At 40.7% G+C, this 122,444-nt stretch overlaps 5 protein-coding genes across 9 annotated transcripts; 1 reads left to right on the top strand and 4 right to left on the bottom strand.

Moving 5' to 3' along the window:
• Window positions 1-1,171: 1,171 nt before the first annotated feature.
• Window positions 1,172-31,869, bottom strand: SLC16A5 (solute carrier family 16 member 5). Of its 2 annotated transcripts, XM_081315857.1 has the most exons (6): window positions 31,360-31,869; window positions 27,636-27,783; window positions 25,170-25,402; window positions 7,930-8,073; window positions 6,433-7,278; window positions 1,172-4,132 (listed from the first exon to the last, which is right to left on the bottom strand). In XM_081315857.1, the coding sequence occupies exons 3-6, from the start codon at window positions 25,387-25,389 to the stop codon at window positions 3,891-3,893; spliced, it is 1,452 nt and encodes a 483-aa protein (XP_081171983.1). In that variant the 5' UTR covers window positions 25,390-25,402; window positions 27,636-27,783; window positions 31,360-31,869; the 3' UTR covers window positions 1,172-3,890. The 2 variants fall into 2 exon arrangements, with proteins under 2 accessions (XP_081171983.1, XP_081171984.1); XM_081315858.1 differs by lacking the exon at window positions 27,636-27,783.
• Window positions 31,870-34,182: 2,313 nt separating this feature from the next.
• On the bottom strand, window positions 34,183-65,067 carry LOC308661093 (E3 ubiquitin/ISG15 ligase TRIM25-like). 4 transcript variants are annotated; one of them, XM_081315853.1, is made up of 10 exons: window positions 64,099-65,067; window positions 60,267-60,916; window positions 58,105-58,200; window positions 56,492-56,725; window positions 54,706-54,868; window positions 53,548-53,763; window positions 50,976-51,038; window positions 43,449-43,942; window positions 35,350-35,402; window positions 34,183-34,235 (listed from the first exon to the last, which is right to left on the bottom strand). In XM_081315853.1, exons 2-9 carry the CDS (start codon window positions 60,849-60,851, stop codon window positions 35,397-35,399), a joined length of 1,857 nt encoding a protein of 618 aa, XP_081171979.1. In that variant the 5' UTR covers window positions 60,852-60,916; window positions 64,099-65,067; the 3' UTR covers window positions 34,183-34,235; window positions 35,350-35,396. The 4 variants fall into 4 exon arrangements, with proteins under 4 accessions (XP_081171979.1, XP_081171978.1, XP_081171980.1 ...); XM_081315852.1 differs by lacking the exons at window positions 34,183-34,235; window positions 35,350-35,402 and having other exon boundaries at window positions 41,047-43,942; XM_081315854.1 differs by lacking the exons at window positions 34,183-34,235; window positions 35,350-35,402; window positions 53,548-53,763 and having other exon boundaries at window positions 41,047-43,942.
• Window positions 65,068-65,182: 115 nt separating this feature from the next.
• Window positions 65,183-80,512, bottom strand: KCTD2 (potassium channel tetramerization domain containing 2). The gene is made up of 6 exons (XM_081315859.1): window positions 80,087-80,512; window positions 77,928-78,036; window positions 76,394-76,485; window positions 75,948-76,043; window positions 74,418-74,543; window positions 65,183-68,480 (listed from the first exon to the last, which is right to left on the bottom strand). Exons 1-6 carry the CDS (start codon window positions 80,387-80,389, stop codon window positions 68,451-68,453), a joined length of 756 nt encoding a protein of 251 aa, XP_081171985.1. The 5' UTR covers window positions 80,390-80,512; the 3' UTR covers window positions 65,183-68,450.
• An 831-nt stretch (window positions 80,513-81,343) lies between these two features.
• Window positions 81,344-85,328, top strand: ATP5PD (ATP synthase peripheral stalk subunit d). The gene is made up of 6 exons (XM_081315862.1): window positions 81,344-81,602; window positions 82,291-82,421; window positions 83,000-83,096; window positions 83,986-84,057; window positions 84,740-84,802; window positions 84,936-85,328. Exons 1-6 carry the CDS (start codon window positions 81,486-81,488, stop codon window positions 85,065-85,067), a joined length of 612 nt encoding a protein of 203 aa, XP_081171988.1. The 5' UTR covers window positions 81,344-81,485; the 3' UTR covers window positions 85,068-85,328.
• A 5,999-nt stretch (window positions 85,329-91,327) lies between these two features.
• On the bottom strand, window positions 91,328-101,266 carry LOC308662862 (5-hydroxytryptamine receptor 3A-like; the record flags this gene model as incomplete). Its single annotated transcript, XM_081319006.1, has 9 exons — window positions 91,328-91,590; window positions 92,428-92,601; window positions 93,979-94,189; window positions 97,476-97,636; window positions 98,859-99,025; window positions 99,722-99,831; window positions 99,954-99,998; window positions 100,524-100,681; window positions 101,254-101,266. The coding sequence occupies 9 exons, from the start codon at window positions 101,264-101,266 to the stop codon at window positions 91,328-91,330; spliced, it is 1,302 nt and encodes a 433-aa protein (XP_081175132.1).
• Between the last annotated feature and the right edge of the window lie 21,178 nt (window positions 101,267-122,444).

The following is a 122,444-nucleotide window of genomic DNA, read 5'->3' as shown; positions in this document are numbered from 1 at the left end:
TAGGAAATTCCTAGAGGATGTTAATAATGGGTTTGGTGGGACTGGCTAAAATCATAAAAGTGTGTTATCTTCTGATGATGTTAAACTGTTGCTATAGCTTGCAAGTTGTTTACAGAATAAAAAGTACTGGATGCCTTAGAAAGGAGCAGGTAAATAATCGGAAGGTTTATTGTGTCATGTTTCTATGGAATAATTATAGGAACTTTTAAGAATAACCAGCTTCTGTGCCAAAGGAACAGTCATGAGGACAGGCTTAGTCTGGCAATAGAGAGAAAAGTTGGATATTTATCAATCCTCTTCCTCTGCAGACCAGCAACTTAAGGGATCAGGAGGAGGGTGGGCTTGGGACTCTACTCCTCAGCACAGGGTGAGTCACTTATTCTATTTGAAACTAGTTCTGTCATTTAATAAGTATTTTTTCTAAAAGCAATCCAGCTGCTAGCTAGGATTATGAAACAGCGTCTTGGAAAGGCTGTTCCTTCAGTTTTGCCAATTTCTGTCTTGTATAATAAAACTAGTTGTGCTGTATTTTCTGGCTTCAGAATTGAATTAAAGCAAGTGTTTCTGCCTTTCAACTTCCAAAGCTACACAAAACCAGTTTTTGCTTTCGGACTGGGTGATCAAGTAGGAAAGAAGACTTCCACAATGAGCTAGAGAGCTAAAAACAACATGGTGATAAAGGTAGAAGTGAGCCGAGGTATGAACAAAAAGGCTAATGATGATACTGCAAAATATAATTAGGAAATTGTATATTAATGCAAAGCGCTGCATAATGTTTCTGGCATAATATTCCAGCTAGTTGCAAAATGGTTGTAAGAGAAGAGAAAGGCATATCTCCGAAGGGCTAAATTTGGCCTTACGTATCCTCTCCCAACTCTCAATTTTAATTTATTGAATGATTGACATCATTAAAAAGGCCTTGAGACCATCAGTGAGGAAAATAAAGAGCCCATTATTGACAGGGTAAAAATAGCATATGATTGACAAGTAATGAAATATTGAAGTCTTACAAGGGTTTGGGTATTGGACCTATTCCAGTAAAAACTATCTTACTGGCATGTGCTTTCCCAGAGACATGATTATCAACTTTTGTTTGAAATTTCAGTAGAAAATAAAACAATAGACAATCACCACAGTATATATGTTATTGATCATATGAAAACTGAAACAGTATCTTCAAAAATCTTTATGTAGAGAGGCTTTATTCAAAAAGAATAGAAAAAAAGCAGACTTGGACCCTTTTTAAATGATGTATTCAGAGAAAAGAAATAAGATGTCTCTTAATCCTGAAACAAGCACAATGGCTTTTTGTTGCATTTTAGTGCTCCCAAGTTTGCAAGTGTTACTGAGTGCATTTGACTTACATAGATATTTGAAAAGCTTCCCATAAAATTTCCAGTAAATAATGCAGTTATCTAGTAATAAACTGACTACAATCATGAAAATAAGGCATTGCAAATTACTTTAAGACAAAAGTATCTAGATATCATTTTTCTGTTCCAAAACCATCTAACCAACCTGCCTATCAAATAACTTACACTTTTTTAAAAAAAGGTTCCATTCAGTGGATGGGGAGTACTTAATATTAAATATAAATTTTATTACATTTTTGCATTAAAACTTCAGGATATTAAGTTTTGTATAATGTAAGAAACCTAAGAATTTAGACTAAAGTTTACCTAGTGTAATTTTCTGTTTCTGCTATACTAGCCAGCTAGATGATCCCAAGACATCTTAAAAAGTGGGGCATAATGATAGCAGCAACCCTCACTGCTACTGATTTTAAAATTTCCACTTAGTATTATAGACAGGCTACAGATAGGTCAAAGTATCCTTCATGACTTGTCACACTGTAACCTTGGCAGCAGCCTTTTAATAACTGAAGTGTGTTTTAAGATTGAATTACATTTTGTTTGTCCTATGTGGATAGATAGATTTTCCTCCTCTTTCTATTCTGCATACGCTATATTCACAGAGATTCACATACGCAAGTTTATTTTCACTGTATCATGCTGGAAAAATAACCCATCCAGACTTAAAAAGTTTGGAGGTCTGACTTTCAGAGTAGGGTTTTTCCAAACCATGTTTGTGGACATGACATTTGGATGTTCAGCTTCCTCCCATCCAATTCTAGTAAATTCCTTTTCCTCTTCTTCCACCCCTATTCCCCCATCCTCTCCCAGTTATTCAAAGCACAAAGTAATCTTGGGCTACTTTTAATGCTTCCAGAGACAAATATGCTTTGGGCCAATCCTGCATTCCTGTCATTTCAATTCACATAGTCAACTTTTAGGTTGATCGGTAGGGCTGTGACTTCCTTCTTACTTCATTTCAACATCTGCTCTTTTGAATCTTAAGTGCTTGAGTTCCTAGCCAATATTTTATTCCATTAGAAACCACTATGGACTTCAGAAGACTTAAATAAGCTGAATGTTTACAGAGATTAGAATTGGAAGAGTAGAATATTAAATGGAAATTTGAACTGTCAAAAGCAAGTAAGCCAGCCTGGATTGAAACATACATGTTCCAATATAAATACTGCTGTTTTAAAAGAAACTAGGCAAAGCAAATTATGTTCAGAGTAAAAGTTAATTTAAGAGACAGATTTAAGAGAAATACCATCCTCTTAACTATATAAATCCAATCCAGAGCAGAGATGGTCTTTATTTCAACCTATTGCCTGAGAGAAGCAGCATTTCTAAAACCTAATTTCCTTTAAACTAACAAGATCACCTTTTTACTCCTATACGTATCTTTATGTATGTAAAGAGTAGGCTCTGCAGAGACTATTCGAAGCCTTTTATAACCCAGTAAAAACAAGAACAAAAATGACTTCCTGTACCACACTGACATTTTGAAAGTGATAGGATCTACTGGTCCCTCCAAAAATAAGATGACCACTTCACTGTATGGTCATGACGTAGCACTTATATATCACTTCAGTGTGTTTTACAGCCCTCTTTAAGCAGTTTAGAGTCAGCCTATTGCCCCCAACAATCTGAGTCCTATTTTATTGACCTCGGAAGGATGGCTGGCTGAGTAAACCTTGAGCAGGTAAGACTCGAACTGCTGGCAGTCAGCAGAATTAATCTGCAATACTGCATTCTAATCACTGCACCACCACCACAGCTCTAGAAAGTGTCATGCAGCAACATATATTCAAAGAGGAAGAAAAGTTTAAGCCACTATTGGTTAATGCATAGGCACTTTGGAGCTGTCGACTTTTACTTCAAGTTGCAGTTTTGGGATTGAGACTTTATTGTCTCCATAAAAAGGCCTTCAAATGCAGAAAATATTCACTTTGGTTATAGCAGTGCATATAAGTCTACTCAGGCTGCTTTATATATGATACGTTCCTCTAGAAAATGCCCTCAAATTATAAAACAGGGATGAACAATTCTGCTTGACATTCAAGAAACTAGCAGTAAAGATCAATAAATAAGAATTCTGCACTTACGCTTGGAAAGAAGTCCACCAGTTGACTTCAGTACAAGCTTAAGTGCCTCCAATTGACTTCTCCAAAACAAAATGTCCTGTATAAGTAATATTGTGCTGGGTTTGCTTGTTTTAGAGAACGAGATAGTTAACAACCGAAAAGGTAAATGTCCTTTTTTACTAAGAGTCTGTAAGAAAACCTGACAATTTGCTATACTTCAAGTAATATCAGATGCTGTCATAAGACTTGCATTCTACACATTTTGTTTAAAGTGCTCCTTAGTGCTTGTGTATCTTCTTATCTGGATAATTTCTCTAGAAATCTGAACTGAACTCAGTTGAGTAGACCATTGTAGCAGGAAGGAGGTGAGCATGAAAAAGAGGCACTTCTCTGTGTGATGTCCCTTCCCCCGGCTTTTGCATTTTTGCATAATATTCCTTCAGCTCCTTTGCATTCAGATGCTTGTTATGTACATTACTTCAGGAGAAGTGTTTTTCATAGGCAGAAGTTCAGTTGGCACTTCTGTGTATTTTCCTTTGGAGAGATCTTCAGAGAGGGGCTTATGAACTTCTTTCCGTTTGTTTTTGGCTTCCAACGTGCAAAAGCTAAGACCCATGAACAGAGCAGCTGTTACCATGAAGAAGCTGGAAGCATAGAAGACATAACTAAAGTGTCCTGTAACATCCACAAGAAGACCTGAAACAGAACAGATACATGATTAAGAAAAACATAAGCTATTTGGCAATCAAATGTAGCATCAAGATATCTGAATACTCAGCCACCAATGGATCAAAAGGTTTAGGAAGTCTGTTCTAGAGCTAACGCAACCCATGAAGTCAGGAGGTTTCCTACATTTGGCAAGAAGAGCATCAATACAGATAAGAAATTCAATTTAACTGTTGACCCAGAATCATTGTGATTCTAATTACTTTTGCTTTCTTCTACTTTCACATTCTTTTTGCCATCCCTAACCCTTGTACTGTCAGTATTAATTGATAGTATAGGAAGCTGCAATTGCCACCTAGATTTATCCTGAGCTGTTCAATTATTCTATGTCCCATTTAAAGAAACAGGAAATGTCTATTTAATCAATGTGACTTATTAACTCTCTGTGGTAAATATAATTATTCAACAACTTTCCATAGCAATCCATCTCTCACAATCTGTTATAAGATGAAAATTATAGCTGCTTCTTATCTGAAGCAGTTTCTAGATCCCTTCAGATGTTTATCTGTCCCTTGCAGGTAGTTTAATATTGTACTTGCTTCCCATCATTTCCAGTATGCTTTAATAAAAGCATACAGTATCACCATTTGCTAATTATACAGACAACTGTATTTTAAGAATGAAAAAATGGTTTGCAGCATATGGATTTACAATTCTACTTTCAGATTTTCAGGTATTGAAATTGCCTGGATATCAGAAAAAGTGTTTCTCAGCATCCACTAATAGCAGTAGCAATATCAATAGCACTTTGACTTATATACCGCTTCACAGTACTTTATAGCCCTCTCTAAGCAGTTTACAGAGTCAGCATATTGCCCCCAACAATCTGGGCCCTCATTTTACTGACCTCGGAAGGATGGAAGGCTGAGTGCACTAAAAAGTATCAAAATCTTTTCTAGAGGGTTTGGATAGAGTCCTGATGTGTGTTGGCGGTGGTACAGGTAGGAAGAATTGATGAAAAGTGCCTGCCCCTTCTGTTAACAGACTTTCTAAAGAGAATCAAAACCCTTTGGATTCAGCTGATTATAATGGATCGATGGATCTCTACCCTTTTGTGAAATTGTGTACAAAAGTCCTTAAATCATATATTTATAACTTAAGCTACCAAATGTGCTTAAGAGTTAAACTGTACAGGTAGAAAGGAAACTAACGTATTTCATTTGTTCTTTAATTTTTAACTCTTATTTAATTAATAAATATTTTTGTCTAAGCATTGTGATATATTTTGTAAGTATCAGCATGCTCACAAAGGAGAAAAACTTACTGAATTCCTCAGGACTTACTTGTAAGTAAAAATACTTTAAAAATACTCACCAGTAGAAATTTTCAAAAACCTTTTTAGAAGATTTTTCGGTGAGCCAAAGAATACAATTGAGAGGGAGGGAGGGAGGACTTGTATTACAACTGATTCCATGGCAATCAGAATTTTATTTTTATATTCAGAATATGCCATGTTAATTCCAAGAATTAAAGAAATATTTTTTTAACTTGTATACATATGACTCCATTGTTTTGGTTGAAACACCAGAGTTCTATGGCTAACTCAGACTCCCTGGAATATGTAAGGATAAATCATCTTGTTGAAATTCACATGATCCCTATAGCAAATACCCATATAGATATATGTATCAAGTTTGACTTGATGTAAGGTGATATACTAATTACATATGCCTATATTTTAGCTAAAATATATCCTAATTTTACAAGAAAGCAAGCAACTGGGACAAGAGAAGCAGTGAGGCGATTTAACTTTTTTTCAGTCTGTATGTCCATACTGGTCTGAAGCTTGTTTTCCTCAGATCTATGCCAAACCTGGATCACTGTGGGATTTAGATTATTTAGCAACAACTGAAAGATGAATAAGAAATTTAGCTATGGTAAACAAGAAGATAGATAGCAGAGCTATAAGCAGAAGAAAATAAAAACTAGATCTTATATCAAAGAAAGCTGTTTGCTAATTACTGGTTGCTGCTCCTACATAATCTTTTTTTATGCTGACTGCTATAATCTTAAATCTCTAAAACCTTAATACTTGCCATTTAAAGCTGTAGTAATCACTCTGCAGAGAATTGTAACACAAATGCTAAAGCGAGCATGGAACTAAGGATTATGGTGGCCTTCATTTCACTGGATGTGTTCAAGCGGAGGATAGATAGCCATCTGACTGATGGCATAAATGGCCTCTTAAGTGCCACCATACAATGAATTCCAATTACAAGCAATATCTGTGCCAACAGTACCTCTGGGCCCAATTGCTGTATACTTCTTACCTGCAAGAGGAGGTCCAATAAGAATGGTGATACTTTCCAAGATGGTGAAAAGACCCAAGGCGCTAGAGAACCTGTCCATTTCCACTACATCCATTAACACTTGGAAGAGAAGTGCACCGATGACACTCATGGAGACACTATAGACCGAGCAGTAGACGACAAGCATACTATACTCAGCTGAAGCAGCACAGATGAGGTTGCTCAGGCCATTGAGCATCACAGCTGAGCTAAAGAGGTAGATCCTCTTGCCCTTGAAGACACTAAGACCTGAGAGAAGGCCTGCAATTGGGCGCATAAATATGTTGATGAATCCAATAATGGAAATTAGGAGGGCTGCTTTCTGTTCCTCCACTCCGTTCAAGATGGCATAGGGTACCAAGTAAACAAGAGGCAGAACAAAACCCATCACCATCCAGGTAACTCCAAGGGTATAGATTTGGTAGCCTTTGTTCTTGAAGAAGATATCAAAAGCTAGGTACTTCCTCAGGGTCTGGGAACACACAGTAAATCTTGACTGACATTGTTCTTTGTGATGCGAAGAGTTTCCATTGGGCATTCCTCCAGCTGACTGTTCAGAAAAAGATTTCAGTGGAAGGGCAGGCAGCTTACTTGGGACTGGCCTCATCACAGCCCCACACACGCAGCAGTTCAGCAACACTCCCCCAAAGATTAGAAATGTGTTTCTCCAGCCCATCTCATCAAGCAGGTTTTGGGAAATTAGTGGCCACAGTGTCATGCCAATGGAGATTCCAGTGGAGGCCAGGGCATTGGCTAATGCTCGCCGTTGTATAAAATAGTAACCAAGTACAGTGACACCTGCTTGGAAGCTAAAAGATGATCCCAGGCCTTTAAATTAAAAAAAAAGAAATAAAAATGATAAGCGTCTGCAGTGATAACATTTGTTTCATTCATTTCTCTGTGTGTATGCTTATAATATCAGAATTAATTCACCTACCACATCGCTGAAAGTATATTAAATGAATTATTTTGGGGTACCACTTGGAACAAAGGTGGGATGTGAACAATATTCTTCATGTACATTACTTAATATTAATTCCAGTAAAAATGTATCTGATAGATCTCAGAGGTTTCTGAAAGAATCTTACCCCTCCTCCTATTAAAAGCACTACTCCTTTGAAAACATTTGAAGTAGCAATCATGGATAATGTAATCACCACATTGCAGATAACTGAGATGAGCTTTTAAAATGTTACTCAGCATCTAAATCAGCACCACAATCCATACATACAGTAGAGCAGGGATGTCAAACTGCTGGCCCGCGGGCCGGAACAAAACCGCGCCCACCTCATTGGGGAATGGGGAAAAAGCTCTGATACGTTGCGCGATGTCATGTGACGTCGTGAGTTTGACATGTCTGCAGTAGAGGATCTATCACTATTTGCAACTTGGATTCATGTTATGTAGTTCTATAAGCTCTGAAAAGGAACCAAACAGGAAGTCATACAAACCATCCCATTGTACTTTTACTATACTCACCAGTGATGAATCCAGCTGTTAGGTAAAGCTCGCTAAGTGAGTTGGAGAAAGCACTGGCGACCATGCCCACTCCACTGAGCAGGCCTCCTACCATGACTGTTATCCTGCAGCCAAATCGCTCCACCAAAATGCTGCAAAGAGGACCTGAGAAGGGAACAATAAACACCAATTTCGGGATTCAAATTCAAAAGTATAGTGATTGGCACAGTCAAAAAGTTGCATTTGTTAGATTTCTATCCTATGGGAATCTCATTTCAGTTTATCTCTACAACAACTACAACCTGGAAGGTAGGTTGGGCTGGGAAAATATGACTAGTCAAGTGAGTTTCCATAATGGACAAGCACAGACCTGGGTCTTCCCTATCCTCGTTCAACACCTCCACATTAAGTTCTGTGCTCCTCCCTGCAGATTTGTTGTTTCTGCTGCTGCTAACATAGTCAAATCTATGCCACATGAAGATAGAATTTTGAAGAAAGATAAAAAAGTGTCCTATATAGACTATTGGCATGTCTATTCTCAATCCATGTTCAGCGTATAGGAATGCTAAGAGTATTTTGGAATCTGAACTTGAACATGTAGAGAGGAAAGAAGTATAGTATGGGTGCCAGTTTCAGATGAAAGTTCAGCAGATAAATTGGATGATCCCCACGCTGTTTTTTTTAAAAAAACAAGATTTTATCTGAGAGCATGAAAGGGAATCTGAATATAATATCAGTCTAAGTATCTTGTGCCAAACAAGGAACACGTTCAGTATAACTGACATAAAACACTTGAGCTGAAGCAGGAAAGTAATTTGAAGAAAGACATTTTGTTTAACAAGAATGTAAAATTAAGAGAAATATGCCCCTGAGATGGAAGAAAGAAGCTCTGAACAGTCATTTCTTGCAGAGAAATTTTTACTACTAGTTTACTACTGGGTAATTTTCCTCCCCCTTCTGTTTAATTGTGTCCAAATCTTAGAAACTGCCTAGTCGAGGCCCTACAGTTTTCTTGGCAAGGTGTTTTGCAAAAGTGCTTTGCCATTGCTTCTTTCCTAGGATTGAGAGTGAGTGGCTAGCCCAGGGATAGGCAACCTTGGCTCTTTTATGACTCGTGGACTTCAACTCCCAGAATTCCTGAGCCAGCCATGCTGAGGGAAAAGGGAGAGGTTTCCAAGCTGAGCCATGCTAGCTCAGGAATTCTGGGAGTTGAAGTCCATGAGTCATCAAAGAGCCAAGGTTGCCTACCCCTGGACTAGCCTAACGTCATCCAACCAGCTCTCATGCCTAAGGCAGGACTAGAAGTCACCATACGAATGGGAAGTGAAGTGTAATCATAATTTGTTAATAGGCTGAAATGAATGCTTTTTGTACCCAAAAAGAACAAGGTGTCTCTCTTTTGTTTTCCCTAAGCAGCCTTCTTGCATTCTTTTTGTTTCACTAGACAAGGCTGCACTTGAATTACTAGTTTGTGGAAAGGGTAGGATTTTGCGCATCTGAAACTTAATTTAATTTAATTAATTTAATAATATTTATATACCGCCCTTCTCCCTGAGGACTCAGGGCGGTTCACAGGGCAGAATAAAATACTAAATACAAACGTTAAAACAAGATTAAATAATTGCCCATATTAAAACAGTTGGAATCAAGTTCTAAAACACCAAGTTAAAATTAAAACACAAGACTAAAAACCCCACCAATCCCCATCAGGCTAGGCCGGCTTGAACAAACAGAAACGTCTTGAGATCGCGACGAAAGGAGCGAAGATCGGGCGCCATCCGGAGCTCTACCGGTAGCTGATTCCACAGCTCCGGAGCGCCCACAGAGAAGGATCTCCCCCTGGGGACCACCAATCGACATTCTCTGATCGGTGGCACCCTGAGGAGGCCCTCTCTGTGGGAACGCACAGGGCGCAGGGAGCTTGATGCCGGCAGCAGATGTTCCCTAAGGTACTCCGGCCCCATGCCATGAAGGGCTTTAAACACTGTTACCAGTACCTTGAATCTCACCCGGAAGACAACTGGCAACCAATGCAGCTCACGGAGCAACGGTGTAACGTGGGAGTATCGGGAGACTCCCAACACAACTCTCGCGGCTGCATTCTGTACCAGTTGGAGCTTCCGGGTGGTCCTCAAGGGCAGCCCCATGTTGTTCTGAACCAGCCCTCTTCTCGTAACCCCTAATTAAAAGAAGAGTCTGGAAAGCGTCCAAGGCTAAAAGGCTTCTGCCAAGATTTAATTACGCAGTTAACAAAAACACAAGAGCTTGTCTTCTCAAGCGGAAAAGTTGCTTTCAGCAACCAGCCCCTCCCCAAACACTTCTTTTATAGAGAGCTCAGGGCGTGGTCTCCCTGTGCCTCCTCCCGAGGAGTCCCATAGTCTTTCTTTGTTTGTCCCTGCTCGTCTGCCTCCTGCGTCGGGCGTCCTTGAACAGGGCCAGCTGTGGGTCATCATCCTCCGCACTCTCGGGCTCACACAGCTGAGAAGAGGTCCCCGGCTGAGGACTCTGCAAAGCCTCCAAATCATCATCAGCCGGTTCGTTTCCCTCCTCCCCCACATCTGAGTCCTCCGATACATCGGACCCGGCTGTCGGACCCACAGGCTGGCCCTGAGTCACAACACATGTAGAGAGCGTTGCAGTAGTCTAGACGAGAGGACACGAGCGCATGAGTGACCGTGCACAAATCATCCCGGCTAAGATAGGGCCGCAACTGGCGCACCAGGCGAACCTGGGCGAAGGCCCCCCTAGTCACAGCTCCTATATGGTCTTCCAGGGTGAGCCGTGAATCTAGGAGGACTCCCAAGTTGCGAGCCCTATCTACGGGGGGTAATAGTTCACCCCCCATAGCCAAAGGTGGAACATCCGAATAAACCCGGGATGAAGGTATGCAGAGCCACTCAGTCTTGTCGGGGTTGAGCTGGAGTCTGTTCCTCCCCATCCAGACCCGAACCGCCTCCAGGCACCGGGACATCACGTTGAGGGCATCACTGGGGTGGTTTGGGGTCGAAAGGAAAAGTTGGGTATCATCAGCGTACTGATGATACCCAACTCCAAAGCCACGAATGATCTCACCCAGCGGTTTCATGTAGATGTTGAACAGGAGAGGCGAGAGGACCGACCCCTGAGGAACTCCACAAATGAGAGACCTCGCGGTCGACCTCTGCCCTCCTGCCAACACCGACTGCGAACGTCCCCGGAGATAGGAGGAGAACCACTGTAAAACTGTGCCTCCCACTCCCAATCCCCTGAGACGCCGCAGCAAGATACCATGGTCGATGGTATCGAAAGCCGCCGAGAGGTCTAATAGGACTAGAACAGAGGAATATCCCCTGTCCCGAGCCCTCCAGAGATCATTCACCAGCGCGACCAATGCCGTCTCCGTGCTGTGCCCGGGCCTGAAACCCGATTGGTACGGGTCTAGATAATCCGCTTCATCCAGGACCAGAGGGAGCTGATGCGCCACCACACTCTCAACAACCTTCGCAAGAAAGCGAAGGTTGGAGACAGGACGAAAGTTGTTTAATACAGCTGGGTCCAAGGCAGGCTTCTTGAGGAGAGGCCTCACCACCGCCTCTTTCAAGACGGCGGGGAAGCAACCCTCACTCAGAGAAGCCGATATAACTGCCTGGAACCAGCTGCGTGTCCTCTCCCGGGCTGCATAGACCAGCCAGGAAGGGCACGGGTCCAATAAACACGTGGTGGTGCTCAGCCTCCCCATGATCCTGTCCACTTCCTCCGGAGTCACAGAATCAAACTCCTCCCAGATGATATCGACAAGACCGCCAGTGTCCTGATCGTCAGACTCTGCCCAGTCAGAGTCCAGACCGGTCCGAATCCGAGCGATTTTGTCCGACAGATGTTGGTTAAACTCCTCGGCACGACCCTGCAAGGGATCCTCCCTCACCTCCTGATTTAGGAGGGAGCGAGTCACCCTAAACAGGGTGGCCGGGCGATTATCTGCGGACGCGATAAGGGTGGCGAAGTGGTTAGACCTCGCCTCCCTTATCGCAGCGAGATAAGACCTAATGTAGGCTCTTAGTCGCAATCGGTCGGATTCGGATCGGCTGGACCTCCAACCGCTCTCTAGGCCCCGTCTCCGACGCTTCATCTCCCGAAGCTCCGCAGAGAACCATGGAGCTCGACGGGATCTGCACCGGGTCAGGGGCCGCAAGGGTACAACTCGGTCAAGAGCCTCAGTGGCCATCCTTTCCCAGGCTTCCACTAAGGCATCTGCCGAGCTGTGAGCAAGGGAGGCAGGTGGGGACCCCAGCGCTGCCTGGAACCTCTGGGGATCCATTAAGCGTCTGGGGCGGTACCATTTAATTGGTTCCAAGCACCCACGGCGGGGGGTGGCAAAACGGAAGACCAGCCGCAGGAGATGATGATCGGTCCATGACAGGGGCATAATAATTGGGGAGCCCCCACCAAGATCATCTAACCACCGTCCAGATAAAAAAACTAGGTCAAGGGTGTGGCCTCCCTCATGAGTCGGTCCCGAAATTACTTGCGTCAGGTCCATGGCCGTCATGGAAGCCATGAACTCCCGAGCCAACTCAGATGATCCTCCCAGCGATGGTAGATTGAAGTCCCCCAAAACTATAAGTTTCGGGAACTCAACCACCAACCCAGAGAGGACATCGAGCAGCTCAGGCAGGGCTGCTGCTGCGTGACTAGGCGAAAGGTACACCAGCAGCAAGCCCAACTGCGCACCAGGGCCGCATCTCAAAAAGAGAGACTCACACCCGACTATCTGAGGAACAGTGGCCTCCCGCGGACACAAGGTCTCCCTCATAACAACAGCCACACCCCCACCCCGAGCCCGAGGCCGGTGCAGCACCCGGAAATCTGGTGGGCAAAGGTCAACCAGAGGAATCCCGCCCTCTGGGCCCAACCAAGTCTCCGTGATGCAAGCCAGGTCCGCCTGCTCACCCTCGACCAGATCACGAACGAGAGGAGCCTTATTAGAGACGGACCTGGCATTCAAATACACCAGCCGGAGCTCAGGGGGCTGCACACCCTCACTCCCGGGACCTTGGGGTAGAGCCAGAGGGTCGGAGTGCCTCACCGCTTGTAAGCAGCGGAGAGGCCTTCCCTGAGATCGATACGGCCCTCTGCTCCTACATCTGCTGCCATTCCCTGATGTCGTGGGAATAGGTAGCCCCACGACCAGCCCTGGAGCCCCGGAGGTGACCGACCCCCGCTCCTCCCCCCTGCGATCTCCATCGGCCCTAGCCAGAACAGCGGTAGTTGGATAGCCCCCCTTATCCAAACAACCAAAAGAACCCTCCCGCCTCCCTAACCCCCTAAAAAATTTTGAAAGAAAAATAATCAGGGGCCTCTTATTAGGTCTACGTCGAAGGCCCCTACCCGTGCCCAGCCAACTCTCAGGGTCCCAATAAATGGGCCCTTCCTCGAGGTTATAATCGGCTGGCAAGGCGGGTCGCACCCAGGAGAGGGGAGCACCCCTGAGGGCGCACAAGTCCGTGGAAGAATATTTAAAGGAAGGCATAAATAGCAGTCCGGATCGCAGGCAGTCCATAGATAATAGTCCATAAGGAGGATCTATTCAGAGAGGGAGTCCCAGGCCTCCGTCCAGCCGCTGCCACTCAGCTGGATAAACCCCCCGGGCAGGCCTGCCACCGTCCTCTCACTACGGCCACAGAGCCAGTTCTCGGGGGGGATGGAAGTCTGGAGCAACCGCACTGGGTATGGCCTGCCCCCTAGAGCTCTCACCTCTAGGGGCAGCAGATGTAAATTCGGCCATCCTCTCACAATGGCTAATACCCAGAGTTCTCTGTCCTTTGGGGTATAAGGGGCAATGCGCAATCGATTGTAAAAACAAAAACAGGCCATCATAGTCAATTCTGGTAAAAGCCAAGTCCCCCGTTGTCCCGTCATTCCTAGAGGTTGTAACTGACCACCAGTCCATAGGCCCTCAGTTCCATAATTATTGGGGCCTTCCAGACTGTGGTCAACAAAGATTGGCTCCCCCAGGTCCATTAAATTCCCCGCCGGTCTTCCAAAGTCCTTCAAAATGGCCCAAGTCCACAAGGCTCCACTGGGCTCCACCGGAATCCACCGGCTAGTCCAGGAACCTTCAGGGCCACCAGAAGCAGTGGGGGTGCCAACCCATCTGGGATATGCAGAACCAACCGGGGGGCCGGCAAACCGGCCATAACGCCATCGCTGAATCATCGAAGCCGCTGCCGCTGGGCCGCTATGGACACCGCCGCCGCCATCCCCGTAGCCACCGTAGCCACCGGAACGCCACCAAGGCCGGGAACAATCCGGGGAAAGCCACCGCCTCCGCCGATGAAAAACGGGCCAAAAAGGCCCAGGGGGCAGCGGAGCAAACGGTTCGGTGAAAGCAGGCCAGACCACAATAGTCGATGGTAAAGTGGCCCGCAAACGGCCCGGGAACAACGCCGCCGCCGCCGCCGCCGCCATTAGGATATCCCAGAGCGTCGTTGATGCAAGCAAAAAGCAGGCAGAAGGCAGAGGCAGACCAGTTAAAAGGAAAACGATAGAAAAGGCGGGCCACGCAGCTCGCAAACAGCTCCGTCGCCGCCGCAGCACCGCCGCCGCCAGCCGCCGGGAACTCCAAACGCTGCCGAAGAAGCCAAGACCGCCCGACATAGCCGGAAACTCCCGACGACCAGCTGAGCAGCTGAGCAGCTGAGCAGATAACAAAACCGGCAGCCCTGCGAAACGCTGGTAAAAAAAACCTAGACAACTTCAGACTTGCTCTCTGCTTTAAATCTGCATTTTCTCAGGCACATTCTCAGGGCAACCAATTTTACTTTAGAAATCATAACTGCCTCGGGTGTGAGGTGTGGAGGTCAAGATGGCAGCCATAATCATGAAAGACACCCTGCTCTGCCCTGAGCTTTCAAATTTAGATGAGAGGCCCAAGATCTCAGAAAGTTCAGCTCTTTTTGTTTTCCCGTTGGATTAGGTTGGAGACAGCAACAAATGCCCTGTACCTGGAAAGTTCTTGGAATGGACAAGAATTGTTTTCCTCCACAAATATCTGCTTCTTAAAGACATGTGAGCTCTCTTAAACAAATGCTGGCAACTTTTAATATGAGCAAATGAAATCTCAAATCTCTTCCTCATTTACAGTATACAGGTAGAAGACTGGCCTTGAAGAAAGCTGAGGCAGATTATATTTTTCACGAGGTGGAGCTAGATGTGGTCATACAGTGTAGAGGTTTCTGTCATTCCCTGTGTCCTTTCTCTCCTGTCAATCTCATATATTTGTCAACTCAGCTGTAGGCCTGACTTGGGCAAATAAAGTTCACGCCGCTTCTTCTTGTGTGTCCTTGAGAATAACATGATGGCAAATTTCCTAACTACTCATATTACTTAATCAATAGCGTGGTTGTTTAATTCAGGCCAAAGTGATACCCTGGGCCTTTCCCCTATTTTCAGGTTGTTTACAGAGTGAACATCACTAAAGCCTAACATCAATACCTGGGAAGATACTGGAAAAAATAATCAAAAACCAGATCTGTGAGCATCTAGAAAGAATGATATAACTAGTAGCCAGCACGGGTTTGTTAAAAACAGACCATGCCAAACCAATCTTATTTCCTTCTTTGACAAAGTGACTAAATTAGTAAACCAGCCAAATGCTGTGGACATAGTATACTTAGGTATTCGACAAAGTAGACCACAACCTACTGCTTGGTAAGCTAGAAAAATGTGGGATTGACAGCATCACCACCAGAGGGATTTGTAACTGGCTAATTGCTTTTCAACCTTTTCACCCATTGTACCACTTTTAGGATATGACAACATCCGAGTACCACCAGTCGCCTAGCAAGGTGTCAAAAACTTGAGGACCCCCCAAAAAAGGAAAAAAGTGATGAAGTACAGGGAGTCCTTAACTTACAACAGTTCGCTTAGTGACTGTTCGAAGTTACAATGGCACTGGAAAAAGTGCCCCCCAAGCCACAGCCGAGCAAGACACCTGCCTGCCCGCCTGGCGGCGCTCTTCCTCCTGTCCGAGGTTTTCATTGTTGTGAGCACTTCTGTTGAGGATTGGCAGCGGGGGTGGGGGGGTGTTTGGTTTTTATCCCCCCCCATCTGCTGGGTGGTTTCAGCAGGTTTTGGTCACTTCACATGACCCTGGGACACTGTGACCGTCATAAATATGAATCAGTTGCCAAGTATCTGAATGTAAATCACAAGATCCTGGAGATGTTGCAACATTCCAGCCGATAGGTGCTTCTTCTGGGCTCAGCAGAAGTGTTAGTATCAGCACTGAGCTCCAGCTGGATCCTGGTGCTGATCCTGGCGCTTCTGCTGAGCCCTGACAGCCCTGCAGCTCCAGCCGTCTCTCGCTCAGGCTTGTGTGGTGCTGCCACCAGTTCAGCTAATTCCCCTCCCCCGCTACCACTTTTCTAGGATGGTCGCGTACCACCTGCCAGGTGCCATTGTACCACAGGTGGTACCCGTACCACTGGTTGAAAACCCCTGGACTAATAAACTGTACTCAATGCGTAGTCCTTAATCTACATGGAGGGAAGTAAGCAGTGGGGTACCACAAGTTTCCATCTTAGGCCCAGTATGCTTCAATATCTTTATAAATGACTTAGATGAGGGAATAGAAGGGGAATACTTAGGCACAAAAAGCCAAAGGTTTACAAATGTGGATTATGCGAAACCTGGCTCAAAAACAGTAACTGTGAGAGGGACCTTGGGATCCTAGTGGACAATCACTTAAATATGAGCCGGTAGTGTGTGGCAGCAGCCAAAAAGCTAATACAATCCTTGGCTGTATAAACAGAAGCATAGAAACAAATCAGGTGAAGTATTAGTACTACTTTATAAATCATTAATAAGGCCACACCTGGAATACTGCATGCAGTTTTGGTCACCACATTACAAAAAAGATGTTGAGACTTTGGAAAAAGTGCAAAGAAGAGCAACTAAGATGATTAAGGGCCTGGAGACTAAAACATATGAAGAACGGTTGCAGGATTTGGGTATGGCCAGTCTAGCGAAAAGGACTAGGGGTGACATATAGCAGTATTCCAGTATTTGAGGGGCTGCCATAAAGAAGAGAGGATCAACTTATTTTCCAAAGCACCAGAAGGCAAGACAAGAAACAACAGATGGAAACTAATCAAGGAGAGAAGCAACCTGGAATTAAGGAGATGCTTCCTAACAGTGAGGACAATGGTGAAACAGCTTGCCTCCAGAAGTTGTGGTTGCTACCATCACTGGAGGTTTTTAAGGAAAGACTGGACACCCACCTATCTGAAATGGTATAGGGTCTCCTGCTTGAGCAGGGGGCTGGACTAGAAGACCTCCAAGGTCCCTTCCAGGTCTATTCTGATTGAACACAAGAGAGAGAAAGAGCCAGACATGTAAATATAGTCCTCGACTTAGGACCACAACTAACCCCAAAATTTTTGTTGCTAAGTGAGACAGTTACAGTAAGTGAGTTTTGCCCCATTTTATAATCTTTCTTGTCATTCTTATTGAATGAATCACTGCATGGTTAAGTTTGTGAGACAGTTGTTAAGTGAACTTGGCTTCCTCACTGACTTTGCTTATCAGGAGGTTACAAAAAGTGATCACATGACCTCAGGACACTGCAACCATCATAAATATAAGTCGGTTGCCAAGCATCTGAATATTGATCACATGAACGTGGGGATGGTGCAATGTAAGTGTGAAAAACATTCCTAAGTCACTTTTTTTCTGTGCTGTTATAACTTTGAACGGTCACTTAACAAACTGTTGTAAGTTAAGGACTACCTATACAATTATTAATAAAAATTATTCAGAAGAAAGAAGGATGAATGTTGTAGGAAAGTGTTGGGTTTTTTTCCCCTTCCAGATCACAAGAAACCTGATCCTGAATTTTGAAAGTGGGATAGATTATCCATTCATAAAAATGTATTTATTGTTCATTGTTATCCTTCTCATCCTCCATATGTTGTCTCCCTTATTTTTAAAATAAACCATGACTGGGTATGGCTGAGAGACAATGACTCTTCCTAAATCAATCAGGGAGCATTGTGACATTGTTTAAGCCCTGATCTTCTTGAAACATTTCTGTACCGGCCTGCTGTTTTGTGATTCAATGAGATGTATAAAATCTAAAGGTGCCAATACAATAAAAAAATTGCAAAGGCAATTCAGATCCACAATGTAGCTAAAACACATCAAAATAATATAGATTTTACTGGCTTTGCAAAACAGAAACCAAATTGGAGCTCCCTTTACCTTAGGGGAAAGCCTTGTATAATGTGTGGGGTTACCAAGAAGAGGTCCCTCACCTGTTTAACTTCCCACAGAATGGGGATCTGAAGGGTAGATTCCCCTGGCCTAGCTAGATCCCTGCATAGGTCATCAAACAGAGAGACCAAAGCTGTTTCTGTCTTATTCTCAGATCTGAATCCAGAATAAAAGTGGTTCCAGAATCAATTTCTTTAGGGTTTTCTATAGCTAAAATCCCACCACCTTTTCCAAAACCTTTCCAGAAAACGAACACTAAAATTTGGATGAAAGTTGCGCAAAACTGAGATACTGTCCTTTCAGGCAGTCCTTTTGGAAAGAGACCTTTCTGACTCATTTGAGGCAGGCAGTACTAACCCCATTCTGAAAGAGGCAATGATCCAAGTTCCCTTTTCATATTTAGAGACATTTAAAATGTAGAAATATTAAACGTTTCTCTAATATGATTATGACATGAGAATAACAAGGCAGTATTCCTATTCTGATGCAGATAATGACAACATTCATGTTCAGCATTTGCTATGCTTGTTGTTTACCTAACCTTGTTATGGTACACAAGTTAACTAATGCTTTGTTCTGGTTAGCTGCCAATCCTAGACTGTGGTCAATAAACCTTTTTAAAGCAGTATTACATTTCAGTCAATCTTGTAGGTTCATAACTGTGTGGCTGTCTAAATGCCCAGAATATAAGATTTTTTTTTTTGCCTGATACACCTTTCTATTTTTTACTATTAAATGTTAAAGATCACGAAGCTATTTAGAGAAATCTAAGAATCATGTTTTTGACTTCATAATTTAGCATTATCCAGTTGCATGATTAATCAGGCTGGAGTTTAAATATCTCTTCCTCCTTCTCAATCATTTCCATAATCAAGTCATTCATGTGGGCTCTGGAAGCACATGCAGAAGACAAGCTGTACTGATTGTGAGTTAAGGATCAAAACAAAGTCAAGGCTGATCCACTGTGATTCAAACCTAGAAAGACTGGAACTTTAAGGTTGATTATTAATATTCAGATCCTATTCTTCATTATACTGCTGCTGCTTTATATTTTTTGTTCACCACATAGTCAATCAGATATTCAGACTGTATTTGACATTTTAATCCACCTATCAAATCCTTCCCAAGGACCTGGCATCGGCAGCTGTTGATGTTTTACGGTGTTAGAGGTATCATCGCAAGATGTAAGCTGTTCCAATTAAAGCTGCCTTTTGCAACTGACTGATGGTGAATTTGTCAGTGCTGATAGCGTTCAAGTGATACTCCAGTTTTGAGATTGCACCCAAGGCACTATTAATATTGGTTCTATCTTTGCCACAGCTGTTCTACTTCTATTTGTAGGGTCTTTGTATTTGATTATCTTCTCCAGTTCCTTCTCTTCTGTTCTGTTGTCTCCAGGGTATTGCCACATCCACTATCCAGACTTTTTTTTGTCTTTCTTATTGACAGTAGTTAAGTCTGACGTGTTATGCGGCAAGTGCCTGTCTGTTTGAATTCTGAAATCCCAGAGCACTTTAGGTTCTTCATTTTCTATGATTTTCTCTATTTTACAGTCCCACCAGTTCTTGCTTGCAGGCAAATCCACATCTTCCAATGCACTATTCTTGCTACTTTGCCATGCCGTTGTTTGTAGTAGTCTGTGTGATCATCTTACAGCAGCTAACCAGGTGGTCCACTGTTTCTTCACCTTCTTTGCAGAGGCGGCACTTGCTATCTGTTCTGACTTCCCAATTCTGGTTTTGTATGCATTTGTTCTTAAGGCTTAGTCTTGTCTAGCCAGAATTAGCTCCTTTATCTCTTTTTTCAAAATTCTTGCTTTTACCCTTTGGCAGGTCTTGTTATTATCTGCCTTACCTGTTTTATTTTACATTTTTAAAATAATAATTATTATGGCTGGTCAAGTAGGCAGCCAGATATTAAGACTGGATCTGGTATTTCTGTCCATCTATTGAGTCCTTCCCAAGGACTGGGATAGGGAGATGTTGTTCAATAATGTTAAAGATACCATCACAGGATGTAAGCTGTTCCAAATAAAGCTGCCTTTTCCAAGTGACTCATAGTGATTTTGTCAGTGCTGATGGTGTTTGATGGTGTTCCAGATGTTTTGGAATTGCACCCAAGATGCTATTACTATCGATACTATCTTTGCTTTCTATTGCCAAAGTCATCCTACTTCTACTTTCAGGTCTTTATACTTGTGATTTTTCAGTTCTTTTTCTTATATTCTGCTGTCTCCAAGTATTGCAAAGTCCACTATCCAGACATTTTTATCTTTCTTATCAACAATTGTTATTATTATTATTTAAATGTATTTGCTGCCAGATTTCCAGCAATTCTGGGTAGTTTCTACTTAGAAAAAGTCTATCTTCTTTTTCTAGTCCAGTGATGGTGAACCTTTTAGAGACTGAATGCCCAAAACCTGGCCCTGCCCCTGCCCCACCCGCCCCCACTCCGCTCCAGCCCCCCTGGCCACCCACTGCCTCCCTGGCCTGCTGCAGATTGCCCAGGCAGCCCAGCAGCACCATGGCAGCCACGCCCACACTCCACAGCATCAATTGCGCGCAACGGGGCACGAGGGCAGAGTCTTGTCCCCACTGCCCGGCTGCCATGTCCTTGGCTGCGCTGCTCCACGCGGGCTGTGCTTGGGGGCAAATCTCTGGGGGGACTGCTGATGAGGAAGGGGCCGTGGGGGAAGGTGGTGCTGGGGCAACAGCACGCGTGCTCACAGAAAGGGCTCTGGGCGCTGCCTCTGGCACACGTGCCATAGGTTCACCACCACTGATGTAGTCCATCTTACTAAACTGCAAAAAAAGAATCTGGTCAGCTATAAAGCTTCCAGAAATTCATGATAAACGAAGGGTGAAATTTGGGATATTGATGGATTTCAAGATAAAGCATCAAATTTTAGTTTTGGGATGACAGGCATAGGCCTACTCCCCAAAACCTTTTAACCTGTCAAAATAAACAGTGGGAACATAAAAGCCAGGAGAGAGAAAGATCTGGAGAAGAAGTCTAAGATGGAAGATCTGGGGACTGCTGCTACACCTGTACCTATGCATAAGATGGAGTTGGTGGAGTAGTCATAGGATTACACTGGCCCCAAAGTAGTTTTGTGTAGTGGAGATTTCATGCAGATCTTATCACTTATAGGCAGTTCTTAACTTATGACAACAACTGAGCCCAAAATTTCTGTTGCTCAGTGAGAGTTTTAGTCCATTTTACAACCTTTCTTGCCATAGTTGTTAAGTGAGTCACTTCAGTTGTTAAATTAGTAATACAGATATTAAGTGAATCTGCGTTCCCCACTGACTTTGCTTGTCAGAGGGTTGCAAAAGGTGATCACATGACCCTGGGACACTGCAACTGTCACAAATATGAGTCAGTTGCCAAGTGTCTGAATTTTGATCATGTGACCATGGGGATGCTGCAACAGTCATAAGTGTGAAAAATGGTCATAAGTCACTTTTTTTCTGTGAGGTTATAACTTTGAACGGTCACTAAATGAACTGTTGCTAAGTTGAGAACTACCTGTATACCCCATTCAGTAAGTTAAGCTGCCATAAATATTAATGTTCGATATCTGAATATTATTTATAGATCAAGAGTATATAAGTAAAGGGGCAAATTCATCAAGAACACTGCCTGGTGCCTCCTGATAGCGAGCAATGAATATACCTGTCAATAGAAACAGCTCATATTGTACTATTAGAAATCCTAGCTATTGTTTAATGATTATATAATACATGCATTACATAAGAGCAAGCAAAGCCTATTGTGAAATATAGGTTAATTGGCAAAAGAAATCACTACCACATGAAATATTTCACTAAATTTCCCAGCTCAGTAGAGAACATAATCCTTTCCTTGTCAGCACAATACCAGAGATTAATGATCTGACGCAATATTATTATCACAGGCCCACGTATAAAAGAGATGATAACCAGGTGTTCCTGATACCCAAGGGAATAGGAAGCTAATGAAATCTTGCAGGTGTGCAAAATACACTGTTAAACTATTCAAGACCCAACCAGCTTTTAAGACATTTATAAGCCTAGGAATAAAGCCATATAGGCATAGCTCCTAGATAGAATATTCATAAGCACTACAAATTTTATAGTTATTTTTAAATGTTTTTTTGATATTATAATAATTTCTTTGATTGCTGTGAGCCACCCACAGTCATTGAGAGTTGGATGGCATACAAGTAATAATCCTGCGATGATACCTTTAACATCATCAAACAAGAACATCTGCCTATCACGGGTCCTTGGGAAGAACTAAATAGGTAGATAAAAATGTCAAATTCAATCTAAATGTCTGAGTGACTGTGCGACCAGCCATAAAAACATCTAGCTGATTGTGCAACCAACCCTAATAATAATTACAATAATAACAAGCTACAAGCAAGAACTGCAATTGACCATCTATATTCGAGCAGGTCTACTATAATGGTTCCAATTAAAGAGAAACATCAAAGAATACTGCATGATTGTTTATTCTAAAAAGTCTATATTACTGAGAATGGAGCATCAACACTCATGGATGGATGCCAGAATCTGAATTCTCCTCCCCTTGACACATCATATCCTACAGAATCTCCCTCAATTACACGTCATGAATCACGTTCACCAATTAGTTTAACACATGAAGTTTCACTTCCCTTGAAGTGCGCTATTTCTTATCTTCCTAAAACTTCCAGGTTGAATTCCTCCCGCGCTTTAGTGATTCAAAGCCAAACAGTTAAAGCAAAAAGCTGCTTCTTATATTGTCAGTGCAAAAACATGCCAATGTTTGCAGCATTGACATCTACTGCTTTTCTGAGGGGTGCAAATATGCCTCTCACTGGGTTCCAACCCACCAGTGGGCAGGGAATCCATTCTGATGCAGTTAAAATTCTGTTCTTGCCTTTCTCTACCTGTTTTCTCACTAATTTTATAACACTGCTTGCCTGAGACAATTTTTAATAATTTCTCAGTGCTTGCAATACAAAGCTAGATTTGTAGAACAATGATGTCAACGGACTACTCATAGTCTGCTCAGTGATCCTGTGGAGAGGGAGATTAATATTTTCCAACCTATGAGTTAAGTTTTACATCAAATCACTTTGAGGTAGTGTAGGGCCTTTCCATCGACTTCTCTTAATGTTTTTTCCTCAGCAATCTTGGAGAATGAATTTCATAATTTGGAAGATGGGATTTGCTTGTGTGTCTCTGGGGATGCTGTATTATCATTTATTATATTGCTCATTCTGTTAAGGTATTTGTATCACTCATAAAACTTTGTTCTTGACTGACAAACCAGACATACCTTACTGTCAGATAAATATTACTCTTATGGCTCAACCACATGTCTTGCTTGCCACAACAAAAGGACATCACACTAACTATTCACAGAGGACTTTCCTTGTAACTTTGCCTCCATCTCATTGCTAGCCAACTGCTGAGGAAGTCTGGATTCATTTCAGGTGTTCGGAAATGCAAGAAGTTTTTTCCCCATTATCCTGACACAATAGTCCCCAAGAGGACAATCTAAGATGCTTAGAAAAGCCCTGCAATAATGTAAATTTGGTTCTATTCAACTGGCCCGATAGAGCACAGCATTGTTTTGAATGTACATTAAAGGCAGGATGTGGGAACCACACAGTCTAATCAATATGATTTTCTCTCATGTTGTGAGGAGAATTCAGCAAAATGATTATGTGGAAGGGCCCTCAATGTGGCCCAATTTTATGATATGGCTGGTTGAGTGCACCAACTGATTCTTTAAGAACTAGTTTAGTGATTTGATCTCTGTGTTTTATCTGGATCCTGCCAATGGAGTTTTGCCCCAATGTTTTTCCCCCTTGGTTTGCTTCTTATTTTGAACTGGTCAATGACTGTAACAAAGATTTGTCTGATATAAAAAAAATTCTCAGATGATTTTATTTGGCTCAATACTTTCCCCTTTAACTCAAGGTCATGTGAAGGGTGGTGTCCATCGGCTGAAATTCTAGTACTCCTCTCACAGGCTCAGAGCAGCCTTGAAGCCAATACATATATTTTGTTTGAAACAACTTTAAGTATTATGTGAGAAAGAGATATGACTAAGAAAGAGTGTGTGTGTAGCCACTGCTTTCTTTTTGGGGCTGGATCGAGTGAGTGACCCAAAGTCAACTAGCTGGCTTTGCATCTAAGGTGGGATCTAGAGTTCACAGTGTAGTTTCTGATGCCTTCATCTCTACATGAAACTGTTTCTGATAAAATATGCACATATTAACTCAGTATGGATTCTTCATTCACAGTTTTCTCGATTTACCTTACTTGAAAAAGCAGCAATTAAAAAAATAAGCAATTAAAATTAATCAGCTTTCTGGCCTAACATTACTTGAAAAAGCAGCAATTAAAATAGCAATTAAAATTAAGCAATTAAAAAGAGCCAGTATGGACTAGTGATGATGGTACCAAGAATCTGCAAGTTCTATCCCATCCTAGACATGAAGGCTGGCTGGATGATTTTGAGCCAGTCACTATCTCAGTCAGTCCAATCCACCTCACAGGGTAGTTGCTGGGAATATAGGCGGAGGAAAGAGTATTAGGTATGTTCGCCACCTTGAGATTTATAAAAATAATAAAGGCCGGGTAAACATAGATGATAGAGATAGAGATAGAGACAAACAGACAGATGGATATAGACAGAGAGACAGATAGATAATTGATAGATAGTCAGAACTCAGGAAGAACCTACAATCTATCTAGGAAATCCTTTCCATTCTTCATGATATTATAGAAGTCAGGTAGAAACAAAGTGGTTTCGGAGGAAAAAGGAAGATACTATTAGAGAATAGGGAGGAAGATTCATTTCTGTGTCTAGAATTAGAACCACATGGCAAAGCTTGAAGAGAAAAACATTCCTTTGGTACCTCTCTTTGGTAGAACATTATTTGCTAGTTAGCAATTGATCATCTGGTGCTCTTTTCATGAGACCACAATGACATTTAAGAAGAAAGCTTATGAATAAAAACAAATACTCACCACCTGCATGGAGGACAGCTGTCATGATGGAGGGAAACCATGATGTCTCACTATTGGTAGCGTGAAAATCATGCTGCAGATCCTTGAAGAAGACTCCAATGCATGAAGGAAAACCCAGTGTTAGACCTTGAACCAGCACTGTGGCTATTAAGACCATCCAAGCCCATCCTCGATCCTGGTCTTTGAAGATTCTAGGGGATGCCTCTCCTTCTTGCCCCATCTTTGTAAAGTGTCTAATTGGAAGATAGCAGACAAATGAGGAGATGAACCATAGCTGGATCAGTGCTAAGGCGACAGCAGTGGAGCTACTGACCTACAATCTATGCAGAAAGTAGTTCATTTCAGTTTTAATAGAGAGCTTTGCAGTCACAATCTCTTGGAATCACGCCAACCTATTTGGCAGGCTTTATTTTGTATGTTTTATGTCACAAGATTGTGAATGACTGTAGGTAATGGGTTGGCCACACCTCCAGTGGCAAATGACCAGTACTTAGTACTAGGTTCTCATTGCTTTTACCTTTCACCTGTTTTTGGCCCATGGAGTTTCCTCATTGTCTCAACTGAGTATCGCATATGTTTTGTGTCAGGAAAAGGCAAAATTTGAAAATCTCAATTATTTGTTTTTGACAACCAGACTTGCACTGAATGCTCTTGCACAAGTTCTGCTGCTCCTGGATGTAACTTCAGGTATTTGGATAGCAGGATTTAAATTTCAAATCCCTTCCATTATGCCATTATAGATTTTAAGGCTTTAAGGATATATTCACATATGTATGTACTCCCCTCCATAAAATATCTGTAATGATTGAAAAGTGTTATTGATATCTTCTATTGCCTATCAAAAAGTATAAGGGAATCCCCCTTCCCAATGCTTTTTGGTGTTACTTGTGAAGATATCTAAAGAGAGACTTAAGATTTCATAAAGGGCACATATAATTTGTCAGGCTACAGGAATTCATAAGACCAAGGCACCATCTGTTTATTTTATGTGTAATAGAGACAAAGAAATAATCTGATTGAATAAATAATATATATTTATTCTGCAGAGAGAAATATGTAGAGCAGTCATTTTAGCCAGCCACTAATAGCCAAGAAAAGCAAATATACATATTGTCAGGAACAGGATTGTACTGGTGCTCTTGAAAAACTCACCAGGAAATAATTCACAGTTTCAGGGACAGTGTCAGTATTCTTTCCTCTTTTCTTTCTCAAGCGAGATAAATTAGCCTCTACAGCTCTTTTATACTTTAGACATGTCTTTATTTTGTTGTTTATTTAATTAAGGGCTTTTAAAAATCCTACTTTTCAGGGTAGGAATCAACAGTTTTTAAAAACAGTCCCTGCCCACAAACATCTGGGGGGGGGGAATGGGGAAGGAAGGAAGGGAGGGGGGGGAAGAGAGGGAGAGACAGAGAAAGAGAGAAAACTAGTAAACTTGAATATTCTTTGTTAGAATTAAATAACTATTCTTGCATAATTAAGCTGTATACAGAGAATGTAAAGCCAGATGAAGGCTAGCTTGGAATGAAACATGCTCCCATTCGCAAGTCTCTTTGCTTCAAATGCCATTGCCAAACCAATTGAGGTAGGAATTCACAATCTTAGCCCAGTGCCTCTTCTATTAGGCAGCTAGGGCTAATGGGGGACATGCTAGCAGCAGTCTGTTTTCAAACCCATGAATCCTATCAAAAGTAGTAGTAGTACATGTGTCTCTTTTGATTGACCTTCTGGCTTTGGAAGAGAATTCCATTAATTAAGACTTGTGCTGATCTTTATATCTTTCATTTATACTTTGGTATAAAATCCCATGCCAAATTTGCTATGTTCCTTATTGCTGCACAATCTTTTTCAGATTAATGCTGAACAAAGAATATGTAACTGCAGGTTCCAAGTTTCAATGTGAAGACCAAAAGCAACTCTCTTGAATCTGTACATGTCCAGCAAACCACTTTCTACTCCAAATTCATTGAATAAACTGGAGAACATGTGTTGTGGGCTCTGCATGAAAGATTAGTGCAACTGGTTTATTAGGTAACCTTTATAACCACAATTTAGAATTATAGAAAGAATAGAGGAATCATAACAGATACAGGACAATCTCATTATTACAAGAATAAATCATAACGGCAATGGGGCAATCCATTTCAGTAGTAGAGTCATACTTAATATATTGATCCTAAATCATTATTTTTAAATCATCCTAGATTCATACAAGAATACACATGCATAATTAGTGATCTACAATTTTACAATATATAAGCAGGAAGATTAATATATGACATTTTTGATTTAGGTAGTTTATTTGGGAAATATTCAGATGTTTCTACTTAGAAACTGCTTTGTACTTGAGGTGGAAAAAATGAAACTTTGATTTTGGGTTTTGCTGATTAGATAGGTTTGTTGTTACAGAAATGGTCAATATATATCACTATGTAAAAGCAAAAAATTGAGATTGTATATTATTACCTTTTTCTACTGTGCCAAAAGGAGTCAGAAATCAATTGCTTTTTTTCTTCTCTCCTTTACCCTACATTTTGTCCACTTCCGCTTTGCCTTCCTTATTTTCCAATTATTTCATTTTTCTTTATATTTCTGTATGTGATATTTTGATAAACTAATAAAAAATATAACAAAAAATTATAATCTGGTGCTTGCTCACAGACAACCTTCAATATAAACCACTAGCAAAAGCAGTGACTAACTGGTATAAGCACTTGATCCAGACTCTATAACCAAGCATAAGATACTGCCCTCTACTCTCCCAGTACTACTATGAATTTTATAATGTGATTCACAAGATCAGTTTAGATATCTGGAAATCTTCCATATATGACAGTAAGATTGTTCAATATTTAACATAAGACAAAGGATACCATCTCTAGACAATGGTTGAAACCCTCAGTCTGTAAATGCACAGTCTCCAAACATCTTTTTTTGTAGAATACAGAGCCCAGATTGGACTGGACCCCCTAAAATCCCACAAAGTATACCAAATCTTTATACAGATTTATTTTAGGAGCCAAGCAGAGTTGGCTTTGATTAGTATTTCTGTTTTCTAGTCTAGGAAGCTAAAAAAAGGCAGAAAAAATACAAAAGGCAAACCTCATTCATTACAGAAAATTGCCTGGATGCAATCACCAAGAATGGAGTTCATCTCCCTAACCCCTCACCCTGATCCCAAAATTATTCTTATACATAGATGTGGGATAATAATTATCACATTGCCTAGCCACCTATGGCCACTCAATATACATATATGAAGCCAGTGGTGGCATTCAAATATTTGAACAACCAGTTCTCTGTGTGAATGCTGCTTCCGGAAGTCTATTTTGGGCAACAAAAAATTAGCTACCGGTTCTGCAACTGGTGCGAACTAGCTGAATCCCACCACTGTATGAAGTGCACCCCAGGCCACAAAAAGATTGCCTGTTTTGTCAGCATTTTTTGGTGAAGCAGAATCAATGACTAAGCAGAAATTAATCTGATATCAGGAAGGGCATTATTAAGGAATCAGTTGAGGAACACTTCCTTTTCTATGCCAGGAGATACTGTGACCGACTTTAAAAGAGTCCATTCTTGGCCAAACCTCAAAAGAGAGAGTTGAGCAATAAGCCACCAAATTAACTGGAAAACATTACTTGTGATTCCGGCACCTTGAAAAGGGGATAATGGTTTCTTACCACCCTTACCTACATTCATTATCTCACTACCCCCCAGCAAGTTTTTATTATCAGCTGCAAGCGTTTTTTTATGAATGGCCCTGTAAATAACACTTCCTGCATTTTTTAATCACTTCTTACTCAACCCACCTGCAGCTACATGCCCACATATTTCATGCCCAGGCTAACATTTCAGGCCAATAATGTAAGGAATAAAATAATAAAATATAAAAAAGGGAACTGTGATCATAGAGCTTCAGAATGCAGTTGTCAAGACTAAAGCAGGGGCGGGTGGCCCTTCAGTTAGGCCCAGTGAAACAGCTGCTCCAACTGTTAATCCAGTACAAATGGAACTGGGGCCCTCCGCTCCCACCTGCAGCTTCCCCCGCCTTATTACCTCAGCAACTGATTTATTGAGCCCAGAGGGGCGTGTCATGCTGAAGACACTGTATGAGGTGTCTGTGGCATTTGCCTGCACAGACTGCTGCTATGGCCACTATACCTTAATTGGTGCTCTGAGGGCCTCTTTTATATAAGATCTCTTGGGTTATCTCAGGGAGCTGCCTTGCTTCCTTCTGCAGCAACTCTTTAAAAAGGCTACTGCCCTCTGCACATTTTTTCTTCTTCTTGCTTTACAGTTGGATTTTTCTTACCCTGAGTAATTTTATATGACTCAAGTGAGGTTTTCTAAATAGTATAGTGGAGGAATCACCAGGGGCTTCCAAAGAGTACTTAGGGTTAATACAAAAAATTGCCCTTAAAGAGCTATGAGTAGAATTGTAACTGACTTTCCCTACTATTCAGAAATAGTGTGCATTTTTTGAATATGCATTTCATTATATCCTAGCCATGTCCCAACCCTTATCCAATTATTTAAAGGAGTATCCTTTTGATATACTGTAGGCACTGATTTATTTCTAGCCTATCACAGCCTGTGCCCTTTGCCATAGGTGCAACATTTGTCACCTTATTTAAACAACAAACACATTTTTTAAAATAGTGCTAACACCTGGTTTGGCTTCTTTTATTATGTTGTCATTAGTATAAAAATCAAAACTTAAATGAATTCTTTTTTACAAGTACTGACCTTTATAATACTGATGTTTAAACATTTTGGTCAAGTTTATTACCTCTTACTGTAATTAAAACGAGAAAGGGCTTTTTTCACCTTTGTAAAGTGTGTTATAGATATATACAAGTATAATGCTTTAACACACTCATTTAACTGATGTTTAATTGTTTCTTTAATATTTTAAAAAATGTACCACAAAATTTAAGTACCACAAAAATTCCTGACCACCAAGATTAAAAAAAGTGATGGTACCTACAAAGGGAAATATGCACAGAACAATGACAAATTTCTTTGACATTTAAAAAGCTTGTTTTTGGAGGCTATATTACTCTATCCTTTAAAAAGAAACCCTAGATGTTCCCACAGTAAAAACAAAACAAACACAAAAACAAAAGTGGCAAAAATATGCTGGAAAAACAAATAAAGATTTTCAATGAATTTCTTGACTGCATAAAATTGTGCAATAATTTGCCAATGATTTCACAAGTTTTCAATTGGAAGCACTTAGTATCTGCCCTACGGGGTTCAACTTTTTCAAGCTGTAGAATTTTTTTCAGGCTGTAGAACAGTTAAGGAAAAATTTCCTGGAACTAAAATTATTCCCATAACCCCTGATCCAGAAGCAGAGTTTTAGCCAGAGAACACTGACTGCATTCAAATGAATGTCTCTCCCCCTCCCCTCGTAACTTCTCACGGAGCCCCACAAAGTTCTCCGGGGACTGGTACATTTGATGAGTTAATCAGTTCATGGGTGAATGGAGTATCAAGTGCACAGATCTCTCAGCTACTCTCCCCGTGACAGCATTTTGCAACTCAACTGCCTCTCCAAAGAGCAGCAACAGCACTAGTTTCTTGTTGTTTCAGAGATCTGTGTCGCCTTCGACTTTCCTAGAATAAAATGGCAATCATCACTCCTGTTTAGCCTGGATCTTTGTACATTAGTTTTCAGAGCCCACCACGGGGCCATGATGGAAATAGGCCTCTCTGTTTTAGCGTCAAGGTAGCAGCCTTTCTTTCCGGAAAACACGGTTCGGGGGCTGAGGTCGATTCAGTCACAATCTAACTGTAGCTTGGGCATTCCCATCTCCGTCTTAAGCGACGGTCTTGGACAATCGGCCAACTTGCAGAGACCGATTAGGTTTCAGGCCGGGTTCCAGGCAAACATAGCGGGAGAAGCTGTTTTCTCGTGTGAAAACTGAAAGTTCCAAGTTTCGCTGCCTGCCCTTTGAGAAGAAAGAAAAGTCTGCCGTCCCAGACACGTGTTGATGGATTCACCCCACCCCACCCCTCTCCCGCTGATTACACGCCGCCGGCTCCACCGGTGGAGAAGCAAAAAAGGAAGGAAAAGAGCCGGACTGGAATAGATCTTAGCTTTAAGATACCGCGGCCCCACTCAAAAAAAAAATATCTCGCCGAAGTGATTCCGGCTCGGGAACTTAGTCGATCGGTTGCCTCTTACCTGCTCAGCCCGGGCAAAGGGAGAAGCGCGGGGAATGACGGCTCCCTCCCTGGCAGGGAGTCCCCGGGGCGGCTTCCTTTCGCTTCTCCGGCTCCTCTTCCCAGCGGGGCCGCCGGGTGAAAAAGCTTTTAACTCTCGCCGTCGCAACTGCCGGCGGCGGAGACAGCAACGGAGGCGGAGGAGGAGGAGGAGACTCGCGCTTGGAGAGCGTAGATTATCTCTGATTGCTTGATCAATCCAGGATGACAGAGGTCAATCGAGAAGTCTCTGCGTAGCGCCCAAGGTGCCTTTTTGGTCGAAGGCGAGAGAAGGGTTGACACTCTTTCCTGGAGGTCCCGTGATCAAGGAGCAAAGGTGCGCTTCCACACCTTGACTTGGTACATTTTGGAACGTGATGTATCAGGGATCGGCTCCTGCTGAGGCGATAAATGTAGTGGTGTTACCCGTTATTTTTCAGGCTCCAGGTGGGACTAAACGGATATGTTGGTTGTATTTTTCTTCTGAGCCTTCTGTCACTTTCGTGTTTTTTTTTAATTCCATTTATATCCCGCCCTTCTCCGAAGACTCAGGGCGGCTTACAAACTTAGCAGTAGCCTTCATTCTATGTATATGCCTGCTTATTAGGGCTTTCACACCTCCCCCAAGCGGCATTATTACAAAGTCAGCTTAATTGCCCCCAACAATCTGGGTCCTCATTTTACCTACCTGGGAAGGATGGAAGGCTGAGTCAACCTTGAGCCTGGTGGGATGCGAACCTGCACTAATTGCAGGCAGCTGGTGTTACTTAAGGAGGCGTTAGCCCACTGCTCCACCAAGGCAGGATGAACTATTACTCTCGAGTCTAGTTTCTTCACCAATAAAAGTTAGGTAGAGAATGACTGGCTCAAAGTCATTTAGTTGACCAAGTGGCTGATGGGACTTTTAAACCCATGTCTTCCTAGATATAGTCCAGTACTATTACCCTGGATTTCCAAATCAGAAAATATAGAAGCTGTGCATATCAGGAATGAGTCATCTAGCATCTTTTTTAAAAAAAATGGAAAGAGTTAGAACAGGTTGTGTATTCAACATATCTACCTGTGATTGAATTGATGCAGCCCAAACATAGGTCTATTGTTTGTTGTAAAAACTGGGGAAAATCCATATTTTTGTTTTAATGTTTTTCAGAGTTGGCAACCTGCAGTCACCTATACTATTACTTTGTGGTAACCTTAAACCAGAGATTGATTAATTGGTTGGTGTGATTTTGATGCTGTCTGACTCCAAGTTGACTCTGGACTTTTAACTTCCCACTTCAAATGTTAAATGCAAGAACCAGCCAAAACAAGCCAAAAGCAACCCACTGTATTTGACACTTTATGTCAAATAAGGCCTTCTCATTAATTAATTAATTCTTGTTTACTTGTTTAGGTTTTTTTTACAGTGCCTTCTAAAGATGGAGAACAGACCCCTGTATTTTATTGCTACAGCCCTCTTGATGTTGAGTTGATAGCTTGGGGATTAACTGATGCTTTGTGTGTTGCTCCCAAACTTCCAGTTTCACAATCTGGGTGAAATTCTTCATGTTTTATTATTGTAACTAAGAATTTGCTTGATGGGGAATGCATGGATTATTTTGCTGTGTGAACTCAAACTGGGAGGCCTGGGCCAGAAGTCTGACCAGCTTTCCAGCCTTGTTGCGTATGCAGAGGTACATATTGTATGAGGAGTGATCAGAGATGGCATCATAGCTTTCCCACACAATGTACCTGCAGATTACCCTGCAAGCAGAAACAGATTATTTCCAAATATGAACATCTGAAACATTTTCTAGAAACTGGAAGCAGAATATGCTCTAGAACAAGGGTGTCAAACTGGCGGCCTGCAGGCTGGATGTGTCACACGCAGGCCACGCCCTTCCCAACTCCGCAGAGGCAAAAAAACATCATGATACGTCATGATACATCATGTGACATGATCAAGTTTGACATCTGTGTCTAGAAAAACTCAGCTTTAGACTTGTTTATCCTTCAATAAGAAAATGCTTTTGTTGTCAATTTTATCAATCCAGAATTACTACCTCGTGTTTCTGACTGACAACATGGCATAATATTCCCCTCTTTAGCAGATCCTGAAAAGGTTTTATATTCACTCCTTGTTTAGCATCTTCCTTTGATTAGCAACCACTTGCAAATATGACAGTAATGGTGATTTTTAAAAAATCAATCAATGGACACATTTATGACCAAATTTCATGTGCTTGACAAGGCACACAGGAGTGAAAGTAATGTTGGCATAGCTACAAGAGAACTTCATCTGAATGAAATGGCAGTACGTACTGACCTTTGCAATATCTCTCTCTCTGTCACATGTTCACTTAGCAATCATTTTGCCTAACAGTTTGGTTGTTGGAATGGCATGCGGTCATTAAATGAGAAGTTGATGTAAAATGTAACCTTGTTTTAGCCACTGTGACAGTATAACAGTGCGTATGTGCAAAATACAGTTAACTAATTTGCAATAAGTATCACTGAATATTTAAAAATTAACAAAGTAGATAAATAACATCAACAACAAAGCAGTTTGGCAGGTAAGTGACAGGCAACACCTGCCACCTAGAATATATCAATTATTTGGCAGGGAAGTTAATCTCCTTTTAAAATTATCAAATATTAAATCTTGCTAAATACAAAATGAATATTCCTTGATAAATACTATTCAGTTTTAGAAGAGTAAACGATATAAGTCCTTCCTTTCTAACGCCTCTCTACAAGAGGGAGGGAAATTATACATTTGGCTTCCTTTGCTGCTCAATCATAAGGTTACCTGGCACAGGGTTAAGACTGGAAATTGGATTCTTACGGGTACACTTGGATGTCCTGAAGATTTATATCTTTCTTGAGGTCATGTGAGGTAAGAAGCAAGAAATCAGTTGGTCTGATAAGTGAGTTTACTCTAATTTCTGCAACATATACAGATATCTAATATCCCCCAAACCACATTCTAGAAACTGGTTGCTATAGTGATCTTTTCAGCCTTGGTTTAATACTCTTTTCACCTCTAGCTAGCTTAAATAATTGTTAATTTATTCCACTGACTGATCAACCAGTGGATCATTTGGCTGGTAAGAAAAAAAGATAATACATGGCTTAGTGAGCGTCTATATATTGCTACTAAGGTCTACATGTACATGTGAATTATGGATTACCCATTGAACTGCAAATGATATTGACTTGTCTTTTTCCCCCTAAAAAAAATCTGTAAAAGTACAGATAGTCCTCGATTTACAACAGGTCATTTAATGACCGTTCAAAGTTACAACGGCACTGAAAAAAATGACTTACGACCATTTTTCACACTTATAACATCCCCATGGTCATGTGATAAAAATCCAGATGCTTGTCAATTTATGACAGTTGCAGTGTCCCAGGGTCCTGTGAGACCTTTTGTGACTTCCTGACAAGCAAAGTCAATGGGGAAGCCAGATTCACTTAACAGCCGGGTTACTAACTTAATAGCTGTAGTGATTTACTTAACAAATGGGGCAAAACTCACTTAACAAATGTCTCGCTTAGCAATGGAAATTTTGGGCTCAGTTGTGGTCGTAAGTCAAGGACTACCTGTATTCTGTTCCTGAACTAAGGATATAGCCTAACCTTTTATTATTGGTCTTCAAGTACAAAGATTGGGAATTCATTCTTCAGCTAGCAATAATTATCTGAATGATCAAAGGTGAAAAAATCAGGTGTCACCCTTATACATGCATGCACTAACTGCATGTATTTGGCAGCTAACACAGCTCCATGAATAAGGTAAAACTAGATCAGCAAACACTATTAGGCAACTTAGGGGAAAGGGTAGTGCTGAGCCAACAGTTGCCTGATGCTTAAATTAAATTCCTTCTCTCTCTCTCTCTCTTTCTCACGTTGCAATGCAACACAATCCATCGATTCTTCAATAAGGATATTGAATTAATTGAATTAATTGGCAGTATGCAATGAGCAGCCTTACTTGCATAGGTTCTGCCTTTAATCAGATTGGTGTCTGTATATCTCCTTCTAAGACTGGAAAACACAAACCCTGTGTTAGAGCAGGGCCTAATGAAAAAACATCTTTATAATTTTTGTTATTAAATACCATTTAAGCAGCTTGGAGGTCTGACATTTTTCCCTCCTCAGATATGACCAGATGAAAAATCTCTTTGTTTTTCATGTGGACCAAGAGCGCTCTCCAAAGCATCTGGCATATAGATCTCATGAAAAAAAAGGTATGCATTCACCATGATGGAAAGGGTCAGAAGCTCAGAGTTAAACAGAGGAGGTTATGACAGGATTACTTTTAGCCAATATCTTTTATAAGGAAACTCTTGGAAGAAGGGGTATACTGGTGGGCTTTTAACTTATTTTCACTCCCAGATGGTGATGAATGATTTGGATTCCATGTTTGAAAACAACTTCCTAAAGGTTTGTGTTGCTCCTTTTTTAAAAGTGTGCCATTGTACAGTAGAACTAAGGAATATCACTGCATATAGCAGATCTGTTCTGTGATGGCTAATTTATTTTATTTCTCTCCAACCCCTTAATCAATTGTACTTATTATAAACAATTCCTAATAAACGGTGCATTTCAGAAAACCATTCCAGTGTTCTGATGGCAGATACCAATACGGTAAACAGGGAGGATCAGATTTGGGATCTGATATTCCTCCCTTTTTTTGTTTTCGTAGATTCTGTGCCATCTTTTGTTGTTGTTAGCTGCGAAGTCATGTCCGACCCATCACGACCCCATGGACAACATTCCTCCAGGCCTTCCTGTCCTTTACCATCTTCTGGAGTCCATTTAAGCTCAGGCCTACTGCTTCAGTGACTCCATCCAGCCACCTCATTCTCTGTCGTCCCCTTCTTCTCTTGCCCTCAACCTTTCCCAGCATCAGGCTCTTCTCCAGTGAGTCCTTCTTTCTCATTAGGTGGCCAAAGTATTTTGAGTTTCAACTTCAGGATCTGGCTTGAAGAGTAGTCAAGGTTGATCTCCTCTAGGACTGACCGATTTGATCACCTTGCCGTCCAAGGGACTCATAGGAGTCTTCTCCAGCACCATAGTTCAAAGGCCTCAATTCTTTGGCACTCAGCCTTTCTTATGGTCCAACTTTCACAGCCATACGTTGCAACTGGGAAGACTGTAGCCTTGACTATACGCACTTTTGTTGGCAGGGTGATGTCTCTGCTTTTTAGTATGCTGTCTAGATTTGCCATGGCTTTCCTCCCCAGGAGTAAGCGTCTTTTAATTTCTTGGCTGCAGTCCCCATCTGCAGTGATCTTGGAGCCCAGGAAAACTAAATCTGTCACTGCCTCCATTTCTTCTCCATCTATTTGCCAGGAATTGAGACGGCCGGATGCCACGATCTTGGTTTTCTTAATATTAAATTTCAACCCAACTTTTGCATCCTCCTTCTTTACCCACAACAAAAGGCTCTTTAGTTCCTCTTCATTTTCTGCCATTAGAGTGGCATCATCTGCATATTTTAGGTTGTTGATATTTCTCCCGGCAATCTTAATTCCAACTTTGGATTCATCTAGCCCTGCCTTTCTCATGATGTGCTCTGCATATAAGTTACATAGGCAGGGCAACAGTATACAGCCTTGCCGGACTCCTTTCCCAATTTTGAACCAATCAGTGGTTCCGTGTCCAGTTCTCACTGTTGCTTCTTGACCTGCATATAGTTTTCTCAAGAGACAAATGAGATGGTCTGATACTCCCATCTCTTTAAGAACTTGCCACAGTTTGTTGTGATCCACACAATCAAATGCTTTAGCATAGTCAATGAAGCAGAAGTAGATGTTTTTCTAGAACTCCCTAGCTTTCTCCATGATCCAGAGTATGTTGGCAATTTGATCTCTAGTTCCTCTGCCTCTTCTGGTAGTTCTCGATCCACATACTGCTGGAGTCTAGCTTGTAGGATTTTAAGCATAACTTTACTAGCATGTGAAATGAGTGCAATGGTGCGATAGTTTGAACATTCTTTGGCATTGCCTTTCTTTGGAATTGGAATGTAAACTGATCTTTTCCAATCCTGTGGCCACTGTTGAGTTTTCCAAATTTGCTGGCAAATTGAGTGTAGCACATTTACTGCATTGTCTTTTAAGATTTTGAATAGCTCAGCTGGAATACTGTCACCTCCACTAGCTTTGTTGTTGCTCAGCTTTCCTAAGGCCCACTTCACTTCACATTCTAGGATATCTGGCTCGAGGTCAGTGACCACCTCATCATGGTTATCAGGGACATTAAGCTCGTTCTTGTATAGTTCCTGTGTAATTTTGCCACCTGTTCTTAATCTCTTCTGCTTCTGTTAGGTCCCTGCCATTTTGGTCCTTTATCATGCCCATTTTTGCATGAAACGTTCCCTTCATCTCTCCAATTTTCTTGAAGAGATCTCTGGTCCTCCGTATTCTATTGTTTTCTTCTATTTCTTTGCACTGTTCATTTAAGAAGGCATTGGGATTAAAATTAAAATTAAATTCTCGTCTCTTCTAGCTATTCTCTGGAATTCTGCATTCAATTGGTTGTGTCTTTCTTTTTCTCCCTTGCCTTTCGCTTTCCTCCTTTCCTCAGCAGTTTGCAAAGCTTCCTCAGACAGCCATTTTGCTTTCTTGCATTTCTTTCTTTGTGATGGTTTTAGTTGCTGCTTCTTGTACAATGTTGTTAACCTCCGTCCATAGTTCTTCAGGCACTCTGTCTATCAGATCTAATTCCTTAAATCTATTTGTCACCTCTACTGTATATTCATCAGGGATATGATTTAGTTCATACCTCAGTGGCCAAGTGCTTTTCCCTACTTTCTTCAGTTTAAGCCTAAATTTTTCAACGAGAAACTCATGGTCTGAGCCACAGTCAGCTCCTGGTCTTGTTTTTACTGACTGTATAGAGCTTCTCCATCTTTGGCTGCAGAGCACATAGTCTGATTTCTGTGTTGACCGTCAGAGTGTTTGCTATGACCATCGTATTCTCTTGACAAAATTCTACCAGCCTGTGCCCTGCTTCATTTTGTACTCCAAGGCCAAACTTGCCTGTTATTCCGGTTATCTTTTGGCTTCCTACTTTAGCATTCCAATCCCACATTATTAAGAGCCTTGGTGGAGCAGTGGGCTAATGCGTCCTTAAGTAACACCAGCTGCCTGCAATTAGTGCAGGTTCGCATCCCACCAGGCTCAAGGTTGACTCAGCCTTCCATCCTTCCGAGGTAGGTAAAATGAGGACCCAGATTGTTGGGGGCAATTAAGCTGACTTTGTAATAATGCCGCTTGAGGTGTGTGTGAAAGCCCTAATAAGCAGGCATATACATAGAATGAAGGCTACTGCTAAGCTTGTAAGCCGCCCTGAGTCTTCGGAGAAGGGCGGGATATAAATGGAATTAAAAATAAAATAAATAAATAAATAAATAAATCATTTTTTGGTGTTAGTTCTGTAAGGAGCTATAGGGTTTCATGGAACCAGTCAATTTTATCCTCTTCAGCACCAGTGGTTGGTGCATAGACTTGGACTATTGTGATATTGAATGGTTTGCCTTGGATTCAAACTGAGATCATTCTGTCATTTTGGGGATTGTATCCCAGTATTGCTTTTCCTTTTCTTTTATTGACTATGAAGGCTACTCCATTTCTTCTGAGGAATTCTTGCCCGCAGTAGTATGCCTGATGGTCATCTGAATTAAATTCACTCATTCCTGTCCATTTTAGTTCGCTGATTCCTAAGATGTCAATGTTCAGTCTTGCCGTCTCTTGTTTGACCACGTCCAGCTTGCCTTGATTCATGGATCTTATATTCCAGGTTCCGATGGAGAAAAAATCTTTACAGCATCGGACTTTCCTTTCACCACCAGATAGGTGTCCTTTCGGCTTTGGCCCAGTCGCTTCATTCTTTCTGGTGCTACTAGTACTAGCCCTCTGCTCTTCTCCAGTAGCATATTGGACGCCTTCCGACCTGAGGGGCTCACCTTCCAGCATCATATCTTTTTGCCTTTTGGTACTGTCCATGGGGTTTTCATGGCAAAGATACTGGAGTGGGTTGCCATTTCCTTCTCCAGTGGATCACATTTTGCCAGAACACTGCTATGACCTGTCCATCTTGGGTGGCCCTGCACGGCATAGCTCATAGCTTCATTGAATTACGCAAGCCCCTTTGCCACGACAAGGCAGTAATCCATGAAGGGTCTGTGTCATCTTAGTGACCACTTAGATACCGGTAGATCTACCCGATTCTGTAATAGCTTTGTTGCCTATGCCATCTTTCTGGTAAACTCACAAGATTTGTTTTTCTCGCCATGCACATGTATACATAATCTGAGCTAGACTGTTGTTTCTCTGTGTCATATAATATACGTGGGTATATGCATAATTATGTATGTATTTATTTTTGTCATATTTATGTAGTGGATAGCGGAGGTGGTGACCCTTTGAGAGCTGTATGCAATGAAATTTCATTTTAATGTGTGCCAATTAGTGTACATTCAAAGTGACAATAAAGTTATTCTATTCTATTCTATTCTATTCTATTCTATTCTATTCTATTCTATTCTATTCTATTCTATTCTATTCTATTCTATTCTATTCTATTCTATTCTATTCTATTCTATTCTACAGGTTCTTTTTCATTCAGAGAACATTTTTAAAAAGGCTGGTTTTGCTTTCCCGGGCAATGAGTTCTCAAAATGTTTATGATTTTTTCCCCTATTTGTAGCCAAGAACAGTAATTAGATATGCAACTGATAATGCCCCTGGGTGCATCTGGACTAAATTAACTAAAAATCCTGCATCTCAGTTGCATTTTCAGCGGTCAAGAATGTATCCAGCTCTCAGGCCATTTCCTAATTGGCTGCTCTGTCCCTTAATCTCATCTAAGGGAAGTCTCTACAGAGCAATAGGATTCAGAAGTACAGGTAGTCCTTGGGTTATGACCATTCACTCAGCAGCCCTGTTCAAAATTACAGCGGCACTGAATGAGGAGGACTTATGATGGACCCTCAGTGTTCCTGCCATTGCGACATCCCCACAGCGATTTCCAACATTCCCCACTAGCTTCCCACAAGCAAAGTCAACAGGGAAGCTGGCAGAAAGTTGGAAGTTGTATTCATGTGAGGTCCTCACTTAATGACCTGCACAGTCCTGGTTTAATGACAATAGGGACTGCTGGAATTGCCACTGTTAAAGCATGCATCATATGTCATGGTTTATGACCACGTCACTTTGTAACAAAGTTCAAGGCCCCATTTTGTCATATTTGTTGTAACTTGAGGACTACATGTGGTTTGCTAGGGATTAGACATAGCAATATTGTAATCACATCAGTCACACAAAAGGAGTAAGTCTACACTGATTCATGTGAAATGAAATAGGATTTTTAACTCCTGTAAATGATATAGAAGGGAGTCAGTATGGTGTAGTTGTTATGGTGCCAGATAGAAACTGGGAAAGTGTGAGTTTTTGTCCCATCAGGCACAAAAACAGCTTGGTGATCTTGAGCTAGTCACTTAGCCCTAGGAAGGAAGCAGCATCAAACCACTTCTAAAAAAACCTTGCAGGGACATGTCCAGACATGTCATCACTGGACATGCCAGGAGTCATCACTGATTCAAAGGGACAAAAGAAAATAAAGATATTCAATTACTTACAGTTGCATTCCTCCCCATAATAAAATAATATCTGTGACCAATTCATAATGTTAGCATTTTAATTCATCTAGGTCAGGCAAACATCGAGAAAAAAAATTGTGGTTTGGGCATTCATATCCAAAACAAAGGCTCCTTTTTTTATTCAGGACTAAGCACTTAATTCACACACGACACGTCACAATGTGGCTTGCGTTTTTGCCATTGTGTGAAGTGTAGGCCATGGAGACCATAAACATCGTAAAGTCTTTAAAAAAGTGTTTGGTGTGTCTTAAGATGGGTTTCACCAAATATGCTACGGGATCAAAACCAAGCCATATGTATCAGTATTACAGGTAGCCCTTGCCTTATGACAGCAATTGGGATGGGATTGCTGTTGCTAAGTGATAGCCATATAAAGCATGATGTCATCAGTTAGCAATCCCAGGCATACCGGTAGCCATGGTAATCCCAAGATGGGCGGATCTTTAAGCAGGAAGAGGGCTGGAGTCCCCGTAAGGCATGTGGGGGTGTTGCGGAGGAGAGGGAAGGAGGCCACAGAAAAGCCAATGCAGGCCCCACACAATTTGCAGGAGGCTGGGGGAAAGAGTCTGGAAGCACTGGCACAGGCCACATGCAAGTTAGGGAGTTGGTACTGCATGAGGGAGTTTCTGTGCAGTTACCAGGGTTGTCAACCAAGACCAATTATGCACAGTCATTGCCAGCAGAGAATCTTTAACAATCACAGTGTCTTAAAATTTAACTTGAAATAACCCATCAAGAGGTTCTAATGACTGTAAAGTTCATCCAGTTACTCAGGGATGCGTATTAATTACATAACCAAGGGAAGGATTCCGTCTCTACAAACAGTATATAACTGACTGTTGTTCTGATAAGGGTTTTCAGACTCGCTTTTAGGAGTCTGGTTGCCCACAAGCCTGGGGAAGCGTACAAAATCTAAGACTAGTTGGATTAAGACTAGTTGGATTAAGACTAGTTGGATTAAGACTAGTTGGACGAAGAATAGGGAAACCTGAATTCTAGTCTTACTTTGGGTACAAAGGTCAGCTGAATGACCTTGGCCACAAGTAGTTCTCAGTTTATGACCATTTAATAATGGTTCAAAGTTATGTCGGCCTCAGAAAAAATGACATATGACCCATCCTTGAAGTTACAACCGTCACACCACCTCTGTGAACACATGATTGCAAGTTAGATGTTTGACAACTGGCTCATATTTACAAAGGTTGCAGGTCTTGTGGGACACAAGATCATGATTTGTGATCTTCTCAGTTGGCTTTCAAGAAACAAATCAATTGAGGGAGCTGGATTTGTATAACAACCACATGATTCACTTAATGACCAGGTGATTCACTTAATTACCATGGTAATTTGCTTAACAACTGTGGTAAAAATGATGGTAAAAATCAGGCCCAGTCATGTAATGGCTTGTTTAATGGTTGCTTCTCTTAGTGACTGAAATTCCAGTCCCAATTTTCATAAATTGAGGCCTACCTATAGTCATTCTCTCCCAACACTAGGAAAAAAGCAATGGTAGGCTACTTCCAAAAATGCTACTTAGAAAACTTAGAAAACTCTCTGGATTTGTTCATATTCATATTCATTTGTTCGTATTGTTCATATAGTTCATATAGGCTGACTTTGTAATAATGCCGCTTGGGGGTGGGCCCGAAAGCCCTAATAAGCAGGCATATACATAGAATGAAGGCTATTGCTAAGCACATTTGATTTGTGCTTAGATTGTAAGCCGCCCTGAGTCTTCGGAGAAGGGCGGGATATAAATGGGATTAAAAAAAAAACTGGAATCAGGTCTTAACTTGAAGATGAAAGGAAAGGAAAAGAACTAAGATTTTGCATGTTCTGTGTAGCTAATCCAATGTTTGTGCTGGAAGCCAGCCTGTATAAACTAGTCAGATTAAAGTAATTTGGAATTGGAAAAATAAAGATAGGGCTAATAAATCTGGAAAAAAAATGTAGCTGACCAGAAAAGATTTAGTCTTCCATCTAATGGTTATCAGTATTTTTGCAACACAGGTATGGCATAATATTTATAAATGTTAATACAGGGCCTGAGAAAGGCCATCTGTGTTTGGATCTCCCCATTTGCAGTCAAAGGCTCCTCTGCCCTAAGATAAGACGATCCAATCCATTCTATAGATTTGAGGGATACTTTCCAGGGATGTAACTATAACTAGTTTAATTTCTTCATTCTTGAGATGGAACAGAAGAGCATCAGAAAAGAATTCTCAACACCTGCCCAGCCATTCCCAGAATGTTCTAGGGAAGAACACCTAAAAAAGGAATCTTGCTGCAGCACTAGTGAGATAAAAGTTAATTTTATCAGCAACTGTAAAAGCTCTCTTGGCTTTTAAGATGGGATTTCCCCTCCCTCCTCTTTATGGCTTCTATTCAGGGTGTTGTTTCAAAGTAATAGAAGTCCCGCTGCTTACCATGGCAGCTGGATATAGTGGTTCAGTGAATGTGGTTAAGAAACGGTAAATGAGGTTTATAGAACTGGTGATGCCGTAGAAGGTCAAGGAGCCTGCAGCATAGTCCAGGAGAACGCCAATGGTCTTGTAGTAGTCACCATGCAGCACAGTCTGCATATTGTTATGCCAGACAGAGAAATTCACGGAGTCCCACTCCAAGCACCATGAATAATTATTCCTGCCAATCAGATACAACATGCACGATTTTTCAGTCCTATGCCGGTAGTTGTAGGCAACGCCCAGGCATAGCCAGCCATTTGAAATCTCAGCCTCCCAATAATGGCAGCCCTCACAGAGGCTGCGGGTACCGAGCAGCTGGGGCCAGTGGTTAAATCCAGGGGTGGGTTTTGAATAAGTGTCCAACAAAATCCCCATGTTCAGCACAGAGTGAGTCTCTTTAAATAGGAAGAGCTCTTCGTTGGCAGTGGTGGCATCAAAATTCAGGATACAATAGTCTGTTTCATGGAAAGGAAAAAAAAAAGATTACATTTTGTTAGTCTACTCTAGGTCAATCCACAAGAAGGATGAGAATGCCAGGAAAATTTGAATAGACTAGGAGGTAAGGTTAGTTTTATTCTGACACAGAGAACCTCCATTTCTTCTTGAATATTACCCTTAGATATTGATGAATCTGGGAAATAAGACATAGTCTTCAGTCAATAATGTATTCCCTATTTTTGCCAGCTGTGAGCAGCCAGTGCAATGTAGCAGCTAGAATGCTACACACAGAAAAAAATCAAGGATCAATCCCTTACTTGACCAGGGCCTCACTGAGAAATGAAAACTGGAACTTGCTCTGAGCAGAAGGGCAAGAATAATAATTATGATCAGCCTAAATCAAACCACTGCAGGATGACAGACTCTTCATTGAAAGTCATGGATTGTTATCTAGCATATTAGGTAAAGGTAAAGGTTCCCCCGCACATGTGTGCTAGTCGTTTCCGACTCTAGGGGCCGGTGCTCATCTCCGTTTCAAAGCCGAAGAGCCAGCGCTTGTCCGAGGACGTCTCCGTGGTCATGTGGCCGGCATGACTAGACGCCAAAGGCGCACGGAACGCTGTTACCTTCCCACCGTAGTGGTCCCTATTTTTCTACTTGCATTTTTACGTGCTTTCGAACTGCTAGGTTGGCAGAAGCTGGGACGAGTAACAGGCGCTCACACTCTGTTACGCAGCACTTGGGATTCGACCCGCCAAACTGCCGACCTTCTGATCGACAAGCTCAGCGTCCTAACCCACTGAGCCACCGCGTCCCTTATCTAGCATATTAGTCCAGTGCTTTTTGGTAGGTAGATATTTTTCATCTTCCCAGTCTAGACTGACAGAGTTCCTGGCCAAAGTCACACAGACAGTTTTTGTGCCGAAGCAAGGATTAGATCTCCAAAATGGTCAATATTGACCCCTAAGAGTCATTGGCATTATGAAAGGTTATTTTATTATGTTATTTGTATTATTTATAGTACTATTAGTTAATGTAGCATTATCCGCACATATTAAAATATGTGGGTTGATGAACAATCAGACATTTCATGAAGGGGTCAATGAGCTGAAAGGTTTGGGAATTCCTGAAATAGAACCACTTTTCCTGTCACTAGTCCAGCACCTTAACCCCTACAGAATACTGGCTAGGGAAGTAGATAGGGAGTGTTATAAATAAATATTTTTTTAAAAAAAATTAGATCCTGGTGGGGTTTGTGTGTCATGCTAAGCGATCATGCAGTTAAATGTAATTTGTGATGCCAGCCATTGTGGTTGTTAAATGCAAACTATATATTAATGACTCATTCAGGGAGTCACGTTTAGGAAATTTAGTCTGAATATTACCCATCATGATTATTTCCAAAGGGCAGTTAGAGATCAATATGCACACATCCTCTAGGGCAGGGCTTTTCAACCAGTGGTATGGGTACCACCTGTGGTACATTGGCACCTGGCAGGTGGTACGCAACCATCCTAGAAAAGTGGTAGCGGAGGAGGGGAATGAGCTGACCCGGTGGTAATGCCACACAAACCTGAGAGAGAGATGGCTGGAGCTGCAGGGCTGTCAGGGCTCAGTGGAAGTGCCAGGATCAGCGCCAGGCTCCAGCTGGAGCTCGGCGCTGATCCTGGCGCTTCTGAGCCCAGAAGAAGCGCCGATCAGCTGGAATGTTGCAGCATCTCCAGGGTCTTGTGATTTACATTCAGATGCTTGGCGACTGATTCATATTTATGATGGTCACAGTGTCCCAGGGTCATGTGAAGTGACCAAAACCTGCTGCAACCACCCAACAGACAGGGGTAATAAAAACCAAACACCCCCCACCCCACCCCCACTGCTAATCCTCAACAGAAATTCTCACAACAATGAAAACCTCAGACAGGAGGAAGAGTACCGCCGGGTGGGCATGCAGGTGTCTTGCTTGGCTGTGGCTTGGGGGGCACTTTTTTCAGTGCCATTGTAACTTCGAACAGTCACTAAGCGGACTGTTGTAAGTCGAGGACTACCTGTACTTCATCACTTTTTTCCTTTTTTTTAATCATTTAAGTTTTTGACACCTTGCTAGGCGACTGGTGGTACTTGGATGTTGCCGTATCCTAAAAGTGGTACATTGGGTGAAAAGATTGAAAAGCCCTGCTCTAGGGCTTGTGAAGGACCAATGTATGTAAGGGGATGAGAAAATGCATTCTGACATGCCATTTATGTCCTGCTTCCTTCAATTCCTTGGTTAGCCATTTGTTTACTTTGCTTGAATGCAGATAAGATGCGTAGAAGTGAAAAGTGCAAACCTGTGAAAATAATAGTGGGCTTGCTTTGCCCACAACTATAACCAAACTTTTAAGATCTGTGTAAGCTCACACAAAACAGAATATAAATGGTTAAACAAAGAAGCTAAAACTAAGCTCAATATAAATAGAAGCAAAATGTCCAAAATGTTCTACAGTATTGCAGTACAAATACAATTATGTTTACTAAGTCTCAATTTTTACGCAAGTTAAACTGTGACCATACAGAATTATATTGTCCAGCCTTTCCTCATAAAAGTCCAGTTCAGAGGCTTAGATTTCAGGAAGTACAACGGTATTAAATAGGTTTTTATGCCACTTCCTAAGCACAGCAGTCACCTCAAAGCAATTTACAAAAACAAAGTATATTAAAGTTCAGTGATACAACATAATAAACTAAATAACCTTTAAAAGTTGGCAGGAGGGAAAGAGAAAATAAAATTTCAGTGGACGGTGTGGCTCTCGGTGTCCTCGTGTAGGTTAGGAAGTCTGTGAACTGATTCATAGGGCACCAAGATGAGAAAGGATTCCCTTCGCATTGGAAACTCTTACACATTTCAGTAGAGCTTCTGAGAAGACACTGAGTTTTGAGAAATTGTCCTACCAATTGGAGGAAGGAAAAGATAAGGGAGAGAGCACCAGATGCCCTACTTAAGGACATGGCTTCTCCTGGAAGTTCATTGTCCAGGACTACAGAAAAACAGTCTCTTTTAACAGTCAATAAATCAAAGGTGACTTTCACTCCAAGTAAACGCAGGCAGCTTAAACCAAGTTTAAGCAAGCTGTCCATAAAAATATTTTGGACTGCAACAGACTTTGTGTGCCATACACAAACAACAAAAAAATTGTTGCTGAGAAAAATAGCAAGCACATCAGGTGATTCGGAAGACTACGGTAGCAACTTAAGCAGGAGAAGGAAGCCAGAGAACCAAAAACCAAGATTATATTTGACTTTGTCTCCTCGCCAGTATTTGAAAATACAGGAGAGAGAGAGAGATGGAGGACTTCTGAAAAAAAGTCTTTTCTCTATTCTGTTTTGTAACCAACGTAGTTCTACTCCCAACATAGAAACCTACCTTGTTGTCCTTGAGAACTATTATTGTTATTATACTTTCATCTATCTATCTATCTATCTATCTATCTATCTATCTATCTATCTATCTATCTATCTATCTATCTATCTATCTCTAGCTAGTGAAGGCTGCAGCAGGACTATAGGTTCAGAAGAAGCCTATGTAGATGTACAGTACATGCAGATGGGCAGATTTTATGTACAGATATCCTCGACTTACAACCACAACTGAGCCCAAAATTTCTGTTGCTAAGTGAGATACTTGTTAAGTAAGTTTTGCCCCATTTTATGACCTTTCTTGCCACATTAGTTAAGTGAGTCACTACAGTTGTCAGGTTAGTTAACACAGTTGTAAAGTGATTCTGGCTTCTCCGTTGATTTTGCTTCTCAGAAGGTCAGAAAAGGTGATCACAGGATCCTGGGGCATGGCAACTGTCATAAATATGAGTCAATTTCCAAGCATTTGAACTTTGATCATGTGACCATGGGGATGCTGCAATGGTTGTAAAGTGTGAAAAATGGTTATAGGTCACTTTGTTCAGTGCCATTGTAACTTTGAATGGTCACTGAATGAATGGTTGTAAGTTAAGGACTACCTGTAATGTGTGATTTGGAGTCTGGTGACCTTAAGTTACACCTAGATCCAGCTGGAAATCAAGTGCAGTTCAAGGTGGAAAAAACAGAGATCAAAGAGTCCAGCCTTTGTCCCTCCCCTACTCTATGGTTTATTCTGAACTATCACATACATTATGAGGAACTGCTGTAATACGTAGTTGCACATCACTTGGCAACTAATATATTATTAGATTTCCTTTTGGCCAACATGAGATACATAATGTTTCCTGTTCTTAAATTCTCCACAACAAAAAGGTTAAGGCTTTTTGGATAAAAATTTGGTGGAATATGCAGAAGATCTTCAAGCAAAGGATAAAGTTTTGTCCGCAATTGTTTTTGCTGAGCATAATTACAGATGCTACTGTTGTGGACATTAAGTTGATGTTGAATTTAATTACAGCAGCAAGACTATTAATAGGTCAATATTGGAAAAAGGAGGAACTGCCGACTATAGAAGAATGGACTCTAAAGGTTTCTGACCTGGCGGAAATGGCAAAGATTTCGGCTTACTTGAAAGATCATTCGCAAGAACGTTATATTATGGAGTGGAAAAAGTGGATTGATTATATTCAGAACAAATATGGGACTAAAAAGTTTCATTTAGCATTTGAATAAGTTTCCTTTTCTTTTTTCCTTTTTTTTTCTTTTTATATGTAACATTAGTATTGCTTGTAGTCATTTTATATGAGCTAGAGGGCGATAGAGTTAATAGTTTATTGTTTTTAGCATATGGATGTTTATGATCTTTGTTTTTATACCTTGTACTTAGCTCTGGGAAGTCGGGGGGGGGGGAGGGGGAATGGGGAGGAGGGATAGGGAGGGTTAGGTAGGGGCGGGGGGAGGGGGGGATTGTTAAAGATAAAATGTACTGTAAAACTTTTCAATAAAAAAAATAAATTCTCCACAACAACTCTGTGAGCTGGGTTGGAGTGAGAGAGAGTAACTGGCCCAAAGTCCCCCAGACAGCTTTCCCGCCTAACAGAGAACTTGAATTCATATTGTCCTGATCTGCATGCCCAGCTCACCATACCAAACTGGTGATTTACTGTCTGCATTATCTTCCCTCAAATACTTTACATCCTAAATGCTGATCTTTGAAAAGAACAAAATGAAAATAGCTGATTATTGCAATGAAATCCCTATCCTGTTAAAGGGCTAAAGAACTACCCAAAGCGATAGCTCTGTCATCAGAATAATGCTAGCTAGCCACAAGTCTTCATTTACTCATTATAATTTGTCCACTATTGTTTTTCTGTTCCTTCAGAATTCACAAAGGTTGAGTAAATTTTAAGGTTCTGTCTCTCAAAATTCCTGGCTTGAGAGGATTTGTTGTTGTTGTTGTTAGCTGCGAAGTCATGTCCGACCCATCGCGACCCCATGGACAACGTTCCTCCAGGCCTTCCTGTCCTCTACCATCTTCTGGAGTCCATTTAGGCTCACGCCTACTGCTTCAGTGACTCCATCCAGCCACCTCATTCTCTCTCGTCCCCTTCTTCTCTTGCCCTCAACCTTTCCCAGCATCAGGCTCTTCTCCAGTGAGTCCTTCTTTCTCATTAGGTGGCCAAAGTATTTTGAGTTTCAACTTCAGGATCTGGCCTTCTAAAGAGCAGTCAGGGTTGATCTCCTCTAAGACTGACCGGTTTGATTGCCTTGCAGTCCAAGGGACTCGCAGGAGTCTTCTCCAGCACCATAGTTCAAAGGCTTCAATTCTTTGGCGCTCAACCTTTCTTATGGTCCAACTTTCACAGCCATACATTGCAACTGGGAAGACCATAGCCTTGACTATACGCACTTTTGTTGGCAGGGTGATGTCTCTGCTTTTTAGTGTGCTGTCTAGATTTGTCATGGCTTTCCTCTCCAGGAGCAAGCATCTTTTAATTTCTTGGCTACAGTCCCCATCTGCAGTGATCTTGGAGCCCAGGAAAATAAAATCTGTCACTACCTCCATTTCTTCTCCATCTATTTGCCAGTCATTGAGAGGGCCGGATGCCATGATCTTGGTTTTCTTAATATTTATTTTAATCCCATTTAGTTTCAACTTGAGAGGATTATTAGAATGTTAATTTAAACTTTGGCATATAATTAGAGTACAAACTTGTCAGAAGTGAAATATCTTCAAGAAAAATCAAGAAAGTCCAGTTGCCTTTTTTAAAAGCACCTTTGGGACATTAGTCAGGCTGAGGTTTCCTTCCTTTGCCTTAGAAGCGGTACAAATCAGAACAGGTTTCACTAAGCATGAGCATGTTTCCTAACAATAAACATTAATTTTCTGGTATGATTAAACTAGGGCTGACAGATTTTCCCTCACATTCCATGTTCTTTACCTTTTGCACCCTGAAATTAGATTCTGTGAAAGAACACATTCTTTACCCTCCCAGAAGATTCCTTCAATCCAAAATTCAGAAGTCTGGTAGCATCTTTTCAGACAAACAAATATTATTAAAAGGCATAAAATAGCTTACAAAAGCTTACATTTTTAAAAACAAAATTAGTAAGTCTGAATTTTGGTTACCATAGACTAACATGGCTTCCCTTGTACAATGTTCATCTGCCTTAAGCGTTCTGCTCATCTGAAGAGATACTATTGTAAGAAGGTTACTTGCCAAGATCTGACAGTCAACAGCATTCCAGAGGGCAATATTGGGGAAACAATATTGGGGAAACAACTAAAAGCACCTACACCAGACATGTCAAACTCAAGGCCCGGGGGCCAGATCCGGCCCACGAAGTGGTTTCATGCGGCCCACGAAGCCATCCTGGAAACAGTGAGGGAACAGCCCCCACTGCCTTGGCCCTGGCCCAGAGACCCTCCTCCTGCCAGAGACCCTCAGATCTGTCCCACTCCTGCCCAGGCCCCCATAGGCACCCTTGATGCAAACGATGTAGAGCTGGCCATGCCCACCCAGTAGGCCATACGCACTTTAGCCATGCCCACCCAGTAGGCCACACCCACCCAGGCCACACCCACCCAGCCCCCTGAGGGCAACCGCAATGCTGATGCGGCCCTCAGTGAAATTGAGTTTGACACCCCTGACCTACACTTTAGAAGAGTCTTCCGATCTGTGGGTGTGGGTAGCAGTTCATATGGCACCATTGTGATTCCTGAAAGAGTAAAGATATTTATTTATTTAGTACTTGTTTTTAAAATGTATTCATTTATTTATTCAATGTATGTATCGACAATGGACCCATGATTCAGGGTGGTATATACAACTAAAAGCAACAAATAACAAACAACAGGGCATAACATAGTATAAAACATAGTGAGCCACAGTCAATTCAGACAACTGAAACCATTGAGAGTATCTCATAAAGCCAGGTTTTCAGAGCCTTTCAGAAAGAAGATAGGTGTGGGGCCATCTGAATTTCAGAAAGAATGCTATTCCATAGGGCAGGTGTGGCATCTGAGAAGTGTCTGAGAACTGGACATGAAAAAAAGACCTAGCAAACTAGCAGGGAATACCAAGGCTATAAATTAGACTGGGGTGTAAAAAAAAAAACCAAGCCAACAAACCAGAAAATGACAATGGTTAATCACATATGTTGTTGCCTCCTTAGTTTCTATGTCCATATGGTCATTAGGAGCTAAGCTCAGCTCAAGAGCCATCACTTTTTTTAAAAAAAGTCTTCCTTCCTGACTTACTTTTGCAATAGTGGCAAATATCTGTAGCTTGGGGGCTAGGTTGAGGGTGAAGGTTCACCCTCATTACTTATAGCATGTCAAGAATGAACTAGCTGTGAGGCAACTTCAGTTCTACACTCCTGTTCTCAGAACACCGGCCATTTTTCATGTCCATTTTTCAATGATGCAGTCTTACCCTGCTGTTTTCAGTACCACAAACCCTCTAACTGCCCCCCCACCCCACGCAACGTAGAGGAGAAAGAAGGCAGCGAGACCTGACAGAGCAAAAGCTGGGTTCCACCAAGGGTTGCTATGGTGGGTGGAAAGGCTATCTGAACAGATGGTGTTCATTAAAGTGCTAAATTCCCAGGAGTCAGTCCTGAAAAGTAGTCTACTTAGCAAGAGAAACATAATCACGTCTCATTAGTTGGAAATTAAGATAAAGGGCTTTTTCTGCACTGCAGGCTTAAGCTTTGTCTCCCATGTGTAAACTGGCTGCAAATGAATCTGGCTTAAAGAAATCCCTTCTGTTTATCAATCCCATCCTCCATTTTGGGCATGATGATGGCCTGGATTAACCATCCCATGGCTCTCAACTAATAGATTCCCGGCATCTTTACTTCTCCTGCCTGGGCCAGGAAAACACGTTCCTGTCTGTGGATGGGTCTCTGAGAATATATGACCTCCATTAATCTTTTGTAGGAGTCTCCCTTCACTGACTTCTCCTTGTTCTTGACCTTTAAAAAAAAGAAAAGAAAAGAAAACCCCAGTTTTCCTCTTCTTCCTATGGCTATGGGATAGAAGAGAAATGTGGCAAAACCTTAGTCAATTTTGCTTGTTTTTTTTAAAGTCCAATCTTATAGGATGTTTTTTGTAGTTTCACTAGCAAAATTCTTTGTTTTTTCTTTTAAAGGAAAGGCCACTGATCAGCTTTCTTTCCGGAAGAGGGTACAGTACTTGTTTCTAACTGATATCCTTTTTCTGAAATCAGTCATTGCTGTTATAGTGGGGAGACCACACTCTAGATCAGGGGTGTCAAACTCAATTTCATTGAGGGCTGCATCAGCATTGCGGTTGCCCTCAGGGGGGCTGGGTGGGTGTGGCCTGGGTGGGTGTGGCCTACTGGGTGGGCGTGGCTAAAGTGCGTATAGCCTACTAGGTGGGCGTGGCCAGCTCTACATCATTTGCATCAAGGGTGCCTATGGGGGCCTGGGCAGGAGTGGGACAGATCTGAGGGTCTCTGGCAGGAGGAGGGTCTCTGGGCCAGGGCCAAGGCAGTGGGGGGCCGTTCCCTCACTGTTTCCAGGATGGCTTCGTGGGCCGCATGAAACCACTTCACGGGCCGGATCCGGCCACCGGGCCTTGTGTTTGACATGTCTGCTCTAGATCCTTGCTCTGTGGAATTCCTCAAAGCTGTCTCCATTCCTATTATATCTACATGAGGCTACTTAAGGAGGTCATCTGATGACATGGAGTCAGGTACCATCACAAGACCCAATGGCTTATTTTGATCTCTGGCTGTCCTAGTGAAGTCGCTGTGCTGTCCTACGCACAAACACATATAACAGTGGTTTAGTTGGTTTATTAGTATTCCCCAGAGATTCCCTTCACTAAAACCCCAAAACTGTCCCCAATTAAGTCCAGCCAAAAGCACACCAATGCTAGTCCACAGAGCAATGGCTAATGAGTCCGCAAGGCACTTGAAAGTTTCGCAGTCAAGCTAAACCCACCAGGCAAAATTAAATCCCCAATACAAGCGGGTTCACGAGGCAAGCAAAGTCAGGAATTCACAAGGCACAATCCAAGTCAAGGTTTCAATCCAAAGCAAGGCCGGAATCACACTAGTCAGGAAACACACAACTAAGAAATGAACATCTGTGTGCTGTGCTAAATAGCCAGCTTCTGGGGCAGCTCATCAAGAAAGGCGAGGCTGCCTCCTCACAACTAATCAGGCTGACCTATGCTGCTCCTGCCTTTTCTCTGCCCTACCTGTTCTCGGATCAAGTGCAGAAGGCCGTTCCTCTTCCTCATCACTGAGTGGTTGCAGCTGTGTGCTTTTCCCACCTGTAGCCTCAAGGCTGTCCTGCTGTAGCTGAGCTTCAGCCAAATCCCTCTTAGATGGCTGCTCAAAGCCATTGACCAACTCCCCTCCAGACCTGCCTGGAACTGGTTCATCCTCCTCCCACTTGACATCTGGAGAGATATCTGGGGAAGCATCCAAGGGAGTCATAGATAGATAAAGTTTATTGTCATTTTTTACTGTGGGCACATTGGCACACATTAAAAATGAAATTTAGAAATTACAAGCATACTAATACAACCACATGGCATATCGAAGCAGAGTAACCAACTAAAGCCCTCTAGAAGATCTGAAGAAGATTAAAGAGGATTCATCTTCAACATACAGTATAAGGACTGTAACAACTAATAGGTAGGACAGACAGAAGGTTAGCAGAGCACATCCATGAACATCAAAAAACAATCAGAAGACATTTTGAAAACATCTTAATCTCACAGTACATGGACAGATTCAACCATAGTTTCAACTGGGAAACTGAGCATTCTAGGCCAAGCTAAATCTAGAAATGCTAGGGAAATCCTGAAAATTTGGCATTCAGATAAATCAGCCATCATTAGATATTTACCGGTAGGGAAAAATCACATTTACATATTATTCAAAACAGACAATAAAAAATTTAGAGGGAAACAAAAAGATCAAGACACACCTTCATCAGTCTACATCAAAATAAACAGGGATTAATACCAGGAAAAATGAAACAGAAAATAATATCCTAATCAAGGAACCAAGCAAATAACGAAGGTCAAGAGAGCACCAAGGACTGCATACTTCAATCTTGAGCTACATATACAGTATTCTCTTCTATTTTTGCCTGTGTTTATTTTTTATTTATTTTTCTCTGCATTTTTATTTCTTGGGTACTATGTCAGGTTTGTTTTCCTTTCGAGTAAATGCATTATTTTAAGCAAAGTGTTCAAAGTACAATGCCCTTCATTCATATGTTTTCTTCCCCCTAACATCATCTGGAAGGATTTCCTGTTTTTGAGACAGAAGTGAGTGAGTCATGTGATGAGAAGAAATTCATCTGAACATGCAAGAAGATCACATTCAAACTTTAGTTTACTTACCCTTCTGAAGGATTTTATTGATGAAACAGAGTCCAATCGTTGAGATTTGGGATTTCAAGTCACTCAGTGTCTGTTTCATCCCCACAAAACTGGTGAGTTCCTCACATTTCAGTCCAATCAAAGCTTCTGAGCAATCAGATATGGCCTTTATTTTGGGGAAGTCCTATAGTAACAAACAGTGTTGGAGAGAGCTTACAGTTCAGAAAAATCTTTTCATAACAGTCAATTTGGATATTGGATCATGGAGATTAGCTTTTTTTCTCTGTGTATTACCCTTCTAAATGGTAAAGGTAAAGATTCCCCCGCACATGCGTGCTAGTCATTTCCGACTCTAGGGGCCGGTGCTCATCTCCGTTTCAAAGCCAAAGAGCCAGCGCTTGTCTGAGGACGTCTCCGTGGTCATGTGGCCGGCATGACTAGATGCCAAAGGCGCACGGAACGCTGTTACCTTCCCACCGTAGTGGTCCCTATTTTCTACTTGCATTTTTACGTGCTTTCGAACTGCTAGGTTGGCAGAAGCTGGGACGAGTAACAGGTGCTCACTCTGTTACGTGGCACTCGGGATTCGACCCGCCAAACTGCCGACCTGATCAACAAGCTCAGCGTCCTATCCCACTGAGCCACTGCGTCCCTCATGACCCTTCTACATAACACTATTTCCACTTTCTATTTCCACTTTCTAAAGCCTAGAGCCAGAAATGGACAACTGTGCTTCCATAGCCTGCCAAACACAAAAACTCTACTGGGTTACTTGGGAACTTATATCTAAGGTGATTGAACAAAAAATGAAATGATAGATCTCTGGACTTAACTAGAAATACAGAAAAGCTGTTGGAAAGAAAAGCAGTAATTAAAAACAGCTCTACCAGGTTTTGGACCAAGAACCTTGTATTTCGAAGGGAAAGGCTTTATCTCTTGTCCATAATAAAAGGCAGCTTTAAAAGTCAGAGAGAATGGTGAACATTGAGCTGCTTGAATGGAAATTGCTGCCTCTGCAAAGTAGCCAATGAGTAACTGCGGTTATCCTGCAACAAACTGAGATGCACTGTCTGAAAACAAGCAGTAGTATGCAGTAGTATGGGAAGTTTGTATTGAAAGTCTAGGCTAGAAAATACGCCCTAAAATTATTTTAAAACTGTATGGGGATTTAAGAGAAGGTAATGTCATCTATTTTACCCTTCCATAAATAGATGCCAGCCTATTCTGATGATGGATGGATGAGGCAATGTAGATAAGCTTCTTGCTGTTGCACAGAAAGTGGTCAAAATGTTTTTTTTCAGGAATAACAGTTTTCAGTTATTGGAATAGTCCAAAAGAATATTAGCAAAAACTTCCTAACAGTATGAGTAGTTGGGGGACAAGTTACGTGAGGTGCTGGACCTCCTTTCACTGGTTAAGTTCCAGTTGAGGGTAGTCAGCCATCTGTTGGGGATGCTGTAGTCTGGATTAAATTGACCAGGATGTTGGATTTGGTTACTGTACAGGTAATCCTCAACTTGTTCATTTAGTGACCATTCGAAGTTAATAGCAGCCCTGAAAAAAATGACTTATGACTATTTTTCAGACTTATGACCATTGCAGCATCCCCATGGTCACGTGAGTTACATTCGGATGCTTGACAACTGGTTCATATTTATGATAGTTGAAGTGTCCCGGGGTCATGTGATCATCTTTTGCAACTTTCTGACAAGCAAAGTCAATGGGGAAGCCAGATTCACTTAACAACTGTGTTACTAATTTAACAGGATATGTGGCCTCAGTTACAATATGAAAGGTGAACTTTTACCTGCAGGAATTGAAAGTCACTTGGATCGTCCATCAGATTTGTCAACCACAGCTTCTGCTTCTTAAGATCTGCAAGTTGCTCATGTCTGCGCTGAATACAATTCCCCATATCAAGTAAAGCTGACTTTTCCTCTTGATCAATGAAGTCCATCACCTTAGTCTGCAGTCTCTTGAATTCTTTTATTATCTCTGTAAAGGCCCAACTAACTTCATCTCTGGCATTCTGCACCACTTTCTGTAAAGAATGGAAAAAATGAAATATAGTATATTTACATCTATTACCTATCTTGATTTAGGGCTCTTCCAGAAAATAAACCTGTATTTCTTATAAAATACAGACAAAGTAGGTGTAGGTGTAAAAACTCTAATTCTCTGTTTGCTACTAGCCATGTGGGTTGAAGACCAAAATATATGGGCAGCACCAGTTTACCTTTCATAGAGTTACAGAAAGTGTGGCTTTTAGTCTTAGGATTACTAGTTAGAGTCTTCTCTACAGGATCCAAAGGTACCTGTGAAACTAGTGACTTCAGATCCATTTGGAGATATCACCACAGGGAAAGAGACAATATTCAATGGAAATGAGGATCACAATTATTTGACATACATTATTTTTTTATTTATGTAGTTAGGTGATTTAGAGCCAGAATGATTTAATGAATGTCCCTTTTATACAACTATATTCCTGACGTGGTGGCTCAGTGGGTTAGGACGCTGAGCTTGTCGATCAGAAGGTCGGCAGTTTGATGGGTCGAATCCTGAGTGCCGCGTAACAGACTAAGTGCCTGTTACTTGTCCCAGCTTCTGCCAACCTAGCAGTTCGAAAGCACGTAAAAATGCAAGTAGAAAAATAGGGACCACTACGGTGGGAAGGTAACAGCGTTCCGTGTGCCTTTGACGTCTAGTCATGCCGGCAACATGACCACGGAGACGTCCTTGGACAAGCGCTGGCTCTTCGGCTTTGAAACGGAGATGAACACCGGCCCCTAGAGTCGGAAATGACTAGCACTCATGTGTGGGGGAACCTTTACCTTTACCTTTATTCCTGACTTCAGGATGAAAATTCACTATACTTTTTTTCCTCTCCCCAATCTTGCCATTACATATTTCTATATTCCCTGATAAGGGGAGAGAGGGGGGAAAGAACCTTGTCAAAAGAAAGTGTGCCAGTTGAACTACTAAATGCCTTTGATTGGAAATAATACCATTGCCTTCTAAAAAAGTTGCCATACTTAAACCACCATCATTGTCATCATGTCATACTATAAATACACGTTTTCCAACCTTGGCAACTTGAATATGTTTGGACTTCAACTCCCAGAAAAACCCAGCCAGACGTACTGGCTGGGAATTTCTGGGAGTTGAAGTCCACACATCTTCAAGCTGCCAAGGTTGGAAAACACTGCCATTCATGGTTGGCCCATCTGTCAATACTAGGCCTGTGAAAATTGTAGCAGGCATCCTAATGGTTTGACATGCAGTTCTGATATAGATGCTAGTTCCAGTCTTGTCTGCTACTATCTCCTGATTTACTGCTGTTGGGGAAGTTGTTTTGCCCCCACACTCAACTGAGAAGCTCCAAACATCTTTCATCCACTTTTCTAACTGGCAGCTCACCGTGAGGTAATTCACTCTTGCCCTATGTTTCTGACGGTCTTCTGCCAACATCAAAACCTGGTTTTCCACACTGGCATGTATTCTCTGGATCTCCACCTGGGAAAGAAATGCCCCCCCTGTCAAAATCAATACAGAACACTTTTGTAATCAGACAGCCATAAGAGATATGCGGAATCTGTTTCTTTAGTGTGTAGGCTTTCTTGCGCAAAGGCCTTCTTTCCTATAAAAATCATGCCAAATGCACGAATACCTGTGGAAGTGTCAACATTGGACACAGAATGTGGGGTGCTCATATATTAAAGCATCAGTTGTAGCATTCTTTAAAATATCTTTTTTGCCAAACAGACATAAACCTTTTGTCTCAATTCAAGTTTCTATTGCAAAACAAACAAAGAGCAGACAATATTACCAAGCACAGCAACTTGTTATCTGTGAGCTCAGTGTGGTGGCAAAAACTTTCCTTAACACCCACGAACTCTTTTCCATCCCAGTGGCGTAGCGTGGGGGGTGCAGGGGGGGCCGGCCGCACCGGCCGCAACATCTGGGGAGGGCGCGCTCGCACTCGCAGCTCTCTGCCCCTGCCTGGCTCACTCACTCTCTCTCACTGTGCTGGCTGTGTGAATCCGATCCGAGCCGCCGGGTCACCGCCCACTGTGGAGGGGGGGCGCAAATTACTTGCCTTGCCCCGGGTGCTGACAACCCACTCTACGCCACTGTTCCATCCTTCTCTCTCTTTTTTTTAATGTTAAACAAAATACATATTTTGACTAGCACCAGTTTTCAGAATACAGTATTATTTATTTCCAAGAATACCCATGGATTCTGCAGAGCTCAATGGCTTTTGTTTTAAATCAATATGCCCATATGCCCACCCAGAGGGGCTGCTAGTAGTTCCATAGGGGGGAAAAGAGAGAAGATGGCAATGAACAACCTCATCTGGTAAATGCGGGTCTGGGACCCTCACTTGTTAAGGCGGCTATTTTGACTGAGCAAGAAGTTAGTGGCAGCCAATTTCCTTTAGAGTTCATGGCATGTTCTCAAAGTGGCAAATATTCCCAAAAGGTGGATTAGATCAATTGCCCCTGCTGTCAAAAGCCCACATTTCCAATCTCATCTGTACACAGCTTCTGTATACATTTTGCCTTTTTTTAAAAAATCAGATGATCTTTCTCTCGTGAGGGATGTGTGTTAACTTTAAAAACTTTAAAAACACACACAGGCTGTGTGTGCTTATTTCAAAGTACCATGACATTTTGTTTGTTATTTTAATTACACCTGGCTTGGGATCCTCCAAATAGGTTTCCAGATCAGGAAGTTGTAATCAGAATCAGCTAGCACTAGGCTAGCAAAGACTGTTTTTCATACATATTAAGGACATCAAGGTTAGGAAAAAAAAATCCACTAGCAACTCTTTACGGAACCCAGCCCTTGCTGTAGCAACAGAACAAGCTAAGGGAATACTTTTGATCTTGAGGTTTTTTTTCCCTGTCCACTGTATTTGGGTACAGAAACAAGGCTATAGAAATCACAGCCTAAGGATGGAAGAAAATATGGCTGATGCCATAGATCAGAGGTGTCAAATTGGCGGCCCCCGGGCTGGATGTGTCATGCGCAGGCCACGCCTACCCCGGCTCCGCAAAGGCAAAAAACATCAAGATACGTCATGATACGTCACGTGATGCAATCAAGTTTGAAACCCGTGCCATAGACAGAACACATTTCAGTGATTCTGACACTCCCCAGTGTGGCTGAACAACTTATAAGAATGGCTGGTGATGAACATATTGCAGAAACAGAAACACTAATTTATAATCCACAAAGTGTGGGAGGAATCTTGGCATACGAATGAACCCTACAGAGCAAGGGAATGCTACAGAAAAGAGCAGAAATAGTAAGCATGAAAGGGAAATAATGAAAGCAGTGTGTAAATTAGGGTTCTGATCCTGGGCATCAAAATTTGAATGACATCTCTCTTACAACCCCTGGCCATATCAACTGAGAAGTGTTATATATGTGAAAAACTTTCTACCTGCAATGGGCTACTTTTATAGGCTAAAATGGTGAGATATGAACCTGACTCACTTCTACTACTTAAAGCTGCCTTCCATAAAAACAGAGAGGGCACACATCGATACACAAACACATATACAAAAACTGCTTACTTCTTTCTTGCTTCTTTCTTGCTTCAGAGAAATGACTTCATGGTTCTTATGCTCTTCCCGGACACAGATTTGGCAAATAAATTTGCCTTCCTCTTTGCAGAATAGATCTAGCAGCTTACGATGTTTTAAACACATGCTGCCTTTCAAGTCACTGAGTGGTTCCACCAACTGGTGGTTCTTGAAAATCTTGTCTGTGTAGTGAGATTGAATGTGGTTATCACATAGGGAAGCTATACATTGCAAGCAAGACTTGATTGCTTTTAACTTTCGCGGGAAACAAAAATCACACGGGACATTCTTGAAACTAGCCAGCTTCTGTGGATCTTGAGATTCCTCCTGTGCAAATCTCATTGCAATTTCTCCCAGGGTTATATTTTTGCGGAGTTGAGGTGTTGAATTCAAGGGTTCCCGGCATTCAGGGCAGTAAGGTTGTTCTCCAATAAGTGCTAGGTGTTCCCAATAAACCTGCAAGCAATTCATGCAGAAGTTGTGCCCACAGGCTGTTGTGACTGGGTCTCTGAATACCTCAAGGCATATTGGGCACACTATATTGTCTTCAAGGAAAAGAAAGCCAATTTTCTGCATTGAAAGAGGAAACTTTGTTCTTGGCTTCGATTCACACAATTTTCAGATATGTCCAAGTCAGTCACCTATTAAAATAAGAATCTGTAAAACAGGGACGTTTGACCTTCAAGGGGCAAAGACTATGATTTTTAAGTCCATGAGACTCAAGAGATTTATAATTATGCATTCAGATGCCACTCAAACCTAATCTTACTTTGCATTCCCTCTTGCGCTCTACGTTTGGCAAACTAGTCCCTGCAGTTTTCCTGGAAATATTTTCTGATTTAGGCCCTAGACATGAGAGAAAGTGATTGGGCCAAAATCACCAGTTGATTTCATACCTAAAGCAGGACTGGAAATGACTATCTCCTGGTTTCTAGCCTGGTGCCTTAACCATTACACCCAAGTGGCTCTCCAATCTTACATCCAATATATATAATCATTACTTCTACTCCTCCAATGGTCATGAGTAGTTATGCTCAGAGTGAACATATAAATCTTCTAACCGATCCCGTGGTGCTTATTGAGGTAAACCAGTATCTTTCAATAGGGTTGCTAGAAATGCCTGAGCTTCTTTCCTTTGATTCTGTACCTCTGTAGACCATATTTTATGGCTAAGAACTTCATGAAACTTTTCGGTCCTAGGCAGTCCATCCCTGCTACCAAAAATGGAATCAACACAATCTGAAGAACCAAAAAAAATGTAATTTAAAATCATATAAGAGCCTTGGTGGAGCAGTGGGCTAATGCCTCCTTAAGTAACACCAGCTGCCTGCAATTAGTGCAGGTTCGCGTCCCACCAGGTTCAAGGTTGACTCAGCCTTCCATCCTTCCGAGGTAGGTAAAATGAGGACCCAGATTGTTGGGGGCAATTAAGCTGACTTTGTAATAATGCCGCTTGGGTGTGTGTGTGTGAAAGCCCTAATAAGCAGGCATATACATAGAATGAAGGCTACTGCTAAGCTTGTAAGCCGCCCTGAGTCTTTGGAGAAGGGCGGGATATAAATGGAATTAAAATAAAATAATAAAATAAATATAATAAAAATGTATTTTCTAAAACAAATACAGATCTGAAGAGATTTTATTTGCTAATTTAATCACCTATTAATGAACTTTTTTGTGCAACATTAATGGTTCAGTCCAAAAATCTACTGTTTAACATTCACAAGTAAATCTCAGTGTACATACAATACATTATAAGAAATTATATCAGGTTGCACTGTCAATAGCAGGATCCAAACTAGGCCTCTTGACCTGGATCAACTGACTATGAATTTGGTCTGCTGAATCCTTATAACACTTTGAAAAATAACTTTTTCTCTCTACCTATTCTTTTTGAAACTTGGGTTAAAAATAAAGATTTCTGTTTTTATTTTATTCAAAACAAAGTTAAAATACAAAATACAGAACTCAAAAAAAATAATAATCCAAAAGGACAAAAGGAACCCCCCCACTAAACATAAAATAAAAACATTTAAAAGGTGAATTTAAAAAAGAAATTCTACATATATTAAAAATAAAGATTTCAAGCAGTTTTTTTTATGTACACCTGCGGGCTTAGCTACTCATTCCCAGCACTATCAATCATCTTAAATATAATTAATATTTATTTGCCTATGAACATCTTCAGTAGAGGAAATAAAACATTACAGGTTTTTTTTCTCTGTGTAAATTTGGCTGTGGTCACCTCTATTGCTCAGAGCGCTTTTGTGCTATTCCTTTCCATAATGGCAATGCTAGCAATAGCACCATAATCTCATTTATGCAGAGGTGAGCTCTTATCTTTCCTGTGCTTTTGTCAGTTTAAAACTAAAAAGTGTAATATTTTAGTAATATGGGAATGCTCGGCCTTCTAACAATCCACAATCCTTCAAAATGTCTGTGTCTATACTGCCAATGCAGTCCAGTATATGAATCAATGGAAGATTTCTTCATTGCTTTTATTTCTCTTTAAATAATGTATATGACTGCCTATTTCACCACAATGACTTCAGGGAGAGTAGAAAGATTAAAAACCTAACAATTAAAAACAGCAAGCCATGACATCAAAGGTAAAGGATATCTTCCAATTATAAATTCAAGAACTGTACTTGCCTAATCTTCTGGCCCAAGGGAAACAGCTAAGTCTTCAGGGTCTTACGAAAGGCTAACGGTGTCTAACAGACTAAGAGACACAAAAAACTGCCTGTGCCGCTGCATTCTGGGCCAGCTACAACTTCTAAATGCTCTTCAAGGGCAGCCCCATGTAGAACAGTAATCCAAATGGGAGGTGGCTAAGGAGGTATGTGTCATTGTGAGCAAAGCCTCCTGGCCCAGAAACTGATGTTATTGAGGTAGAAAGTGAACCTCTGAACGGGACCACTAGTTGGCACTCTGTGACAACTATATTGCTGCCCCTGCCATGAGGTAGTACTTCTGAAAGGCTCTTAAGGTAAAGGTAAAGGTTCCCCCGCACATGCGTGCTAGTCGTTTCCAACTCTAGGGGCCGGTGCTCAACGAAGAGCCAGCGCTTGTCCCAGGACGTCTGATTCTGCTCTTCATTTCCTCTAGTGGCATTCTAGGTGACCGCTATGCTGCTTTATCACGGGGAACTCCTCTGAAAACCAAGGGGCCCTCTAGGATCCATACGCACAGAGATTACATGGTTGCGATCCAATCCAAGCAAAGGTTACTCTTTCATTTCAAGCAACAACTGAAGCCTCAAACCATCTACCAGAAAGAACCCCAGGCTTCCTTCGAATCCAACAGCATCTATTAGATGCCTGGGCAGGCCATTCACAGAGGACTTGCTTCCTTGCAACATCAGAGACCTCCAAGGCCAACAGGGAGCTTATCTGTCTGTGGCAAGGGATTGATGGTAACATTCCCCAACTTCAGCACATATTGCCACTGCCTCTGTTGTCACTAACTGAATGCAAAACCTTGCTCAAGGATGCAAAGCCAGAGTGGTTTTATGTATCTGCATGACATTAACAGTTTTTACATCATGTATGCTACCAAAGAGTTATGGCCTTTCCCAGTATGAAAGTATATTTTGTTCTTACAACAAGGCTTCTGCCTTACGCACATGCCCTTGTGACAAGAAAATAAGCTCAGAGTAGTTACTTAAGCAAACATTTATTTAAGAATTGTTATGAGCAGAGACTAGAACATTCAAAACAAATTATTTGGAGAGAAAAAAAGATATTCAATGGGTGTCTCATCTAGTTCATTAAGTTGTGATACTATAATTCTGCAGATTTCTCTGAGCGCTATTATCTGTACTTACCTGTTAAGAGTCAGTTGCACTTGATAAATTACCAATAGGTACTCTACTACAGCTCCAGTGATTAAAGGTTTTCAGCTGTGGTCTTGTTGTCTCACTCCTTGACTTGACTTTCCACCTGTTTATAGCCAATCATGGGATCTGAATTTGTCAGGTGACATCACAGTTCAAACTACAAAGGAGGAGGGAGTAAAGTCCTTGGGTTATGATGTCACTGGCAAGCTCATCTAAATACAAATATTAAGGACCTATCTGCTGTGCCCTTTCAAGATTATAGGCATCCATGATGAAAGGAAACACTACTACATGATTTTTAATATAGCATGCATAGACCCCAACATCTTGTTGCATTGGTATCAAAAAGACAAGATAAATACTGCTGAGCTTGTAAGCCGCCCTGAGTCTTCGGAGAAGGGCGGGATATAAATGGAATTAAAATTAAATAAATAAATAAATAAGCCATGGTTTCATTCATTCATTTTTATTGGAAAAGCCCTTTTTGTATGGATTTATCATTCTGCTTTAGGAAGTTATTTATATTGTATCTCTGGTAGCTCCTGTTTATCAGCCTGCTTGGGCATATTAACATATTTATCTATTGTTTGTAGTGTCAGGATCACTGCCACCACAGATGGCTATTCTGAAACAGAATCCCTAAGCCCACATACACCCAACAGTGATTTTATTATGTTACCAAGGAATAAACTAAATTCATCATACAAATTTATCTGAAGAATCTGTTTATAAAAATTATCTTCCGAAAACTACACACACCCAAGCATCCAGATATATACTTTTAAGTTTTTGAATTTAAGACCCCACTTACAAACAATCCTATTGGGAAAACTACAATTATGATTACTATTAAATAATGGCTTCAGTCTCCTTTTCAGTGAAAAGAAGCCGTAAGTCTTCACTCAAAAGTAAGTCTTCACCGTTACTTTGATAGCAAGAATTTTTAATTAAAAGCAAAAGCAGAACATGAGTGCATCTAGAGAATTTCTGTGTAAAAGACCCTCAATCTTTAATACCCAGAAAGCAGCAAGACACAAAATAAATTCCGGGGGGGAAAAAACCCAAGCACAAGTCATGTCAGAATCTTTATTGGAAAAAGAAATCACAGCATCTCCATTATTATTCAAACACATTTAATAAACCAAGAGAAACAGTAGCAAAGGGCACCGACATGTGACAAACTGTACAAAACCTCTAGGCTTGCAAGCAAAACCTGAGGGTGAGGAGCCCACGGCCCATCTGTGAAGGTCCGAGGAGCCACCCCCACCCCTTTGTGGATAACCCCCTCCCCCTCGGACCATTCAGTCACCCCTGAGAAAAATTGATTAAAAATGTGCAGAAACAAAGACACTTTTAAGAGGAGGTTAGCTCCAACCTTGTGGTAACGGAATAATTGGGCCACTGGGTTTCTGAACCAGGTACTGGTCCCCAGGGGCTAGCTAATGGTTTAAAAAAACCTCAAGAGATGCACATCACTCAGATGAAAAGCCATCCCACCACTGGCTTCCTTTGCCATTTATTGCCTTCCGTGGGGAAATAGTGTCTGCATTCATGTTCCAACTTTAGTCTCAACCACATAAAGGCAAACGCAAGGAAGAGCCCTGTTGCTAAAGAAGGCAAAGTTACAACTGGTGGAGAACATGAAAGCCGATTCTTGAATTTAACAGGGTCTGAAGGTGGCCTCTCATCTTGAGAAAAGAACATCCCAGGTGGGTGAGCTAGAATAGTGTCTTGCTGTAGCTGGAATTCAAGCCCTTATATTAAGAAAGCCGAGAGCTTTCCCAATCCCTAATACTGTTTCTGTCTCCAACTAAACTGCTCAACATTTCAGGGAGGGTTCCCCCAAACCATAACTAGAAATATTTAAGAAGGGAAGGAAAAGAGAAGGTATTCGTGTTCCAACAAAAAACTAGATCTGCTGAAAACCTCTCACAACTTGTCAGCAGCAAGTGAACGAGTGGCCCTATTTATTCAGCAGAGACACTGTTTTTCTCTCCATTTAGCTCAAGTCTTGCTGTAACAGAGCAGCCTCATCTCAAATTGGATTTTATTTCCAGATTTAAATGGAGCTGTTTTCAATGGCACTACACGTACAACAAAATGAAATTACTTTTACCAGTTCATTATCTTGACATCAGGCACTCTTCTAATGTAGCTTCCCCGTGCATGGTGTTTCTGGTGATCGTAACATAAATCAATGAGGTATTTGTTTTAGTTTACTAAAGCTACACAGTAAAGATCTGCTTCCAAGCAAACCTAACACTGCTACGTGCCCAGCAAGGTGGGGAATCAGTTGGGTTAGGCCAAGTTGGAAATGGCAGCTATTCTTTGCAGCACCCTCTGATTTTTCTTTCAACTAGTTCATGCCAGCATAATCTCCCTTCCCTGGAAGGAGAGATTATGAGGATACTTCTGTGGTTCTTATACTTCCTCACAATACACACACAAACACATCTGCTTATTTCTCAGCTGTGGACATATACTGACAACGGCTGAAAGAAGAAGATACTCATAGATTTATGTACACATCACAGTGTTAGTTAAATCCAGCCATGACATACACTGTCTGACCATGCCAATACCAACATATTACAGACAGGAAAGATGAAGAAGGACAAGAAAGTTGCTTGAATTCCACAGAGTATGAAGCTGGTTGAGTTTAGCAGCCAGAAGCTGACCACGAGACCTTTGGTACAGTCTGTTGCTACAGGGACTGAATAATGCATCTAACCCATCAAAATATTACTGGAGGTATGATGGCAAAAACGGTGGGGAAGCTCAGTGATATATATGTACATAAATACTGAAGATTAATGGAGAATGTGGAGCAGGATAATTTGGTACCCTGATAAATTTCATTTTAAATTTTTTTTTTTGCTTCATCTGCATTTTCCATGCTTTCAGTAACCATTCACTATCCTCTTTGTTCGCACTCCTTTTGTAACTAGGAAGAAATAAAAGGGGAAGCCTCATTACCACACACCATAAAACATGAAAAAGACACTGAGTGCAACTCCTTACTGAGAAATTCCAAGCAAACCAATCGGAATATAAGGGATCCTATTCCGATCACTTGACTAATGTGGGAGCTTCAATTATTGCCTAGGGAAAACCAAAGCACTGCAGTTCCTTTTGATACTTTGGTTCATTATGCTCAGAGCTTAATTCAAAAGCCCAGAAGCCAAAGATGACTAACAAGAAACAAAGCCAGAAGGTAGAGAAAATACTTGAGGAATTCCATTTACCAATAACTAGAAGGGACATTTCACTGATTAGGGATGGCACAAAAGAATTGACAAAATCAGCAAGTCCCATTTGTCTAAGATTAGAACTCAGAGAGGCACAACACTGTTACTTCCATTCAAGGCATTCCAACAGAAAAAAAATATACAGAAGTTCACAAATCACTTTGGACAAGAAACATCACAATAGTTTGGCAACTGTCATCATTTTACACCTCCCTTCCCCACCCCCCTCCCCAACCTGTGCAATGCCCTTTAGTCATTTTGGGTGAGAGGACACAAAGGAGGGGATGAGAAATTTCAAGCACAGTATCATAATGTGTAAGTAATAGACTCTCTGTCCCTGGACGTACTAATGCCTACCAAAGTAATTAAGAGTACAAATGAAAACCTGCTTTAGTGCAGGACATCAAGAGAACAAGGGAATAGTTTCATGCTATTGAAGACAAGGCAAAGCTGAACTTGGCAGGAACAAATCTTCCATATCAAAGAACGGTTTGAAATAACCCAAAGGACACATTCTAGATTTGGTGGGAGAAATGGGGCATAAGCTTCCTTCTTTTCCCTCTCTTTTCACAGAGAACAGGAAACAATACAACAGAACCTAAATATCACAGGTAATTGGACACCTTAAAAGCATGAAGGACGCTGACCAAACTGTACTGCAAGAAATGCCTACAGTTAGATATGTAGTGTTATCGGAAGAAAAACCCTTCGGCTAATACCACATCCCTCACTCAACTTTCTTATTTAACAGCTCTGAACCAGTAACATATTAAAAAAAAAGTTGGTGAGTGAAAATGGAGGAAGAATATTTAATTATTCGTTTTCAAATCTATTTTCCCTGGACCTGAAGGACTGTAACTAGGCGCTCTCCAGCTGGAAGATTCTCTTCTTTTCTCTTAGCTTTCTGTGACTGGGGTGGGATGAGCCTTTGGTTTTTACCAGGATTTGATTCTCCACTGGCAGGACAGGCTCAGCTTTGCTTTGTGTTAGTTTTATTACTGTACAAAAGCAAGGTTGGACTGCAGGAGAAATTCTCTGCCCAGCTAAGTTGCCCTTTTTAACATCTTGGAGTTTTAAAGTTAAATGCTTGGATTACATCCGTGATCCTCGCTCCTGAAGAATCTGAAAAAAACAAAAAACAAAAGAGAGAAGCATTTCACTTTAGAAGCGTTTCTTGCAACGTTAAAAAAGAAAGCTGGAAAACATGCTACTTCTCTCAAGATCACGTACAGGCAAATTTGTATAAGAATTTATTGTACTTCCAACGCATTGATTCCAAGTCATCAAGAGGGGTGGGGGTGGGGTTGTACGTCATATACAGCGTATTGTGAACAAAAATCCCAAACATTCAACAGAGTGCATCACAGTATTCCAACCAGGATATAGTTAAATTATATATTATTGCAGCCTGATACTGATATTTTAACCATACAAATATACTAGCCTTCTGTCAAAATTTGGGCATGCAGAAAGATACCTGAGTTTTGAATATAAGCCTTCATGGGGAGCATACCCTGTAAAGCACAAGTTGGTTTGCTTTTCAAATGATCAGGAATACTTTGTATTGTTTGGATTAAACATCCTTTTGTTTAACGAAATAGTTTTAACAATGACGTTTAGAATCATGGATTCTACCAGAAAAAAACTCTCAGCACCAGCTTCTAAAACCGCTCCTCCAAAAATAAGCAGCCATTATAAAAGTGCCTCCAAATTCCATCCTAATCAAGAACTCAAAAAAATAATAATAAAAAATGGCTGGTATTTCAAGATTTGATGTTATAGATTAAAATTAGTTACATGCCAAGAGGGGGACTAGAACTCTGAACGGCTTGAGCAAATTTATATACAAATAGTCCTCATTTAGCAAGTTACTCCTTAATAGAAATTTCCTTTTCTGACCAATGTGGGCGTTTAGAACAAGAAAAGCTTTCAGAGTGAAACTGATTAAGATCTGGTCAGTTTGGAGCAGCAGCTGCCAGCAATGGCAGAGTTCTAATCAACAAATTTAGGGTCACAGAGCTGCTTAAGGACATTTTTTAAAATGAAGCAGCAAATGAATGATTAGAAGTTGATTTTGGAAAGTTATAAATGGATTAGGGGATTTGAAATAAGATTTCATTGTGGAAATCCTTCCCATAGGATAGTCTTGTTTTAAATTCTGAAAGAAAATACAATAGGATGGGAATTTGTTTTTTTTAGTAATATTTTTCACTAACATTTTTGTTTTATCTTTATTAATCTTCAAACCTGCTACCTCACCATATTTTTCTATTTGTTCTATTAATACAGGTCCTATCTCTAATGGGTCCTCCAAGATAAATACTAAATCATCTGCGAAAGCTTGTAGCTTATATTCTTCTCTCTTAACTTTCATACTTTGATGGGAAAGTTAGAGATACAGATTGTAAAAAAGGTAAAATATCTGGGGATTCACCTCACAGCAAGATATGCAACAATTAAAGATAATTATTACAAATTGAAAAGACAAATCGAAGTAGATTTGGATAAATGGAAAAAGGTACAACTATCATTAATGGGTAAGATTGCAATAATCAAAATGAATATATTACCACGATTGTTGTTTTTGTTTTTAACAATAAGATTGGAAAAGAAATATTTTGAGGGGCTAAATAAAATAATTTTGAAATATATTTGGAAGGGGAAAAAGGCAAGGATTAATTTAAAAATGTTACAGGATGCAAGACTCAGAGGTGGGGCTAGTTTACTTAATTGGGAATTATATTACCAAGCTGCAGTAATGTCATGGATGAGAGAATGGATTTTACTGAGGAATACTAGATTATTGTCATTAGAGGGACATGATTTACAGTTGGGATGGCATGCGTTCATATGGTATGGGGAAAATAGAATACACAGCTATTTCCAGAGACATCATATCAGGAATTCTTTATTGATGGTTTGGGAGAAAATAAAGAGGAAGCATTACTTGAGGATTCCAGATTGGCTCTCAACGATGGAAACGTTAATACACCCCAATATGTTTAACATGGGAAACATTATAAGATATAAAGACCTACTAACAGACTCGGGGAAGCTGAAAACCAAACAACAATTAGAGGAACACGGAATAAAGATGGACTGGTATATGAGAATGCAAATACAATCTAGATATGAAAAAGATGCTAAAATAGATGGTTTTAATTTGGGGAGAACAGAGTTAGATGAAATACTTACGGGAACTGAAGAAAAATGGATTAAAAAATGTATAGCTACTTATTATATAGGGAATTAGAGGGGGAGCAAGTTAAGGAGTCAATGATAAAATGGTCAAGAAATTTTGCATATAAGATTGAATTAGATAAAGGTAAAGGTTCCCCGCACATGTGTGCTAGTCGTTTCTGACTCTAGGGGCCGGTGCTCATCTCCGTTTCAAAGCCGAAGAGCCAGCGTTTGTCCAAGGATGTCTCCGTGGTCATGTGGCCGGCATGACTAGACACCAAAGGTGCACGGAACGCTGTTACCTTCCCACCGTAGTGGTCCCTATTTTTCTACTTGCATTTTTACGTGCTTTCGAACTGCTAGGTTGGCAGAAGCTGGGACGAGTAACAGGCACTCACTCTGTTACGTGGCACTCGGGATTCGACCTGCCAAACTGCCGACTTTCTGATTGACAAGCTCAGCGTCCTAACCCACTGAGCCACTGATAGATGGCAGCAATTGCGGGAAAGAAACTATAAACTGACAATGGTGACAGTGTATAAAGAAAATATGTACAAGATGATCTACAGATGGCATATGTCTCCAGAAAGAGTAGCTAAAATGTTTAAGGACAGATCTATGAAATGTTGGAAATGCCATCAAATACCAGGCTCTTGTTGTGATTCAGGGTCAGCCTATGGGTTCGGCAGTTGGGTCAGACGATTCAGAGGAGGAGGAGGGGGGTGTTGGAGAGCCTGCAGAGAACAGCCCGGAGGCTTTCCAGAGCCCTCAGCCAGGCCCCTCCCATCTGGTTACTACGCAGACCCAGCTGTGTGAGCCTGACAGCGTGGATGAAGATGACCCACAGCTGGCCCTGTTCAAGGACGCCCGACGCAGGAGGCAGTCAATCAGGAGTAAACAGAGGAAGGCAATGGGGCACCTCGGAAGGAGGCAGAGAGAAGCCACGCCTTGAACTGTTTAAAAGGGGAATGTGTGGGAGGGCTGGTTTGCTGAAGGCAACCGTTTGAATAGCTCCTGTTTCATGGTTCGTGTTTTTGTTTGGCTCTGTTTGCTCTGTTTTATGTCAATAAATTTGGCAGGCTTAGTTCCAGCCTCTTGCCTTTTTGTAAAGGGGTTGTCCCTGCCTTTTCTGCAGGGCCGGTAGTAGGCTGGTACAGAACAGCTCTTTCTATCATATGTGGTGGATGTGTGCAGAAGCTAAAACCTATTGGAACATAATCAAATCATGGATAGAAAAGATGATACAACAACGTATAGAATTAAGACCAGAAATATTCCTGTTGGGTATTTTACCAGAGAAATATAGCAAAGAGAATATTTGAATATTCATATAACCACTGCAGCTAGGATTGTGTTTGCACAAAACTGGAAGGCACTGAAAGCTCCTCCAGAAGAAGAGGTGGTCAGGAAAATAATGGAATGTACGGAAATGAACAGATTAACAATGATAATTAAAGATAAGACAGAGTCAGAGTATTATGAAATTTGGGGAAAATTTTATGAGTGGGTGAAAAAGAGAATATGGTTAAAAGACAACTAACACTAATTTACTTGGAAGAAAAATGAGGAGATAAGGATATTATTACACCTAATATAGACATTGAAAATCTAAGGAGAGGAGCTGCTCGGACATCACTCCTGAATTGTATCGGAAGAGGAATGGGAAGGAAGAAAGGAGAGGAGAGAGGGAAGAGAGTAGAGGACGGGGAAGGAAGTAGGAAGGTTGGAGGGAAAGAGGAGGAGAAGTCGGGAGAAAGGGGAGGGGAGTGGTGTGGGAAAGAGGAAAGGAGAGGAAGAAGAAGGAAGTAGGAAAGAAAGGAGAAAGGGAGAAAGTAGAGAAGAGGGAAGAGAGAGAAGAAGGGTGGATACAGTGAAAGGGGAAATGGACGAGCAGCACCCAAACCTACATGTATGTATTTATGTATGGCGATATATTTGTTGACTTGTTTGTTGAAGAAATGGGAAAATAAAATGGTATGTATGTATGTATGTATATATATATATATATATATATATATATATATATATATATATATATATATATATATATATATATGTATGTATGTATGTATGTATGTATGTATGTATATATATGTATGTATGTATGTGTGTATATATATATATATATGTGTGTGTGTGTGTTGCTCCTACACCTTTAGTTCTACGCGGGGAAAAACCCGAATGACCAAAGATCCACATACAAGCACCCGCGAAAACCTCAGAAAACATATACATATATATATACATATATATGTGTGTGTGTGTGTAAATTTTAGATTGCTAACAAAGAATTAAAGGGAGACTGATATGCATTTAACTTATTTGTTTTCATCAGTCAGCCATACCCTTCTGAGATTCGAACCTGGGCTGATTGCACATTAGGCAGTTGTTTTAACCTCTAGGCCACAAGCTCTATCTCACTTTGTTAGCTGAGAAGCAAGGGAGATATGTGTTAAATGCTTGTTAACTATTTAGATTACCTTGCTAGGCCCCAAGCATGGGACAAATCTTTATTTCCTGTTTCGGCCTAACCGAAGGCCATCCACAGGCAGTAGTCACAACAGTGACAGCTCATATTTGTGTAAATTTTAGATTGCTAACAAAGAATTAAAGGGAGACTGATATGCATTTCAAACTTATTTGTTTTCATCAGTCAGCCATACACTTCTGAGATTCGAACCTGGGCTGATTGCGGATGGCCTTCGGTTAGGCCGAAACAGGAAATAAATATTTGTCCCATGTTTGGGGCCTAGCAAGGTAATCTAAATAGTTAGCAAGCATTTAACACACACATATATATAATTTGTATATATAATAATTTGCATATATATATATATATATATATATATATATATATATATATATATATATATATATATATATATATATATATATATATATATATATATATATATATATATATATATATATATATATATATATATATATATATATATATATATATATGGGAATTTGAACGCTGGACACTAGGGGGAACAAGAGGTAATTATAGATTACAATTAAAGGAAAATAACATTTAATTTTGGCTTACTAACACAAGATGGGACAAATTATTTTTAATAATGGATATATTCAAGGATTTTTGTGAGTAATGGATCTGCAAGTTAATCTTAAAAGTGTCTGCCATTATAGATAGAAGGCTTTTAGGAGACACTGCAGAAGAGGACTGGGACTGATTTGAAAGTTGGTATCAAAATGACAGCCTGCAAAAATAATATAGAAAAAAAATGTTACACTGAGTATACAAATAAAATTGGCTGATGTTTTAATAATTGAAAAGGATCTGAAACTGGCAGGCCAAAAGAATGTCTTCAATAATTTTCTAATATTGGATTTACAAAAGACATGCTAAAATTCTGAAAGAAATGAAAAGAAGACCAGCTATAAGATATTATCAGGGTTAAAAATTATGATTGTTAAAAGTAAAAGGAATATAAAGTGGGTTTATTTGATCAAGGTTAAAATAGATGTTTTGTTACTTTTGGCATTTCTTAATGGACTTTTGCTGACCAGGACTGAATGAAATTGTTGTAAGAATCTGGTTATAGACATAAGATGAGATATGGGATGAAGTGATTTTTTTGGGTGGCATTTTAAGAGAAGATAAAATTGTTTATACGTGTTACAACAAAGAGGAAAGTTATTTTGTTATATATTCCCCCCCCGCTGCTACATGTTTATTTATTTTTCTGTCTATATATTTTTCCTGTACTCTCCATTTTTAATTTTTATTCTATCGTTTGTTTTTGTTTTGTTTAAATATGTCTAATAAAATTATTATAAAATATCCACTTATCTATTTTATGCCATTCAATAAATAGAGAAATTGAAGGATTCCACTCACAACAGGCTTCTCACCTTTGCTTTCTCACTAGGCTCTATGACAATGCCATTGGTCGAATTATTGAGCTCTCTTGATACAACACAGAGAAATTCTGCCTGATCTTCATTTCCATAGTTGTATGAAGATCCAATACTAATTAACTGTTAAAAAGGAAATGATATGTTAAAAATAGCAATATGAGACGAACGTAAAATCAGTCTTATAAGTTTATTCTAAAGTATTATTTAAATTTATTCTCATCTCCAACAACTGAGTTACAGATTTGCAAGAGAAGTATTTTTTAACTTCCTTTAACATTTAGAAGATGAAAAAGCATGCTCATATTATGCCTTTGAACTCTAAAAACAGTATGATGTACCATGTGACTTCCCTGTCAGATCAAAATACTAACAGATTTTCAGTTTTGTTATGCAACTATATACAGGTGTACCAGATGTCAGATCTCATAGGTTAATCACAATATGTTTTATTAATTAATATTTTTTCGGAGAAAGTGTTACTGTATTTAGGAATGCTCAAAGCTCATGCATCAAAAAGGGCATGTTTAGAAGACAACGGTGACCAATATGATCACTGAATGCGATTTGTATAATAAACTGTTTATAGGGCTCAACTTGGTACACCCTGTACATCTGTTGATTCTATTTGCAGAAACAGCAACAATCATTTCCATATTAATTACTCTCTCCTTCTTTCTACTATTATTTAAGCAATATGGTATCAATTTTATTTAAAATAAAGAATTACGTCACTAGGAACTCCAGAGATAGCTGGGTAAAACACCAAATTTTAGGACTATTCCATGCTGTGGGGTGAATAGCTGCTCATGTATCCTAGCGTTCAAAAAAACCTGGGCTTTGCAGATTTAGCTAAAGCTGCAGCACCAGCCATTCATGCAATACCAGTCAAAAACACCTTCAAATAAATGAATAAATGTATCTTTTCCTGAGATCATGTGGCAGCTGTGAAGGGCTGCTTTATGAAGTTCCTGACAGATGCTACATATGTGCTTCTTTATGCTTTTAATCATATTTTGCTCCTTGAAGTCAGATTTTTGTGCAGCTCTAACAACAATCATCAAACCAGAAACCCAGCAGCTATAGCAAATTGAAACAAAATCAGGAGAATGTTTTAAATTGTAGGGAACAGAACTACCAATATCCCAAAGGTGCTTTTTTCAAGAGGCAACTGGACTTTCTTGTTTTTCTTTGAAGACATTTTGCTTCTCATCCAAGAAGCTTCTTCACCTTTATCTTTTTTTTACACCTAATAATCAAGCTACAATATAGGATTTTCATTAGATATATACTTACGAGAATTCAAGATTGGCACAAACTGATAGTACTGATCAACTGTTACAGTAAAATTAAGTAAAGAATGCAAAGGTGACTAAAAATCAGGCTTCTGCAAACAACAGGCATATTTCCACCCAGCGTTATTGGTTAGTGAGATGAAAAGCATATAAATATGATAAATAAACAAACAAGATGACATAATATATCCAGTGAATTGGCCCAACTTCTGAACCTGTTAACATGAAATACCTGTTCAAATTTCCATCCATCAGACATAGTAGACACCATCTGGGTCAGTTCTTCTTCTTGGCACTGCAGAACTCGGTAAACATGCTTGACAGGTCCCTGGGTTAAAAGAGGAGAAACTAACAAGTTAGAAATCAGGATTGTGAGTTTTCTAAATAATAGTATCTTATTGAAATGATGGTAATACTATTATATTAAGATGGAGAAGGCTCATAAAAAAACAAACATTTTTAAAAGTGTTTAGAAGCATGCTTCTAGCCACCACAGTTGTTAAAACCTAGAAAGGGAAAGTGGGTGTTTTTGTGAAAGACTTAAGAAACCAATAATATCTTGTGAAGGAGATCCCTATAACACGGCTCTTATGCCACAGAGAACGCACAAGCCTGTCATATCAAGTGGTAACATATGTTAGGACCCAATACATTTATTTTCTTTCTAATGTGAATTACTTGAGAAGTTCTGCTTTCATTGTCTCGTATTCGTTCTTTCACCAGCCTCACTAGAGATGCAATGTTGTAAAATTCAGCTTCTTCCAGGACGCCTACAAATAAGGATGAAGAACATGGCTTCAGTATTTGTAAGAAGGAAAGGTTGCTATACATCTACATTAACCACAAAATTTCTTGATCAGAAACCTTTCAGATCTGATCTTGCTGCATTTCTGAAATGGGAGAATATATATAATTTATAATTTAATTCAGGACATTCTGTATTTGAAGAGTGGTGTGCCACAACTCAGCTTTTTTATTGTCTGAAAAGCCACAGAGGAACAGCCATGAATGTTGTGATGTTAATGTAAAGAGTGCAGCTGAATTTTTTTCAGCTTGTGTTTTGAAAATCTAAGAATGTGGATGGAAACATGATCTTTAAGCTATCAAAATTTTCAAAAATATGAGGCAAAACTGCACTGCTTGTTATTTGATTATCTTAGTGGCAAATTCTCTTTTTTAAATTAGCTTTCTTTATCTTAGCAGGTTTTACAGAAAGAAGTAGAAAAAAGAAAGAGATAATTATATGAAAAAAATCAACAGCCAATTAAACAGCAAAATAAAAACAAGTGGAAAACTGTACAGATATATATCACATTTTCTTTAAATGTCTAATCAGTTTCTGGTTTGTATTTTAAAATATCATGGTTTCTAACATTACAAAATATCATAAAATCTATGCCAAAGGATCAATTATTGAGGGTTTTTTGATTGGGAGATAAAACTGCCTTTTTATAAAATAGATATTACATATCTCTTGAAACAAAATCTTAATATTAGAAATATTACCATTTTTCCAATTTCTCAAAATAATTCTTGTTGCCAAATTCTAAACGCATAGTCTCTACAACACTAAAGGCTACAAATATTTTGTTAGGCACAATTCCAGCAAAACTGAATAAAAATCAAGAAACACCGTGTGAATAAAACTTGTACTCCTTACTACAACCTGGAGATTCAAGAAACATTTTCTCTTTTGATTCTCTTTATGAAAAGAAGCTTGTTTTTATGGGGTATGTTCCATTAGAAAGCAAATGCTAATATAATAGTCCCTAAAATAAGGCTCTAATGAAAGCACTACCAAGGATACTTCCCTGCTTCATCATAAATACATGCCTGTTTTTCCACAGTACAATCTGAGTAACATAAACTTTCTATTATATTTTAAAGATGCATAGATCATGAAATCAATGAGATTAAATACATTAAATGCATCTTGTTTAATCTCTTTTAATTTTTGTATTCTTGTCTTTTAACATGTATTGCCCTGTTCACCGCCCTGAGTCCTTCGGGAGAAGGGCGGTATACAAATAAAATTATTATTATTATTATTTAATTCTGGGCTCAGGCAAGACCAACCTCCATTAATACTGCTAATGTAATACTAATTTATTAAATTTGTATGTTATCCGACACTCAACAACTCTGGCTGGAATTAAACATTCCTAACTTTCAAGAGAGATTTATACATTTTTCAAAGTTATGTTTTTCTTACCTTCTTCTGCCAATTCCTTGTTTATTATGAGTTTTCCATGCCGGAGGTAGTTCAGGATTGGACCAAAATATGTGGGATCCCTATCAATGAGATATGCCCCTGTTTCATCCTGTTAGGAGATATAATTCTGTTATAGTCTGCTGCTCAAGAAAGATATTCCAATGGCATTCAGACATTTGGACATGGAACCAACTGCCATGAATCTGAGAATATGGTTCTCTGAGAAAGAAGCCAAATTCTTGCATTAGTGGATATCTTATTCTACATTTGCTTGTGTTAGATGATTCCGTGACATAATTAAAAAAAGATAAGACTGTGGCCTATGTACCTTGGCAGTATCTCATTAACTAGAAAATTATGTGTTTATTGACTTGGAATAATGTGCTCTTAATTATGTCACAAGCTTTTTCACATATCAAATTAATGCACAAGAAAAAATAAACATAATTGTACTGATTACTACTATATTCTTTTTATCGCTTGAAATATAATTCATTCTATGTATCTAACAAATCTGAGCTATAAATTACATCAGCACTTTTTCGTAGCCTAAAAATATTCTTCACAAAAATAAATCCAGAATATTTAGTTTTTTTGATCTATTGGCTCAAACTTTTTTAAGAACACTCACTAAAGCTACACATACTTGGAAATGTATCCTACTGAACTGAGTGGACCTACTTAGCTAATTATCTTGGAGACAGATCTCAAAACTACATTAACAAAAACGTGCAATCTGTAAAGGTTTGTACAGCTTATTGTGCAGTTGATTTCAATGGGACTTACTAAGTAAACACACAAGGACAGTATCACTCAGAAGTGTAAATAAAGACCACAAATTTGATATCTCTCTATAACTATTATAACTTTTCACTATAATCTAAAGCACTGCATTTAAAATTAAATTCTAAGGAACACAATTATGTAAGGTTTTTATAGCACATTTAGAATCCTCTGCACTGACATTATAAGTGATTATATGCTAAAGCAACCACTCTAAATATACTTTATCTTGGCACAGAGTTTTAAGTACTAGAGAAAGAAGTTGCTTTGTATATAGATATTGATTTTTTAAAAAAATCAAAAAAATCTTATTTTCTTATTTTATAGATGTGAAACTGAAAAGCTGAAAGGCTATAAAGGATGAAGATTCTGTTTTGATTCTGAAGGATATAGGATATAATACATTATATAGATGTTATAAATACATAATAACATTTATGTTTAACATTATAAATATGTGTGTGTTTTTAATAAACCATTTCTAATTGCGCTCATTACCCCAAGGTAAATAGATTATATTCAAGTTATTTACTGACAATACCTTCATTGTTGAAGTGTTTGATTACAGATTAATATTCATATTTAATACTGGTTGAGAGAAAAGCTATACAAAGACAGTGCTTTTAATTTGTCTTCTGTGTTCAGGCTAATCCTAGAATGCTAAACATCCTGGTTTACAGCCACAATAATTAAACCAAGTTGTTACAAACCACGTCATACCTTAAATGCTGTGAGCGCAACCATATTAACATACTGTGTACTATTAAGTCTGTATTGCCTATGAACAGCGGCTCAGCATCTTCTGCAAACACCATCAATAAAGAACAGCACAGCAAATACAAGGACTATATGATATGTGTGTTTGTGCGCCCGCGCAAATAACCTAATGCCCCATTTTTAGATGCAGTCTAGAAGTGTCACTAAGCTGTATATCCCTTGTCCCCTCCCCTACGTTTTCATCAGGAGAAACGTAAGGCAGGGGTCTTCAAACTTGGCCCTTTTATGACTTGTGGACTTCAACTCCCAGAATTCCTCAGCCAGCAAAGCTGGCTGAGGAATTCTGGGAGTTGAAGTCCACAAGTCATAAAAGGGCCAAGTTTGAAGACCCCTGACGTAAGTAATAAAATGTATAGTTATGGTAAAGCTGGAGTTCTGCAAGGAACTTGGCCTCCTTCCAGAAATACGACTACTCCATTAACACCAGAAAATGCAGGAAGGCGACTAGGAGAGCGGAAAAAAAGGAAGGGCGAAAACGAATATCGTCGGAGAAGCACACACGCCCTTCAGTCTGGGTGTGCCGGGCTATAGGCACGAAGGGGGAATGGGGAGGGGGGAGCGAGAGAGCGATTTAGCGCCCGGCCGCCTCGCCCGCTCACCTTGTCTGAGCCCAGTTCGGGCCCCTCTTGGCAGCAGAGGCGGCAGAGGAACGACTTGGGCTCGCGGCAGAGGGTCTGGCGGGTGCTCACGAAGTAAGTGCCGCCCACGTTGAGCCGGACCCACTTGGAGCCGCCACCGCCGCTCCCGCTCCCCGCCGCGGCTTTTTCGGGCGGCGGAGGCTCCGGGCTGCGCGCGGGGCAGGCGGGAGCCGCAGCTGGGCGAGGGCTCGGCGGCCCCGAGTTCGGGAGAGGGCTGGGCGTGCGACCTCGTGGCGGCCCCTCCCCAGCCACCAACTCCGCCATGCTCGGCTGCAGCTTCTCCCCTGGCTGGGCGGGCGGCGGTCCCTTTCTTAGTCAGCGGCCCGGGCGGAAAGGCTGGAGCTGCTCCGGTCGAGGCGCGACAGCCATTCCCCCCCACACCAGTCCCCGCTGACACGAGAACGGCGGACTTCCGGGATGATGAGTCTCTTCCGGGTCAACAAGCGCTAACCGAGTCGAACGACCGCGCCTGACCCCGTGCGTGGCCCCGGCTTCGTTCCAAGAGTTCCACCCTTAAAGGGAATCGGAACGAGTAATGGAACGTAACATTCGGAAAGGTGATCGAGAGACACCGGAAGGAAATACGATAGGCAGCCGTGCCATAAATCCCAACAGTTTACATCGACGCTTCTTCTTTTGCGTTGGACGCTCCTTAGTTAATTTCTTAGTGGAACAGTTTTTGACTCCAAAAAGGTGACGTTTAGAAATTGCCCTGCCACTTTGCTTCACGGAGAAGAGAGAAAATCATTTGAATATAATACGGACCGTCCTTTTGAGAGAGAAAAGAGAAGTTTACTACATGCCTGCTTTGCAATCACGGGGGCGGCGGAGGGACGGGAATAGAGATGGCTAAAAAGATGGGCTGGGTTTTGCAGAAGCCTCCACGGAGGTTTGGGCTATTCCCCTCCCCCAATAGTATGTGCAACCTTTTCATATTATGATCTTTGTTCTAAATAAAAGCTTCTTAAGAGCAACAGCCTACTTAGTCGTCATCGTTGAAATGTAACAGGGCGGAGACCCGATCTTGCGGCAGAAATAGAGCAGAAGATGGAGATTCGGTCATGTCTAGAGATGATAGGTTGGGTAATATAGTTCTGCGAAGGGCAGAGATGGAAGGTATTTTAAGGGAACTCGTGGGAATGACGAAGTTTACTCTCAGAAGCATCTGGAGATCCCAAAGCTTCAATTCGTAGGAAGGTTCAACTGCTTTGCCTCCTGAAGCCATCGCCACCCCCGAGCCCAAGCGAAGAGAAACTCGACTCCCCTCCTCTGACTACTCCCATCAGTTTGCCTAGCCCTAGCTCTCCTTGCCGTCCGGAGCAGAGCAGGCTGCGCTCTTGCCTTTTACTCTCTCTATGAGATGGCGAGGGCCGCCCTCTTTCCGGAGAGAGTCGTCCCGATTGGGCCCGTTGGTCTCTTGTCAGGCTTTAGTTCCGGGAGCCTTTTCCGGCGGTGTAATTACCCGGGGTGGCTGAAGGTGAGGAGCCGATGTCCTTTGGGAGGGTTGCTAGTCCTGTGATGCTTCTCGTTTCGTTATGGGTCGTGGGTTGAAGGGTTCTTGGATGGCGCCTCCGAGGACAGAAATTTGTTCTCCCGCAATGGTTTCCCCTTGGCTAGGAAACTAGATGCTAAAATAGAGAAAAAAATTCGCTGGCTGTTTTGTTTGGGATAATTGCGGAAAAAAGGATTGCTTGATATCTTGGAGCAAACAAGCTAATACTAATATTAGCTTTTTAAAAAGCTATATATTTTTTAAAAATTGAATCGAAACTGCATGATTTTGAAGAAAAAAAACCAACCTATTTTTTGTAGGTGCGTTTTTGCCTTTAACTCATTGTTGACTTGGCAGAGATTTCAGGGGTGGTTTACTATTGTCTCCTTCCTAGGGCAGAGAGAAAGTGACTTGCTCAAGAGTCACCCAAGCTGGCGTCCTACCTAAAGTGGGACTAGAACTCACAGTCTCCTGGTTTCTAGCCTGGTGCCTGAACCACTAGACCAAACACCAGGTTTACTTCTGAATAAAATCTATGGTGCATTTTAGTTCTTGATTTCATTCGGTTGAAAATTTCTGTTAATGTCCATTGTCCGCTTCCTTCATCCCTTACTTGCTATGTTATTTTCTTATTTAATTTGTTCCTTAGTCTTTATCTCTTCCCATTTTCTAGGTGATAGCAATGGCTGGCCGCAGGTTTGCTGTGAAAGCAATAGATTGGGCAGCATTTGCTGAACGAGTGTCAGTTGATCAGAGACCTATGTTTAATGCTTTCAAATCACGTAGTGATGCTATTGCAGCCAAGTGAGTATATTTCTTAGTTTGTAAAGAACACCATGGAAAGAAAAGGAATGACATTAAACCAAATATCTTTGTGATTGGTGAATACATCAATGGCATTATTTGGATTACATTATTAAATACATGTGTCCAGAATGTGTTGCAGAACTGTTCACTTGCCTCTTATATCAGTGCAACAAAAGACATATTTTAAGGTATAGGTGTACAGTTTATTGAAATGGGCATGCTTTCAGATTTAGTGAAATCTATAGGCAGAACTGTTCCTATGATCTTACTATTTAATTTAAATAAAGAGTTAAATAGCTAACAACAAGACTATATTGATTGCCTCTCAATCATTGTTAGTAACTGTGATTACACTAGGTATGAGAAATTTTGGTAGAGGCAATAATCTTGCCCATCCTACAGATCTTTAAACATAACATTCTTTGATATCAAGTTTTTATCTTGATAACAAACAAAATATCCAGACATTTGGTTGACTTTTCTTGTTGTGAAGATCAAAAATAAAAAATGACTTTAAAAGAAGGAATAGTCTGAAACATCTAGTAGTTCTGATGTTCTTTTATGTATCAAAATAGGCTCGCAACTTTGCCAGAGACACCACCAGCCATTGACTGGACTTTCTACAGGACTGCAGTTGTGAACACTGCCCTAGTGGATGAATTTGAAAAGAAGGTGAGGCACTTTTAAATTGTTGGGTGTTTGAGGTGTATTCCATTGCATCAAAAGAGACTTGGTAGTTCCCTAAACACCAATAAAAATGCAATAAAACTTTCAGAGTAAAAAGATGAAAAACTAAAGACTATACCAGTGTTACTCAAGCTGATACCACCAACCAAAATTCATCCCTCTCAGCTTCTTTGAAATTACCCCTATTTCTTCTTTTAACAATTTACGGAAAGCAAGTAATGTGGCAGGCAAATCAAATCTCTGAGAGGATGCTGTTCTAAAGTACTTCCACAGAGATGTGGCTATAAGCCTTCATATTTCTTACCTGGCAAAAGTTGGGACTCAAAAGCAGGTACTTCTGAAATGTTCAAGTCTGGCAGTTCAAAACTGGATGGAAAAAGTGTTTCTATAAGTATTCTCATCTCAAGTTATATAGTACTTTGAATTGCACTCAGGAGCTAATTGGAAACTAGTTCAGGGCCTAAAGCACAGTACTGCATTGATGAGAAAGCCTAAAGCAAAGTACTGTATTTATATCAAGCAACTGTCAGCACCAAGCCACTGAAACTTTCAAGGCTATTTGTGTGAAAAGTGGGGTGCAGCTGTTCAGATAAGAGAATGTGGGAATGAGTCACTAAGCAGGGATGCAACTTTGAAACTGGCTGTGGTTCTAGGATCCTATGGTTGAAAGATTTATACAACAGGGCAATAAATGCACAAGAGCCTGTGGTTCTAATTCGGTAGTAAAGTACATACTTTTCAATGACTGGATTCAGAGACATTGGGAAGTATGTACTTTACTACTGAATTCGAAACATAGATAGAAGGTACATATGGTATGGGTTTGGAAACCAGAAGCTACACATTTCAATTACAGTTTCCTCAATTTTCACAGTTTAAGGCACTGCAGATTCCTCTGCCTGCGGATACTGAAACAGCTAAAATAAGCATCCAAGAAAAGGAGTCTGTAAGTGTTCTGCTATCCTGTTACTGTTTGTTTTTTTCATTGCACATAAATGGCGTTTGCAGAGGTGTCTGCTTGGCATCTTAGCAGATTGCTCGTGGAGTAATCTTTACTCATGGTGCCATTTGTTAAATTATACTGAACACCATTCCCTCCTTCCCACATTCCATCTGCTTATGGATTGCTACCTTTAGTAATTTCTCTGCTAGAATTGTGCCATTGACAATGGCCAATTTTAACTACAAGAGTTGCAGGCCTTACATTGTCTGGAAGAACAAGTTGAAGACCTTCCATTTCTTCCTCCTTAAGATTAAAAGCTGGAAATAATAAATAATAAATAGCATTTCTGAGGTACAAAGTAGAAAATTAGAACATGAATGCAAAAATGGGGGAGAGGAACAATTTCCTTACTTGGCAAATGCTATACTAAAGTTCAATTGGGCTTCATGTGTAGTTATTTTATATGTAATTGTTCTAAATAGGATTATGACCTATATCCAATACGTATTTTATGTACCCATGGATATTTATTTGCAGTGCACGTGTAAATTGGTGCCACTGAAAGCGTGGTATTGTTGACTTTATTATTGGCTATAAAGTTCAGACTGGATAAGCATGGATAGCTTCGCATGGATAGCTTCTTTGGAACCAAAGTTTTTCATAATATTGCTATCTCTTCTTTCAGGATAAGACTGCTGCTGATTTCATAAAGGATTCCAATGCCCGCATTGTTGAATATGAGAAGGAGGTAAGCTAGCAATTTTAATTATACAAAAGGATTTTTCCATTGTACTGTATTTTCTCCTAATAATTTCTGTCCTGCTGGTTTTCAGCATTTCTCTTCATATTTGTGGGTAATTATGATGTTTTTTTCTCTTAAGCTTCAGGAACTGAGAAACATGATACCGTTTGAAAATATGACATATGAAGATCTACCTGAAAAATTTCGGGATCCTACACTGGACCCAGTAAAATATCCTCATTGGCCACACAAGCTTGCTTCTGATGTATAAACACTGGCTGTATAAACACCATTAAATAAAGTAATTGCACATGAGCCTTAGGAATCTGCCTCTTCTTTTCTAAGAATCCTGCAATTTAGCTAATTACTACGGTAAGATTGTATGGGATTGTTGCCTCTAACATTCTTATTTTAGAGCCCTAAAAGTTGGAGTATTTCAGTGTTTGGTTTGGATATGATTTAATGTTGCATATCCTGGAATTAATAATATTGGATTTGTTCAAACATGAATTATGATGAATTAAAAAAAACAAATATGCTTATATAAAACTGTTTTATGTATTGATGCTTTAACCCTTTGATATTTACCTTGCAATATATTCCTATTAGGTTTTTTAAAGTATGGTACAGATCACAAACATTGCATTTGCTTTACTTTCAAAACATGTTTTATTGTACATAATTAAATTCCTACTCCTTCTGAAGTAAATGCCTTATTCTATACTTCTTTCTATTTTTCTCCTATCTTATTCTACTATTCTATTTAATCTGTAAATTTTTGTGCCCTTGTTCCTATGTCTTTGTTTTGTACCACTATTTTCTTAGTTCTTTAAATGTTCTTCTCCACCACCCCCCATCCCCCCCACCCCAGATCTTTGGCTCTTATAGATCAATCTCAGTGTGTTCACGTGACAACCTTTTTTTTACTCCTCTATAAAGTTGCAAATGTTTTTCCCTTTAGGGCAGGGAGAGAGCATCTCGTGTTTTCAGAAGAAAGCAAATTATTTAAAGACAGCCGATGCTATTTAAATGGTTGACTTTGTGGAGAGTGAAGACTGGGCAATTTCACATGGAAATTGGATAGCCATATCTGTTTCTGGAGCCTGTACACTTTTCTTCCAGAGGCATGTTGCCATTGGGACTGGCAGCACATCCAAAGGCTAGAGATAATGGAAGCATGCTCCAGAAATATACGGGTTACTTGCTTCCTCAGCTTTCGCAATTTGTTAATTGCTGTTTAGTCACTGCCAATTTTTGAAGAGTCCACTGGAAAGAAGCTTGTTTTCTTACAGTGAAAATTGATTTTCCTTTAGGACTGATCTCCCAGAACCTCTCTAAATCTCTTATATAATAATGTTCTTCTATATCATTTCCTCGGAATTTAACATCTGTGGGGAATGTATGCTATAGCTGTTATAAACATCATGCTATTAGAAATATCCTGGCACATTGCTAACAAAAAGACCCAAATCAGTATTCAACTAACAACAGAAAAGTCTAGCTTACTAATTTCTAAAAATAAGGAAGAATAATAATTCCAGTGTATTTTAGAGAGTCGGGTTCATAAGGCACGAAGCCTGTGTGGAATGAGAGATTACGTATTTATTTCCTTGATATCTATGCTCCTCAATTCTTTTTTTTTTATTGAAAAGTTTTACAGTACATTTTATCTTTAACAATCCCCCCTCCCCCCACCCCTACCTAACCCTCCCTGTCCCTCCCCCCCATTTCCCCCTCCCCCCCACTTCCCAGAGCTAAGTACAAGGTATAAAAACAAAGAACAATCATAAACATCCATATACTAACAACAATAAACTATTAAATCTATCGCTCTCTAGCTCATATAAGATAACTACAAGCAATATTAATATTACATATAAAAAGAAAAAAAAAGAAAAAAGAAAGGAAGACTTATTCAAATGCTAAATGAAACTTTTTAGTCCCATATTTGTTCTGGATGCTCCTCAATTCTTGAAGAGTCTGAATGGCTGATGTAAACCAGCCCATAGAGTTAAAAACAGCAAGTATCAAGAATTCATCATAAAAATATTCCACTAGATGTACTTCCAAATGGAGAGGACCAAATCTCAGCATTCCCCAGCCCTCTCCTGAAGTGCCGGGTCTTCAGAACCTCAAGGTAGAAGGGGTCGTCATAAGCACAAAAGATTCGTGCAGCTTGAGTTGAAAAACTGACGGAAGGAAGAATATGAAAAGAGTATCTCATAGGACTTTGCTCTCTCTCAGCACCAGCTTTCTGAATTACCAGCAACATTATGAGGCTTTTGGTCAGGCCAATTGAATGCGCTAGCAAAAAGGGACAGGAGTTTCACGGGAATTCAACTGAAGAGAGGGAAAAGGCAGATGACTGGAAGAGGACAGACCACATTGATCCTTTGCTTTGATCTTTGAAAGAGGAACTTGGTTTCAAAAGGCATTAAGTAACACAGCTGACAAGGAGCTGCAATTCAAGATAAGTAAAGAAATGGACGCGCAGAATTGGACCAACATAAATAAATTTAAGACTCCGGGATCAGGCATGGGAGAACGGAGAGTTTTGAAGAAACTTCTTGTCATTTGGGAGCCCTTTTTTGTGGACTCATGATGGACTGGCAGAGAGCCAGAAGATTGGAAATAGGATCTGCTATGTCAGGGGTGTCAAACTCAATTTCATTGAGGGCCGCATCAACATTGCAGTTGCCCTCAGGGGGCCGGGTGGGTATGGCCAGGGTGGGCGTGGCCTACTGGGTGGGCGTGGCTAGAGTGCGTATGGCTTACTGGGTGGGCATGGCCAGCTCTACATTGTTCGCATCAAGGGTGCCTGTGGGGGCCTGGGCAGGAGTGGGACATATCTGAGGGTCTCTGGCAGAAGGAGGGTCTCTGGGCCAGGGCCAAGGCAGTGGGGGCCGTTCCCTCACTGTTTCCAGGATGGCTTCGCGGGCCGCATGAAACCACTTCGCGGGCCGGATCTGGCCCCCGGGCCTTGTGTTTGACATGTCTGTGCTATGTTCAAAAAGGACCACAGGATGAAAAAAAAACCACAAAAAAAAAAACAAAAACCAACCCAGAGCCTGGCAAACTACAGACTGGTCATCTTAATGTCGATATAAATCTCTGGACAGGTCATTGAGGTGCCAGTTTGTGAGCAATTTGAAAGGGATGTATTGCTTCTCAGGAGCCAGAATGGGTTTATTCAGAATAAGTCGTGCCAAACCAACCTGATCCTCTTTTTTTGATACAAGCCGGCCACTGTAATGGAATAAGGTAGAATAGTCTCACATGAGATTGTAACTGGGAAAAATATTTTCAATATAAAGGCTAGCACCAGAGTATGGCAAATTTTAAATCATGGTGGTTCTGTTTATTCATCACTTGGTTAGATGTATGTGGCAGAGAGCGCGCATGTGCCTGAATGGGATGGAGTGGGACTGCCCCTTGCGCCCAACATCCAAAAGTGTCTCTAAGCTTTTTCCCTTCGTTATCTTCTGTATCTTCCTGCTGCTCTTGCTCGGTGAGAATTATGACCAGGAACTCTTCCCCAAAGAAATCCTGCTGAGTGCTGAATTACATAGGGTTGGCTAAAGTGGAGATTTCTTTCCCTGCTTTCTGCCCTTTCAGTAGTTTATTAAATTGCTTTTAGAATGAAAGTTGGTGATTGTTGAGGGAGAAAAAATGATTTTTGCACCACTCTCAAAGCAAAAAAGAGTGAAGTGTGTCTTAAGTCTATAACACAGAGATAAGATTTGGAAGAGGCTAACACAGACACTTCCTTGATTCATAGGAGTATAAGAAGAGAGAGGAGTCCAGCACAATCAGATTTGGAAGATACTCATGTTGTTGTTGTTAGTTGCGAAGTCGTGTCCGACCCATCGCGACCCGATGGACAACGTTCCTCCAGGATACTCATAGCCTATCTCAATAAATTTGGTTTTAGTCTTCCTGTGGTGTTGATTTTTTGGGGGGGGGGCGGGCTCTGGCCTATCTGGTGGTTTAACACTGGTTTAATACAAATCAAAATATTTATTAAAATGAAAACAAAATTGCAGTTGAAAGAACAAAAACTGAAAACTAAATAAAAAGTTATCCATTGCCTGCTGCTCTGGCCAAAAACATACCTGCACATGCACACAGAAGGCAAGGTAAGTAAAGGTAAAGGTTCCCCCGCACATGCGTGCTAATCGTTTCTGACTCTAGGGGCCGGTGCTCCTCTCTGTTTCAAAGCCGAAGAGCCAGCGCTTGTCCGAGGACGTCTCCGTGGTCATGTGGCCGGCATGACTAGACGCCAAAGGCGCACGGAACGCTGTTACCTTCCCACCGTAGTGGTCCCTATTTTTCTACTTGCATTTTTTACGTGCTTTCGAACTGCTAGGTTGGCAGAAGCTGGGATGAGTAACAGGCGCTCACTCTGCTACGCGGCACTCGGGATTTGACCTGCCAAACTGCCGACCTTCTGATCGACAAGCTCAGCGTCCCAACCCACTGAGCCACCGTGTCCCTTACACAGAAGGCAAAGGTGCCATCAATTCAAATAGCATTCTGGCCAGGTTCTACTTTAAGAAAATTTGCTATAATTATTTATAGAACTTGATTCCTCAACTCATTGTAATACATTAAATCCGTTCCTCACTATCTTATTACTATTCTGTTGGTTAGGCTATAGTCATACATAGGTCACTGATGGCATTGCTGCATTTCTGTTGAAAGGGACCATGCTGATAACTTATTTCCAAGAGCTTCTAGGCTAGAAAAAGAATTAAAAGGTAGCCATTTAAAATCTCGCATTTCTATGACTGCAAGAGTCATCCCTTCTCTTCCAATTACTGAGAAATGAGAACAGGTAGGGACACACAAACAGTTTCAACCAAACATTAATGGAGAATTGATACAACTGCTGAGAGATCTTGTCTTGATCATTATCCCTGCATCTCCAAGGAACTCAGGGGCATGCTTTAAAGATAGCACTTTATGATACAGAAACCTCTACACCAATTTTCCCCACTCTATTTTCACAAATTTATTAGACAAAATGTAGAACACCATATTAAAGAAAAAAATTTTATTTCATAAAGTTCTGAGGGAAAATATGCACTAGACTTGTTTGTCTTTAAAATATATTTTCTTATGTATGTATCAATATTTTAATCCCACATTTCATTATTTTTTTCTTCGATTGTCCATTGGGAAATTTTAGGATTTTAAAAAAATCCTCGTTAGCCCACTACCTTCTTTGACAGCATAGCCAGTCTCTTTGACAACATTGCCCTATCTAGCATGAGTTTGGACCACTAATGCCACAGTTTATATAACATTGTCAAACTCACAACGTCATGTGGCGTGTCACGACGTATCGTGACTTTTTTGCCATTGCCGGCAATGGGGCGGGCATGGTTTTGCTATGATGCATCCGTCCCATGGGCCTGCAGTTTGACACCCCTGATCTACTAAAAGGTGGTTTATCTTGAAGGCTTTATGGTTTAGCTGAAACGGTAATGCTCCTGAAGCAACTACAATGATATTGAGATTAGCAAATAGATTTTTAAAAAGATTTCTACATGATTTTGACAATTTTTTTTATATGTGTACTATCTTGATCATGCATTAGATACCCACATGCATGTGGTTTACATTCAGATGTAGTTAAAGAAATAGGAAAAAAGAAAAGGGAGCAGGACCAAAAATGGTCAGAAGAAGAAAAGAAACCATCTTCAGACCCTGCCTGAAGGACAAATTAGTAGTTCAACTCCACTGTCAAAACACTTTCCTCACGGATCAGTTACGGATATCAACACTTAGTGTTTTGTATTCATAACATTTAAGTACAATTTATTTTTTTATAATACTTTCCTCCTGTCTTGCCACTGAGATCAAATAGGAGGCTAAAGTGTTTAAAATAGATCAGGTCAGGGGCATCCACAAGATATGGCTGGGGAAAATAAGTCAAGATGGTGGACATGATGGTGCAATCAAAGCTCTGCTCATTTTTTATGTGCATTAATTTGCAAGGATCTTCGGTAAGGTTTTCTTTTCCATAATAGCTTTTCATGTGATGAACATTTTGGTGGAAGAAATTTTGAAGAAGAGCTTATTGGCTGAGGACTATGGGTGAAAGGATGTCTTGGGACTAGAGCCAAACATCCCCCGGAAGAAAGGGAAACAAGATCTAGATCTGAGTGGAGGCAGAAATGCCTCTGGTTTTCCTGAATGGGATCTGCAGATTAGACTCATTTCAATGTTTAAAGCATGGTTGGGCTAGCACTTCCCCTCACCCTGGATTTGGAGCATATACTGATGCAGGCAGTAAATTGTTGAAAATGCAATTAAGTGTCACATATACCAAGGCGTATTTCAATTATAGGAGAAGTAGAAGCTTGAAAGCTCATTTTTAAAAATACGGTAGCCTACGTGTGATATGAACACAGACTGGAGGCTGCTTGTCATAATGTGATGAAGGGGAAATTAGCACAATCGTGCTTCATGTGCACATTCTGTGACCTGGGGCCATCAAAATATAGCAAGCTGGTTCCAGACTATACTTCAGCTTCTCCACTGCACCACAATGAAGGCTATAAAACCAAGGGATAAGACCAAGCGGATATAACAAAGGCACTTCCCCAAATGGACATATTTGTCCTTTATGGCAGGGCCAGAAACCTCCTTGCCTTCTTCCAGAGCTAGGTGCTTCTTGATCTGTTGCAGCTCCAGGCTCAGCTGTTTCAGAAACACAAGGCTGTCTGTGTGGTCATTTTCCACCAAAGGAAACTCCCTTGTTGGTTTGTTCTCCATGGCTATCTCTTCTCCTGTATGGGAAAAAGTGAGAGGCAATAAAGTATTATTGCCTTAAAAGAAATTAGGAGATTCTTTCAAGGCCAGAAGTGGCATTTTTAAAACAAATTGTGTGCCACACAGAATGGCTGACGTGCTAGAGATTTGATCTATTCAGAAGGAGCGTGCTGTGGTGGGTGTGCCCATCACAAAAGATACCAAGGTCATGTAGTGAGGAATCTCTCCAGTTACCTCCAAGGTGTAGCGTTCACTCCCTGGTTTACATGGGAGGCAGCAAGCAATTGGGTGGAGGCACTCAAGTAGTGGAGGGAGCAGCCTCAGCAATTTGCCATTTGGCAAATGCCCAATATGATCTTTGTTCTGAATATTAGTGAAATAGTGCTTAACATTGGACCAGGAAGGGGGATATCCAGATTCAAGTCCACCCTCAGCCACAAAACTCATGGGGTGATTTTTTTTTTATTGAAAAGTTTTAAAATACATTTTATCTTTAACAATCCCCCCTCCCCCTCCCCTACCTATCCCTCCCTCCCCCTCCCCCCTCCCCCCCCCTCATGGGGTGATTTTAGACTACATACACATTCAGTTCACTCTATCTCACTGAACGGTTATTGTGAGGAAAAATGGGAGGAGGACAGGCTATGGGCATAGCTGGGTGTTCCTGAAGGGAAAATGAGAGGTAAACCTAAAAATTAGAAATAATATTAAGGAAATGGGCAACCATTCCTATGGCATCCATTTTGTCAGAACCCCCATTTTCACATGGCCAAATGGGCCCCCTGACCTATAGACCTGTCTGCATCCCTCTGCATTTTCTCCTTCTCCTTGTTTGTGTGTTGGCTAAAGCTCACCTACATCCGTGACAAAGTCCTCTGCTTTTATTTTTTCCTTTCGCAAGAATTTTCTTATAAAGTTCTTGGTCTTGAAGGATGGGAACTTTGAATTCTGCTCCTTGAAATATTCCATGCAGGCGTTCTCTAAGATGCCAAGGACCATAAATGCGAAGATTCCAGTAAAAAATATTGCTGTGGAGAAGAAGAAACAGCCCTGATTAGTTGTCCCCATTCTTCTAGCCTTTAAAGAAAACAAGAGACAGGCAGGGAGGCATTATCAGTCTAACAAGCCATTTCTTTTATTTATTTACATATTTACATAGTATAGCAGCTGGGTAGTGTAGTGGTTAGAATGCCACCTTTGATGTGGGAAATCTCAGCTAGCACCCACCTTACCAGTAGGGAACCTTGGGCAAAGACCACTTAATGCTTCACCTGCCTGTCTCAAATATGAGAGTGACATGAACTAGGACAGTCATGCCAGCTTGGATGTCACCTGGATTAACAAAGTCCATGTCAAATGTTGAAGAACCAGGACAATCTGACGATGAGTAGGCTATGGAATCAAACCATACATGGATGAGACATGAGAACCTGGAACTGATGGAATTTTATTTATTTGTTAAATTTATATGCTGCCCATTTCCCCAATAGGATGACTCCAGACAGCTTATATAATGTAAAAAGATAAATAGAAAAGCAACTTACAACTTTAGAACTATACATATTAAAAATGTAAAACTATGCTGAATAATAGAATCAAGAAGATGGATGGGGACAGGGGTGAGGTCTTTTAGCCTATCAACCACCTCCAGGAGTGAGCAATCCCTTGTGGCCCTAAGCCAACTAGCAAAACCAAGTTTAATACCCTTCTGGAAGGCAAAAGGTAGTCCCAACCCTGAAGCTAAACTTCAAAGCCCTCTGTTAACAATCTATTGTTGCACTGAACTTACAGAAAGTCAATAAGCAACTTCTATTCCCTCATAAATTCACTACAGTCATTGACTCTGATCCATCCAGGATCAAATACTATTGACTTCCAGTTTATCATCTTTGCTTTTCATTAAAATAGCTTTCTTTAAAAGGAAGGTGACCATTGAGAATATCCCCATAATACCTGTACAACAAATCTTCCACAAATTGGAACCCAATATATCTTGATAGCCATCCTCTAATTACATACGATGTCTCCATTCTGCAAATTTCATCAGCTTTTCTGAGAAAGTCAAATTCATGCACGCCCCCTTCAACCTCCTCTAACAATTACATTACTATATTTTTCCTTTTCCCAACTTAGATCGCAGCACAGAGCTGTGGCTCTTACGTCAATGAGTTCTGTCCCATGTCAGGGTGACACTTGCTGTGTCCTGCAGAAATCTTTTAGGTTTTAATTCCATGTGGTCGTCCATCATTAAATTTTCTAGTGAAATATATAGACGTTTTATACAATATCCAAGACCCATGACAGATGAATGATTCACACAACATGTTACTTGCTAAAAATGAGTAATCAGCCCTAACTGTTCCAAGGAGTCTACTATTTAATATTCAACATGATTAGGTAGTTACCTATTACTGGTGGATAATCTGATGTTGGTGGTAACTTGTCAATAAGCATCATAGACAAAAATGAAACCTGCAAGATCATGGTCACTTTGAAGGCAATCTTTTCTGCAGGAGAGCCAAAAGCACAAGAAATAGCCATATCCAGCAAGAAGAGAACAAACATTGGCAGAATCACAATTAATTCATGTAGAATGGATCTCCTCGTCATAGCAATCTGTAAAAAGAAAGTTACTAAAGTAACACAACATTTCCAGGACGAACATAAATTTCAGTAGTACAAACTGCTAAATCATCCCAAGGCTAGGCTTAGCTGATTGTTTAAATTATGGTTGTCCAACTTTTTGGCTTGTCTGGGCCACACTGAGTGAAGAGGAATTGTCTTGAGTGACATATAAAATATCTAACACAGTTAATATGTATAAGTAACAGATAATAATGATAAAAGTTCTTATGGGGCCATATTGCTAGCTGTCCAGAGCTGCATGGCCTGTGGACTATGGGTTGCACATGCCTGGTCTAAACCTACTCTATGTCCAAGCAAGGATGTCAAGAGAGAAATTAAAAGGTCAAGATGGCAGCTGCAACTGCTCAATAGAAACCTGTTTCTTTTTTTATGCACTTCAGAGAGCTTTTGATTACATGCCAGAGCCACCATCTTGACTATTTCCTGCTGTCTCCTCCTCCCTCACAGATGCTCCTGGGTCCATGATTTTGGTTTTGACAGCTTCAACACTCAACCAGTGAAGTGGTATACCTCAGTAATTATTCCATTGCTGGATGGTGAAGTGGGGTTAAATCATAGTAACTAATGCTCATGTTCCAGATGTAAAACAGATCAGCTAGAGGGGCTGCTATCCAAAATCAGTCCTATTACTGTTCTGAACTTTTATTTTAGAAGAAAAATTGTTGAAGATGAAAATGGCTCAGGGATAGGATGGAAATCAGCCTTTTTCTATGATCTGGATAGTGATTCCAACATAAACTGTACCCTAATGCAACTTAAACAAAAACAATAGGAGAGGGTTTAATCTCAGGCAAACAGCCATCCAACCTTTATGGTAGATGAGGTTTCAGCTGGGGAAAAGAAGCAGAAAACCACTTTTTTCAGTTGGTCATTGGGCTGTCCATGAATAAGTCACATGAGAAAGTCTAACATTAGTCTTCTTGATTTTAGCAACTTAAAAATGGATGAGACCACAATCTTTCCTTTTCTAGAAATATTTAATATTCTCATACTCTGGGAAATGATAGAATAGCCAAGAGGGACTGAATTAATGCAAATTGCCATTGGAGAGATTCTGAAATTGATCACTAATGCTAGGACCATTTCGTGCTCCAATTTCTAATTGAAAAAATTGTGAGCTATTTCTCTTTGAACAGTTTGTTAGGCAAAGTTCCAGCAAGAATTTTATCTTGTTGACAGAAAAAAAGTATCTTTAAAATTTTAGACTAGAAAGATCCATTAGGGGAAAAAAAGGCTTTGGAGGCTCAGCCAGATGAAAACAGGACAAAAGAGGAAATTATGGTTTTATTGAAAACAAAATGTTTTCAGAACCTAGGCAGAATCTGATGGTTTGGTTCTGCCTCTCTGATTTGCAGCAAAATATCCACCATGGTCTGCAGTAAGGCCCTTTTTGTACATGAGTTATCTTTTTCCAAAACACAGTGAAGACGAATGCAATTTAGTATCTGCGGTGAGAATGAGGTGGTAGCCCCATAAATGCAGTTGGAGGAGGACAAGATAGAAAGACAGTTACTTAAAAAGTAATACTTTCTTAGAAAGTATTTCTTCACAGAAAGAGCAAAGTGGAAGCTTGGAATGAACTTCTGGTGGAAGCAGGGGATCAGTCAGTCAGGCATCTGAATCTAAACATGTTTGGGATAAGCACATGTCCATCATCTGACAAAAGTTTTAAAAAATAAAAATATAAATAATAAATAAAATGTAAAAATAATAATCAAAATTAATAAATAACTCAATAAATTAAAACAACAAGAACAACAAAAACAAATAAACTCAAAGGGCAGATCTGATGGACCACTAGGTCTTTTTTCTGCTGTCAGTTTTCTATGTTTCTAACATACCTAATTAGTACTCTTGTGACATTGGTTGAGCAGAGAAAGAGAGAATGAACCAAAGTCACCCAGTGACTTTCATAGCTGCGTGGTGGTGGTGGGGGAAGGGGTGGGGCTTGAACCTGAGTATTTATTTGAACATCCTTGGCGATATAGATGGCATATACATTTATTTTGGCTTGCTACCTAATACTCCTCTTATTTCCCCCAAACAACAACTTTGTTGGACCTATGAGTTGTAGTCTTACTTTAGGCAAGAAAGCCAGGTGAGTAACATCAGGCCATGAGCTGGGCCTGAGAGAACTGGCCCAAGCTTACCCAGCTGGCTTTCTTGCCTAAAGTAGGACTAGAACTCACAGTCTCCTGCTTTCTCACCCGGTGCCTTTACCAGTAGACCAAACTGGCTGACTGTATATCCATATATACAGTATCTACTTTTCCCATGTTGGAATAACATATTAAATTCTACAATCCATAGCATTGTGGATGCAAGTTCTAGCATCTTCCTTTTTCTGAAATCCAGTGTTCAGCATGGTAACAATCCTTTTATAAATAAATAAATAAATAAATAAATAAATAAATAAATAAATAAATATATTATTATTATTATTATTATTATTATTATTAATAATAATAATAATAATAATAATAATAATAATAATAATAATAATAATAATAATAATACCTATTCCCAATTTCTTATGGAAAGCAAAAATCTCTTTTCTATCCTTCTTTTAAGACCTGGCCTACTCTACCTGATTATTTCACTATTGGAAAGTATCAGTCTGACTTCCAATCAGTTTCCAAACCCTACAAGGAATACATTTGGTTTGAGTTGTCTTGTTTATATGCCCCCTCCCCGATGAAGACTCCACACGTAAAACTCAGAGCATGCTAACTTTGAAAGGCATTGCACTGAATAATGTATAGATTGATTGTAGGGATGGAGACAGAACTGTCTGGATTTGGGGGAAAAATACTGTCAAAAGGATGGGTATAGAATGTGCATCATGTATTTATCCCTGGGGTATTTTCAGACTTTCCTAGTAAATTTGCTTAGGACTGTTCCCTTATCATTTTGCCAAACTTCCCTCAAGAGAAGCACCGGCACCAATACAGTAATTACTAGCTTTGCTTATTTCAGTGGCATTATCAGCACACATTAACAGTATCTTTCAAAGTACATAAACAGAACCTTGCAAGTCGGAAAGTGCATGTCTTCCCCACCACCTTTACAGCCTAAGAAGCCAGGGAGGGTCTCTTCTGAGACGTCTGCCATTCCCACATTCCTTCTGAGGGCCCAGGTGTTGCTTGTCTGATTGTTCCCCTGGCTGTGGCTCTTTCCTGTCTCCCAGGCTTGCTCCCACATATCATTACATCATCTGACAAAGAAGATGTATAGTAAATGCATCAATACACCATACCTCATAGATGACTGAACTGTATTTGGAGACGCCATAAATTTGAGATTCCTCAATGATCTCCACTTTCTCAAACTTCCATTCTCCACCAGCTAAATAATGGTGGCGACTGTCTTGGTTTGTCTTTTGGGAAGTTTTAATGCTTTTTATCTTCACTTCATTTTCTGGAAAGAATATAAGACCCATGACCCAGAGGACTGCCAATTCAGAACGGTCGGAACAAAGACAGTCCTATACTGAATATATAGAAGGTTCATCCCTTTCCTGTTACCTCCAAGTATACAGCTAATCCTCAACTTATAAGCATTCATTTAACAACCATTCAAAGTTACAATGGCACTGAACAAAGTGACTTACTGCTGGTCCTCACGCTTATGACCGCCACAGCAACCTCAGAGTCACATGATCAAAATTCAGGTCCTTGGCAACAAGCATGTATTTTGTGACAGTTGCAGTGTCCCAGGGTCCTGTGTGATCACCATTTGCAACCTTCCCAGCTGGTTTCTGACAAGCAAAGTCGATGGGAGAGGGAACCGAATTTGCTTAACAGCAGTATGATCCATTTAACTACTGCAGTGATTCATTTAACAACCAAGATTATAAAACTGGGCATGAGTCACTTCACAACCACATTGTTTAGCAACAGAAATTCTGGCCCTAACTGTGGGTTGTAATTTGAGGACCACGTGTATTGGGATAGCATTTCCCAAGTGTCTGGCCATGACATCTGAGAAGCAGCCAGACTGGGAAGTCTGATATAAAATATATGCATAAAACAAAATGAAAACTGATGATTCCATTAAGATGTTATATTCTGTAATATGGGCTGAAATCTTCCCTTTAGTGATTAGTGATGGAAATGAGCAATAATCATATATGAATGTATACATGTACTGTACCGTATATAAATTTATGAGGCAGCCCAACTCACAAATTTCAGTGGAATGGTTGGAAGGCTAATATAGGATTAAAACAAGTATAAAATCAAGACAAATAAAACAACAAATAAATTAAACTTAGCCTACATCATTCAGTACCCCAAAGCTTTACAAATGGGCTCATCCACCGTCTGGCCCAAAGTCTTACAAAAGCGATCAGAATCTGGGTGGGTGAGACAATAAGAATTAGCTGATCCAAAAGACAAGCACTGTGATAGAGAAAGCACACTTCCTGTCTTCTAATAGATGATGTGGAGAAAGTGCATTAACAAAATAAGAAAAACATAAAGCAGATACATTACAGACTGCAGCAATGGTAGGCTGAAGTGCAGAAACCAGAGAGATATGGAGAATGTGTGCACGAGTATAGCTTCAGAAGTCTGTGTAGAAAGGAAGGGCAAGCAAAATTCATGATAAGCCATAATTGCACGGTGCTCCTCTCAGATACCTTCATGGAATGGTGCCATAGTTAAGTTGCACTTTTGCTCATCGAAAGGAAATGGGTGAATATCCAAGTTGCAGGCAGAAGTGAGTTGCTGTGCTTGAAATAAAGAAATGGAGCCATCAAAGGATATGCCAACATAACGGCTAGCCATGTACTTATCTTCATCTGCCCTGAAAGAAAAATATTGTAATTAATAAAAGTTTGTTTTGCACATATTAGACAATATTGCTGTCAAATATGTGCAAAATATATATAAGGAAATCTCTTTAATGGCACAACAATCAAAATACGTGAGAAAATTTCTTCATTGTTATAACAGCCAACTAGCCAGCCACAAAATCCAACTGACAGAAATGACAGAATTTAAATTTTCCTGATGCTGATGCTAGAGATGGTTTGGTTTTGATCATAATTTAAGCCTGTAATAAAATACTACCAGTATAATACCTATAATATTGAATAGGTGTCAGGCCCACTAACCAAAATAGAGCTTACTTCTGGGCAATGTTTCTGCCCCATAAATTAGTAAAACCAAGAACCTCAAGTAATCTGTTTTCTACAGCTCCGTTGAATTAAGCAAATAGTCAGATTTGTAACAAACCCTGTTCTAGGGAATGTTAAATTGTATCAGAACTGGGTGCAAAATTCACTGGATATGTCTGAAATATTGGCAGTTGGTGTCAAAACTCTGCTTTTCTTTATGGTACTCCTAATGTCTAGAGGTGGGAATGAATTAGAACTTTGAGTCAACGTGTATAAATGTAGCAGTCAATACTGTTAGTACTGTAATACTGTATTACTATGAATTTTCTCTAAAAATGAAGTTTTAAAACATATTTAAAAGCTAAGGAAAATAGAAAAGATACTGTTCATCTATGGAAATGTGAGGAGTCCAGAAAAGGTTCACAGGAAGAGTGATTTTGGTAATGTTACAGAAGTCCAAAGGGTTCCAGCTGATAAATTCATTTTTCCAGACCTAATAAAGAACAAAGAAATAATTTAAAAGGTGTATATTATCTTTTTAAAAACACTAATCTAGGTTTCTAGAAAATACAGATATCTTTGCTACTGGTAGAAGAGCAAAACGAGTACCCTTACCATATGTAGCCAGAAGTAGAATGTGACCACTTGTAATTTTTCCTGCTGCAAAGGAGGAAAAAAGAAGAAAAAAATGAATGCACCCTTCTTCCAGCCTTCAGAAATCAGACATAATCCACAATTTAGTCAGCCATGTGCCATATTGCATCAATGGAAATCTTTTCACAGTAAGTGAATTTCTCTGATCACAGGGAATGCCTCTGAGACCATCGGGGAAATGCCATGATGGATCTGTCAGTAGTGTGTGTGATTAGGTGTATTTGTGTGTACAAATCAAGTTCATTGTTGCAGGGGAGTGGAGTGGAAAATAAGATGATTTACATATACATATACATATACATATAATCACATGCACACATACTGACAGATCCATCATGGCATTCCATGATAGCCTCAGCTGGATCTACCTTTCTAGAAGAAACAAGAATTCTGCTTGTCTCCTTCTAACAAATCATACATATGAGAAAGTCTTAATTCTCCTTTCCCAACTAATGCTTTTACAGTATCTCTGTTCACTGTTTGCATCACTTTTGCTTCAGAACAGCAGACACAGCAATCATTCTCTCTTACCACTGAAAGAATGGAGATGAGAGTGAAATCAAGGCCAACTTCCAAAGTCTCTTCCCAATTCTTCTTTGGTATAGAATATAAAAGGAGTTCCCTCTTGGAGGAGATGTTCAGGTACTCGGCCACATCATGATAGTTACAGATCTGTTTCATGCTAGCATCTGGGAAGCACAATATGGAAATCAACAAACACGTTCTTTGGTGTGTGTGTGTGTGTGTGTGTGTGTGTGTGTGTGTGTGTTTAAACAGAATAATACAACACTATTCTCCTTTAGGGGTGGATAAAACATTCCACCGTTCTCCACCTTTGAATGTTTTGTAGCAATAGGAATAGCACTGAGACCCATAGAGCTTTACAGCCCTCTCTATGCGATTTACAGAGTCAGCTTATTGCCCCCAACAATCTGGGTCCTCATTTTACCAACTTTATATCTCACACACTTCTTCTATCTACGTACGGGTGTATTTCTCAACTTCGGTGAAATAAAAAACTTTGGTACAATCAAATCAGTAACAATATATTTGTTCCTAGCATGGGCCACATGAAATGGACCATCCACATAACTGTTAAATAAGAACCTCAAGAAAGTGGCTGCCAAGGAATACATCCTACAGTACATTCTTGCTGCTTGTTCATTTTGCTTTCTCAAACATTCAAACATCATTAATCTTATTTTGAAAATATATATATCAAGGATGGGATTTTTTTTCCTGCAGAGAATAAGTTGCTCACCTCTACTTGCCATCATTGCTATTCTTCATTCCAATCATAACCCATGCATGCGCTACAATAGATTTATCAGTTCCTAGGAATATAATTGGGTAGGAGAAGAAAAAAATGTATTTACCTGACAGCCAAGAGAAGAGAAAAACCATTCTAACTGTTCTCCACATTCTTCTTCTTTCTCAGAAGTTTTGAAAATATTTAAAGTAGAACGGAGAAGTGTCTAGACCACAGAATTTACTGAAGCAAGAAAATGAAATAGTTTTGCCTTTGAGTTCGACATCTCCTGGCTATAGGAAAGCCACGTTTAATATCTGAAGCCCTTTATGACAGTTCTAAATATTTGCTGATAAATTAGTCTATCTAAATCAGATTTTCCTCTTTCCTGTCAGTGGGGCTAAGGAGAAGATCACTCTCATAAAAAGCTTCTCTTTCTCTTCCTCTTCTGGTTAATTAATAAATTGTTGCCCATTAGTGCCCATTAGTTATTACTTTTTGAAGTCTTGATGTTGTTCTCTCTGAGGTCATGATTTAGCAAATCATTTTATGCACTCTTGGCAATCGTAGTCTGTCTGACTGGAAGTATAAAGAACTGGTAGGGATCAAATTTGAAAGTCTGATACCCTGTCTTGTAATAATTAGAATGTACCTGTGATTATGTCGTATTTTTCATATTCACTGTTTTATTCCAGGATGTTTGTTTGCATATAACCTATATTACTATTGGCACAAGTATCATCTGAGAATCTAAAGAATTGTTATTGGGGAAAGATACTGAAAACTGTTTGGGGTCTAGTTTCATTCCTCCAAAGCTGTGATAACTGAAAACTTTACAGTTATTTGTTGTTATTTAACAGTTCAGGAAAACAAATGATTTTTCAAGAGCATTTGGACAAAAACGCTTTCTCCTCACCCCAGATGGGACTCGAACCCACAATCCCTGGCTTAGGAGGCCAGTGCCTTATCCATTAGGCCACTGGGGCTCTGTGGGTTAAATGTGTTACACTTCTCGCCTCTTACAGAAAAACTGTTATTATTTCCTCCCCACCCCACCCCGCTGTATGTAAGTTTTTTTAGTCGTCGCTTTTATGCAGATGCTTTCCGTTCATTTTCTTTTGCAAAAAAACCCCCACATAAGTTCTAAATAGGCTAAAAATAAAATGACATCGTGCGTTATAATGTTGTGCTTCGTTCACTATTCTGTTCCAAAGTTTTGATGCAGCGTCACGTATTGTTCGCTGCATAAAACCAAATACAGAATAACACCATATCTGGAGAAGAATACAAACGATGGATGATTTTTTATTTCGTGTAATTATTGGGCGTTTCAGCCGGTGGATAGTAAATCGGCAATTACATCTTTTAGTTGTAGATCTACTGTCAACATACTAAAATAATCGACCACGAAGGGACTCGAACCCTCAATCTTCTGATCCGAAGTCAGACGCCTTATCCATTAGGCCACGCGGTCGCCTACTGATGGAGTCTTGTGTTGTAAACAGAAGGTTATCGCATAGATGGTTATTGTCATTTTCTTAAGTAGTTGTGAAATTAATATTATTTTACTCTTGCCAACTTCTGCTTAAGATGAATATTTATTCCTTTAAAACACTGTTTTCACTACTGCAGTTTTTTCTGCAGACAAAACATCCTGAGCTGTTGCTATTCATTCCTCAGAAAGTGTATAAAGCAATACTTGTTGTTGTTAGTTGCAAAGTCGTGTCCGACCCATCGCGACCCCATGGACAACATTCCTCCAGACCTTCCTGTCCTTTAACATCTTCTGGAGTCCATTTAGGCTCACACGTGCTGCTTCAGCAATACTAGCAGTGGTCATATTAATAACAATCAATCAATCAGAATAGAGCTGGAGGGGACCCCGGAGGTCTTCTAGTCCAGCCCCCTGCTCGAGAGGACTCCCTATATCATTTCAGACAAGTGATTGTCCAGTCTCTTCTTAAAAACCTTGAGTGATGAAGCACATCATCTGAAGGCAAACTGTTCCTCTGGTTAATTGTCCTCACTGTTAGGAAGTTTCTCCTTAATTCCAGGTTGCTTCTCTCCTTGATTAGTTTCCATCCATTGTTTCTTGTCTTGCCTTTTGGTGCTTTGGAAAATAATTTGATCCCCTCCTTCTTGTGCAGTCTCTCAAATACTGGAATACTGTTATCATGTCCCCCCTGGTCTTTCTTTTCTCTTGACTGGCCATTCCCAAATCCTGCAACCATTCTTCATAGGTTTTAGTCTCCAGGCCTTTAATCATTTTAGTAATGTTGTGACCAAAACTGGATGCAGTATTCCAGATGTGGCCTTACTAAGGCTTTATAAAGTACTACTAATACTTCATGTGAGTTTGATTCTATGCCTCTGTTTATACAACCAAGGATTGTATTAGCTTTTTTGGCTGCTGACTCACGCTGCTGACTCATGTTTAAGTGATCATTCACTCCAAGGTTCTTCTCACAGTTATTGTTTTGGAGACAGGTTTCACCTAATCTGTACTTGTACCTTTGGTTTTTCCTGCCCAGGTGTAAAACCTTGCTTTTTTCCATATTAAATATCATTTAGTTGGATAGGGCCCATTGTTCAAGTCTGTCAAAATCTTTTTGGATTCTAAGCTTGTCTTCTAGGGTGTTGGCAATTCCTCCCACTTTGATGTCATCTGCAAATTTGATAAGATCCCCTTCTATTCCCTCATCTAAGTCATTTATGAAGATATTGAAGAGTACTGGGCCTAAGACAGAAACTTGTGGTATCCCACCGCTTACTTCCCTTCATGTAGATGTAGTACCATTAAGGACTACTCATTTAGTTCGATTTGTCAGCCAGTTACAAATCCATCTGATGGTGATGCTGTCAATCCCACATTTTTCTAGTTTACCAAGAAGTATGTTGTGGTCTACTTTGTCAAATGCCTTGCTGACATCTAAATATACTATGCCCACAGCATTTCACTGGTCTATTAATTTAGTCACTTTGTCAAAGAATGAAGTAAGATTGGTTTGGCATGATCTGTTTTTAACAAACTTGTGTTGGCTACTAGTTATAACTTTATTTGTTTCTAGATGTTCACAGATCTGTTTTTGATTATTTTTTCCAGTATCTTCCCAGGTACTGATGTCAGGCTGATTGGTCTGTAGTTTCCTGGGTCTGTTTTTCCCCCTTTTTGAAGATGGGAACCACATCAGACCTTTTCCAATCCTCAGGCAGTTCCACAGTGCTCCACATTTTTTTTAAAGATATGATACAATGGTTCTGAGGTAATATCTGCCAGCTCCTTCAGAACTCTGGGATATAATCCATCAGGTCCTGGTGATTTATATTCATCAATGTCAGATAGATGTTTTCTTACCATTTTCTTGCTTATTTTAATTTTTATTTCTAATTAGTCTTTTACAGTTATGTTTTTGGTAGGTGGCCTATAGTTTCTTTTTGTGTGAAGACTGATGCAAAGAATGAGTTAAGCAGCTCTGCTTTCTCTCTACTGCCTGTTACTTCCTTGCCATCTTCGCTCTTTAGTGGACCGATTGTTTCCTTGACCTTTTTTTTTGTTACATGTTTATATGTTGAAAGAAACTTTTTTAAATATTATCTTTGACTTTTGTTCATTCTGAGCCTTTGCTTTCCTGACTTCTTCTTTGCAGATTCGGACTATCTGCTGATATTCTGCCTTAGTTATGTGTCCTTCTTTCCATTTTTGGTACTTATCCTTTTTGTCTTTCAGTTTATCAGAGTGATCTTTGCACAACCATGCTGGTTTCTTCTTGGATTTTTTCTTTTTCTTTTTCAGTGGTGTTGTATTGGACTGGGCTTTTATGATTATATTTTTTAGTGTTTCCCATACTTCTTGAGTTGTTTTCCCTTTAAGGATTTTTATCTATGAAATTTTGATTAGACTTGAACCCGAAATAACTTTATGTATGATTGACTTGCGAGGCCGGTGTGTTGTGTGCAATTAGCTCACATGGTGTAACAAGATGGTGGACTTGTTGTCACTGTGAGTTGTGGGGGGGGCATGAAGGGAGGCTCAGCCAATCTCAATGTATGCATGATTGTACTTTGACAATAAAGGTTCATTCAAGGACTCTGAGTTTGTTAAAATCACTCTTTTAAAGTTTAGGGATTATATTCTATTGCTTGTGTCTGCATTATATTGGATTCCAGTATGACATGGTCACTCTCGCTCAAGGTTCCTGCAATTTCAACTCCCTCTATCACTTCTTCTCTATTAGTAAGAATTAGGTCTAGTATAGCTTTTCCTCTAATTCCCTCTTTTGGGTGACAAAGTTGTCAGCTAAGTTGGTTAGCAATATGTTCCATCTCCCACTTGCTGCAGTTTGTTTCCCAGTCGATATAAGGGGAATATCCAGCAACAGCTGCTGCTTCTTCTCTCTCTTTTTCTTCCTTGCCTGCTGAGCTATCTTTCTACAGCTTCTTCTCTGTCCCCTTCTCTTTTCCTGTTGTCTTTCCCCCCCCCCTTTCCCACCCAAACCACCTTCTTTTATATCTTCTCCTCTCCTCCCCCTCCTTTCTTCAGTTCACCTCCAGCTGCGGGCTGCTTCCAGAAGCACCAATCAGTTGGAGCCAATCAGCTGGAGCTTTGCTGACTCCTGGGGCTTCTGCCGAACCCAGACAGTCCTGTAGCTGCTGCTGCCTCTCCCTCAGGCTTGGGTCGCTTAGCTCATTCCCCTCCCCTGCTACACTTCTCTAGGACGGTCACATACCACCTGCCATGTGCCAAAGTACCACAGGTGGTATGCATATCACCGGTTGAAAAGCCCTGATCTAGGGTGTTGGCTATTCCTGCCAGCTTAGTATCATCTGCAAATTTGGTAAGTTCCCCTTCTGTTCCCTCATCTAAGTTGTTTATGAAGTTATTGAACAGTACTGGGCCTAAATCAGAACCTTGTGGGTACCTCACTGCTTATTTCCCTCCACGTAGACATGGTACCATCAAAGTCTACTCGCTGAGTACGCTTTGTCAGCCAGTTACAAATCCATCTGATGGTGATACTGTCCCACTTTTTTCTAGCTTGGGACTGCTATGGCTACATTTCCATCATGTATCACTTTTCAGGACCAGCTATCTACTTTTGGGGCAAAGAACCATCGCCTCCATGTCTGGCTACTAGGTCTTTGAGGGATCGCTAGAGAAATAGGTGTGGATGTGGGGTGGGAAGGTGGTTCTTTGCCAGCCAGCTATCCCTTTGAGGTGTTCTGTGGAATTGGAGATGTATTGGAATGTAAGGTTTTTCAGCTCAGAATCCACATAAATGCCAGTGAGACTCTCAACACGAGGCTACTGCAAAAGAAACAGCTTTATTCTTTGGCCAAAGGAAAGCTGGGTGTCCCGATCTCCCGTGCCTGACACAGCGAGATGTAGGAGAAAAGGCACCCTTTTATAGCTAAAACACTTTCTCATGCTAACAGGCTAAAAGATTTCTTTTTTATCCGAATAGGTGTTTTCTTTATCTATCAGGTTAGTTCAGTTACAGCTTGTTACAGGGCTTTGCTTGGAATACACAATTGCTGGCAGAACTTTCTCCTTGAGCAGATACATTTGCAAGTTAAAGTGGAAGAAGGATACATTGCAAACTATAGCCAACACATTTAAAGTTACAGCTTAGCTTTTTTTTTCTCTTCTTGGTCAGCACAATTTTAAGTTATCTCTGAGCAAAGCACAGAGCACAAACGAGAAAGAATAAACAATGGCTGGGTTATACATTGATCCCTTCAGGAAAACAGAGAAAATTGCTCTTTAGCCACCCCTCCATACAAGTAAAGCTGTACATCTAGCCCTTATGGCTGACCTTACAACAACACGTCATAAGTGGCGATGGTGGCTACAATTTTGTACCCCTGTCCAGTGGTCTTCCAGAAACTGTAGAAGAAATAAAAAAGAGGTGGGGGTCTTTTGCTGCCAGTGCCAGATACTAGTTGTTATGTATATAGGAGATGTTACACAGATATAAGCCACTGACACCACCAGGTGGCAGGGTGCCCTGTCCGGATTGGCAGGGTAGTCTTTGGCGGGAAATCCAGATAATGGGATTGGTTCCAAGTATACCTGGCTAGGTATATAAGTGGGGCAGTTGCCCCTTTGTTTGCCCAGTCTGTGAGACATCAATAAAGAGTTGAAATGCTGAACCCTGGTGTCCTAAGTCGTCCATCTTGGCCATGCGGTCCAGAGCCCACTATTTAACACTGGCGACGAGGATGGGATGCTGTTTCAAACAGAGCTGAAGTCACAAGGAAGGTGGAAAGGCAAATCTTTCCCAAGGGAACCTTTCTAACGCTGAAGATGCTCAGAAGCAGGAAAGGTAAACTTTCTGAACCTTTCCTAACGAAGCAGCATTGAAGGACCGGCGCAACGTGGCTAAGTTCAGAGCGACCAGCGAATTCCGCTTCAACATCGATGAACCAGAGCAATGGGAAGCTAGAGAAACAGGTGTGGATGTGGGGTGGGAAGGTGGTTCTTTGCCAGCCAGCTATCCCTTTGAGGTGTTCTGTGGAATTGGAGATGTATTGGAATGTAAGGTTTTTCAGCTCAGAATCCACATAAATGCCAGTGAGACTCTCAACACGAGGCTACTGCAAAAGAAACAGCTTTATTCTTTGGCCAAAGGAAAGCTGGAAGCGCATCTGGGACAGATCGAAGGGTTCCTGATGATCAACAAGATCACAGAAGACAAAATGAAAACAGCGGCGCTTTTGTGCCTAAGTGGTCAGGATGTGTATGATGTGGCCGTGGGACTGTGCTCACCGACGCCCGTCGCAAACGTCTCTTATGCTGACCTCAAAGCGAAGTTGGTTGAACATTTCATGCCGGTGAGAGCCCCAATGTATTGGCGGTACCAATTCATTCAGCGCAGCCAGCTACCAGGTGAGCCAACTTCGCAGTTCGTCACGGTGCTGAGACAGGCTGCCCGCCTGTGTAAATTCCCTGATCTTGAAGACAGAATCAGAGACCGGGTGGTGTTCGGACTGAGAGACCAGCAGTGCCGACAAAAGATCCTTGCCAAGCCGCCGATGAATCTGCGGGAGGTCTTAGATGAGGTGATGGCTTACGAAGCAGCCAACGACTCGGGCAAACCCACACACTGCCCAAGCAGCAGCTCAGGAGCGACCATTCATCACAAATGTGCTTCGAGCGGCGGAAGCGGCGACACGGACGGAGAGGCAGAGATAGATGCTGTACAGCAAAGACCCGGGAAGCATCCATCACGGCGGGACAACGACGGAGGCCACCGGAGACACACATCGGTCAGCAAAAGCACAACGTGCAGTTGCAGCTGCAAGGAAGAGAGGGGAGCCAACTCATCCAACCAGAAATGTGCCAGCTGTGGGGGAAATCATCCGCGAGCGACCTGCAGGTTCTGATCCGCGAAGTGTTGCTCCTGCGGCAAGACCGGGCACATCGCAGCTGTCTGCCGGAATCGAAGTCGGGACAGCCTGAATGAAGTACAAGCTTTGGCATCGACACTCGAAGGTACTGTTCTTCCTTGGCACAAACCCCAGCTCAAACCCTCCAACCCAGGAAAGAGCAGGCGGACCGTGTCTCACACGGAGATCCATCAGCTGCTCAAACCAAAAATAACAATACAGGTCCATCTGCAAGGGGTACCTTGCACAATGGAGCTGGACTCCGGTTCCGCAGTCTCAATAATTTCCTACAAGACATTTAAAGGAATTTGTGATCGGAGCAGGCAGAGGGTCCCCTTTGTTGTTGTTAGTTGCGAAGTCGTGTCCGACTCATCGCGACCCTATGGACAATGTTCCTCCAGGCCTTCCTGTCCTCTACCATCTTCTGGAGTCCATTTAAGCTCACACCTACTGCTTCAGTGACTCCATCCAGCCACCTCATTCTCTCTCGTCCCCTTCTTCTATTGCCCTCAATCTTTCCCAGCATTAGGCTCTTCTCCAGTGAGTCCTTCCTTCTCATTAGGTGGCCAAAGTATTTGAGTTTTAGCTTCAGGATCTGGCCTTCTAAAGAGCAGTCAGGTTTGATCTCCTCTAGGACTGACCGGTTTGATCGCCTTGCAGTCCAAGGGACTCGCAGGAGTCATCTCCAGCACCATAGTTCAAAGGCCTCAATTCTTTGAAGCTCAGCCTTTTTTATGGTCCAACTTTCACTGCCATACATTGCAACTGGGAAGACCATAGCCTTGACTATACGCACTTTTGTTGACAGGGTGATGTCTCTGCTTTTTAGTGTGTTGTCTAGATTTGCCATGGCTTTCCTCCTGAGGAGCAAGCGTCTTTTAATTTCTTGGCTACATTCCCCATCTGCAGTGATCTTGGAGCCCAGGAAAATAAAATCTGTCACTACCTCCATTTCTTCCCCATCTATTTGCCAGGAATTGAGAGAGCCGGATGCCATGATCTTGGTTTTCTTAATGTTTAGTTTCAACCCAAGTTTTGCACTCCCCTTAAAGCCCAACAAATTACAGTTGTCAGATTTCCAGCACACCCCCATTAAAATCAGGGGAAAGGCCACCGTGTTTGTGGGGTTTAAGGAGTTCCAGGGTCCCTTAGACATCTTGGTGACCGATGGGCGGAGAACTAGTCTAGTGGGGCTGGATTGGTTTGATGCCCTGGGCATTTGGTTGGGGGGAGTGAATAGTATCCAGCCCAAACGTCTTGAATCTGTCTGCAATGAATTTGCAGACGTATTCGATGACAGGCTGGGAAAGTACACGCCCCCCCATCAAATTTAAACTAAACCCGACTGTTCCACTGGTACGCATAAAGCCCCGGAGAGTTCCATTCGCTCTCAAGCATAAGATTGAGAGCAAAGTGGACAAGCTGGTAGAACAGGGGGTGTTAGAGCCCGTGGACGGGGGAGACTTGGAAACACCTATTGTGACACCGTTAAAGGCCAATGGGGAAATTAGAATATGTGCAGATTACAAGGCCACGGTTAACCGAGCCTTAAATCCGCACGCTTACCCGGTCCCGATGGTCCGGCAGGTACTCTCCGCTGTCCAAGGTGGCACTTTCCTTGCAAAACGTGACTTGGCGCAGGCGTATCAGCAGCTCACAGTTACTAAAGAAACAGCTGACGCTGAGACAATAGTGACACACAGGGGAGTTAACTGGCTACAGTTTGGTATTTCAGTAGCTCCTGGAATTTTCCAAGAAGTCATGGAAAGGGCTCTGAAAGGCATTCCAGATGTATGTCCTTATTTTGAAGATGTCCTTATTGCTGGGGAATCTGAGGAGATCTTGGCTGACAGGCTGCAAGCTGTTTTAAGCAGATTTCGCTCTGCTGGGCTCAAACTCAAAAAAAGTAAGTGCAGTATTGGTGTGGCATCCACTGAGTTCTTAGGGTTCAGGACTGATGCCAAGGGAATTCACCCCACTGACTCTAAGGTAAAAGCAATTAAGTTGGCTCCAACCCCAACTAATAAGGCTGAATTGCAAGCTCTTCTGGGGTTACTAAATTTCTTTCACGCGTTTTTACCGCACAAAGCAGCAATTGCAGAACCTTTACACAGACTGCTAGATAAGAAAACCCCATGGAAATGGACTAAGGTCCATGAACAGAGTTTTAGAAATCTCAAACAACTTTTATCCAGTGACTCAACCATCACCCATTTCATAGAAAACAAGCCCATTTGCATAGCGTATGATGCATCACCTTATGGGGTGGGCGCTGTATTAAATCACATAGAAGACAATGGGGAGCAAAGGCCCATTGCATACTACTCCCAGACACTGTCAAAGGCAGAAAGAAATTATGCACAAATTGACAAGGAAGCCCTGGCAATTGTGTCAGGAGTCAAAAAATTTCATGATTACCTGTATGGCCGGGAGTTCACAATTTTTACTGATCACAAACCATTGTTGGGGTTGTTCACAACTGATAAACAAACACCACAAATTCTATCCCCAAGAATGCTGAGGTGGTCCATTTTTCTATCCGCCTATGCTTGCAAACTGGTCCATAAACCGGGGAGGGACATGGGCCATGCAGATGCATTAAGCAGATTACCATTAATGAGCACTGATCCTGACGCAGCACCAGAGGAGCAGATCCTACTCATCCAAGATCTTCCAGACTGCCCCCTCCAGGTAAAAGATATTGCTGCTGGCACCACAGCGGACAAGGTACTGAGCAGGGCCATCACATGGGTAGCATCTGGGTGGCAGGAAAAGAGCCCGGGACCGGAATTCCAGGCATATTTCATGAGGAGGCACGAGTTGTCTTCTCATAAAGGATGCCTGTTGTGGGGTAGTAGGGTTATTATCCCAGAGAAATTGAGGGAAAGGGTCTTGCAGTCACTACACGAGGGTCATCCAGGCATTGTCAGGATGAAGGCATTGGCTAGGAGCTACTTATGGTGGCCTGGTCTCGACAAAGCCATAGAGGAGCAGGTAGTGGGGTGCTACACTTGTCAGAGACCAAGGCTAGAACAGCCACAGGCTCCCATTCACAAATGGGAAGCAACACACACCCCATGGTCTAGGTTGCATATTGACTATGCAGGCCCTTTTCAGGGACAATTGTTCCTGGTAGTAGTTGACAGTCACTCTAAGTGGCTAGAAGTAGTACCAGTTCCTAGCATGACCACTGCAAAGACAGTTCAAGTGCTCCGGGGGCTATTTGCCACTCATGGGTTGCCTGATGTGTTGGTCTCTGATAATGGCCCACAATTCACATCTGCTGATTTCCAGGCATTCACCAGGGCCAACTCGATTAGGCACGTCACATCAGCACCTTTCCACCCGTCGTCTAACGGTATGGCAGAACGCATGGTGAGAACAACAAAGGACGCATTGAGGCGCATCATCAGTGGAGACTGGCATCAAAGGTTGGCTCAGTTTCTCTTGGCACAACATACCACACCATGCACAGCAACAGGCAAGAGTCCTGCTGAGTTACGTTGGGGTCGGCGACTCATTACTAAGTTGGACAGACTTCACCCTGACAGAGTGGCAGCACAAGAGGATCAACCCCAAATGGGCACCTCCAGAGAACTTCACATAGGTGAAATGGTTTGGACCCAGAACTATGGTCATGGGCATACCTGGATTCAGGGGGTGGTAGTCGACAAAATGGGGCCTGTTTCATACATTGTAGAGGTGGAGGAGGGTCGCGAGGTGAGAAGACACATTGACCAGTTGAGAAAGAGACACCCAGAAAACCCACAAACTGTGATTCCAGAGCAACATCTGGCGGGGAAGCACACTGACATAGGGGTGGATAGGGCTCGGAATCAAGACCCAGTTGGTGACCCAATTGATGACTCCATTGCAGACCCAGTCGACCTGAACACGGGGCAAACAGTGAAAAGGTCAGCAAGAATCCATAGGCCACCGGCGTACCTCAAGGACTATGTAAGGTCTTGAGGCTAGGGTTATTATGTGTTAAAGCAAGCTCCACACAGCAGGTTTTTTTTTATTAGTATGTTTATTGTTTTCCATTGTTTTTTTTGTTGTTGTTGTTTTGTATGGGGGAAGGGGTGTTATGTATATATGAGATGTTACACAGATATAAGCCACTGACACCACCAGGTGGCAGGGTGCCCTGTCCGGATTGGCAGGGTAGTCTTTGGCGGGAAATCCAGATAATGGGATTTGTTCCAAGTATACCTGGCAAGGTATATAAGTGGGGCAGTTGCCCCTTTGTTTGCCCAGTCTGTGAGACATCAATAAAGAGTTGAAATGCTGAACCCTCATGTCCTGAGTCGTCCATCTTGGCCATGCAGTCCGGAGCCCACTATTTAACACTAGTTTGAGAAAACTGATGGATTTTCTGCTCTCATTTCTTCAACCCAATATGTTCCTCTCCTCTCCTTTCACCCACACTTCCCATCCCATCCCTTTCCCTCCCCTCCCCTCCCCTCCCCTCCTCTTCTTTCTGTTAGCTGAAGGGCTGCTCCTGCCCCACCCCAGTCCATTTGTGGGTTTCGTCCCACCATGTTTCCGTAATGGATGGCAACAATATCATATCCACCCTCATTTACCTGAATTTCTAGTTCTGCTGTCTGTTCTCCATCTACAGAGCCACCACTCTGTGGGGTGGAGATGGAAGAGCAGAAGATTCATTTCCCCTCCTTCTCTCCTGCTCTGCTTCTCTTGCAACTGAAGGGGAAGAGTGGATACAGGCCTGGGACCTCTGGTTCCCCTTGTCTGATCCCATGGAGTGATCCTTCCGTGGGATCAGAGGACTGAGAGCTGACTTCTCTTCTGCCATCAAGAATTGGCACTGAGTGGAGACGTTCTCCAACTGCCTTTCTCTTACACCGCTTCTCATGCAGATAAAACCCCTATTCTACCTTGTGGCTGAAGCAGAATAGTGATTGGAAGTGCAGGCACCACATCAGTGTCCCAGCAGCTTTGCTGCTGCTCTTCCTCAGGAAAACAGTACTTTGATGCTCCTAGGCAGAAGGTTCCTTAACTCCTTCATTTGCTGAGAGACACATTCTGCCATGCCTAGTTCTGCCAGGAAAATGTCAGGAATATTTTGCTGACAACCTCCTCCCTCAGAGTGTGGAAGAAGGCACAAGAGAATCAGAAAATCAATACAGAATATAATTTTGGGAAATAGAAGTAGCAGGAGAGGTGCGGGAAAATGACCATGTAATGCTAATGTTTTTAATTTTAAGGGAAAGAAAATTAAGTATAATCAAATATATCTTGGACTAAAGCAGTGGATTGTGCATAAACTCTCAATAATAATAAATGCTGTAGGATCTCAGGACAGGAGCACTTAAAAAGATGCTCCAGATGGATAGGAGCTCCCAAACAATGAGATACTCAAAGCACAATTCTAAACAATTTCTGTTGAGGGGAAATGGAGGGCAGCCAAAACGACTATAGCTGCTCCCCCACCCCAGTGAATTAGAATGAACCACTAAAAACTAAAAAAAAGACATATTCAGCAAATGGAAGGAGAATCGAGTACATATCACACAGGAGAAGTCAACATTTGCTTTTTTTCGGAAAATGCAAAGATAATGGATTTAAGTTTCAGGAAGGCAGACTCTAGATAAATGTTAGGGGGGGGACTTCTAAGAGAAATTTGACAATAGGACCAATGAGGTAGAGGGGTGGTGGGCTATCTTTCTTTGAAAGTATTCATAGAGACATAAAAAACTGACAGCAGAAAAAGATCCAGTGGTCCATCCAGTCTGCTCTTTCAGTTTTTTGTTTGCTTGTTTGTTTTTGTTTTATTTTAAATGTATTTATTTATTTTTAACTATTTTTATTTTTTATAAAAAAATAGTTCAGGCAGAGGTTACATAGATTTAGATTCCTGTTTTGGTTAGCAGGCTGGACCTGATAGCTAAATGTAAAGATCTGGGAACTGTTTCCACAGCAGAACCTGTAAAAAGAATCTGAATGTCCTTGTTGAACACAAGTTATACATAAGCCAGCATTGTGATGCAGCTGCTGAAATAACAAATGTCACCTTGGGGCTGCGTAGCCAGGATTGTGGAATCCAGATCACAGGGAGGATTTGTTCCACTTTAATCTGGCTGCTTACCCCTTTTAGAGCCACAGTTGTGTCTGGATCGGGGCACCACTGTTCAAAAAGAAGAGGGACAAATTGGAGTACATTCAGAAAAGGGTAACCAGGGACTTCCGGTAGCGCTGCCGCGCCGAATGGCGACGTTTTGAAGCCGCCCGATCCTGGGAAGCGTCAAAGCGCTCGGAGGCAGCGAAAATCAGCTGTCCTGCGGCACTGGAGCCTCTCCCTTGGGAGAAGAGGGAGAGGCGAGCCTGCCTGGGTAGAGGTAGAGCTCCCCTGTGATTCTCCCAAGTAGTTTGGGGGATAACAGGGTGAGCCCCCTCGGAGCCCAGGCTTTCTCCGCTCTCAGGACGTTTTCGCTCCAAAAGGAGTGGAACCAGACGCGACAACTGCACCTGCTGCTTAGATGGGATTGTGAGTATTTCGTTTCTTTGAGAAGCAGGCAGAGCAAAGCAGGAAGATCTGAATTTTCAAGTTGGATTTTAACTTTAACTCAGTTTCATTATCTTCTTCAAGTTTCAAGTTTGAAATGGAGTAAAAATGGCGCTGGAATGTTTCTCTCCTGTGTGAAGTGACTGCGTTGGAAAATTGTTATATTTTGCTACAAAGCAAGAGATACAATTTGCAACTGACTTTACCCAGTATCGGATTTTGCTTATTTGAAAGCCTGTTCCCTTTTTTCTTATTGAAGGTTAAGAACTTTGGGAGAATTTTTATTTTTTCTTTCCTTTTCCTTCTTTTTTTTTCTCTTTTTTTTCTGAACTTTGATTCTGCTGGGTGAAAGAGGAAATCGAAACCTAAGAGATGGCTGCGAGACGTGGGGGAGGGCCTCCAATTTCTAAGAATGTTATTTCTTCACCTATACCACAAGCTGTAGGGCAGACTTTGATGAAACCTACAGTACAACCACCCTCTCCCCCACCTCCTGCATTTACACTGACAGACATTCAGCAAGTTGTGATGCAGTCAACACATGTTTTGCAGCAAGAAATAAAGAAAACAAGGGAAGAATTTGTTAACCAAAACAACCAGATGAGGGAAGATATAGTGCTTGCACTCCAGGGTCTGGCTGCACATATAGAACGCCTGGATGTTCGTGTGGACTCAGTTATGGAGTATGTGGAGAATTTGGAAAATAAAATTATTGATGCTGAACAGAAGATTGATAGAGCAGAGGCCAAGATTGACAGAACAGAAGACGAGGTTACTATATCAGAATATAAGAACATGGAGTTTGCTTTGCGTATCAGAGGCCTCAAAGAGAATCCTAAAAAAGATTTGGAATGGGAAATAGCACGAGCAGTGGCTCCTGTTTTGAAATGTGAACCTGAAGAACTACTTAAGGAAATGGATAAGACATTTAGGGTTAACTCCTGGATTGCTAGGCAAAATAATTTACCTAGAGACGTAGTGATTTATTTTTCCAGGAGATTAACCAGAAATTCTATTATCCAGGCTTTTTATCGGGAAAAATTTCAAATTGCAGGCCAAGATATTATGATTTTAAAGGAGATACCTCCAAAAATTCTTAGAAAAAGGAAAGATTTTGCCTTTTTGTCTGATGAGCTTAAGAAGCGACAAATCCAGTTCAGATGGGAAATACCTATTGGAATTGTGGTAAATTATGCAGGGACCAGATACAGATTGGATACAATTTTAAAAGCAAAAGATTTCTACACTAAGGTCCTGAAAGCAGGCTTACCATCGTCTCCTCGAATCAAAAGAACAGAAGCAGGACAAGAAGATAAACAATTGAGTGAAGGGGCAATGTCATTGCCTCTTGAGGAGATGCGGCAGGCGGAGGCTACGGAGCAGAGTTTGGCACTAAAGGAAGACCCAAAAGAACAGAGGATGACAAGAGCTGCATATAAGCGTATGGAAAAAAAGCAAAAACAAAAGCCTGTAACTGGTCCAGCTACGCAAGATGCGGCTGTCTCAGAGCCTGTGGGAGGAGCACGTCTGAAGAGAGCAACAGCTGATCTTCAGGCTATGTTCCAAAGGCTCATGGTCACCAGAGATGGTGAAGTTCCTGACATGGAATGTTAATGGCTTAAATTCACCACAGAAAAGAAAGTATTTTTTTATCTGAAAAAACATAAAAATGACATTGTTTGCTTACAAGAGACACATATTGCATTAAAAGACCAAAAGTATCTGATTAATTCCCGATTGGGAACACATTTTGCATCCTTTGCTCCGGACAAGAAGGCTGGAGTGGTTATTTATTTAAGAAAAGACTTTTCGGCAAGATTGATTGAATCGGATAAACAAGGGAGATATGTTAGTATTGAATTAATACTACAAGGAAAGAAAGTTCTTCTTATTGGATTATATGCTCCAAATCAACAACAGCAAAAATTCTTTAAATTTTTACATCAGAGACTAATTGAACTGGATTATAAATCTATTATTATGATGGGGGACTGGAATGGAGTTTTGGTGCCATCTGAAGACAAGAAGGGATCCTCTAAAAACTTTTTTAATTCAAAATTGCCTAAAGCTTTTTTTGATTTGAAGGAAGATCTGGAATTAAGAGATGTATGGCGGGAAAGGAATATGAGAGACAGAGATTTTACTTTTTTTTCAGACAGACATAAATCTTTCTCCAGGATTGACTTTATTTTGATTACTACTGATCTTTCTTCTTCGGTTAAGAACGTTAAGATTTTTCCTAGGACAATGTCTGACCATAGTCCTGTTTGGTTGGAGTTCTTTGCTGAAGACGCTAGTAGAAGATCCTGGAGGCTGAATGAGAATTTATTTACAAATGACTTGTTCTTGCAGAAATGTAGAGAACATATGAAAGAATTTTTTGTTACAAATATGCATAAAGGTACCTCGATGGAAATGGTTTGGGATGCTAGTAAAGCCTACATGAGAGGGGTTTTGATTTATATGAATAATGCTTATAGGCGTAAGCAAATGCAAAAACGTTTAGATATTGAGGAAGAGATTAAAACTAAGGAGAAAAAGTTTATTTTGAATCCATTGGATAATAATTTAAGGATCTCAATACATTTATTGAAAGAACAATTTAATATGCTACTGGCTGATCAAGTAGCAACTAATTTGCGCTATGCCAAACACAATACTTTTTGTAATGCTAATAAGCCTGGTAGATGGTTGGCTTATCAATTAAGGAAAAAACAGAAATCACGTACTAGAGATAAAATAGAATATAAAGGAAAAGAAGTCTACCAACAAAATTTGATTAAGAGGAGTTTTTTAGATTTTTACTCGAAATTATATTCTAAAGAAAATATACAAGCTTTAGATATAGACAAGTATTTACAGGGAGCTCATTTTCCAAGACTTTCAAAAGAACAACAACTTGAGATGAATTGCCCAATTACATCAGAAGAAATTTCTTTAGCTATTAAACAGTTGAAATTGGGCAAGGCTCCGGGAACAGATGGATTAACAGCAATTTATTATAAAAAGTTGTTGCCTGAAATGATTGAACCCTTAAAGATTTTGTTTAATGAAATTCAGACTGGAGGTGCAGTTCCTCCATCATGGAGGACAGCTTTTGTATCGTTGATTCCAAAGGAGGATCAAGACCTTACTCAACCTAAAAATTATAGACCTATATCGCTTTTAAATACAGATTATAAGATTTTTGCTAAAGTATTGGCTAATAGATTAATGCAAGTTTTGAAACAAATGATTCATAGTGATCAATCGGGATTTATATCTGGGAGGTATATGAAATATAATGTAAGACAAATTGTAAACTTGCTTGAATACCTGGATAAGAACAACCAAGTCTCCGCAGCATTGATATTTTTGGATGCAGAGAAAGCCTTTGACCAATTGAATTGGCAATTTTTATTGAGAGTTGTTGAAGAGATGAATTTTGGAGAAGGCTTTCTACATGCTATTAAAGTTATATATCAACAACAAACTGCACAAATTATAGTTAATGGGGGACTAACAGAGACCTTTAAAATTGAAAAAGGTACAAGACAGGGATGCCCCCTATCACCATTATTGTTTGTTTTAACATTAGAGATTTTATTAATTAAAATTCGAGAGTCCTCTATGATAAAGGAAATTAAAATAAAACAGAATGATTATAGATTGAGAGCTTTTGCTGATGACTTGGTTGTGACAGTATCCCAACCGTTACAGTCGGTTATAGATTTGATGGAAATTATAACTCAGTATGGTAAGGTTTCTGGGTTCAAGGTGAATAGTAATAAGACTAAGATATTATCTAAGAACTTATCTATGAGTGAAAGGGATATGTTATCTAAATTAACAGGTTTTGAAATAGTGAAAAAGGTTAAATATTTAGGAGTATATATTGCAGCCTCAAATGTAAAATTGTATAAGAATAATTATGAAACACTATGGTTGAAGGTACAAAGGGACTTAAATAATTGGAAAAAAATACAATTATCATTACTGGGAAGAATTGCAGTTGTTAAAATGAATGTTCTACCAAAGTTTCTCTTTTTGTTTCAAATGATACCTATATTGAAAAAGGATGCCAACCATGATCAATGGCAGAAGGGTATTAATAAATTTATTTGGGCGGGGAAAAAACCAAGAGTTAAATTTAAGATTTTACAAGATGCCAGGGAAAGAGGGGGACTCAAGGTGCCGAATTTGAAATTGTATTATGATGCGGTTGTCTTGACGTGGGTTAGTGATTGGCTTAACTAATAAGAGAATACTTCATCTCGAGGGATGGGATTTGGTATATGGATGGCATGCATATTTGCTTTACGATAAGAAGGTGGATAGGGCTTTTAAATCCCACATTCTTAGAAGTGCTTTATTGCGTGTCTGGAAAAAGTATTATTATAAGTTAAATTATAAAATACCGATTTGGGGAATTCCTGGACACGCAATAGATGGCGTATCTATGGGAGTGAGTATGGATATGGTTTCTTATAAGGAACTACTTAGATTGCAAGGGAATGATTGGCAACTTAATTCATTAGAGGAGTTAAGACAAGAAAATATAAGTTACTCTTGGTTTCAATATACCCAATTGAAAGCTAGGTGGAAGTCAGATCAAAAGGTTGGCATCACAATTACAGATCAAAATTTAGTAAAACAAATTAGAGATTCAAATTGTGCACATATAAAGAGGATATATAATGCTTTAATTGAATTGGATTCGGAAACGGAATTGGTTAAAGACTGTATGATAAAGTGGGCACAAAATATTCAGGAACCAATCTCGTTGGACACCTGGGAGATAATTTGGGTCAGAAATGTTAAATTTACTCAGGCTCAAAACTTAAGAGAAAATTTTTATAAAATGTTTTATAGATGGCATCTGGATCCCAAGAAGTTGTCCAACATGTATCCTAATTTACAGTCTAAATGTTGGAGATGTGGTAGTTTAGAAGCTACCTATTTTCACATGTGGTGGACTTGTAGAAACATAAAAGCTTTTTGGATCAAAATTTGGTGGAACATTCAAAAGATTTTTAAGAGAAAGATAATTTTTTCTCCGCAATTATTTTTATTGGGTATTGTTGTAGATTGTGATGTTAAAGAAATTAATTTGATGTTGAATATGATAACAGCAGCACGGTTACTGGTGGGACAATATTGGAAGAAGGATAGTTTGCCTACTATAGAAGAATGGGTGTTTAAAGTTTCGAATCTTGCAGAAATGTCTAAGATTTCTGCTTATTTGAAAGATCATTCACAGGAAAGATATATTTCAGTTTGGAGGAGATGGATAAATTATATTCAGAACAAATATGGGACTAAAAAGTTCCAATTAGCTTATGAGTAGATTTTAGTGGGATATTGTTATTGGTACTTTGTTTGTAGTTATGTTAAAGGGGAGTTAAAGCACATTATGAATTTGGTTAAATGTATCTTATGCATAATTTTTATTTAGAATATGATTATTGTAACTATAATCCTGTATTTGGCTCTGGGAAGTGGGGGGGGAAGTGGGCGGGTTTGGGGTGGGGGGGATTTGGGGATATATTGTAAAACTTTGTTTTTGTAAAACTTTTTAATAAAAAAAAAGAAAAGGGTAACCAAATTAATGACAAGTCTGAAAATGTTAATTTGTTGCAGAACTTAGGGAACACAATTTGAAAATCCTTGCTCTGATGGATCCTGGATAGAGCAGGGGGTTGGGCTAGATGGCCTTTAATAGATCCTTTCAAAGTTTATGATTTTATAATTGTAAGTTTCAAACTTGTGGACCATCTGCATGTTAAAGATGCCCAATTCTATAAAGTGAATTGTCTGTGACTACTTGAGATACCCTCTCTACACCTCTAGAGCAGTTTCCAGCAAGTTAAAGGTTCCAGATTTAGAGTTGTGTTGTACAATTCCCAAGAGCAGCCAATTTGGCCATTCAGCCTGCAGGATAGGAATTCTTGAAATCCCACATGACTGGAGAGGATTAAACTAAGGAAAAAAACGAGGATTATAATAGATTGCACAAGCAACACTCAAATGCAAAAGAAAACCCCTCCCGGATAATAATATAGAAGAAGTAAGCTCAGTCCCATTTTCACTTTGTGCGAATGAAACAGAAAATATAAATACCTACAGCTGAAGAATCAAAGAATCGGATATTACAGAGTTAAGTATAAACGTAAGCAGCCTTTCTCTGTGCAGCCCCAGTGGCCTAATGGATAAGGCACTGGCCTCCTAAGCCAGGGATTGTGGGTTCGAGTCCCATCTGGGGTGGATGATTTCTTTTTACGGGTGGTGTGACTTTTTAAATTGCTATTTCTTTTGCTTTGAATATTTAAATTGCTCAGTTTTCCTCTTGTTGTTACGGATATTTCTGTTGATTTCTTTGCTTCGGCTTGACAGTGACTTAACGTATAAGGCAGTTCTTCAGTGCTACACTTCTCGAAAAACGTGTCTGATATCTCATTGTTATGACATCGCAGGCTCTAAATCTGACCCTGATATCATTTAGTTACTTGCTCTAGCAGCTGGTTGAACGTATCAGTTTCTAAGTATAACTGACTAAGTTTCCTGGGCTTTATGAGATACGGGTTTGTTGGATCTAGAGATAGTCAGTTTCATCCGAAAAAATAGAGCTCTTTATCCCCACCTAGTGGTAGGTGGGAATTACTGCAAAGCTGGGGCTAAGCAACAGGCTAAAATGTTTGCAACTGAAAAATATACATGCCACTCCCTTCTCGAATTGTGTAATTTCAAAGAATAGATGCTTAGATGCACTTTCATCACTGGACGAATTTTTCTATCGAACAATAGAAATAGGTATATTTAGTAAATGACCCTTGCAAGTACATCTCGCCTGCAGCATTTATAAAAGCTTTAAAACTCATCTGTTTTGCACACTTTTAAATGACAGCTTTTGTTGAGGGTGCTGCTATTTTTACTTCTGTTTTGCTGCAATTGCTGTGGAAATGCTTCAAACTACAATTTTCTCTATTTCAGTCTTGTTTGCAGTTTCTGAAGATTCAAATTTATTCTGTTTTATTCCTTAAAACTTTCCTTTTTCATCAGGCTGACCTGGACTGACGACAGGGATTTTTAAAATATTTTTTAATTTTTAATTGTTTAACTTATTTTGGGGCTCTTTATTTAATGTCTTTTAACTTTTTGTATTGTTGTTTTTATAGTTGTTAGCCACCCTGAGTCCTTCGGGAGATAGGGCGGCATGTAAGTCCCAAAAATAAATAAATAAATAGATTTTACACATTTTGTTTGGCCTGAAGATGATTTCTAAACATAAATCATAAAGAAGTATTTTGTCAGT

Source organism: Vipera berus, assembly GCF_964194415.1.
Source record: "Vipera berus genome assembly, chromosome: 2".
NCBI classification, from domain to species: domain Eukaryota; kingdom Metazoa; phylum Chordata; class Lepidosauria; order Squamata; family Viperidae; genus Vipera; species Vipera berus.
The sequence above is the reverse complement of the archived record's forward strand: the minus strand, read 5'-3'. Positions and strand labels throughout refer to the sequence as shown.

Coding starts and splice junctions, on each gene's coding strand:
- KCTD2 (XM_081315859.1), bottom strand. CDS start 80,389: ATGGCGGAGTTGGTGGCTGGGGAGGGGCCGCCACGAGGTCGCACGCCC. Junction 76,044..76,393: donor ATGAAAGCAGAACTTCTCAA/GTAATTCACATT, acceptor CTTTTAACCCAG/GGACCTGTCAAGCATGTTTA. Junction 68,481..74,417: donor AGCCTAGTGAGAAAGCAAAG/GTGAGAAGCCTG, acceptor TGTTTTTTTCAG/ATTCTTCAGGAGCGAGGATC.
- SLC16A5 (XM_081315857.1), bottom strand. CDS start 25,389: ATGGGGCAAGAAGGAGAGGCATCCCCTAGAATCTTCAAAGACCAGGAT. Junction 7,279..7,929: donor AACAGCTGGATTCATCACTG/GTGAGTATAGTA, acceptor TTTAATTTAAAG/GCCTGGGATCATCTTTTAGC. Junction 4,133..6,432: donor TATTGGACCTCCTCTTGCAG/GTAAGAAGTATA, acceptor GTTCTGTTTCAG/GTCTTCTTGTGGATGTTACA.
- ATP5PD (XM_081315862.1), top strand. CDS start 81,486: ATGGCGAGGGCCGCCCTCTTTCCGGAGAGAGTCGTCCCGATTGGGCCC. Junction 81,603..82,290: donor ATTACCCGGGGTGGCTGAAG/GTGAGGAGCCGA, acceptor CCCATTTTCTAG/GTGATAGCAATGGCTGGCCG. Junction 84,803..84,935: donor TTGTTGAATATGAGAAGGAG/GTAAGCTAGCAA, acceptor TTTTCTCTTAAG/CTTCAGGAACTGAGAAACAT.
- LOC308661093 (XM_081315852.1), bottom strand. CDS start 60,851: ATGCAGAAAATTGGCTTTCTTTTCCTTGAAGACAATATAGTGTGCCCA. Junction 56,726..58,104: donor CAAGAGTGAATTACCTCACG/GTGAGCTGCCAG, acceptor CATTCTTTACAG/AAAGTGGTGCAGAATGCCAG. Junction 54,869..56,491: donor GTGACTTTCAATTCCTGCAG/GTAAAAGTTCAC, acceptor TTGTTACTATAG/GACTTCCCCAAAATAAAGGC.